The sequence below is a fragment of the Anastrepha ludens genome, chromosome 6 (genome assembly GCF_028408465.1).
Source record: "Anastrepha ludens isolate Willacy chromosome 6, idAnaLude1.1, whole genome shotgun sequence".
Lineage (NCBI taxonomy): Eukaryota > Metazoa > Arthropoda > Insecta > Diptera > Tephritidae > Anastrepha > Anastrepha ludens.
Genome location: NC_071502.1, coordinates 37624103 through 37739732, shown reverse-complemented (window position 1 = coordinate 37739732; position 115630 = coordinate 37624103). Strand labels below are relative to the sequence as shown.

Below are 115630 nucleotides of genomic sequence, written 5' to 3'. Positions count from 1 at the left end.
GCACTACGCAAGGGAGGCACGAAAGTGAAATAAAAGCTTTGGACAACACCATGAAGTAGCAGTAAGCAAAAGCAGGGAACAGAAGGAAGTGGAAAAATTTTACTTTGGCCCTATGCTTCGCAACGGAGCTCGAGGAACTATGATGATGAATACTAACATATAAAGGCATTTTGTATACACAAAGTGGAGTCCCGAGTTGTATAATTTTGGTACCTTAGAAGCTATACGTAATCGTATCTCGTATTCTAAGTGTTGAACCATCGAAAACCTCGAAATAATGGACACAACTTTAAAAGCAACAAAAAGAAAAAAATAATAATAATCTGAAACTAAAGAAGGTATTCGTTTCCCCCTAAATTATACGTCATTTCTTGCCTCTAAACAAACTGTTGTCATTTTACGTTAGCATTTGATTTATTTATTTTTTTTGTCTGGTCCAAACCGTTTGATGAAAATGTGCTGTCTTACGAGTATTTTTAAAGTTTCTGAATGCAAATAAACTGATAGTACCATCATGTCTTAGTAGAAATCCAGGTCAGTAAAGAAAAATGTGAAGTTATTGAAAAAATAGAAAAACGGGTTAGTGTTTCATCTTTGGCAAGAATATTGGAGTAGCTCAATCAATAATATAAAGGGTAGTTAAGTTTCAAGGGCTGGCGTTGATTTGAATAAAATATATTACAATTTTTTTTTTTTAGGAAATTATTGTCATTTCTCTTTAATATGATAATATTGATATGGCTCAATTACGTCTGGAACAAAATATCGGACTCGGCGGCACACCTCCATCCGATGGTCCAAATTTTCGATGACGCTGAGGCATAAGTGAGGTCCTATGCCGTTAATGTGCCGAATTATCTCAACCTTTAGCTCTTAAATTGTTGCTGGCTTATCGACGTGCATCTTCCTTTTCTTTCAAATAACCCCAAAGAAAGAAGTACAACGGTGTCGTCGACGTTTAGGTGTGGTTCACATTAAGCATCGGCCCTTGAAATTTAACCAGCCTTTACAATAAAAAAATATGTAAATGTATATACATATAAATCAACAATTTCGGAAATAAACAAAAAGTGGGTATTATTATCTCTCCGTAAAAAAATTTTATCATCTAAGAGGAAGACCTTTGGAAAAGGTGAATATTTATTCTAATTATCCCTTGCATTTACCTACATAAATGGCCATTGTTAGCAAATAAACCGAAATGAATAAAAAATGTTAACCTTGAAATAGTAGACACCCTGGATACTGTGAACATACCTTGCAATAATTAGTTCACTATATCCAAGCCCGTGAGCATTCTCAGTTTATTCTTAAGGAGAGTTATGAGTATTTTAAAGCTCTATACCCCTGTGACCTGGGACCCAAACTAACCGGATGCGATTATGCGTTCCTAGTAGATTCAGTTTCTCGATACACTCAAGGACAAGTGAGGCAATTTACTCATTTCCATTCTGTCTAAGTTTATCTTTGCACATAGATAGATAAGCATACATTCCTGCTTGGAAGATGATTGGGAAAACTACCCATCGGCACAGAACATTTTGGTTTCCTGAAGCTTGTTTTCAAAGGCAGATCTACTTCTTTTTAAATTTGAGAACTAGTGATATCATCTCTTGGCAGCTGGGTAAGAGGTAGCTGCAGCCTCAGCAATTCCTTGTTTTTAGATGCCATCACTTTTTCTCTCCAGAAGCCTTCCCAAGTATATGAAGCGTTGTCAGCTCAAACATCATCTCCATCGTAGCTGTAGGGTACGTCCGCATCGCCCCTGTGATGCATACGCGTCCGCTCCATATGTTATCATTAGTCTTATTATAATGATGAACATCCATCTCAGGATTCTTGGACTACATCTCCAGGATTTTCTTGCTAGGCATTTGCAGATCAGGAAAGTCTCTGTTAATTTGGACAATGTTGCGTCAGCATGCCAGTTCCAGGTAAGCTTGTGATCCAGGACAAGACAAAGATACTTAACTTCACTGACCAACCAAATAGAAACCTCGTCCATGCTGATCTCTCTCATTCCTGGTGAAAGAAACAAAAACAGGAAAGAAAAAGGAACAGCCATTATGTTATGGACGGATTTACATATATCCAGACCCACCCTAGCATACAATCTTTAAGTCAAGTTTAAGCCTCTTTGCGGTATGTCGCAAAGAGTGTTCTTGAACTGGCCTCTCGTATTATTTTTACAACGTCATCTGCGTATCCCTAATAGCGGATTCCGTTATTTGTCAGCAAGTGAAGCAAGTAGTCAACTACTAGGGTCCACAGTGGAGGTAATAAGACCCCCTCCTGCGAACACGCCTTACTTGTTTGTATAGGGTAGGTCATGTAAAATTTGCGTTTTGAATTTTGAAGATTGAACGTTGTCATTTATGAATGAAAAATAATATCGTTCAAATAACTGCCGCGACTGGCTTTATAGTAGGCCATTCGATCAACCCAATTTTTAAGCACATTTTCGATTGTTTGGGCTCCAATTTCATGAATGGCAATTTCGATTTCGTGTTTTAAAGCATCAATCGCCTCTGGATGGTTCCCATAGCATTTGTCCTTAACGGCTCCCCACACAAAATAGTCCAACGGGCTTAAATCACAGCTCCGAGGAGGCGAATTGATATCGGAATTCAAAAACGGTAGCCAAAAGTTCGAGTGTAACTTTGGCAGTATGACAAGTTGCACCGTCCTGTTGAAACCAAATGTCGTCCATGTCATCCTCTTCAATTTTTGGAAACAACTCGTTGAGCATGTCACGGTAACGCTCGCCATTTACTGTAACCGCGGCTCCTCGCTCATTTTCGAAAAAAATGGCCCGACGATGCCGCCACACAAAAACCGCACCAAACAGTGACTCGTTGTGGATGCTTTTGCATCTCTACAGTAACGTGTGGATTTTATGAGCCCCAAATCCAACAATGTAGCTTATTGACGTAGCCACCGATGTGAAAATCAGAAAAGAAGAAGAATACTCACCACTTTGGAAATAGGCTTTCAATATTTCCCAATTTTGTTCAAGCGTATAGCGTCCCATTTCGTAAATGTCAAGCCTTTAAATAAATTATGAACACATTTCACATGTCATTTGTGTTACCATTCTCAAAAAAATAGGTGGTTCAAAAAGCAAACGCTATATGGCCCACCCTGTAGCAGGGACTCTATCCATCTGCAGATGGATCTCTGCACGTTTCTCTTCTCTAGTGCGTGGCATATCCCCGAGTGAGAGGTATTGTGGAAAGCTCCCTCGATATCGAGGAAGGCACAAAGAACTGTCACTCATAGTCAAAGGCACTCTGGATCTCCGTACATATGTAACTGATATAGCGCAGTGTTCGTAGGCCTTACTGCCCTTTAGGCATGCTGGTTTTGATGGAGAGGTGTTATACGCAAAGTGTTTGATCTGATTATCAATAATCTACTCCATTGCTTTCAATACAAAGGAGGTGAGACTAATTGGTCTGAAGGTCTTAGCCAGTGAATACCGTTGGGTAAAGGCGCTAACGTCTCATCTTATGGATTGCTGGGTAAACAATTGTTTAACCATTTTCGGGTCCAATTATGTCCCGGAAAATGTGTAGTCAGCAAGAAGCTAGCTCTTTCCACCTCATTGCATGTATATGTGCCGTCTGTCTTTTTGATACCTAGTTTTATATCCACTCTCTTCTTAACTATAGCCTTGTCGAGCCTAGCCGCAAGGGTGGTTGAGGCGATTTCCTCACAGAACTTTGTAAAGCTATCCCTCTTTGTTTTTTAATTTCATTACTTTATGCGAATGGTAGCGTATTCATCCCAGCATCCACTGCGTTTGGCTTTATTAAATTGCCCTCGCATCGCCTTCCGAAGCGCTGAGAGTTGCTTCGACCACCATGACATGCTGGTTTTGTCTTTTGATTTGGTATCAGGACATCTACATTCAAAGGCGGCAGTAATTGAGTCGTTGAGACTGTTTACCTTTCCTTCTAGCGTCATATAGTTCGTAGTACCTATTCAGTTACTCAGCTGGGTAAATTTATACTTAGCAAATTTCTAAACTTATCCCAGTCAGTGTTCCTGGGAGATACCAAAACAAAAACATGAATTAGCCTTGATGACAACAGCAGATAGCGAGGCAGAATATGTTTTTTGGGTCTACCGTTAGATGAGTTAGACGAAAACGGTAGGTGACTACATCACACAGACGGAGATTAGTAAGCTGCTGCTACAACAGAACTCGCCAGAAAATACGAGCTTCCAGATCTAGAAATTAACTTAGTTAAACACATGTATATATATAAGCCGAGGTGCATGTGCATCATGATTCAATTATTATATCATGTGCGAATTGAGTTTGAAGATGAACTTGTAAGAGAATAAAACAAAAAGTAATAGAGTGGTTCAGTCTTATGGCCTCTGGTGACGCTCCAGCATGCTTGTCCAGCAGGCTTATATGTGTGCGTGTCGGGTGCTTGACGCTAATATCTAAAATTTTTGATTTTCATCATTCAAAAGCCGACAACAAGTATGTGTGACACGAAGCAAGTACGAGTGTCACCCGACACGCACACATATAAGCCTGCTGGACAAGCATGCTGGAGCATCACCAGAGGCCATTAAGGTGAACGCGGTAAATTGTTGAAAATAAAGTAAAGCAAGTGTGTTGCCATTAATTTGTGCCTTTAATGGCAAATAAAAATTTTTGAAAATTTAGTTTTTGTGTAATCTAATCATAAGTTTTATAAACCTAAAAATGCAATTAAAATATTTCTAAGAAATATAAATTAAAGTATTAACTCACCAACCAACAAGCTTGCGAATTTCCCATTTGTGTAATTGGAAAATTTTGCACCACATCCCACTAGAAGTGGTAGCTTCCTTCCGTAGAAGCTTACCAGGTTGCCGGGTTGTCCAGATGGCGAGAAAGTTAGACGTCTCCCATCCTTCGCATACTCTCCCCCCTGCTGGAGTCGGAGGATTCTTCAGACTCTGAGTACCTGAGAGGTTTGTGGCTCCTACTCGCTGGAGATGGCCCCCATCTCGCTGCTGGGACACTTCTGATCGGTTACTAGATAGGAACGGCGACGGTGTTCGTTGGTGAGAAGCGCTAGTAGCAGTTGTTTCTCTTCGAGGATCTCCTCGCCTTACTGTCTTTAATGCTGAGTCTGTTGTGCTGAGCTGACTGATCCACTCGATCTCTCAGCATCAAGGGCGTTAGTGGGTTAGTGGTACACCCCATGGCTGGTGGATTGTTCATCTCTTTCAGGGGCATGTTCTTCAAATATGATGTTTGCCCAGCTTTTTACCACTTTATTATTGCTATTGTTGTTGTTATTTTTGTTTGTGTCCATCTTGTTCTGCCTGCTCGACAAGGTAAGCTCGCTAGTCTTCAATTTTCTTGGCAATCTCAATAGGTCAACCGCGCCAACGCCCATTATCGCCCGGTGTTGATAATACAACCGAATTTACCAATGGGCACGGTAATGCATAGCACTCTGGATTAGGAGGTGGCAGCCCTTGATTATCGCTCTCAAGCGGTACCAGACATCAGGCTGAGGTATTATCTAAACGACAATTCCTCCTGGTGCCTGGATTCGATTAAGTCCATGCACAGCGTCAAAGTGCTTTAGTACCTATCCTTTTTTTAAACGCTGAAAAATTTGACATTTGAAAATGAACAAAGTTTTGTAGAATTGGTTTTGCAAATTATGACTTATTTAAATATATAAATATCAGTAGACTATCTGTTTTTTGTGCTTAACTCCCAATCCGTAGTTAAAAAGCGAGATTACCAATACAAAATTTCTCTCCCGAAATCTGAGATAATAAAATAATCCTAGATTATAGCCATACTTCTTTACATACAACCCTGTGTTATCGATAATTATTTTTACGAATGTAAGAGAAACGCCTAAGTAAAAACTAAATAAAATACACGCCGTCAAAGAAAAGGAGTTTGTAGACATAATTCTAATAAAAATATTGTTAGGTATTATTCATTCATAGAACAGAAAAATGCGTGTGTCCATAGACACATTGGCCTGTTTCTATTTATTATAAAATATAATATCGAATTTCGCATGCGTATTGCAGTCATAACTTTTGCAACCTCAGTAGACGTTGTGTAAAGAGGAGCTTTTTCCAAATTTCTCCTATTTGGATAGACTTCCACTTTTAAGCCGACTCCGAAGGCAGATATTTTTATGGGGGGCTTTTTCATGGAAGAAATACATTCGGAGGTTTGCCATTATCTGCGGAGGGGAGGCCGCTAATAGAAAAAATTAAAGATATTAATACTAATTTCTATCAATTTGGTGTTTCATGTACTCAGACTCGAACCAACGCACTTCCAAATGGTAGTCACGTAAAATTCGGCTACAGTGGCCGCGCTCACTCATTTAAATACACCTTGAAACTAAACATGGCAAACTTTAATATAATTCATTGAAGTATAATGCTGAAAACAGTGAAGACCGCACGGAATCCCTTACCGCATGCCCTTACCGTGCACAAAAACTCAGCCACCGAGAACAACAGCGTTCTTTTACAAGAATGATAGAAAGAAGATTGCGCCCATCAGAGCGTACGTGACGTCACGTTTGCAGAGTTGTGCAGTATTGCCAACCATTTTCTCTTCGCAATAAATTTAGTGCTTTTTTATACCGAAAATGCGACAATTTTTAAGTTTGGTGTTTGTTTCTTTTTGTTTTTAATTTAAGGCTACCGAGACTTTAGGTTGAAAAAAAAACTGTATTATTACACAAAAGAAGTTTAAAAAAGGCCACTCTGAGAAGATTTTAGTGCTAATGAACATTTTTTTACTCTTATAAAATTTGATAATATGAAAGTGTAAATTTAATTTTTGGCTCCATTTAAGGCTATGCAAAAATATTAAATGCCCCTCTCTCAACTCTTCTTAAGATTGAAAACCTTTTTACACATTTTAAAAAGCCTTTGAATTTATTGAATGCGAATTGAAACCATAGAGGTGTAATCGTTTCTTCCGGTCATCAATCCTTAGTGAGACATAGAGCATCATAGTAAAAATAAGCAACAAAATACCAGAAAATACTAAAGAAACCATACTGACATTTTTGCAAAAAGAGTACCTTACCTAGTGGCATAACTTCAAATATAGCAAAAAAGTCGTTCCCTTAACAAAAGAGTTTCGCTTAACAAAAAAAACTCATAAATTAAATTGTACATAAGCATAACACATTTATTTAAAAAAAACGCACATTCTACAGACAATTTGTCACGCATACAAAGTTCTTACTTAACACAATAAAAATTTCGTGATTTTCTTTAAATGGGCATTTAGTGCGTTTTTATATCCAAAGCTAGGCAACTCTGCAGTAGCGAGAGAGAGATTTGACTGCCGAAAGCAGAAGAACACCAACAACACCGGCAATCGCGGGCAATGCCACCAGATGTTAAAAAAAAGTAAAGCTAAATAAAACTGAGTGAATTATTTAAATAATTATTAAAAAATTTATATTTTACAAAATTATAAACATGACATTTTAATTAGAACAACTAGAAAAATGTCATGAAGAAAGAACTAAAACTCCGAGACACAAAATAATAAAAATAACAAAAAAAAATGATAAATCAAGTTACGAAAATGATAATCTGGCTATACTGGAGCTAAAATCACGTAACTAGTTGTCAAATTCGCTGAGCGCAAAGTAACGGGACCACGATGGGCGCCATCTCATTATTCTTTGCATCATGGTTCTTTTAATTGCATACATATTTTCACAATACATCGGTTTGTGTGTGTATGTGTTTGGTTGTATCTACACAATGTTGCCATTGATATTTTTGCTTACACACTTTTTCACACATCCGCGTTATCAGTTACAATTTTTCATTGTTTAATAAACCAAAGCCAAAAACCAACAAATGCAAATAGTTCATTTATCTATAATTAACATTATTCAACAGTATTTTTAAGCTATTTTAACAAAAATTATAATTTTTCTAAGTTTATTTTCTAAATGATTTCGAAATGTACGGCTTGGCAACACTGTGTGGTGAGAGAGCAATCAGCTGAATCGGAATTACGGAATTTTTTTAATAATCGTGGAATAAAATCTACGGTACTACGATACGGAAGGAAGGAACTTTTCGTTTACATGGGGTTCTCATTAGTTTGATCGAAACAGCTGTGTCGGAATTGCGTTTACGGGCTTCACTGTTTTTAGCATAAGAAAGCGATTACATATCGATCGCCAGACACTTAGTACTTGAGGGTAAAATATTTTGAATCGAATTACATAATATACAGCATGGAAGTTTAAGCAAATAAGAAAATCGATAGCGTCTAATAAATCGATATAATGAAATATTTTATTTTACAACCGATACTATTGAAAAGTGATCGATAGTTTTACAGCTCTAACTTGTGCATTATTCGTGTCTTGTTGGAAAAATCAAAACAAGTTATAAATTGGTTTTTATTCGCTGTACGGTATGTTTTATGAGCAATCGTGCTTATTGTGCTTGGAAAACACCAGCGCAACTGATGGTCGAATAAATATTGATTCTCAAGATCCGCAATCAGTAAAGATTCGTGAAGCAATTAAACATCATTTTAGAGAAGAGGTAAAATTTCCTGGAGTAGAAGTTATACTCTTTCACAAATATTTCATCTTATAGCTCGGTATGATACCCTTTTTAACAACCAAAATAGTGTGCAACCAATGTTGGGAATTGGTACAATCATTTGATGAATTTTATGTTCGTGTAAAAAAGGCGCACTTAGCAGCGAGCGACAAACTTAAATCTTTGCAAGAGTTGGAGATAGAAGTAAAAGAAATTAAAGTAGAGACAGACACATTAGACGAGTTAACTTCTCTTCCAAAACATAAAAATAAACACTCACGCGGTCTCGAAAATGTTGAGGAAAATATAGAGAAGGAACTAATTTCCTTACAAGGAAACGGAGATAAGAATGAACAGTTGCATAATGTAAATATAGAAAGTTTTGCTATTAAGAGTGAAGCTGTACAAGATGATACACTGGATGCAAATTATTCCCCGCAAATATCAGAAGACGAGAGTGAATCAAGTAGCTCAGTGTCAGAAAGTATTGTAAAGCTGGAAGAGGAAGAGATATTGGACCGTGCACCGCATAAAATATTGCGAACTAAAGGAAGGTCAAAACAAAAGCGAACGCAGCAAAAGGGAGAATCAAAGAAACAGAATGAACGGCGACATAAAACCAAAGACTATGATGATTTTATTGCACAAAATTTTAAATTAAACTGTTTTCTTTGTCAAAGATCTCTAACAGATTTCAAGGAACTAAAAAATCATTTTCGCGAACACCACCAAACCAACGGATATGTAAAATGTTGTGGCAAGAAATTACTTAAGCGAGGTGTGCTCGTTGATCATATTCATGTTCACAACAACCCAGAATACTTCAAATGTCAACACTGCGAGAAGGTATTATGTGATCGAAGTGGTTTGGAAATGCATTTGCAGTATTTCCATGGTTCCAGAGAACGTACTTATCATTGCACTATTTGTTCTAAAGGCTTTTTCAGCCGAAAAGTTCTCACTCGACATTGTCTAATACATGCTCCAGACGAACAGAAAAATGTTAAGTGCGAACAATGTGATAAAGCGTAAGTGAAAGAATTGTAAAAAAATTTTCTTGTCAACTTTTGCAAAATTTTATAAAATTTTACTTGCAGATTCTGTAATCAATATAGCATGAAACAACACTTAGCGCTAGTTCATCTAAATTTATATGCGAAGATATGTGATATTTGCGGCAAAGCTTTAAACGGAAAGGATGCATTTCGACGGCACCAGGAGAAACATGCTGGTATACCTGCGCCCTTTGTGAAGTGTAATTTATGTAATACAGAACTTAAGACGAAATACGGACTGGCCCGACATATGAAAACAATGCACACCGAGGAGTATCAAACTCCCCAAGTCTGCCCAATTTGTTCGAAAGTATCTCCAAATCTTCGAGCACATAGAAGGCACATTGAATATGTGCACGTCGCAGAAAAAAAACATGTTTGCAAACTTTGTGACAAAGCATTTAAATCGACGAAAAGCTTACGAGTAATTATTATTAACATATTTTGTTGATGTATTTAATAATTAACATTTAACAATTCTATAGGAACATGTGGCAACACATACAGGAGAAGTTTTATGTACTTGTACATTTTGCCCTCAAACGTTCAATTCTAAATCGAACATGTACACTCATCGCAAACGACAGCATCCAAAAGAATGGGCAGAAAAATGTACAAAGAAAAAAATCTCCACTGGAATAGTACAAAAGATTCAAACTGATTTGAGCTCCACAATATAATCTTCGTTGCAGACGACGTTCATAGAGAAGTCTCAATGGGGAAAATGCATGGAATTTGGAGGGGTACTTTTTTCGCATACTGATACACTAAATACACATTTTAAACAATACTTAACAGCAAGATACTCGGTTTCCACGATAGTCGGACTGTAACTTCAACACCATTCCCCGTATATGTATGGGGAATATTTATGCTGATACAACAACAGCAAGAGACTGAATTGTCGTTTCCACGACAGTCGGTTCTACGTTACCGAAACGACCCGGATTTATATCCGGCCAAGGACTGTCACTCCAGCAGCATTCCCGGTATGTAAATATGGGGAATGTTTATGATGCCACAACAACAACAACAACAACAACTGAATTGCTGAAATTTTGCAGCAGTTTAGTAGAACTCGGTATTTAATTAGGAACAAAGAAATTTAACGCTGTAAGCTAGTTACAGGTGCTTTTTTAATATGGCCATTAATAATATTTTTTTGTTTTTTCCTATTTATTTGTCATTCCATTATAAATATATTTTTGAATTATTTTATATTTCCTTACTTATTCAATAAAATTGAAAAGTATCATTGAAAACCACGTCTTCTAAATTCAATAGTGGCTATTAGTATCGCTATTACAAAGAGCAAATCTTCGAAAAATATACCACCGGTGTAATTAGTTAAGACTTTCGTTCCAATGTTATTAAATTCCTTCAACCAAATAAAATTAATTCCTTCACAGAGAACTGCTTCATACAAGTGCAAAAAATTAATTCCTTCATAGAGAATTCCATCATACAAGTGCTTCATACACGCAAAAAACCAGTGCCCATACATAAATACATATTTATATATGATATACGCACCTGCAAATATTTAAATTTATACTTACATATATACATTACGATTCGCTGAAAATACTCAAGTAATCCAGCGCCGAAAATTATGAATCATTAGGCGTGAATTTTTTCCCTATAATTCCCTTAGATACCTTTTTAGGCATTTAGTATTATTTGGCGGAAAAAGGGGCGTGCAGGTGGGTCTAAAACTAAAATTACTGGGCAGGTGGAACGCTTGATGATCCGAAAATTGGATCAAAACCCGAGAATTTTCTTGAGAAAACTTGCAAAGCAGCTTAACGAGGAGTGAGGTATTGTTGTCTCTCATGAAGCCGTTCGTTAAGCCATACAGCACCACAAATATCCATCGAGACCAGCACGCAAGAAACCATTGCTGTCTACACAAAATGTAGAAAAACGGCTGCCTTTTGCTTTGAACCAGAAGATTATTGGGACGACGTTATATTTTGCGGCGAGACAAAGATACTGCTGTATGACAACGATGGGCCGACTAAGAGTATAGCGCGAGCCCTTGATAGCTTTACAAAATCGAAATAAAACTCACGGTTAATTTTGGAAAATTTTCCGTTATAGTTTGGGCTTGCATTTCAAATAAAGGTGTAGGGAACCTTGCGTTTATTGGCGGCACAAAGGACGCCATATAAATATATTTAACAAAAAAACTTAGCCGGCAGTGCTTAAAACTTTGGGTTTATCACTAAGAATAAACCAAATTTTAATTTTTACCAAGATAACAATCCAAAGCATAAGAAACATAATGTGCAGATATGGCTTCTCTACAATTGCGGTAAAGTTACAAATATACCAGCCCAGAGTCCCGACATAAACGTGATTGGAAATTTGTCGGTCTTTTTGAAGAAAAGTGTCCATAAAAGATATCCAAAGAATGCAGCAACATTAAGAACTGCAATAATGGAGAAATGGCAGACTATACGTTCACGACATAAAAAATTGGTCCATTATATGAAAAAGTGCCTGCAAAATGTTACTGAAGCTAACGGTTATCATACCAAATATTAAATTAATCAACAAATTATGTATTCTCATTATGACTCTGCCAATAAGAGTCGAACTAGTGTGATATTTGATTTTGTTGTTTTTCCAAAGAATTTGAAGTTTTTTATTAATTCCCTAAAATGCTGTGAATAAATATGAATCCGTACAAAAAAGAAGTCAAAGATAAATAAAGAGTGATACTTTTTGCTATGGCAGTGGAAAAATTTAATTTATTTTCAATGTCAAAACTCATTATTGACATGCTGTATTTACATACATACATATATTGATGCATTCATATGCCCGGAGCCGTAGGAACTCACCGTGACAAAAATTTTCGTATTTAAAAAATATTGGTATATCTGTATTTCTATAAGAACTATTCCAATATGACTACTTATTTTCGAATGGTCGTCAGAGATTTCTTCAATCTCAGATGTAAATTTTTGTTATCGTTCGAATTTTAATAAATAAAACATCGATAACGCCAAATAAGTCGATATATTGGAAAAAAAAATGTTACAACCGATACTATTGAAAAGTTATCGATAGTTTTACAGCACTAACTTGTGCATTATTCGTGTCTTGTTGGAAAAATCAAAACAAATTATAAATTGGTTTTTATTCACTGTACGGTATGTTTTATGAGCAATCTTGCTTATTGTGCTTGGACAAAACCTGCGCAACTGATGGTCGAATAAATATTGATTCTGAAGATCTGCAATCAGTAAAGATTCGTGAAGCAATTAAACAACATTTTAGAGAAGAGGTAAAATTTCTTGCAGCAGAAGTTATACTCTTTCAAAAATATTTTATCTTATAGCTCGGTATGATACCTTTTTTAACAACCAAAGTCGTGTGTAACCAATGCTGGGAATTGGTACAATCTTTTGATGAATTTTATGTTCGTGTACAGAAGGCGCACTTAGCAGCGAGCGACAAACTTAAATCTTTGCAAGAGATGGAGATAGAAGTAAAAGAAATTAAAGTAGAGACGGACACATTAGACGAGTTAACTTCTTCTTCAAAACGTAAAAATAAACACTCACGCGGTCTCGAAAATGTTGAGGAAAATATGGAGAAGGAACTAATTTCCTTACAAGGAAACGGAGATAAGAATGAACAGTTGCATAATGTAAATGTAGAAAGTTTTGCTATTAAGAGTGAAGCAATACAAGATGATACACTGGATGCAAATTATTCCCCGCAAATATCAGAAGACGAGAGTGAATCAAGTAGCTCAGTGTCAGAAAGTGTTGTGAAGCTAGAAGAGGAAGAGATATTGGACCGTGCACCGCATAAAATATTGCGAACTAAAGGAAGGTCAAAACAAGAGCGAACCCAGCAAAAGAGAGAAGCAAAGCAACAGAATGAAAGGCGACATAAAACCAAAGACTATGATGATTTTATTGCACAAAATTTTAAATTAAACTGCTTTCTTTGTCAAAAGTCTCTAACAGATTTCAAGGAACTAAAAAGTCATTTTCGGGAAAACCACCAAACCAACGGATATGTAAAATGTTGTGGCAAGAAATTACTTAACCGAGGTGTGCTCGTTGATCATATTCATGTTCACATCAACCCAGAATACTTCAAATGTCAACACTGCGAGAAGGTATTATGTGATCGAAGTGGTTTGGAAATGCATTTGCAGTATTTCCATGGTTCCAGAGAACGTACTTATCATTGCACTATTTGTTCTAAAGGCTTTTTCAGCCGAAAAGTTCTCACTCGACATTGTCTAATACATGCTCCCGACGAACAAAAAAATGTTAAGTGCGAACAATGTGATAAAGCGTAAGTGAAAGAATTTTTCTTGTAAACTTTTGCGAAATTTTATAAAATTTTACTTGCAGATTCTGTAATAAATATAGCATGAAACAACACTTAGCGCTAGTTCATCTAAATTTATATGCGAAGATATGTGATATTTGCGGCAAAGCTTTAAACGGAAAGGATGCATTTCGACGGCACCAGGAGGAACATGCTGGTATACCCGCGTCCTCTGTGAAGTGTAATTTATGTAGTACAGAACTTAAGACGAAATACGGACTGGCCCGACATATGAAAACAATGCACACCGAGGAGTATCAAACTCCCCAAGTCTGCCCAATTTGTTCCAAAGTATCTCCAAATCTACGAGCACATAGAAGTCACATAGAATATGTGCACGTCGCAGAAAAAAAACATATTTGCAAACTTTGTGACAAAGCACTCAAATCGACAAAAAGCTTACGAGTAATTAATATTAACATATTTTGTTGATGTATTTAATAATTAACATTTAACAATTCTATAGGAACATATGGCAACACATACAGGAGAAGTTTTATGTACTTGTACATTTTGCCCTCAAACGTTCAATTCTAAATCGAGCATGTACACTCATCGCAAACGACAGCATCCAAAAGAATGGGCAGAAAATTGTGCAAACAAAAGAATCTTCACTGGAATAGTACAAAAAAATCAAAGTGATTTAGGGTCCACAATATAATCTTCGTTGCAGACGACGTTCATAAAGAAGTTTCAATGGGAAAAATGCATGGAATTATGAGGGGTACCTGTTTTGCACGCTGATGCACTACATAAACATTTTAAACAATATTTAATAGCAAGAGACTGAATTGCTGAAATTTAGCAGCAGTTGAGTAGAACTCGTTCCTCCGACAGTCGGTTCTACGTTACCGAAACGACCCATATTTACTATATATGCGGCCAAGGACTGTCATTCCAGCGGCACTTCCCGTACATGTATGGGAAATTTTTTTGCTGTTACAACTCGGTTTTTTCTAATTTATTTTTCATTCCATTATAAATTTCTTTTTAAATTATTTCATATTTCCTTAGTTATTGAATAAAATTGAAAAGTATCATGGAAAACCACGTCTTCTAAATTCAGTAGTGGCTATTAGTATCGTTATTTTAAAGAGCAAATCATCGAAAAATATACCACCTGGACTTTCGTTACAATATTTTTAAATTCCTTCAATCAAATTAATATCCTCATAGAGGAATGCTTCACATAAGCGCGCAGAAAGCCAACGCGCATGCATAAATGCATCTTTATAAATGCACACGATCTTATAACCAAGATGGCATACATACGTACATACAGATATGCGAAGTTGTATACTATGTACATATGCGGTTGCGTGGACTTGACATAGAAAATTATTATGAATCGCGGAAAATGCTCTAGTAATTCAGCGCACATTCATAGACAAAGCATTGTGTCGAAAAGTATGAATTATGAAGCGTCAAAAAAATTTTATCAATTTTAGAGCCACATACCTGCCTACTATCAGTGAACAAAAATAATTGTCTCGAAATTTTCTTTGGTATCGAAATGTCCAGGACAGAGCTTTGTTCTAAGTTACTTGTTGCTATTTTCTGCATCTTACTGTATGCTTCTGCGTGTACTTGACGCATATATTCCAATATTGTCTATTTTCAAAAAAAAAATATTACAAAATTAGTCGTTAGTGATTTTTTTAAATCTTAGATTTAGTTTGCTCAAGCGAATCAAGTCCGTCGCGACTAAAAGAAGTATGGCCGCTGCGACTGCGTCTTTGACTGTGTTTTGTTTTGGAAAACATATGCATGTTGAGGCAAATAGCATTGTTTGCTGAGATTTTAAATATGCATTAATAACCAATAAATGCACAAAATTAATCTACCCGTTCACATATGGCAGATTACCTGCAAAATTGACAATCAGCTGTCAATACTGTTGAGAAAGGTTTTTCTTCATAAAAATTATTTTGGTGGAATATTTCGGTGGTGTTGGTTTGTTTAATTATTACTAACGACATGAAGAAAAGACAAGAAAGGAATAGCTAATTTAATTGTGCAATTGGCTGCTAATAATAAACAGTTGGAGATAAACCGTAAACGACGTTTACTGAGGATTCAAACAATTATGGCAGCAATACGCATTCGAAATTTGATATTACATTTTATAACAAGTAATAAGAGGATACACGCTTTCTTTCTGTTATATGAATGCATACTAATAATACCTAACAAAACCCTGTTTTCTTTGCTCTTATCCATTTTATTTAGTTTTTACTTTTACGTTTTTCTTTACACTCGTAAAAATAATGATCTAGTACACAGAAAACACAGAGTTGTAAGTGAAAAAGTATGGTTATTATCTAGGATTATTTTATAATCGCAGATTTTGGGAGAGAAATTTTGTATCGGAAATATCCCTTTTTAATTACGGATTGGGAGTTAAGCACGAAAAAAGTAGATCATCTACTTATATGTGAACGTATTATTATTAGCATCAACTCCAAAACGTCGTCATGGATGTTCTCATCATCAAACGATTACAGAGGTTTCTTTACAGTTTCTGAGAATCGCCTTAAAAAAGTGCAGTGTTGGAATTGAGCAACTGACATTCCCATATAGCAATAATATTCAAGATAACCAGCAAGTTAAAAACTATTAGTTATACTACCTATAGGTTCTCAAATGAATACTGTTTGAGACATCATTCAAAGCTTGACCATGTACATTTGTATGCCAAAATATGTGACATTTGTGGAAAATCTTTTCACGGTGGCAAAGCATTTCGGCCACGCCAGAGGTGACTTCAGTGAATCAGAATCACTGAAGTCACTAGTTGAAATTATACGAGTATGACTCTGAAATCACGAACAAGTAGACGTCACATGAAAGTAATACACACGGAGGAATATCAAGTGCAGCAGGTCTGTCCCATTTGCTCAAAAGTATTAGCAATTCTTCATTCGCATTAAACACATTTTGGCAAAACTTTCCTTTACTACCACGATATATTTAAATGGCGCGATTTTTATTCCAAATATTCAGTATTTGTAAAAATATTTGGTTTTGTAGTATATATGTATATTTGAAATCAAAAATGCGCCCCTATAAATAATAAAAATAATAATAAAAGAATCGTTCCCTTTTGGTTGACTGGGGTTTTGTTATTTCGCTTTGTTCTTCTCTCTCTCATCGTTCGTTTGACAGTTCGCTCCTCACATTTATTCTGCACGGTATTACAAATGGTTAGAAGAACATTTGTAATAATAGAATTTTAATAGAATTTGGAGTATTATTTAGTAAAATTAGGGTAAAACTTTCCTTTGCTACCACGATATATTTGAATGGGGGGCGGAGAGGGAGGGGGCGTGGCACCACCCCCCACGCCCATTAGAAAGAGCAAGGTCACACCATTATAACTGAAAGTCCCAACCTCCTAGTGTCCCTATAGAACCCCCAGGACAAATTTAAAAATTAGGTTTTTTCCGACCGCATTTGCAGTTTGTACTGAAACACAGTTGAAGAGAAGAGTATACAGCAGTCGTCAACCCAGCAAGCATTTAACTTAGGTTTTATATTTCATAGCACTTATGAAAACGTTGTTTTATCGTAAAAGTTATGAGTGCCGATGGCGAAAAGTTAGGTCAAAAATTGTCCGATTTTGCATTATTTCACCATTTTTATAAAATTTTTTTTTTTTTGTAAAAATATTTGTTTTTGTAATATACATGTATATTTGCAATCAAAAAAGCGCCGCAGGCCGCGCGATTTTTATTCCAAATTTTCAGTACTTGTAAAAATATTTGGTTTTGTAATATGTATGTATATTTAAAATCAAAAAAGCGCCGCAGGCGAAAATTTGGACTAAAAATCGCGCGATTTTTATTCCAAATTTTCAGTATTTGTAAAACTATTTGTTTTAGTAATATATATGTATATTTAAAATCAAAAAAGCGCCGCAGGCGAAAATTTTGACTAAAAATCGCGCGATTTTTATTCCAAATTTTCAGTATTTGTAAAACTATTTGTTTTTGTAATATATATGTATATGTGAAATCAAAAAAGCGCCCCTATAAATAATAAAAATAATAATGAAAGCATTGTTCTCTTTTGGCTGACTGGGTTTTTCTTATTTCGCTTTGTTCTTCTCTCTCTCATCGTTCGTTTGACAGTTCGCTCCTCAAATTTATTCTGCATGGTATTACAAACGGTTAGAAGAACATTTGTAATAATAGAATTTTAATAGAATTTGGACTATTATTTAGTAAAAATAGCTTTAAATCGAATCTTAATGTAATAAAGAACGTTTATTTATTTATTTATTTTGTTACTTTTCTGTGTTTGTATTTAAGTGAAATAAGCGTCTGTAATAGGGCACTTTTTCAAGCTTATGCAAAAAAGATGCATTTTTAACGTTAAATATTGCTATTAATTCTTAATTTTAATTTATAAAAAAAAATTTATATAAAACAAAAGGCTGATATAGTGATTACATTTGCGTGTTATAATTTTTAAATTCGGTCCACGCACTTAGACATTATAAGCATGGTAGAAATGGAAAGCACAGCCCACATTTTAAATACATACACCACAGAAAACAAACGTATATGCAAACTTTGTAACAAAACCAAAAGACAAAAAATTGAGAATTTTAACATTACAGTCGATTTTACGTTACCGAACGACTCGAATTTTTATCCGACCTAGAAACGCCACTTTATCAGCTTTCTATATTTTGCCAAACGTTTATCTTAGGAATACATTTTTATTCCGGGCAATACGGGAAGGAACCTGTTAAAAAAATTGTGGCAACTTTTCAACATTTTGGCAACCATACAAGTTGCTTACCTTCATTTAAACAATCATCTCTTCATTGGCGCTGAGATAGATCTTCTACAGAATTTATTTATTTTTTAAACACTTAATGATAAAGTAAATCCTCGTTAACATTTACTCATTTAAATTAAGCATTTGAAAATGTGCAATGTTTTGTAGAATTCGCTTTACAAACTGTCACTTATTTAAATACGCCTTGAAACAAAACTGACATACTTTAATATATGCCATTAAAGTATAAGAAAGTGATTCCATGTTAATCGCCGGATACTTAGTATTTGAGGGTAGAATATTCTGAATCGAGTTACATAAAATAACATGTAAGTTTAAACAAACAAAAAAATCGATAACGCAAATTAATCGATAGATTGAAATATTTTTGTACCCGATACTATTGAAAACGTCATTGATAATTTTGCAGATTTAACTTGTGCATTATTCGCGTCTTGTTGGAAAAATCAAAACAATTTATAAATTGGTTTTTATTCACTGTACGGAATGTTTTACGAGCAATCGTGTTTACTGTGCTTGGAAAGAACCAGCGTAACTGATGGTCGAATAAACATTGATTCTGAAGATCCGCAATCAGTAAAGATTTATGAGGCGATTAAACAACATTTTAGAGAAGAGGTAAAATTTCTTGCAGCAGAAGTTGTACTCTTTCAAAAATATTTTATCTTATAGCTCAGTATGATACCTTTTTTAACAACCAAAGTCGTGTGTAACCAATGCTGGGAATTGGTACAATCTTTTGATGAATTTTATGTTCGTGTACAGAAGGCGCACTTAGCAGCGAGCGACAAACTTAAATCTTTGCAAGAGATGGAGATAGAAGTAAAAGAAATTAAAGTAGAGACGGACACATTAGACGAGTTAACTTCTTCTTCAAAACGTAAAAATAAACACTCACGCGGTCTCGAAAATGTTGAGGAAAATATGGAGAAGGAACTAATTTCCTTACAAGGAAACGGAGATAAGAATGAACAAGTGCATAATGTAGATGTAGAAAGTTTTGCTATTAAGAGTGAAGTTGTACAAGATGATACACTGGATGTAAATTATTCCCCGCAAATATCAGAAGATGAGAGTGAATCAAGTAGCTCAGTGTCAGAGAGTGTTGTGAAGCTAGAAGAGGAAGAGATATTGGACCGTGCACCGCATAAAATATTGCGAACTAAAGGAAGGTCAAAACAAAAGCAAAGCCAGCAAAAGAGAGAAGCAAAGCAACAGAATGAAAGGCGACATGATGAATTTATTGCACAAAATTTTAAATTAAATTGTTTTCTTTGTCAAAGTTCTCTAACAGATTTCAAGGAACTAAAAAGTCATTTTCGGGGAAACCATCAAACCAACGGATATGTAAAATGTTGTGGCAAGAAATTACTTAACCGAGGTGTGCTCGTTGATCATATTCATGTTCACATCAACCCAGAATACTTCAAATGTCAACACTGCGAGAAGGTATTATGTGATCGAAATGGTCTGAAAATGCATTTGCAGTATTTCCATGGTTCTAGAGAACGTACTTATTATTGCATTATTTGTTGTAAAGGCTTTTTCAGCCGAAAAGTTCTCACTCGACATTGTCTAATCCATGCTCCCGACGAACAAAAAAATGTTAATTGCGAACAATGTGATAAAGCGTAAGTGAAAGAATTGTAAAAAATTTGTCTTGTCAACTTTTGCGAAATTTTATAAAATTTTACTTGCAGATTCTGTAATAAATATAGCATGAAACAACACTTAGCGCTAGTTCATCTAAATTTATATGCGAAGATATGTGATATTTGCGGCAAAGCACTCAAATCGACAAAAAGCTTACAAGTAATTAATATTAACATATTTGGTTGATGTATTTAATAATTAACATTTAACAATTCTATAGGAACATATGGCAACACATACGGGAGAAGTTTTGTGTACTTGTACATTTTGCCCTCAAACGTTCAATTCTAAATCGAGCATGTACACTCATCGCAAACGACAGCATCCAAAAGAATGGGCAGAAAATTGTGCAAACAAAAGAATCTTCACTGGAATAGTACAAAAAAATCAAAGTGATTTAGGGTCCACAATATAATCTTCGTTGCAGACGACGTTCATAGAGAAGTTTCAATGGGAAAAATGCATGGAATTATGAGGGGTACCTGTTTTGCACTCTGATGCACTACATAAACATTTTATACAATATTTAATAGCAAGAGACTGAATTGCTGAAATTTAGCAGCAGTTGAGTAGAACTCGTTCCTCCGACAGTCGGTTCTACGTTACCGAAACGACCCGTATTTACTATATATTTACAAGGACTGTCATTCCAGCGGCACTCCCCGTACATGTATGGGAAATGTTTTTGCTGCTACAAAAAAAAAACAGTAACAACTCGGTTTTTTCTAATTTATTTTTCATTCCATTATAAATTTCTTTTTAAATTATTTCATATTTCCTTAGTTATTGAATAAAATTGAAAAGTATCATGGAAAACCACGTCTTCTAAATTCGGTAGTGGCTATTAGTATCGTTATTTTAAAGAGCAAATCATCGAAAAATATACCACCTGGACTTTCGTTACAATATTTTTAAATTCCTTCAATCAAATTAATATCCTCATAGAGGAATGCTTCACATAAGCGCGCAGAAAGCCAACGCGCATGCATAAATGCATCTTTATAAATGCACACGATCTTATAACCAAGATGGCATACATACGTACATACAGATATGCGAAGTTGTATACTATGTACATATGCGGTTGCGTGGACTTGACATAAAAAATTATTATGAATCGCTGAAAATGCTCTAGTAATTCAGCGCACATTCATAGACAAAGCATTGTGCCGAAAAGTATGAATTATGAAGCGTCAAAAAAATTTTATCAATTTTAGAGCCACATACCTGCCTACTATCAGTGAACAAAAATAATTGTCTCGAAATTTTCTTTGGTATCGAAATGTCCAGGACAGAGCTTTGTTGTTGTTGTTGTTTTAACAGTAATGGTAGCCCTGTCAGTGTAGGGCATATCACCGGTCATTTTCGTCTAACTCATCTAGGGGTAGGCCCAGGAAACATGCGGTTTCAACAGGTTGGGTCCAGGGGGAGAGGGGTGTTAGATGAGTCGGTTTTAGGGGGCATGTGAAGAGGTGGTTAGTGTCGTGCGGGGTACCTTCACATGCCGGACATGTGTTTGGAATGTCGGGGTCGATTCTGGATATGTAGGAATTTAACCTGCTACTGTATCGAAATCCTTCTTCAGGTCCAACGCTACTAGGACAGTCCTCTCGCAGGGGCGGTTTTGGTTAATCCCGCGGTTTATCTGGGCGTTTATGGCGGTGAGCGCAGTGGTGGTGCTATGCACTCGTCGGAATCCGTGCTGATGTAGGGCTGGGGCCAGGTGTTTCGTGAAGAGTGGGAGTAGGAGGGCTTCAAGTGTCTTCACTACTGGGGAAAGGAGAGTTATCGGCCGATAAGATTCCCCTTGGTTGGCGGGTTTCCCAGGTTTCAGTAGTGGGACCACTCTCCCTGCTTTTCACTTGTCAGGGATGATGAGAGTGGCCAGGGACAGATTGAAGACCCTTGTGAGGAATCCTACTCCCAGAGGCCCCAGATGCTTCAACATCAGCGCGTTTAATCCGTCAGGGCCAATGACTTTTGATGTTTTCGATTTGTTGATGGCCCCCTGAACCTCATCACCGGAGAAAGTAAGTGGCGCACCGTCGTTCGTCAGTTTGTGCAACCTTCTGGTAGCACGACGTTTGGTTCTGTCGACTGGAGGATGTAGTATAAAAAGCCGGCTAAAATAGCTCGCGCATCTCTTCGGGTCCGACGAAGTGCAACCGTTGAAGGTGATAGCCACCTTGTCATTGTGCTTCGTCGGGTTCGACAGGGACCTAACGGTAGACCAGAGCTTACTCACCCCAGAGGTGAAGTTACAGGTCTTCAGGTGCTTAACCCATTTAGTCCGCTTATGCTGATTTACCAGTTGCCGGATCTCCAAATTGAGATCCCTTATGCGGGGATCCCCGAGATCGGCCTGACGTAGGTGGTCACGCTCGTTTGCTAAGCTGGCTGCTTCGGCTGGGAAATGAGGACGAAAGTCCTTAAAACTTCCAGCTGGAATGAAGCGAGCCGCAGCAGCTATGAGCACCTTGCGGAATGCGCGTTCGCCTACGCGCATATCAGTATGGATGGGAAGAGCGGCGAAGGTGTCCTCGGTGAATTCCGTGAAGCCGGCCCAATTAGCTTTTTTAAAGTTAAATTTGGACCGGTGATTCGCGGAAACAAAGTCGGCAGGTCTCTCAATCGAGACGATAATGGGCAAGTGGTCTGATGCAAGCGATAGCATAGGTCGCCACGTTATGCTATTTATCGGACCCGCGCTAGCTATTGTTAGGACAGGCGAGCTGCTGCAATTGCCCACTACCCTGGTGGAGGCGTAATCGTTCACAGTGCTGAATGTCGAATCGTCTATCTTCTCTACCAGTTGCTGTCCCCTACGATCATTTGGCAGGCTTGAATGCCAAAGATCGTGATGCGCGTTGAAGTCACCTACAACCAATCGGTTTTCACCTCTGATGAGCGCTCCTATATCAGGGTGATATCCTGCCGGGCAGCAGGTGACAGGGGGTATATACGTTAAATATTTAGAGCTCGGAATCGCCTGTCCGGACAGCTATGCCTTGACATTCTAAGGTGCTGTCCCTGCGGTCGATTCCTTCATCGATGATACGATACTGCACTGTGTGGTGGACTATAAACGCTAGGCCAAAACCATTGTCTCGCTCGCGATCGTGTCTGTGCACGTTATAGCCATCCCTGGTGATCAGAGATGACCTAGCGTGCAGCTTGGTTTCTTGGACCGCAGCCATTTTAATACTGTGCCGGCTCATAAAGTCAACTATCTCGTCGACCTTACTCGTGAGTCAGTTGCAATTAAATTGTAGAAGCTTGAAGCTTCTCGGTAAGGTATGTGTAACTCGGGGGTGAGGGACGCGTGGGGTTGTCTACGTTGGACCTGCTGCGTAATCCACTGTGGTTGTTGCTCCGATAGGCTCCTCACCGTGGAGGTGCGGGTTGTGGTGGCGGTTGGTAGTGCCGGCCTATCAGGGGGAGTAGTAGCCGTGGGGGCATCAGACGCCTGCTGGCGGGAGCAACACGTGGCCACATACCGTGTGGACCACTCGCTGTGTGACTTAAGGCCTGAACAGGTCTTAAGGTGGCTCCACCCGCTGCACTTGTTACACCTAACCGAGGGGGAGTTCGGGTGAAGCCGTTTGTGGCAGACGCAGCAATAGAATACTTCTGGCCCAGGGTTGGATTCGATTCTAGCCGGAGGAGAAGCATTTGGAGCAGGATTGCTGCGAGGATTTGCTCCTGTGGCGTAAGGGGTGGGGTGATATACGGTTCACTAGACAGGGCTATTTTACCGGCTGCCATGGGAATGCTTTGTTCTAAGTTACAGGTTGCTATTTTCTGCATCTTAATGTATGCTTCTGCGTGTACTTGACGCATATATTCCAATATTGTCTATTTTCAAAAAAAAAAATTACAAAATTAGTCGTTAGTGATTTTTTTAATCTTAGATTTAGTTTGCTCAGGCGAATCAAGTCCGCCGCGACTAAAAGAAGTATGGCCACTGCGACTGCGTCTTTGACTGTGTTTTGTTTTGGAAAACATATGCATGTAGAGGCAAATAGCATTGTTTTGCTGAGATTTCAAATATGCATTAATAACCAATAAATGCACAAAATTAATCTACCCGTTCACATATGGCAGATTACCTGCAAAATTAACAATCAGCTGTCAATACTGTTGAGAAAGGTTTTTCTTCATGCAAATTATTTTGGTGGAATATTTCGGTGGTTTTGGTTTGTTTAATTATTACTAACGACATGAAGAAAAGACAAGAAAGGAATAGCTAATTTAATTGTGCAATTGGCTGCTAATAATAAACAGTTGGAGATAAACCGTAAACGACGTTTACTGAGGATTCAAACAATTATGGCAGCAATACGCATTCGAAATTTGATATTACATTTTATAACAAGTAATAAGAGGATACACGCTTTCTTTCTGTTATATGAATGCATACTAATAATACCTAACAAAACCCTGTTTTCTTTGCTCTCATCCATTTTATTTAGTTTTTACTTTTACGTTTTTCTTTACACTCGTAAAAATAATGATCTAGTACACAGAAAACATAGAGTTGTAAGTGAAAAAGTATGGTTATTATCTGGATTATTTTATAATCGCAGATTTTGGGAGACAAATTTTGTTTGGGAAATATCGCTTTTTAATTACGGATTGGGAGTTAAGCACGAAAAAAGTAGATCATCTACTTATATGTGAACGTATTATTATTAGCATCAACTCCAAAACGTCGTCATGGATGTTCTCATCATCAAAAGATTACAGAGGTTTCTTTACAGTTTCTGCGAATCGCCTTAAAACAGTGCACAGTTGGAATTGAGCAACTGACATTCCCATATAGCAATAATATTCAAGATAACCAGCAAGTTAAAAACTATTAGTTTAACATCACAGTCGATTTTACATTACCGAACGACTCGAATTTTTATCCGACCTAGAAACGCCACTTTATCAGCTTTCTATATTTTGCCAAACGTTTGTCTTAGGAATACATTTTTATTCCGGGCAATACGGGAAGGAACCTGTTAAAAAAATTGTGGCAACTTTTCAACATTTTGGCAACCATACAAGTTGCTTACCTTCATTTAAACAATCATCTCTTCATTGGCGCTGAGATAAATCTTCTACAGAATTTATTTATTTTTTAAACACTTAATGATAAAGTAAATCCTCGTTAACATTTACTCATTTAAATTAAGCATTTGAAAATGTGCAATGTTTTGTAGAATTCGCTTTACAAACTGTCACTTATTTAAATACGCCTTGAAACAAAACTGACATACTTTAATATATGCCATTAAAGTATAAGAAAGTGATTCCATGTTAATCGCCGGATGCTTAGTATTTGAGGGTAGAATATTCTGAATCGAGTTACATAAAATAACAACATGTAAGTTTAAACAAACAAAAAAATCGATAACGCAAATTAATCGATAGATTGAAATATTTTTATACCCGATACTATTGAAAACGTCATTGATAATTTTGCAGATTTAACTTGTGCATTATTCGCGTCTTGTTGGAAAAATCAAAACAATTTATAAATTGGTTTTTATTCACTGTACGGAATGTTTTACGAGCAATCGTGTTTACTGTGCTTGGAAAAAACCAGCGTAACTGATGGTCGAATAAACATTGATTCTGAAGATCCGCAATCAGTAAAGATTCATGAGGCAATTAAACAACATTTTAGAGAAGAGGTAAAATTTCTTGCAGCAGAAGTTATACTCTTTCAAAAATATTTTATCTTATAGCTCAGTATGATACCTTTTTTAACAACCAAAGTCGTGTGTAACCAATGCTGGGAATTGGTACAATCTTTTGATGAATTTTATGTTCGTGTACAGAAGGCGCACTTAGCAGCGAGCGACAAACTTAAATCTTTGCAAGAGATGGAGATAGAAGTAAAAGAAATTAAAGTGGAAACGAACACGTTAGAGGAGTTTATTTCTCTTCCAAATCGTCGCAGTAAGCACTCACGAGGTCTCGAAAATGTTGAGGAAAATATAGAGAAGGAACTAATTTACTTACAAGGAAACGGAGATAAGAATGAACAAGTGCATAATGTAGATGTAGAAAGTTTTGCTATTAAGAGTGAAGCTGTACAAGATGATACACTGGATGTAAATTATTCCCCGCAAATATCAGAAGATGAGAGTGAATCACGGAGCTCAATAGCAGAAGACGTTATAAAGCATGAAGAAGAGAAGGCATTGCACGGTGCACCACATAAAATATTGCGAACTAAAGGAAGGCCAAAACAAAAGCGAACCCAGCAAAAGAGAGAAGCAAAGCAACAGAATGAAAGGCGACATAAAACCAGAGACTATGATGATTTTATTGCACAAAATTTTAAATTAAACTGCTTTCTTTGTCAAAAGTCTCTAACAGATTTCAAGGAACTAAAAAGTCATTTTCGGGGAAACCACCAAACCAACGGATATGTAAAATGTTGTGGCAAGAAATTACTTAACCGAGGTGTGCTCGTTGATCATATTCATGTTCACATCAACCCAGAATACTTCAAATGTCAACACTGCGAGAAGGTATTATGTGATCGAAGTGGTCTCGAAACGCATTTGCAGTATTTCCATGGTTCCAGAGAACGTACTTATCATTGCACTATTTGTTCTAAAGGCTTTTTTAGCCGAAAAGTTCTCACTCGACATTGTCTAATCCATGCTCCAGACGAACAAAAAAATGTTAAGTGCGAACAATGTGATAAAGCGTAAGTGAAAGAATTTTTCTTGTAAACTTTTGCGAAATTTTATAAAATTTTATTTGCAGATTCTGTAATCAATATAGAATGAAACAACACTTAGCGCTAGTTCATCTAAATTTATATGCGAAGATATGTGATATTTGCGGCAAAGCTTTAAACGGAAATGAAGCATTTCGACGGCACCAGGAGGAACATGCTGGTATACCCGCATCCTCTGTGAAGTGTAAATTATGTAATACAGAACTTAAGACGAAATACGGATTGGCGCGACATATGAAAACAATGCACACCGAGGAGTACCAAACTCCCCAAGTCTGCCCAATTTGTTTCAAAGTATCTCCAAATCTACGAGCACATAGAAGTCATATGGAATATTTGCACGTCGCAGAAAAAAAACATATTTGCAAACTTTGTGACAAAGCATTCAAATTGCCAAAAAGCCTTCGAGTAAATACTTCAACATATTTTTATTAAGAATTTAACTTATTTAACAAATAACATTTAACAATTTTATAGGAACATATGACAACACATACAGGAGAGGTTTTATGTACTTGTACATTTTGCCCCCAAACCTTCAATTCTGCATCGAACATGTACACTCATCGTAAACGAAAGCATCCAAAAGAATGGGCAGAAAAATGTGCAAATAAAAGAATCTACTCTGGAATAGTACAAAATATTCAAAAAGATTTGGAATCCACGATATAATCGCTGAATGCAGACGACGCGCATTTTTAAAGATATTAACTAAAATATAATATATAAAAAGAACAATTCAGAAAATAAATGGAAGAAAACTATTCAAAGTTGTGTTCGAATACAAAATTAGCCATCAATCCAAATTAAAGCTCGTATTAAAAAGCGCCTGTAGGTAGCTTACAGCGTTAACATTCTCTATTTCTAATTACATACGAATACTACTCAATTGCTAAATTGAAGAAATTCAGCCTCCTGCTGTTAATTTATGGTAAGAATGGGTCTATTCGTCTCCAAAACGAGTACCGCTCAACGTTCCATGCGTTCTTCGGATTGATACCATACTTCTCTATACATCAGCGTTCTCTGTGAAATGAAAAATGAGTTTTAAGTAAGTGATCAAAGCGAATGGAATACTATTCTATCATCATTGGGCAGTGATGACAAGAAATTCGGTAAGGTGCATGTTTTACTTGTAGAATTCGCGGCTTCACCTGGCATTCTGTTTTAACATAATGTAAAGAAAATGTAGATGTGAGGTAAGATAAGTAATATCTGATATATGATATTGTAATAAGCTATATGACTGCAAGTACACTTGCTTTGTGTTTTATTTATTAAATTAATCGCTCAAATCTATTTCTATGAATTAAGTCATAAAGCAGTGTGAGGTCTGATCTATGATATATTTTGTTTGATTTATTGTTTTATTTTATTCAAAAATTTCTCTCATGCAGTGCGTCAAATATGGCTTCAGTGATCAACTGAAGTAGCTTGCTTTAAAGGTACTGCTAAACTTTTTTTCAACGCGCATTGCTCAGCCCACTCCTTCACGTGTTTCTTCTTTCGGTGCGAATACATATTGGCATTTGATTTAAATGTTTGCGGGCAAAAACTACAGGTATATAGTGCTTCTCCGGTATGGGTCGCCATGTGCTCCTACGATTAAATTGCAGCATAAAAATATAATAATTTCTAGAAAACAGATACAAATAACATATTACTTTGAAATCGGTAAGTCTTTTGAATGCCTTATCGCATAACTTGCACACATGTTTCCTTTGTAAGGAATGCATATATTTTATGTGGTTACGATGAGCCTGTAGAGATGGTGAGACTTTGGAACAAATAGGGCAAACTTGCGGCGTTTGATACTCTTCTGTATGCATGGTCTTCATGTGACGTGCTAAACCGTATTTTGTAGTAAGTGCAGCATCGCATAAATCACATTTTATTAGCTTACGCGGAATACCTGCATGCTCTGATTGATGCCTTTCAAGAGCGTCCCTACCTTTTATTGATATACCACAAATATCACATATTTTTGCATATGAATTCAAATGTGTAAGTCTCATGTGCTTTCTCAATTCAGCGCCATCTGGAAATCTGAATAAGAATAATTTAATAGAGATAGTGTACATTAATTCCTGTTTGGTTGTATTATTTACGTTTTGTCGCACTCCAAGCATGGTACCGTTTTTTGATCTTCCGTAACATGAGTGTTATAGTGCTGTTTCAAGCAAGAAGCACGAAAAAAACTTTTAGAACATATTGAACATCGATGAACTCGGTCCCGATTACCATGAGCATATTGAAGATGCAAATCAAGACTACGACGTTCCGACATTCTTTTGCCGCAGTGTTTGCACTTAAAATAATCCGGATCCTCATGAAAATGAATGTGATCGATTAATAAACTCCGTTCGGGTAATTTTTTTCCACAACAAAGTACATAACCTCTGGTTTGATGTTCGATGCGGAAATGACCCTTTAGTTCTTTGAAGTTTGAAAGTAGAATTTTACAAATACAACAGGTAAATTTAAAATTTTTCTTCGCAATATATTCATCTGATTCTGTTGTTTTTTTATTTACTCCTTTACGTTTGTTAACTTTTTCAGATCTCCGCTTTCCTGGCTGGTCTTCATTCTCACTTTCAATATCATCAGAGTCTGAAGCACCTGCAGACATAGTATTATCCATAAATTCTTCTAATAAAGCCTCGTCTTTAATTTCTAGCGAATCTGAAGCAATATCACTTGGTGGAGAGGCATTTTTGGAATTAGTTGGAGCGGTTAGTATTAATTCTTCAATTTTAACTTGATATTCTGTAAGGGATAAAGTTGGTTCACAGACAACTTCGACGGCTTCGAGTTTTTTCTGTCTCCGAGGTCTACCCCTTCGACGCCGAGGTCGTGATTGTTCTTTCTCGATACTCACAAACTCTTCTTTTATTTCTATTTCTTCATTCTCCACATTGACTATCCTTTTCAAGGTGTTGGCAGCTTCTCTATAGACTTGCTGCACGCGCACATAAAATTCATGAAATGATTTAACTAAATCCCAACATTCGCGACAAACAACTCGCGCCTCAATCTGAGACATTATCTCCAGCTGCGTTAATTAAAATTTAATTATTACTAAGGTTGTTAAATAAATTCCTGCTTTTTGTACTTAATATACACCTCTTCCTTGAAATGTAGCTCAATGACTTCTCGCTTATTTAAACCTTTGTCTCCTTTGGGATCTAAGTCTACTAGCTTCTTTGAACCTTCTAGGCATAACAAACAATATGTATCATTAAACATTTTATTATTTTCGCTCTACTCCAAATAGTATATGCCAAATACTCGAAAACAGTAATTCTTGCACCAAAAATATTGTTTACAACGCACAGTACTGCCACCTTATTGAATAGTTGATTGTTCAATAACTTTCAAAACAGGGGCTATACTATCAAATTAATGCTTAAAGTACGTTCACATATGCATTAATTACCAATAAATCCACAAAATTAATCCACACGTTCACATATGACAGACTACCTGCAAAATTGACAATCAGCTGTCAATACAGTTGAGAAATGTTTTTCTTCATATAAATTATTTTGAGGGAATATTTCGGTATTTTTGGTTTGTTTAGTTGCTATTAACGATATGAAGAAAATACAATGAGAAGGAATAGCTAATTTAATTGCGCAATTCGCTGTTAATAATAAACAGTTGGAGGAAATCTGTAAGCGACGTTTAGTGAGATTTCAAAAAAGTATGGCAGTAATACGCATTCGAAATACGATATTAGATTATAAGAGGGCACACGCTTTGTTTCTGTTATATGAATGCATAGTCAATAATACCTAACAAAAATTTTATAAGAATTATGCCTACAAACCTGTTTTCTTTACCGTCATCCATTTTATTTAGTTTTTATTTTGACGTTTTTCTTTACACGCGAAAAAATAATGATCTATTACACAGAAAACACAGGATTCTATCAGACGAAACTCAAATAGAATTATTGCCGTTTTAAAATAGCGAGGGGAACTCGTAGACTCAAAGAGACATTAAACTTTCAATTAAGAACATTTCAGCAGTTAAAGCCTTTACTGTAAACCAATTTAGCATACAAAAGTTATTATTAAATTGGCAGTAAATAAATACGCGTAAGATTCTCTACGTAGGCTACAGACAACGAACATGTTCGTGTTCGCGAGCATGCTCGCGCTCACTATACGTTCACCAACTGTGGGGATGTTTGATTTTCAGCGAGCGGTTGGCGCATATGTTCATTATTTGTGGCGAGATGCGTAGCGACCGACTTAGTAAATATTTAAATAGCTATGTATGTCACTGTAAATATTGTTACGAACTTGCGAAAGGCAATCCATTGCTTGATAAAACTCACAAATCAATGGTAACACAACCTGTTTGCTTTAATGAATCATTTTATTGATTTACTTTTAATTTACGCGCCCGGGATTGCAGCAATTGCCATTCAGCACGCGAAATTTTGTGTATTGCTACGAACCAAGATGACTGTAGGTGGCGTCTTCCCAAAACAGTTACTTTATTTTTCGCGTATTTGACAAATCTGACGTCAGGTCCCTTAAAAATACAAAACAAACGAACAAGTGTGGGTCCACTCGTTTGTTTGGTTGTTTCCATTGCTTTCGCTCACTCTTATTCTTCACAAATAAGAAATTAACCTTCCTTTTGTTTGCTTATACATGAGTGCTTGCGCCACGACGAATTCGGAAGGCGCAATCTTGTATTCTGTCATCCTTGTAATGAACCCACCTATTGAGTATCCCTTCGCAATACAAAACAAACAAAATTAGTGAAATTACATGTTTGTGAAAATTCACTCGATCTAATGATGAATCGATACCATTCAAGTCGATATTTTTCAGACCCTCGCAATGTTTTTTTCGGATGCCTTTAAATTAGTGCGGTTGTCCGATCCCTGCAGTTGGGCATGGAGCTAGCGTTTTTACATTTTTAATGCGTCAAAATAATGTATTAGAGCAATTTAATTTAACCCTTTGCACTCGTATGTCACACTGGAGGTGACAATACTAATTTACTCTACAACTCGTATGTCACACTGGAGGTGACAATACTTATTTACTCTACAACTCGTATGTCACACTGGAGGTGACAATACTAATGTATGCCTGTAACCAATAGCACTAAATAACTGTAAAATACATACGGTATTCGAGATCTTACAGTTATAATTTGTCAAGTTTTGTTAATCGAGTGCAAGTCGTGCACGGAATCAACATCAGATGTAGAGAATCGACTTGATGGAAAACTCCACATTTTAGTACCTCATCCGGGAAAAAAACATAATGATTGTATGGTCTGTTCTAACAGAAAAGCTAAGGGCGAAAGGAAGACAACTGTTTATTTCTGCGAAACATGCGAAAGACATCCTTTTCTTCACGTTGGAAATTGTTTTAAAAAGTATCACACTGTAAAAGATTACAAAAAATAAAACATTTTATATTAATAATTAATGAAATAAATATAATACGTTGAATTCTACGACTGTAAATTACTTTAATTCATTTAGCTAAAAATAATAACAAGTTGACACGCAACAACTTTGAAAATAAATCGAGTGCAAAGGGTTAATCATGATTTTGTTTTTATTTTTTAATCAAAGCTCTGAAGCTAAAAAATGTTTTCTGTCAAATTTACCCTCCTTAGAAATAATCACCTTGCTTTGAGAATCTGTAAGATAAAAAGAAAAACAAAATACTTTCAAATTTTGTTTTTGTACTACTAAACCATGGCACTAGCAATCACCATGAATAGATTCGCCTTGGCTGAAATTCTATCACGAAGTGCATGTAGTTGTTGTTGTTGTAGCAGTATCACGAACTGGATCGTTAAATGTGGTTTGCTTACTCGAAATTAAGTACTTTCAGTATCGAACCTTTTCATTTGCGGCTTCTTTTCAATAATAAATCGTTGTTGCTAGACAAATAGTCTCGAGAATTAAGAAGATAGTATTATGGTATAAAAAATAATTGCCATGAATTTTCAAATATAAATCAAACACGTCGAAAGAGAAATTTTCATCCCATCCAGCTTATTTTTTCTTCCAGCATCATTCGCCAGTATTCACTTCGCCTGGCATTTGTACCATTGTTTCCGTGCTCTTGCACTTCGTGTCTTTTCCTTTTTGTGTATTCGAGAAAAGACCACAAAAAGACATCATTCTCACCTCGACCACTTACTGAGATGATTCCACTTCTCTCTTCTTTCCACCCCCAAATTTGAGTCTTTGGGTTTACTAAATGGTTTAACCCTATTACAAATTTTAAACTTTATACCATTTCGTGCACCGAATAGTTTCTAAAGTGCTATAATTTCCAATGGTTAAAGATATTTCGCGATCACATTTTATGTATGGAAACGGATTCAAATAATTTATTTATTTTGCCAACTTCAGTAATTACTATTTCCTAATTTATATCATTAAACATGTGCTTTGCTTGCATCAGACAGCTCTATCATGGGTGTCACATCTTTTTGAATATTTTGCCCAATTCCAGTGGAATTTCTTTTTTTTGCACATTTTTCTGCCCATTCTTTTGGATGCTTTCGTTTACGATGAGTGTACATGTTCGATTTAGAATTGAACGTTTGGGGACAAAATGTGCAAGTACAGAAAACTTCTCCTGTATGTGTTGTCATATGTTCCTATAGAATTAAAATACATACTTAAGTTAAATGCATTAACAAAATGGGTCAGCAGTATTTACTTGTAGGCTTTTTGGCGATTTGAATGCTTTGTCACAAAGCTTGCAGGCATGCTTTTTTTTATTGAGGTGCATATACTCAATATGGCTTCTATGTGCCATTAGAGTTGGAGATAATTTAGAGCAAAATGGACAGACTTGGGGAGTTTGATACTTCTCGGTATGCATAGTTTTCATGTGCCGCGCCAATCCGTATTTTGTCTTAAGCTCTGCATTACATAAATTACACTTCACAGAGGACGCGGGTATACCAGCATGTTCCTCCTGATGCCGTCGAAATGCTTCATTTCCGTTTAAAGCCTTGCCACAAATATCACATATCTTCGCATATAAATTTAGATGAACAAGCGCTAAGTGTTGTTTCATGCTGTACTTATTACTGAATCTATACGTAAAATTGTAAAATTACGCAATGTTAACAGTAGGGTCTTTTATAATTATTTCACTTACGCTTTATCGCATTGTGTGCACTTAATATTTTTCTGTTCGTCTGGTGCATGTATTAGACAATGTCGAGCTAGAACTTTACTGCTGAAAAAGCTTTTGGAGCAAATAGTGCAATGATAAGTACGTTCTCTGGATCCATGAAAATACTGCAAATGCTTTTCGAGACCATTTCGATCACATAATACCTTCTCGCAGTGTTGACATTTGAAATATTCTGGGTTGTTGTGAACATTGATATGATCAACAAGCACACCTCGGTTAAGTAATTTCTTGCCACAACACATTACATATCCAATTGTTTGGTGGTGCTTGCGAAAATGACTTTTTAATTCCTTAAAGTCTGTTAGAGACTTTTGACAAAGAAAGCAGATTAATGTAAAATTTTGTGCAATAAATTCATCATAGCCCGTAGTTTTATGTCGCTTTTTATTTTGTTGCTTTGTTTCTCTCTTTTCTTTTGCCCGTTTTTTTCTTGGCCTTCCTTTAGCCCGCAATATTTTATGTGGGGCACGTTGCAATGCCTTCTCTTCTTCATGCTTTTTAACGTCTTCTGATACTGAGCTCCGTGATTCACTCTCATCTTCTAAAATCTGCGGTGAAATTTTTGCATCTAATGTATCATCTTGTATAACTTCACACTTTATAACAAGATTTTCTTCATTTACATCCTGATCCTGTTCAGTGTTATATCCGTTTTCCTGTGTAACAATTGACTTGTACTCCACATTTTTCTCAACAGTTTCCAGACCGCGTGAGTGTTTACTTCGACGATTTGGAAGAGAAATAAACTCCTCTAACGTGTTCGTTTCCACTTTAATTTCTTTTACTTCTATCTCCATCTCTTGCAAAAATTTAAGTTTGTCGCTCGCTGCTAAGTGCGCCTTCTGTACACGAACATAAAATTCATCAAAAGATTGTACCAATTCCCAGCATTGGTTACACACGACTTTGGTTGTTAAAAAAGGTATCATACTGAGCTATAAGATAAAATATTTTTGAAAGAGTACAACTTCTGCTGCAAGAAATTTTACCTCTTCTCTAAAATGTTGTTTAATTGCCTCATGAATCTTTACTGATTGCGGATCATCAGAATCAATATTTATTCGACCATCAGTTGCGCTGGTTTTTTCCAAGCACAATAAACACGATTGCTCGTAAAACATTCCGTACAGTGAATAAATACCAATTTATAAACAACAAGACGCGAATAATGCACAAGTTAAATCTGCAAAATTATCAATGACTGTTTTAACAGTATCGGTTGTAAAAGTATTTCATTATATCGATTTATTTGGCGCTATCGATTTTTATTTGTTTAAACTTCCATGTTGTTATTTTATGTAATTCGATTCAAAATAGTGAAAATACTAAGTATCCGGCGATTGACATGGAATCGCTTTCTTACACTTTAATGATATACAGTGTTGGAAAAATTAATAGAAACGACAATCACTTCATATTTCACATAAAATTTTTAGTTTGTAAGTATGTACCTATTTATGCAGACACACACTGTGTAATACTGTTTGATAACGGTACTTTATTTTGTCTTGTTTTTATGTGCATAATCGCAAATATTTAGGCTCAGTATTCTTTTTGGTGCAGAACCGCGTGTTTTAGTTGAAAAAAAAAAATAGAAACGTTTCGGAAAAATTTGAATAGCTACAGTTAAAATTAATAATATACTGTTATTTTTAAACTGTTTGATATTTTGTTGGAAAGGTATGTATAAAATTATATTTATTATTGTCTTGTTCATAAAATATTTCTTATCTTATGAATATTGCATTCAGAATGGGACGTGGTAAACACTGTACTGTTAATGAAAGAGAAATTATAAAAAAACTAAAAAGTGATGACATTTCTATGTCACGGATTGCCGATTTAATGAAATGCTCAAAAAATAGGTGTTTTCTGCGATTAATTTTAAAATTACAGAGGAAAAACGAGGACGAAAGTGCGCAACATCAAAGAAGTTTGACCAACTGCTTATACGAGAATCGATAAAAAACCATTTTTATCCTCAGAAGAATTGAAAAATGTTTTACAAGCGCCAGTAAGCAGTCGAACAATCCGAAATAGATTAATATCTGGGGGATTAAAGGCCTATAGTGCAAGAAAAGTACCATGCCTTAGCAGAAAAAACATAACCTACAGATTATCGTTTGCAAAGAAACATCTACTGCGTGCAAATTGGAAAAACGTATTATGGTCAGATGAAACAAAGATTAATTTGTTTGGGTCTGATGGCAAGGTACATGTAAGACGACCTAAAAACTCTGCATTCGATCCAAAGCACACGTTGAAGAACGTGAAGTATGGATGTGGTAATATACTACTTTGGGGATGTTTTTCGTCGGCAGGAGTTGGTCCTTTATTCTGGATTAAAGATAAGATGTGCGCTGCGGACTACGTAAATATTTTAAATAATGTTATGCTTCCATATGCCAAAGAAGAAATACCATTGATTTGGGAGTTTCAACAAGATAACGATCCAAAACACTCCACACGCTTTTGTTACGTGTTTGGCTGAACTTCTCATATATATGTGGGGTGTGTCTTGATATTGACTTACGGTTGTAAGTCGACACCGAACGGCAAATAATTTTTTGACATGAAAAAGACAGAAATACACTAGGAGGTTTGATACACAGGGATTCAAGCCTATACTCCCGAATGGTAGTCAGACACCAACTCATTCGGCTACGGCGATTTAGCTACTCCAATATTCTTGCCAAAGATGAGACATTAACTCCTTTTCCTATTTTTTCAATAATTTCACATTTTTTCTTTAATGGCCTAGATTTCTACTAAGGCATGATGGTACGAGTACTATCAATTTATTAGCATTCAGAAACTTTAAAAATACTTATAAAAAGCACACTCATCAAACGGTCTGCACTCGGCAAAAAAAAAGAAATCAAATCAATCATTAAGAACCAATGCACAATTTGTGGAGAACCGAGTATGTACATGTTTTTCTTTCTGATTATTTCTGGGTTTCTTTTTTTGTTGCTTTTAAAAATTTGCATATAGTTTCTAATATAATATATCAAAATTATACAATTCGGGACTCCACTCTGTGTATTCACAATGCCCTTATATGTATGTTAGTATTCAGATAGTTTATTTGTTTTCCCAATTTTTGCAATTGATATAAATATTAAAGATTTTACATTTATTTTGATTCTTCTGCATCCGCCGATTCTATTATAGATTCCAAATCTTTTTGGATTAGTTGTCCAATTCCAGTGGAACTTCTTTTCTTCGGACATTTTTCTGCCCATTCCTTTGGGTGTTTTCGCTTACGATGAGCGTACATATTTGCGTTAGAGTTAAACGTTTGTGGACAAAATGTACATGTATACAAAACTTCACCAGTATGTGTCGTCATGTGCTCCTAAAAATTTAAATACACATATTAAATACGATATACAAACTTTCGTATGTAAAAATATTCACTCGCAAGTCCTTGGGACTTTTAAAGGCTTTGTCACAAAGTTTGCAGACATGTTTTTTTTCTGTGGCGTGCATGTATTTAAAATGTGTTTGATGCGCTGGAAGGGTTGGTGACACTTTTGAGCAAATGGGACAGACCTGAGGTGTTTGATACTCCTCCGTGTGCATTACTTTCATGTGACGGGCCAAACCGTACTTTGTCGTAAGTTCAGCGTCACATAATTCGCATTTAATCAGTGATCTCGGTAAATCAGAATGTTCTTCCTGGTGTCGGCGAAATGCTTCGCTTCCGTGAAAGGATTTTCCACAGATGTCACATATTTTGGCATATAAATGTAGATGAACCAGCTTTAAATGCTGTGTCATTTTGTATTCATTACAGAACCTGTAATTAGTATAATTACATTATTGTAACGAATAAAAACAGAAGCAAAACAAACATGAATTTTGAACCTACGTTTTCTCACATTGCGAACACTTAACAATCTTTTGTTCATCTGAAGCATGTATTAAAGAATGTCGAGCAAGAACTTCACGACTTTTATAGGATCAGGTAAATTCAATTGGTATGCAAAGCATAACGCGCAAAGGATTACTGGGCACGTTCAAGCCTACTAATATTACAAGCATAATATGGTATCCAAATATAGACCACGTATTCCAAATGCGAAAGGTATATAACTTCTTTAGGGTGCGTAGATCAATAATGCCCGAATTAAAACATCAAATGAAAGCAGGTTCAGAATATGACTTTGCAATGGTGTAACTTAAATGTCTTTGAAAAGAGAATCTAAAGTCAAATACCACACCAGGATCAATAATTTCACTTCGATTGGATAAACTAGAACCACCGATGTGGTAGGATAACAAGATTCAGAATAAGAGACATAAAAACTCTTGTTTATAATACATATGTATTTAGGTTTAATTTATTTTTTTTAAACCTCTTTTTCTAGAGCTTTTAGAAAAGTTTGATAATGTTTTTATTCCTGGGGATTGTGGGGGGACTCCATTGGCTCTAATAAGGGTAACAAAATGATCAAGTTGCTTCATGATTCCAAACTTAGGAGTCGAAATAATAGTGAATTAACCTTCAAAAAAAATTTGAAGGACATAGAGGGTTCAGTTCTTGACCTGACTCTGATCTGTGTCGAAAACAAATGCTCATGGAAGGTTCAGCCTTTTTCCTTAGGAAAGAGTCACCATCTCCCAATCATAGTTGAAATTGAAAATGTGAAATAAATTATATGAATCGTAACTCCAATACTAATGAAGCTTGGAGATTTGTGGGTGGGTCCACTCGTTTGTTTGGTTGTTTCCATTGCTTTCGCTCACTCTTATTCTTCACAAATAAGAAATTAACCTTCCTTTTGTTTGCTTATACATGAGTGCTTGCGCCACGACGAATTCGGAAGGCGCAATCTTGTATTCTGTCATCCTTGTAATGAACCCACCTATTGAGTATCCCTTCGCAATACAAAACAAACAAAATTAGTGAAATTACATGTTTGTGAAAATTCACTCGATCTAATGATGAATCGATACCATTCAAGTCGATATTTTTCAGACCCTCGCAATGTTTTTTTCGGATGCCTTTAAATTAGTGCGGTTGTCCGATCCCTGCAGTTGGGCATGGAGCTAGCGTTTTTACATTTTTAATGCGTCAAAATAATGTATTAGAGCAATTTAATTTAACCCTTTGCACTCGTATGTCACACTGGAGGTGACAATACTAATTTACTCTACAACTCGTATGTCACACTGGAGGTGACAATACTTATTTACTCTACAACTCGTATGTCACACTGGAGGTGACAATACTAATGTATGCCTGTAACCAATAGCACTAAATAACTGTAAAATACATACGGTATTCGAGATCTTACAGTTATAATTTGTCAAGTTTTGTTAATCGAGTGCAAGTCGTGCACGGAATCAACATCAGATGTAGAGAATCGACTTGATGGAAAACTCCACATTTTAGTACCTCATCCGGGAAAAAAACATAATGATTGTATGGTCTGTTCTAACAGAAAAGCTAAGGGCGAAAGGAAGACAACTGTTTATTTCTGCGAAACATGCGAAAGACATCCTTTTCTTCACGTTGGAAATTGTTTTAAAAAGTATCACACTGTAAAAGATTACAAAAAATAAAACATTTTATATTAATAATTAATGAAATAAATATAATACGTTGAATTCTACGACTGTAAATTACTTTAATTCATTTAGCTAAAAATAATAACAAGTTGACACGCAACAACTTTGAAAATAAATCGAGTGCAAAGGGTTAATCATGATTTTGTTTTTATTTTTTAATCAAAGCTCTGAAGCTAAAAAATGTTTTCTGTCAAATTTACCCTCCTTAGAAATAATCACCTTGCTTTGAGAATCTGTAAGATAAAAAGAAAAACAAAATACTTTCAAATTTTGTTTTTGTACTACTAAACCATGGCACTAGCAATCACCATGAATAGATTCGCCTTGGCTGAAATTCTATCACGAAGTGCATGTAGTTGTTGTTGTTGTAGCAGTATCACGAACTGGATCGTTAAATGTGGTTTGCTTACTCGAAATTAAGTACTTTCAGTATCGAACCTTTTCATTTGCGGCTTCTTTTCAATAATAAATCGTTGTTGCTAGACAAATAGTCTCGAGAATTAAGAAGATAGTATTATGGTATAAAAAATAATTGCCATGAATTTTCAAATATAAATCAAACACGTCGAAAGAGAAATTTTCATCCCATCCAGCTTATTTTTTCTTCCAGCATCATTCGCCAGTATTCACTTCGCCTGGCATTTGTACCATTGTTTCCGTGCTCTTGCACTTCGTGTCTTTTCCTTTTTGTGTATTCGAGAAAAGACCACAAAAAGACATCATTCTCACCTCGACCACTTACTGAGATGATTCCACTTCTCTCTTCTTTCCACCCCCAAATTTGAGTCTTTGGGTTTACTAAATGGTTTAACCCTATTACAAATTTTAAACTTTATACCATTTCGTGCACCGAATAGTTTCTAAAGTGCTATAATTTCCAATGGTTAAAGATATTTCGCGATCACATTTTATGTATGGAAACGGATTCAAATAATTTATTTATTTTGCCAACTTCAGTAATTACTATTTCCTAATTTATATCATTAAACATGTGCTTTGCTTGCATCAGACAGCTCTATCATGGGTGTCACATCTTTTTGAATATTTTGCCCAATTCCAGTGGAATTTCTTTTTTTTGCACATTTTTCTGCCCATTCTTTTGGATGCTTTCGTTTACGATGAGTGTACATGTTCGATTTAGAATTGAACGTTTGGGGACAAAATGTGCAAGTACAGAAAACTTCTCCTGTATGTGTTGTCATATGTTCCTATAGAATTAAAATACATACTTAAGTTAAATGCATTAACAAAATGGGTCAGCAGTATTTACTTGTAGGCTTTTTGGCGATTTGAATGCTTTGTCACAAAGCTTGCAGGCATGCTTTTTTTTATTGAGGTGCATATACTCAATATGGCTTCTATGTGCCATTAGAGTTGGAGATAATTTAGAGCAAAATGGACAGACTTGGGGAGTTTGATACTTCTCGGTATGCATAGTTTTCATGTGCCGCGCCAATCCGTATTTTGTCTTAAGCTCTGCATTACATAAATTACACTTCACAGAGGACGCGGGTATACCAGCATGTTCCTCCTGATGCCGTCGAAATGCTTCATTTCCGTTTAAAGCCTTGCCACAAATATCACATATCTTCGCATATAAATTTAGATGAACAAGCGCTAAGTGTTGTTTCATGCTGTACTTATTACTGAATCTATACGTAAAATTGTAAAATTACGCAATGTTAACAGTAGGGTCTTTTATAATTATTTCACTTACGCTTTATCGCATTGTGTGCACTTAATATTTTTCTGTTCGTCTGGTGCATGTATTAGACAATGTCGAGCTAGAACTTTACTGCTGAAAAAGCTTTTGGAGCAAATAGTGCAATGATAAGTACGTTCTCTGGATCCATGAAAATACTGCAAATGCTTTTCGAGACCATTTCGATCACATAATACCTTCTCGCAGTGTTGACATTTGAAATATTCTGGGTTGTTGTGAACATTGATATGATCAACAAGCACACCTCGGTTAAGTAATTTCTTGCCACAACACATTACATATCCAATTGTTTGGTGGTGCTTGCGAAAATGACTTTTTAATTCCTTAAAGTCTGTTAGAGACTTTTGACAAAGAAAGCAGATTAATGTAAAATTTTGTGCAATAAATTCATCATAGCCCGTAGTTTTATGTCGCTTTTTATTTTGTTGCTTTGTTTCTCTCTTTTCTTTTGCCCGTTTTTTTCTTGGCCTTCCTTTAGCCCGCAATATTTTATGTGGGGCACGTTGCAATGCCTTCTCTTCTTCATGCTTTTTAACGTCTTCTGATACTGAGCTCCGTGATTCACTCTCATCTTCTAAAATCTGCGGTGAAATTTTTGCATCTAATGTATCATCTTGTATAACTTCACACTTTATAACAAGATTTTCTTCATTTACATCCTGATCCTGTTCAGTGTTATATCCGTTTTCCTGTGTAACAATTGACTTGTACTCCACATTTTTCTCAACAGTTTCCAGACCGCGTGAGTGTTTACTTCGACGATTTGGAAGAGAAATAAACTCCTCTAACGTGTTCGTTTCCACTTTAATTTCTTTTACTTCTATCTCCATCTCTTGCAAAAATTTAAGTTTGTCGCTCGCTGCTAAGTGCGCCTTCTGTACACGAACATAAAATTCATCAAAAGATTGTACCAATTCCCAGCATTGGTTACACACGACTTTGGTTGTTAAAAAAGGTATCATACTGAGCTATAAGATAAAATATTTTTGAAAGAGTACAACTTCTGCTGCAAGAAATTTTACCTCTTCTCTAAAATGTTGTTTAATTGCCTCATGAATCTTTACTGATTGCGGATCATCAGAATCAATATTTATTCGACCATCAGTTGCGCTGGTTTTTTCCAAGCACAATAAACACGATTGCTCGTAAAACATTCCGTACAGTGAATAAATACCAATTTATAAACAACAAGACGCGAATAATGCACAAGTTAAATCTGCAAAATTATCAATGACTGTTTTAACAGTATCGGTTGTAAAAGTATTTCATTATATCGATTTATTTGGCGCTATCGATTTTTATTTGTTTAAACTTCCATGTTGTTATTTTATGTAATTCGATTCAAAATAGTGAAAATACTAAGTATCCGGCGATTGACATGGAATCGCTTTCTTACACTTTAATGATATACAGTGTTGGAAAAATTAATAGAAACGACAATCACTTCATATTTCACATAAAATTTTTAGTTTGTAAGTATGTACCTATTTATGCAGACACACACTGTGTAATACTGTTTGATAACGGTACTTTATTTTGTCTTGTTTTTATGTGCATAATCGCAAATATTTAGGCTCAGTATTCTTTTTGGTGCAGAACCGCGTGTTTTAGTTGAAAAAAAAAAATAGAAACGTTTCGGAAAAATTTGAATAGCTACAGTTAAAATTAATAATATACTGTTATTTTTAAACTGTTTGATATTTTGTTGGAAAGGTATGTATAAAATTATATTTATTATTGTCTTGTTCATAAAATATTTCTTATCTTATGAATATTGCATTCAGAATGGGACGTGGTAAACACTGTACTGTTAATGAAAGAGAAATTATAAAAAAACTAAAAAGTGATGACATTTCTATGTCACGGATTGCCGATTTAATGAAATGCTCAAAAAATAGGTGTTTTCTGCGATTAATTTTAAAATTACAGAGGAAAAACGAGGACGAAAGTGCGCAACATCAAAGAAGTTTGACCAACTGCTTATACGAGAATCGATAAAAAACCATTTTTATCCTCAGAAGAATTGAAAAATGTTTTACAAGCGCCAGTAAGCAGTCGAACAATCCGAAATAGATTAATATCTGGGGGATTAAAGGCCTATAGTGCAAGAAAAGTACCATGCCTTAGCAGAAAAAACATAACCTACAGATTATCGTTTGCAAAGAAACATCTACTGCGTGCAAATTGGAAAAACGTATTATGGTCAGATGAAACAAAGATTAATTTGTTTGGGTCTGATGGCAAGGTACATGTAAGACGACCTAAAAACTCTGCATTCGATCCAAAGCACACGTTGAAGAACGTGAAGTATGGATGTGGTAATATACTACTTTGGGGATGTTTTTCGTCGGCAGGAGTTGGTCCTTTATTCTGGATTAAAGATAAGATGTGCGCTGCGGACTACGTAAATATTTTAAATAATGTTATGCTTCCATATGCCAAAGAAGAAATACCATTGATTTGGGAGTTTCAACAAGATAACGATCCAAAACACTCCACACGCTTTTGTTACGTGTTTGGCTGAACTTCTCATATATATGTGGGGTGTGTCTTGATATTGACTTACGGTTGTAAGTCGACACCGAACGGCAAATAATTTTTTGACATGAAAAAGACAGAAATACACTAGGAGGTTTGATACACAGGGATTCAAGCCTATACTCCCGAATGGTAGTCAGACACCAACTCATTCGGCTACGGCGATTTAGCTACTCCAATATTCTTGCCAAAGATGAGACATTAACTCCTTTTCCTATTTTTTCAATAATTTCACATTTTTTCTTTAATGGCCTAGATTTCTACTAAGGCATGATGGTACGAGTACTATCAATTTATTAGCATTCAGAAACTTTAAAAATACTTATAAAAAGCACACTCATCAAACGGTCTGCACTCGGCAAAAAAAAAGAAATCAAATCAATCATTAAGAACCAATGCACAATTTGTGGAGAACCGAGTATGTACATGTTTTTCTTTCTGATTATTTCTGGGTTTCTTTTTTTGTTGCTTTTAAAAATTTGCATATAGTTTCTAATATAATATATCAAAATTATACAATTCGGGACTCCACTCTGTGTATTCACAATGCCCTTATATGTATGTTAGTATTCAGATAGTTTATTTGTTTTCCCAATTTTTGCAATTGATATAAATATTAAAGATTTTACATTTATTTTGATTCTTCTGCATCCGCCGATTCTATTATAGATTCCAAATCTTTTTGGATTAGTTGTCCAATTCCAGTGGAACTTCTTTTCTTCGGACATTTTTCTGCCCATTCCTTTGGGTGTTTTCGCTTACGATGAGCGTACATATTTGCGTTAGAGTTAAACGTTTGTGGACAAAATGTACATGTATACAAAACTTCACCAGTATGTGTCGTCATGTGCTCCTAAAAATTTAAATACACATATTAAATACGATATACAAACTTTCGTATGTAAAAATATTCACTCGCAAGTCCTTGGGACTTTTAAAGGCTTTGTCACAAAGTTTGCAGACATGTTTTTTTTCTGTGGCGTGCATGTATTTAAAATGTGTTTGATGCGCTGGAAGGGTTGGTGACACTTTTGAGCAAATGGGACAGACCTGAGGTGTTTGATACTCCTCCGTGTGCATTACTTTCATGTGACGGGCCAAACCGTACTTTGTCGTAAGTTCAGCGTCACATAATTCGCATTTAATCAGTGATCTCGGTAAATCAGAATGTTCTTCCTGGTGTCGGCGAAATGCTTCGCTTCCGTGAAAGGATTTTCCACAGATGTCACATATTTTGGCATATAAATGTAGATGAACCAGCTTTAAATGCTGTGTCATTTTGTATTCATTACAGAACCTGTAATTAGTATAATTACATTATTGTAACGAATAAAAACAGAAGCAAAACAAACATGAATTTTGAACCTACGTTTTCTCACATTGCGAACACTTAACAATCTTTTGTTCATCTGAAGCATGTATTAAAGAATGTCGAGCAAGAACTTCACGACGAAAGAATCGTTTAGAACAAATGTCACAATGATAAATACGTTCTCTAGAGCCATGAAAAAATTGAATATGCGTTTCAAGCCCACGACGGTCGGCCAATAATTTTTCGCAATGCTGACATTTGAAGTATTCGGGGTCGTTATGAAAGTAGATATGGTCAACGAGTATACCTCGTTTAAGAAATTTCTTTCCGCAACATTTTACATATCCATTTGTTTGATGCTGTTCCCGATAATGAATATTTACTTCTCTAAAATCTGTTAGAGGTTTTTGGCAAAGAAAGCAGACTAATTTAAAATGTTGAGCAATGAAGTCATCATAGTCCGATGTTTTATGCCGTGGTTTATTTTTTTGTTTTGGCTCTCGCTTTTGTTCACTTTGCTTTCTTTTTAACCTATTTTTAGTACGAACCTTCTTTTTCAACTGTAAAGAACGCACCATGAAGATGTCGTTAGGGCTTGGAGGTGTTGGACTTCCTAATTCATTTCCGTCATCAGATAATTTCGAAGAATAAGTTCCGTCTGCCGTTTCCTCTGGCAATATTTCACTTTTAATATCTACTTCTTCTATATTTTTATCTTGCTGGTTATCTTGAATATTATTGCTATTTGGAAATGTCAGTTGCTCAATTCTAACACTGCATTCTTTTAAGGCAATCGGCAGACACTCTAAAGAATTCTCAGTCACTTTTTGACGACGAGGTCGGCCACGACGACGTTTTGGAGGTGATGCTAACTCGTCTCTTGCATCAGGCTCTACTTTTATTTCTGTATCGGTTATCTCTAGCTCTTGTAATGATTTCTGAGTGTTACTTGCTGCCAAGTGTGCGTTCTGCACACGCACATAGAATTCATGAAAAGATTGGACCAATTCCCAACACTGATTACATACAACTTTCGTTGAAATGTATGCCAACATGCTCAGCTATAAAGAAGAATTACCTTTAAATTAAAATCACATCTCTACCAGGAAGCCTCACCTCTTCCTTGAAATGCTTTTCGATAATTTCACTGACTTTCACAGATTGCAGCTCTTCAGAATCTATATTTATTTCGCCACTGAAAGGACTACATTTTTCCAAGCACAGTATACAGGACAATTTATCAAACATCTTTCGAATTTGTAGCTAATAAAGTGCAATTCTTTACGTAGATAAATTTATTTTATAACTGAATCCAAGATGAATCTCATTGTTTATATGATGAAGAAAGTTGCCACCTATTATCATATTATATTACATGATATTTATTTATTCATTTAATAATCTAAAAATGCAGTATTTCTTACATACTATAAAAACAGGGCTGGAATTTAGAACAATGCCGATGTTGGAATTTCTGGCAAACTATAATGTTTTTTTTAATAAAACTTGGTGGAGATGTTAGTGAGGTGTTAAGGAACACTCTTTATAACTTTAAATTAATCGGGAAATAATAATTTTTTAATTATTTACATTCAAAATGCCCTTGGGAACATCAGTATAATTTGCCACATTACACTCTATATTTTTTAACATTTCACTATAAATCACCAAATAAACACTCACACGCGTGTTTTTACCGATTTTTATGCTAATATTCTAATTATATCTATTAAAATTAAATGCAAATACATTTGCCTATGCAATCACATTCCAATTTTAAGCGCGAATAAGAAGAAAAACAGTTTAATTATAAATAATTTAATCACAAAACTCTTAAACTTATAATTTACGTATTTCATTTTAATGAATGCACAAAATGTAACGTCTCTTAGGCTTTACCGAAAAAGAATATTAGAGAATACTAACATTTTGAAGTGGTCTTTATGGAAGAAAAATCTAGACTAATACGATTTGAAAGCGAATTATATTCTTTCACAGTTCTAGAAATCAGATCATTGGAAGCATAATTGGCTTTAACCAATAGGTTAATATCAAGTATTTTTAGATTAATGAGAACCGACTTTTATAGGATCAGGTAAATTCAATTGGTATGCAAAGCATAACGCGCAAAGGATTACTGGGCACGTTCAAGCCTACTAATATTACAAGCATAATATGGTATCCAAATATAGACCACGTATTCCAAATGCGAAAGGTATATAACTTCTTTAGGGTGCGTAGATCAATAATGCCCGAATTAAAACATCAAATGAAAGCAGGTTCAGAATATGACTTTGCAATGGTGTAACTTAAATGTCTTTGAAAAGAGAATCTAAAGTCAAATACCACACCAGGATCAATAATTTCACTTCGATTGGATAAACTAGAACCACCGATGTGGTAGGATAACAAGATTCAGAATAAGAGACATAAAAACTCTTGTTTATAATACATATGTATTTAGGTTTAATTTATTTTTTTTAAACCTCTTTTTCTAGAGCTTTTAGAAAAGTTTGATAATGTTTTTATTCCTGGGGATTGTGGGGGGACTCCATTGGCTCTAATAAGGGTAACAAAATGATCAAGTTGCTTCATGATTCCAAACTTAGGAGTCGAAATAATAGTGAATTAACCTTCAAAAAAAATTTGAAGGACATAGAGGGTTCAGTTCTTGACCTGACTCTGATCTGTGTCGAAAACAAATGCTCATGGAAGGTTCAGCCTTTTTCCTTAGGAAAGAGTCACCATCTCCCAATCATAGTTGAAATTGAAAATGTGAAATAAATTATATGAATCGTAACTCCAATACTAATGAAGCTTGGAGATTTGTTAAAAGTTTACGTAGCTTTGGCATTATTGAAAGTTTGAACAGATAAAATAACAGAAACAACTTAAGATACTTAAACACCTTACACCAAAAAAAAAAAAGTTTCTATTAAAGGCGAAAATAAAAGTCAGGCCGCGGAAATTGTGAATAATGTTTATGGTGCCGACATTTTAACGGCTAATTACGTTCAGGCATTTTTCATGTTAAAGAAAATGTAGCTAAAATCACTGAAATAATCGAAATGAACCTATCTTAAAATTCGATTCAAAATATTTCATACTAATATGTTAGTATCCCCCGATCTTCATTGAATCGCTTTCGTATATTTTAATAAATTAGATTCATGCTTTGTTTCACGATGTATTTAAATGAATCATAGTTTGCAAAGCGAACTCTACAAAACTTTGTTAATTTTCAAATGCCTGATTTGAATGAGTAAATATTAACGCAGTGGCGCTCATAGGCCAGATATAAATCAGTGTCGGCCCGGTAACGTGAAATCGACTGTCGTGTAAAAATTCTCAATTTTTTGTCTTTTCACGCAACGTTTCCAATTTTCTGCTAATATTAAACACTAATGTCTTTTGCTATTTTTTCTATAACTTCATATTTTTTCTTAAATGAAGTGGATTTCTACTAGGGCATAATGGTTCTCTTTATTTATTATCACTCAGGAACTTCAAAAACACTCGTAAGAGAAACGAGTACCTGATTATTTATGGGTTTCTTCTTTTTTGTTACGTTTCATTATTTAGAGATTTTCGATTGTTCACTACTTAGAGTACTTCACTTCACAGTTCCAGAAACGATTGCATATAGTTTCTAATGTACCAAATTATACAAGTTCGTGTATTTAAATGCCCGTATATGTTAGTATTGAGATGGTTTATTTGTTTTGCCAAATGACGCAACTGATATTCATTAATTTTTTACTCATATCATTAAAGATATACTTACATATATGTAGCTCGTTTGTTCTTAACTAAATTGAAGAGCGTTCTGTGTTTTCTAATGTAGAATTAGGTCTGTTCATGAAGCAAATAATTTGTAACAATTCTTACTGTTAATGTATCCAAAAAACTTGCAAAGAAGTGGAAAGTGAGAGAGCAAAATTACATTTCACGTTCTTACTTGTAAGAATTTTCAAGTGAGAAAAGCAGCTGATCGCAAAGTAAAAATAAACACTAAATTTATACAGTTTGTTTGAAGTCATATATTTAATAGGAACCTGTCTATGATATAAAGGTATGTACTTCTGCCTCCAGCCTCTACTCATTGTTGCTGCAGTTTCCAAAATACAAATTGAAAACATTGAATGTACTTTTGTGTTTTAAGCTTGCACTTCTTGGTTATTAACTAATTTGGCAATATATATACATACATTTATAGACGGAAGCAAGGAAAATATGAAGGAAGCTGTGATTATAACAGCAATATAATTCTTGTGGAAAAAATAAAACCATTATTTTTTATTATTATTTTGTTTCATTTACATTATTTTTTTCTTTTTAATTTAATAAGAGGTAGCTCAACTTAAAAAATTCAACCCAACAATTGAATCAGCTGTTCGTAAAACTTGCAATTTTTACTAGTTTTGCGCTCATATACTTTTTTAAATAAGTTACTGGCAACTTACTTGATAATTTTTACATGAACAGACCTAATGAATTATCATAAAATTCAAGATTTTTCATTTATTTTGGTTCTTCTGCACCCGACGATTCTATTAAAGATTCCAAATCTTTTTGGATTAGTTGTCCAATTCCAGTGGAACTTCTTTTCTTCGCACATTTTTCTGCCCATTCCTTTGGGTGTTTCCGCTTACGATGAGCGTACATATTTGCGTTAGAGTTAAACGTTTGTGGACAAAATGCACATGTATACAAAACTTCACCAGTATGTGTCGTCATGTGCTCCTAAAAATTTAAATATACATTTTAAATACGATATAAAAACTTTCGTATGTAAAAATATTCACTCGTAAGTCCTTCGATCTTTTAAAGGCTTTGTCACAAAGTTTGCAGACATGTTTTTTTTCTGTGGCGTGCATATATTTAAAATGTGTTTGATGCGCTGGAAGGGTTGGTGACACTTTTGAGCAAATGGGACAGACCTGAGGTGTTTGATACTCCTCCGTGTGCATTACTTTCATGTGACGGGCCAAACCGTACTTTGTGGTAAGTTCAGCATCACATAATTCGCATTTAATCAGAGATCTCGGTAAATCAGAATGTTCTTCCTGGTGTCGGCGAAATGCTTGGCCGCTGTGAAAAGATTTTCCACAAATATCACATATTTTGTCATCCAAATGTAGATGGATCATCTTTAAATGCTGTCTCATATTGTGTTCATTACGGAATCTATCGTTAGTATAATTACATTATTGTAACGAATAAAAACAGAAGCAAAACAAACATGAATTTTGAACCTACGTTTTCTCACATTGCGTACACTTAACAATCTTTTGTTCATCTGAAGCATGTATTAAAGAATGCCGAGCAAGGACTTCACGGCGAAAGAATCGTTTAGAACAAATGTCACAATGATAAATATGTTCTCTTGAGCTATGGAAAATTTTAATATGCGTTTCGAGCCCTCGATAGTCGGACATCAATTTGTCGCAATGCTGACATTTGAAGTATTCGGGGTCGTTATGAAAGTGGATATGGTCAACGAGTAGACCTCGTTTAAGAAACTTCTTTCCACAACATTTTACATATCCATCTGTTTGATGCTGTTCCCGATAATGAATTTTTACTTCTCTAAAATCTGTTAGAGATTCTTGACAAAGAAAGCATTCTAACTTAAAATGTTGAGCAATGTATTCATCATAGTCCGATGTTTTATGCCGTGGTTTATTTTTTTGTTTTGGCTCTCTCTTTTGCTCACTTCGTTTTCTTTTTAACCGTTTTTTAGTACGAACCTTCTTTTTCGGTGTTAAAGAATGCACTACATCTTGAGGGTCGTTAGGACTTGAAAGTGTTGGACTTCCTAATTCATTTTCGTCATCAGATAATTTCGAAGAATAAGTTCCGTCTGGCGTTTCCTCTGGCAATATTTCACTTTTAATATCTACTTTTTCTATATTTTTATCTTGCTGGTTATCTTTGCTATTGTTGTTATATGGGAATGTATGTAAAGAATCCTCTGTCGTCGTTTGTCGACGAGGACGGCCACGACGACGTTTTGGAGGTGATGCTAACTCGTCTATTGCATCAGGCTCTACTTTTATATCTGTATCAGTTATCTCTAGCTCTTGTAATGATTTCAGAGTGTTACTTGCTGCCAAGTGTGCGTTCTGCACACGCACATAGAATTCATGAAAAGATTGTACAAATTCCCAACATTGATTGCATACAACTTTCGTAGAAAAATATGCCAACATGCTTAGCTATAAAGAAATAGTACCGTTAAATTAAATTCACATCTCTACCAGGAAGCCTCACCTCTTCCTTGAAATGCTTTTCGATAATTTCACGGACTTTCACAGATTGCAGCTCTTCAGAATCTATATTTATTTGGTCACTGAAAAGACTACGGTTTTCCAAGCACAGTATACAGGACAATTTATCAAACATCTTTCGAATTTGTAGCTAATAAAGTGCAATTCTTTACGTAGATAAATTTATTTTACAGCTGAATCCAAGATGAATCTCATTGTTTATATGATGAAAAAAGTTGCCACCTCGAATAATTGGGTTCGGTGTTGCCACTCAAAAAATTTACTTCGTAGCCAAAAATCTGACTGAAATGTAGCCAATTATAATTATAAAATACGGCTGATCAGCCGATGGCCCATGCTGCTAGTGCTGCTGCCTTCTTATATTTGTATAACTTGTTATTATACAAATTTAATAATAATAATAATAATAATAATAATAATACTGCTGAGTATTATTTATTGATTTTACAAAAATTGCGTTAATTATAAATAAGGTAAGATTAAACATTTATGTGTATATGTAATTGTCGCTTGCACCCATTTTGCGTGTTTGGGCTCCTGTTTGTAGTGTGCGTCTTGATGTTGTTGCACATAACATATTGTAACACATCACGACAGTGAAACCACTGGGAATAATGAGATAATAGCGTATTAAGCCTCTTATTATTATTATTATCTATATGTCATCGATTCCATTGTTTTCGTCTCTTTGCCGTAACAATTCTTATTTAAAAAATGTTGCCTTGGCCTGTTCGTTTCCCCAAGAGTTAGCAACTGGCGGATATATGAAGCAGTTGGTAATATATATATAAACATATCTTGGCAGCGCAGGAATAGAGCTACCTAAAATTACATATGTTTATAGTAAGATTGTTTGTTATGCAGTTTTACAGGTACAACCAAGGCAAATTGAGTATATAAGGTGGTGCAATTAAAAAACAGGTACTTAATTTTTCGGGAGTTTTCCAAGTCTGACATCTGTTTCCTTCGCAATACAAGACAAAAATTAAAGAAGAATGGCTTCGTAGTAGCGATTTGTGAAATTTAACAAAAGGAAAGATATTAGTTGTTTATGAAGAGGAAGAGTCTGCGAAACCAATAGAAACTCCCAATCACAAGAAATTACACAAACGCGTCATCCGTTCTTTATGTTCTTTGGGTGTTCTGCTTAAATTTCATACTGCCCTGGGAAGCCACCACCTATATTATTCAATTCGCCTTGTTTTCCTCTTCTTCCTGTTATTTATTGTTCGTACTGATACCTGTTGGACCTGTAGAATACTAACACCGCAATTGTGCTATTTGGCGCCGTTAGACTTCTTTATGAGGTGCCGGGAAAGACCAATGTTATGCCAACAATCTATTAGTGATTTAGGTACTTAAAGTGAATAATAGAACAGGAAACTGTCACCAAGACTTTGGATAATCGCGTAAAGCGAATGCGCTACTTCGAAGCCTGCTGAGGCCTCTACATTAATGAAATCGTGCTCCAAAAATAATGGGAATGATTGCTGTTTTAAATAAACAAATAGTTAGAGATAAATTTAAAAGCTTTCTGTATTTACGAAGGTAGATATTGAATTATAAAACTAACTTCTGTTTATTTTGATTCTTCTGCATCCGCCGATTCTATTACAGATTCCAAATCTTTTTGGATTAGTTGTCCAGTTCCAGTAGAACCTCTTTTTTTTGTACATTTTTCTGCCCATTCCGTTGGGTGTTTCCGCTTACGATGAGCGTACATATTTGCGTTAGAGTTAAACGTTTGGGGACAAAATGTACATGTATACAAAACTTCACCAGTATGTGTCGTCATGTGCTCCTAAAAATTTAAATATACATTTTAAATACGATATAACAACTTTCGGGTGTACAAATATTCACTCGCAAGTGGCTGGGCCTTTTAAAGGCTTTGTCACAAAGTTTGCAGACATGTTTTTTTTCTGTGGCGTGCATATATTTAAAATGGGTATGGTGGGCCCGAAGAGTTGGAGATACTTTAGAGCAAATGGGGCAAACCTGGGGTTTTTGATACTTCTCGGTGTGCATTACTTTCATGTGACGAGCCAAGACATACTTTGTCGTAAGTTCCGAGTCACATAATTCGCATTTAATCAGTGACTTCGGTAAACCGGAATGTTCTTCTTGGTGTCGGCGAAATGCTCCACCACTATGGAAGGATTTTCCACAAATGTCACATATTTTTGCATACGAATGTAGATGGACCAGCTTTAAATGTTGTTTCATATTGTATTCATTACAGAACCTTAAATTAGTATAATAACATTAATATAATAAAGAAAAACAAACATGAATTTTGAACTTACGTTTTCTCACATTGCGTACACTTAACGATCTTTTCTTCATCAGGAGCATGTATAAGATAATGTCGAGCAAGAACTTCACGACGAAAGAATCTTTTAGAACAAATATTACAATGATAAATACGTTCTCTGGATCCATGGAAAAATTGAATATGCGTTTCGAGCCCTCTACGGTCGGACATCAGTTTGCCACAATGTTCGCATTTGAAGTACTCTGGGTTGTTATGAACATGAATATGATCAACGAGTACACCTCGGTAGAGTAATTTCTTTCCACAACACTTTACATATCCTTTGGTTTGGTGTTGTTTGCGATAATGAATTTTTAGTTCTCTAAAATCTATTAGAGATTTTTGACAAAGAAAGCAGGCTAATTTAAAATGTTGAGCAATGAATTCATCCTGGTCATCAGATGTTCTATGTGGTGCGTTTTTTGCTTGTTTTGGCTCTATCTTTTGGTTGGTTAGTTTTCTTTTTACCTTTTTCTTAGTACACACCTTTTTTAGCGGTAGAGATTGCTCCAAAACATTTTCATATTGGGGTGGTATTGGGTTCTTTAAACCACTGTCGACATAAGATGATTTGAGTAGGTTATTTAAGTCTGTCTTCTCCTCTAGGATTGTTTCTATCTTAATATATCCATTTTTTATATTTTTGTCTTGCTGGCTGTCTTTACTACTATTGCAATATGGGAATGTCAGTTGTTCAACTCTGACACTGCATTCTTTTAAGGCAATTGGTTGACGATCATAAGAATCCTCAGTCGTCTTTTGACGACGAAGGCGGCCACGTTTACGGGTTGGAGGTGATGCTAACTGGTCTATTGCACCAGTCTCCGTTTTTATTTCTGTAATGGCTATCTCTAGCTCTTGTAATGATTTCAGAGTGTTTCTTGCTGCCAAGTGTGCGTTCTGCACACGCACATAGAATTCATGAAAAGATTGAACCAATTCCCAACATTGATTACATACAACTTTCGTTGAAATGTATGCCAACATGCTCAGCTATAAAGAAGAATTACCTTTAAATTAAAATCACATCTCTACCGGAAGCCTTACCTCTTCCTTGAAATGTTTTTCGATAATTTCACGGACATTCACAGACTGCAGCTCTTCAGAATCTATATTTATTTGGTCACTGAAAGGACTACCTTTTTCCAAGCATAATATACAGGACAATTTATCAAACATCTTTCGAATTTATAGTCAAATTGTAGGTAATAAAGTGCAACTCTTTATTAAGATAAGTTTATTTTACAACCGAATCCAAGGTGAATCTCATTGTTTATATTATGAAGAAAGTTGCCAGCTAGAATATTGGCTATAGTGTTTTTTGTTTCTTTATACATGCCAAATGGTGGCTTTCTGCTTTTTAAGTCCTCGTTAAGAGGTCAGTACTGCACGCTAAACTTGCATTTATTCATACAAAATTCTCTACCTAAATACAACTAAAAGCTAAATATTTTTTGCATTAAAAATCCATGCGAAACACTAATGAAAATAAGTACTAAAAAATTTTGCATTAAGAATATATCTTCTATCTGTAATGTTCGAAAACTTTTTTGATTTGTTCAATATTTTAAGTGCTTTGTAGGTCATAGCTTAGACAGGCGGTGGAATTAATTCTGGATTGTCTCAGGAATTAAATGCAACTTATGTGGATTGACAACAAGACTTAGCTCTCATAATTTAGGGGAATTTTCGATGGCAACATTGCAGTTAATATATTTTGCGAACAAAAAATAACGAAACATTTAAAGAGAAGAATAAAAAAGATTGGATGCAATACTAGTTTGCACTAACACGTTCAAAACTGCATTAATTGTTTTTATATTTCGGAGCAGTTTGAGAAATAGCAATAATTATTTCTTAGTATCAGGGCATCTAGTACCCGTATTTGTGGCCTGCGGTCCAACTTTTCATGACAAAACCATCCAATAAACTGCAATAAACAAATGAGTTGCTCAGTAATCCGCGTAACAACTGTCTGTCACACTTCAATTTTAATCAGAATTAACTGCGCCGGTCATCCTTATTAAGCATGGCTATGTAACGGACAATGCTCGGTAAGGACACCCACCAAATTCGGGAGCTGCGACTTTGCGGCTGCTAACCAAGAAGCACATTCTACTAGAAGAAGCATGCAAACTTGCTCCAATACGTTGATCACAAAAATAGTTTTAAAGTACCTAGGCATAAGACTGGAATCAAGTAAAACACGCAGCAAAGAAAGCCGCTAAGATAGCATCCCTACTTAGTAGATTGATGATAAACATAGGGGGACCATACCAAAGGAGACGGGTTGCTCAAGTGACAGCTTAAGAACTGCTGCTGCTCAAGTGATTTGTTTTCATGCGGTTTATTTATATGCGGTTTGTTTATATGCGGTAATACTTTCATTGCGGTACACGGAAAGTTTTACAGGTCACGTCAGTCAAATGCGATGCTGCAACGGGCGCAAAGGCCTATAACTTTGGAAATTATGGGAAATTAAGAGGCAAACTAACATTTCATTTTGAGGGGGAAAATGTTGAGTGGCAGAAAAAAAGCTGATCGAGCACAGTTGGTTACAGTTGGTGCCAAGGCCAGTTCATGCAAGAGAAAATTTAGACAGCACTGGAAAAAGTTATTATAAAGAATTTAGATAGGGACGAAGTAAATATACCGTGTATTCTACGGAATGTGTAAAACGTGATGCCCAGATTTTTAGAATTTTCTTTTTTACCGTGAAACTTTCAAGTATTTACTGGTTTCCTATACTTTTACTATTTCGAATATTTTTCTTTTTGGAGAGAATTTCACTATTGGAGAATTATTGCCGGAAATGTAACGAATACACCTTAATATTTTGAAAATACTTTTGATCGATTGAGAACACTAAACGAAGACTTAACCGGACAACAGCTGATTCTATTAAATTAATTTGTAGTTTTAGTGGTGAGATTTAGACGAAGTAATTATTTACAGCGCAAGTTGAAAGGATGGTTGACCATAGTGGCGATGATATAAAAGAGGAGCACATGCGACTCGCAACGATAATAAAGGATTGCCACGAAAATTTGAGATCTCAATCCAAAGTGAAGGGGATGAACGAAGCGTGGAATGAACATTTGCAGAACACTACTCTATTGCAACAATACTCGACAGCTATGCACCGTTTAGCATCTATATGGGAATCAAATACCACAAATCCGAACTTATTTGCACGTAGTCGAGTGAAATGGATAACTGATTATTGCAAATCATATTTTTTTACTAAAGAAACATTTCTTGAGAAACGCAACCGTGAAACACGATTGGCGATGTCCTACACTGACATTCAAACCATAGACATCAATTACCCAAAACTAACTATTCCAGATTGTATAAATGTACTGGATGTAGGCAGCTGTTTTAACCCATTCTCCAAAGAGCAAAATTTTAATGTTACAGCAATTGATTTATGCCCAGCCACAAGCGATGTCTTAAAAGGTGATTTCTTACAAATAGTCATAGATAAAAGCGAGCAAGTTGTCACAGAATTTGAAACAGTACAACGTTTACCTTGTGAACATTTCGATTGTGTCATATTTAGTCTTCTTTTAGAGTACATACCTTCACCGGAAGAACGTCTACATTGCTGTCGCAAAGCTCACGAGCTATTGCGATCGGAAGGCATTCTTATAATTATAACTCCCGACTCCCAACATGTAGGTAAAAACGCAAAATTAATGAAAAACTGGCGATATGCATTAGGCACTTTGGGTTTCTACCGAATTTGTTTTGAGAAATTGCCACATATCACTTGCATGGTGTTTCGAAAAACACTTAATCCTTCAGTGGCTCGTGTATGGGCCGAGCTGCATCGGGAGGATTATATGACAGCGACAATAAATATACCACAAGATGATATAAAATAAATGTACTAGCGTACACACTCTTTTATTTTCGAGATTTTGTTTATACAGTACAGAAATTATACAAAGCTTAATAAAATTTGTAAACCTAAATTTCACAAACTGTTGATATTAAAAACTAAAAATCTTTTATTTAGTATTTCCTTCAAAAACGGGAATATCAATCAAATTAAATATATGTATATACTCTTTTGAAGCATGTATTTATTTATATGTACACATACTCATACAGTTTATTAATAACTAGCCAAGTTCAAAACCTTGGGATTGACTTAAATTTACTTTACTAGATCTAAATATTTCTGGTGATAGTAATACATTTTTTAAATCTCATTGCTTTATCCTACTGTATAGTCATTTGTAGATTATGTTGCATGGGTTCCGGATTGGGGATAATTCTTTCTGCGCTAACCGTGCTGCCACTAGTGTTAATTTTTTGTGCGAAGAAAGCTGATGTAGCCCCTACTGCCTGCTTTGCTTTTAAAGCAGCTGTTGCACCCATAGCCTGAGCCATAATATTTGCTATATGTCTAGGTTTTTTTCTGTCAGCTTCCCATTCAGCACGATGCAATCTCTGTCGATGCTTATACATATTAGCATTGGAGAAGAAAGTCATTGGGCAATTGGGGCAGGTGTATAACACTTCACCGGTATGTGTCGAGGTATGTTCCTGTAATCATAAATTGCGTGTCTAAGTAGAAAGGAACTATGTTGAGTCATATCTAATAATCTTACTCTAAGGTCTTGCGGCCGTTTGAAGGCCTTTTCACACATGGTACATTTGAACTTTCGTTCACATTCATGGTTGAGGTAAACATGACGCCTGAGCGCGCGTGCCGTTGTCGAAACTTTATTACAAATCTGACAACGATGTTCACCGCCGGGATCCTCATGAATTGATTTCATATGTTGTTTAAGGCCAGACATATGTCGCAACCAAGTGCCACATATTTGACACTGCATTGGTTGTGGAACTGGACGTGGTTGCTCCGAATGCTCCAGCTGATGGTGTTTCTTCAAGTACTGAGTGCGCACCTGTTTACCGCATTTGTCGCATATGATTGTGCTTTCCGGATCATGATTGTATTTCATGTGGTCTTTAAGTTTTCGCTGTGTCGGAAGTCTAATTTAAATATAATTTTGAGTTATTTGGCGTAAAATATAATACAAAAATAATTTTAGGAAAATTATTTCAACTTACTTTTTATTGCATTGCGTACATGAAAATTTAAACTCGGACTTGGGCACATGCTTTGAAAAGGAATGGTGCTCAAATGCAGCCTTTGTTGTAAATACTTTCGGACACTTGTCACACTGGAACATTTTCCGCTCTTTTGGTTCTGGCGGATTAACATGCGCCTCTTCATGTTGCTCCAGGTTACGACTGTCAGTGAAAAGCCTACCACATGTTGTGCATTTGAAATGCTCTGGATTCCAATGTAAATATATGTGTTCGGCTAATGCTTTTCTTTGGGGAAATTTACGTCCGCAACACATCATATATCCCGGATCCTCGTTATGCGAAGCTCGAAAATGGCCACGTATTTCAGCAAAATTTTGTACCAACAGCTCGCACTTCGGGCAAGCAAATCGTCCAAAAAATTGCCTAATTACTCTATCGTACTCATCTTGTTGTGCCCGCTTAGCTTCAATCTCTTCTCGTGACATTCGTTTAGGGGGCACAAGCGGTTTCGGACGCTTACGATACTTTTTCGGCTTAACAACTTTTTTTTTCGGAATAACCGCATACTGTGGCTTTGGTTCGAAGTCAGGCAGACTTTCACCAGAGTCTGTATTTTCGCTACTGGAGTCCATGCTGTCTTCTGTTCCAGAGCAACCACCGACGGCAGCGCTGAAGTCATGGTCATTGCCGTCATCATCTTCGTCACTATTCAATATAGGCTGTTCAGTTTTTATTTCTGATTGGGTATTATCTTTGTTGTCAAATTTTTCCTTATCCTTGAGCTTCATGATCTTTAAAGGTGTCTCTTCTTCGCTTCGTACTTTTCTCGGCCTACCACGTCGTCTTTTTTGTGTTTCAGGGTTGGGGGTAGATGTCACTTCCTTATCGGTTTTTGTCTCCTCTTTTTCGGGTGTAACTTCAGTCGTGCGCTTGATATCCTCGCTGTTATCTGTCTTGATGCCTGCATTAAATAAGACAGATAAAGGCAATTCGGTTTCAGAGTCATCATCATTGGCAAGTGGCAGCGGTGACGATTCTCGTTTGATACGTTTAGTTGTTGATGGTTTTGCACTGGTATCTTTGGGTGGACGCCCACGACGTTTTGCTCGTTGAGCTCTTTCACTTATTGTAGTGTTTTCTTCAATGATTTCGATTTGTGGTAATAAATCTAAATCATAAACCTCCAATTTTACTTCTAAAAAATATAATTACATATTATATACCCGATATAGATGTAATTTATTTACACGTACCTGAGTCGAATAAATTTCCTCCCTCTTCAACAGAATTTTGCAACTTTTCTTCGGAAACGGTACCATCTTCCGATTTAAGCTGGATTTCTTGAGGCAATGGATCGTTCTCTTGCTCTTGCTCAATACGGCCAAAGGGAGTCTTCCAATCTGCACGATTGTGCACCTCGGCCACACGTTGATAGAATATATGGAAATCACGCAAAGCTTCCCAGCAGGTCCAACACAGGCGTTGACCCGAAAATATATCTCTCTCCGGCTTAAATATGCACTGTTGTTATTGACTAAAATATTATTTTATATTACTTACTTTTAACCAGAGATGCTTAGCAATTATGCTGCAGACATTTAATTTGCAACCTTCATCAGAGAAAATATCAATGAAACGCTGTGCCGGCATTGTGCCATCTTCAAGGCATAACAAACAGGCCATTGCACAATTTACAAATGCTAGTTCTTTTAATAGTACAAAAACTTATAGGCAGCACATTTATTTAAAAATCTTCACAAAGTACAAAATGCCCACAAAAATACAATCAAAATTAGGAACTATTGAAAATACACAAATTTGCGACAAAAGCGTACTCTCACAACCACAAACAAGCTAAGCAAAAAATATGTCAAATTGACAGGCGTCACATAACAAGACGTCAGCGCAGCCAACAAATCGAATTGGAGTGCCGGTTACGGAAGGGTTTAAAGGTTTTATTACTGATATATATCTGTTTTCGATTGATTTTATGGGATTAAATTTGCACTATAAATAATTTTTCCTTACTAGTTAATTTATATGCAGGCAAATTCCCGAATAGAATATGTTAAATAAAAATCCGTTTGGAAATGGCAACTCTGCTTGATAGTCCCTGTCATTTGTTAGTGTTGGAGTTATTTACTAACAAGTTGTTAGATCAAAATGTAACCATTTCTATTGAAAACTGGTATTTCAGAGAGTAATCGAATAATTTCGATTATTTATATATAAATAATTTCAACGAAGAGGAAATTAATGAAAACTAATCTTAGAACATCAGGATATATACATATATTTTATTATATCTATTTTTGCATATATATATTTTTGAAGTCTTATAAATAACTTACGAAAATAACAAAAATTTCAATAATATAGTACAAGACTTATATGTAGGTCAAATTATTTATTGAACAAAATATATTTCTCTAAACTCATTCCTTCAATAAAAATAAATTATACATGTGTTATACATTTTTTAGTTTAGTAACCTTAGACCTAGCAGAAAAACTAGTGGCTGTCCGTTTGGATCATTTCTTTTGCATTTAAACAAATTCGCTATATACAAATTTTACAACGGACTCTACTATAAATATACATAAGCTTTAAACAGATGTGTAATAAAAAAGGATTTAAAGCTGGATCGTGTGTGGTTTCTTAGGTAGTCCTTCAAAACTTTCAATCAACCACAGTTTTTTATAAAGATGGTAAATAAAGTTTTTTCGTTACAGTGTGCAAGGTAGTCACAAGCGAAGCAGTCTTTATTCTTTGGATTGGGTTTGACGCACGCCGTATTTACTTGAAAATGTCACAGGGCATTTTATACGTTTACCAGAGTTCTTATGAAACACGGTACACTCATTGAAGGGTGGGCAATACAAGTGGAGCGACACTGAGGTGTCGATGTGGCTTGGATTTTCCACACGATGCAGGCCAATATTATCTAAAATCAAAGAAAAATTTCAATAAAAAGTTTTATGTTTCGAAGATTCTCCTATTTGTTACACGCTTACCATTTATATAGGCTACATCATTCACAGTTATAGTAGAGGAGCCTACTGCTTTCAGTTCTTCGCTATTAAATTCTTGACCAACATCATCGTCAATTAGACCAATATCCACGTTTGGCATTTCTACAATCTTCGTGCATGGCATTTCATATCTTGTTTCTTGTAGATCACCTTTAAGTATTTTCATGAAACAATGTGAATCAGCATGATCATGAATGGCTGAGCCTTGTCCTTCACCCCAACATAATATCATCAAATTGAATTTGCCATTACCGGCGTCAACCAGATTACGTGTATACTTGAAACGATCGAACTTGGCGAAACGTTTCCATTCGCTTGCATTCGATTTATATGTCAACATTATGTGATTAACCATCTCAATATTCACATAGTTCGTCTCGAATTCCTTATGAAGTGCGGCGATCAGATCTTTTAACGTATCAATGGCGGGCCCATATTTGAGAGGTTTTTCTATCCCCCGAAAATTATGTGTAGCATCGCGTAAATAACTCTCCTGGTCCATTTCAGTTTTATCGGAGTTGACTTTGGAAAGGGCCATTTCGGAACCAGCTTTATTGACCTATGAAAATGGAAGATAGTTTGAAAATTTTAATATCTGAAATTAGTATTAATCCTCATTTATTAGTTTTTTTAATGGTTACTGCTTTTAAAGTATTTATTTCATTCTAAATTGGTGTTTTTTGATCAGAACATTTCGTTATTATCGAAAACGAAAAACATTCTACGAAACATTAAGGGGCGAAACCGGTTTAGAAGGCTGAAATTTTGGTGTTCTTTGTGAATTTTTTGAACAAGAAAGGAATAATCAGAAATTGTTTAAACTTGGAGGGAATTTTACTCATTTTTTAAGTACACTTTAAAATTTATTCCAGCCATTTCCGACGGAAATAGTGGCGTTAGAGCGTGTTGTCCATGGACGATCGCCATCCGAGTATCTTGCTGGTGGGCATTCCTGTAGTTGCAATTTTTCTCCGTATTCAACAACAATTTGTTTTTTTCGTTAAGGGGGTAGTATGGTTAATTCGGTGTAAAACAAGCATATTTTTCGAAATTTTTTTTGTCGACACAGTTGATTTATTCAAAATTTTAAAATTACTTCATTATAAAGTCATATTTAAAGAATATTGTGTGAAATTTTCATTGATTTTTATGAAGAAATGAGTTGGTGGCAGCGAATCTTCGCGGACGTCTCATAAAAAAGTTTTATTGCGGTGTCCCTCAGAACTCATTACTGGATCAACTAAAATCAAAAAACCAAATTGATTTCATCAGCTAATAAAGTTTCGCAGGTAACAACGTCGAATTTTTTTTTTTTTTTTTTTAAATTTTTCAAAGGGCTTTGAAGTCAAAACACCGATTTTTCATAAAAAAAACTTGAAAACTTTGTTGTTTTAAAATATGACAAAATTAAAAAAAAAAAAAATTCGACGTTGTTACCTGCGAAACTTTATTAGCTGATGAAATCAATTTGGTTTTTTGATTTTAGTTGATCCAGTAATGAGTTCTGAGGGACACCGCAATAAAACTTTTTTATGAGACGTCCGCGAAGATTCGCTGCCACCAACTCATTTCTTCATAAAAATCAATGAAAATTTCACACAATATTCTTTAAATATGACTTTATAATGAAGTAATTTTAAAATTTTGAATAAATCAACTGTGTCGACAAAAAAAATTTCGAAAAATATGCTTGTTTTACACCGAATTAACCATACTACCCCCTTAACAACATGTTTCCTAAGAATATGAACCTCATTATTTTGCTTAAAAAAAGTTTTTTTTTTTAAATACAATATATTATCCCACAATTAGGTTCGTATGAATTAGGATTGAATAAAGAATACTCTGAAAAAATTTATAACGATTGGTCGATAACTTTTTGAGCTAGAAAAACGTCGTTCTAACTAACGCGCGCTACGGTGCGGAGCCGACGGGTGCTCATAGAATCGGGAATAATGCGAATTTCGCTTTAAAATTTTTACCACATATTCTTGAGTAGTTATACTAACAATTTATGCAATAAAAAAAGTCGATTTTTTGATAAGTCTAAACTGGTTTCCCCCCTTAAATACTGTAAAAAATTGTAGGAAATTGAAGTTAGCCCTGCGGTCTAGAGACTCATTGTGACTTCTTCCAATTAAAATGTTTTGTCTAATATAATATTTCTATCGCAGTTCACTTTTGGATTTGCTGTCGCTAGCGTATTTAAGCACCAACACCAGCCGAACACTTGTTAAATCCCATACAAATATCATAACTCAAAACGCTCTCAGTTGGTTGTCAAAAAATCCCCGCAGCTGAGATCAGCTAATATCAAAACACTCTTTTATGTATTATGCTTGCCTAAAAAATGATTAAATCTCATAAAAAATCATATCAAAAAGTCTAAAAAATGACGTAAAAATTCAGATATTTCTCAATAAGAAGCATTATTAAAGTTAAGAAATATATTAAAAATATTTGTTACTGTAAATTCAAAATATATATAGAAGAAGAGCGTTTTTACTTGTATTTTTATACAATGGCTACAGTGTTCATTTCCCTATTTGTAATTGCATTCTATTCGAAACATGACAACAATTTGATTAGCTGCCGGCAAAGCGTATCATAAAACAGCATTGGCTGCCAGCGTTTAAAATTTGGATATACATAAACAAGAATTATTGTAACAAACCCAGCGTTTGGCTTTGGTGGAAACGTACTATAAGGCAATTATTTTAGAAAGTCTAAAGGAGGTTTATAATTTTTTAATTTTATTCTAAAGTTTTTCTCAAAATTCATGATTTTGCTGATAATAAACTTGCTTGCTTTGGGATCAATAAATTGTATTTTATTATCAACGTATTTTCGCTATATGTATTGTATTATATAAACTCGCCTAATGTTCTATTAGTTTTTACTTGAGTGGTCAGAGATTCCTCCTAATGTTTGTATACTCGTATATTACTTCCAAGGTTTCAAAGAGGATCTAATATACATACATACATAAGCCAACTCGAAATTGTGAGAAATGTCAGGCTTACAGGATATACGCCACTTACTTTACATTATGTTTAAGCACATACATATAGTAAATGTGTATGTACTTATTTATTATTTATTATAGTTATATGTATGTAGTTCGACTTGAAAAACATTATTCATAGGTTTACGATCTCTCATCGATGAGTTTTTGATGCTTTTTGGTTGTTATTGAATTTGAACTTTTTGTGAAAAGTAAGTTTATGGATGCATTTGAGCATGAGAGATAATGAGAGTAGAAATTGAAATTGCTCCAATAAGGAGCAAAGGGCCAACGTATTGATATTTAACCACGGATATGGATGTATACATATACATACCCCATACAGGGTTAATTTTTATCGGCTTTGTTCGTAGCATATTTTGATTCTATTTAATATTCTAAGAAAAAAGTCCATTATAGCTTAGCTCTTAAGTCAATTTCAATTTATATTTAATTAATTTAACGTTAATATGAATATTAATATTTACTAAAACATTATGAATTACAATTTTTATATACAAACTTATACAACAAGCTTACAAGCTTATACATTTTTTGGCGGGAAAAATTTATTTCTGATATCTTTTTTTCACTTAAAGAACTGTTCTCTGAAATAACCGCTACAGGACGCTGCAAAAAATTAAATGTAATTATTAATTAATATTGTGATCGGAAAAGTGAATATGTATTTTTTTATATGTACTTATATATCAAATTAAAACTAGCAAAAAAAGCATTTTAAAATTTATATTTAAACTTTTGTTTGCAAACACTGATTATTTTTACAATTAACAACGTATTTACACTTAAATTGGCTTTAGATTCTCTTTAATTTCTACTTTACTGCTCTCTATCTTCATTACCAGCATTACCATTAGCTTCTTTTAAAATTTGGGAGAAATTGGTTCTACTGGATTTTTTTCCTAGAATTTATGTAGGATCCAAATATGCCACGAACAATGAACGAAGAAATCGTTCATTATAAATTGAACCGCTCTAATATATAAGCATATACAATGTATATGAAATGTTCATGTGTTCATATTATTGTTCACGTTATCATATTATATAGACAAGGAGTCTATTTTGTAACCATATCGGATTTGCTAACGCCTACAAACTGTCGCTGAAATATGTACGTAGGTATCCATTTATTTTTCCTATGAATAAGGAAGCGAAGGTTTAAGATTATTAAAAAATTATTAATCTTAAATTCAATAGAAAGTTAAACTTTTTCTTAACGACGTTATTACACAAAAACTTTGATAAGCAAAGCAAGTTGCTAAAAGTAAATAATATTGCATATATATGTGTGTGAAAATCCTGTACGAAAATGAATGGTGATCTGGCAAATAGAGAAAGAGAGAGAGAGAGAGAAAGAAAGAACGAATATAATAAAATACTGCAAATCTCTAATCTCTAGTTACGGCCGACGTCATATTACTAGATCACGACGTATTACACATAATAATATTGCGTTTATAACACAACGGATTGTCCTAATTGAATCGATAAAACTTTTATTTCACTTAATGCCATGTTACAGTGTTTTAAGTTTCACACTTAATTGCAATTGATCGCAGACTCTCATCATTGCTGGAACCGGTGAGGTAATTTTTTTATTTATTTCTATATATTAGTTTAAGGGGGGGAACATAAATCCATTAATTTCTCGGTAGACGGCTGTAGTGATCAATATCTCGTAAAGTATCTATCAAACAACTAAAAGCTTATGCTCGTTGTCAAGTTGATATTTCACACTAAAAAATCGTTTTTTGTTTAGTTGTGAGTTACAGGATGTTAACAATTGAAGCAAACAAAGAGAAAATTCGGCACATTTTACAGTTTTTCTCTGAAAAAGACGAAAATGCATGTCAGACCGCTGAAATTGGATTGTGAATTGAATTGCTTATGATGTGCTGATACTGTAACAGCTAATTATGCGAAATTTTGGTTTCGTCGATTCCGTTCACGGATTTATGATGTCAAAGAAAATGTCAAAAATGTCGATAAAATTACAGAAATAATCGAAGTTGACGCTTACACTCTTTACTTAGGGTTTGGCCCAGTCTCTCCTCCTATTTGTAGTGTGCGTCCCGATGTTGTTCCACAAATGGAGGGATCTACAGTTTTGAGCCGACTCCGGCGATAGATGGCTCTTTATGACGGGCTTTTTCTTGGCGGAAATACACTCGGAGATTTGCCATTGACTGCCGAGAGGCGACCGCATTTTCCATCATTTGATATTTCATGCCCGTAGACTCAATGGCATTTACGCACTAATTTGGCTACGTTAAGCCAATTTACCTATCAAAATTTCTCCTTTATTGTTTGCTATGTACATACATACAGGTATGTACTTGGCTGGAAAAAGACTCCTCGCATTACGCAATAACTACTTTGAATTCCTTTGCCCTCAAAAACATCTATTTTAAGCCTAAACATAGCAGTCCCACTAACTTACCAGAACGCCTAATTGAAGATTTTTTCGTTGAACTCTAAAGTCATGCTTACAAGAATGGCTGGCAGGGCCATATCCGAAAATGCTTTAAGGAAATTAATATAAATGACGTACAACATGCTTGCTCTCAAATTAGCAAAAAATTACAACGAGATGCTAACAAAGGGCAATTTTTGAAAATGATTTATTTAAAATCAGTTTTATAAATGTAATTTAATCAAAAAGTATGCTTAAGAAAATGTTAGCAATAAATGTAATATGTATTGCAACTTCAGTTAGTTATAACCCGTTATGTTGGAAAGAGTTCAACTTGTATTATTATCATTTTTATGAAGGGATATAGGACCTCCTATAAACTACCAAATTCCTCAATAAATTTTGGCATTAGCTCTGATTTATTGAGTTTTCTTCTTATTTCCTCCTCTGGTAAAATATGCTCTGAGGTATGCTCATTTACGAATTCTGCGCATTTTTTAACGGCACTTTCATATGAAAATGATTGAAAGACTGGTGAACTTTCTGAAAGAGATGATTACATTTAATCTTGTGAATCCTTTTGTGAATCCTTTCTTAGTGCATTTCCTCACAAAAATTAAAAGGTGTACATACATATATTATTAAATATATGTATATAATTAATTTGACAATTTCATATTATTTGATTTTATAAGTGATTTTTTTTATACGAGCACTCCTCACTCTCAACTCGATGCTAAATTAATATTTTTTAAAAACGTAATTTAAATGCTTCGCCATATTCATCGTGATTGAATGTATGTACATATGTATGTAAGATGTAACGGTGTGTTAAGGTCAATGTTCAGTATTTTATCAGTTGATTATGGCATTAAACACACATACTTTTGTAGGTAGGTAAGAAAATCCCTGGAAAATTACTTCTAAGTGATTACAAAAATATGCAATTGTTTTGAAGTTTATTTTCCAAATTTAAATAAAGCGCTGAGCTAGACAAATTTTAGAAATTATAATTCAATAACTTCCTTTCCCAGTTCCAAAACTCACGTTTAGTTTAATTGTGACCCTTATAGGTATCCGTTTTTTAAATAACACGTGCTAGTTAAAATATTTGTGTGAATTAGAAACTCGTTTTTTTTTTAATTGCTTTAATTTTTCCGGTGTTTGAATCTCGACGCGCACAATCCGAATAAGAAAATAGGAATGATTCGAGAAGCGACGTTCGTTGAGCTGAGATTGTAGCTCGTGATAGCTTCCTTTAGATTTTAACAAAAATATATACATATTTAATACATATATTAGGTGCATAATCTATATGTATATGTGGGTATACTCGTACATATACACATAATGACGATTTGATGTACCAGTGTAAATTATTCTGAGATGGGGTTTTTCATCTGTTTACTTAGTTGTGTATGTAGGTAGATTAGATTGTTCTATTTTTATGAACATACATACATATGTACATACACTATGTACCTACATACACACATATATGTATGCGTTTCTGTTTATTTGACTTTTTAGGTTTTGGTTTTAAATTAATGAGTCCCAATCTTTATCTCCTTTTAGCACCTTTTTGTATTTTAAATCAACATTTGTTCAGATGTGATCTAAGCCCATATCTCTGATTAATTAAAATAATTTAATTTTAAATTTTGCATTAAAACTCAGCAATTCAATATAATGCATTACGCTCGTTGCAAATTGGTTGCTATTTTAGTAACATAAAACATGTCCGATCAAATTTTGGGGAAAGCTGAGACAGTTGTTAATGGAATATCCTTACATATAGTACATACAATACCTAGTACTCGCTATCGTACACCCCAATTTCATGGAAAAATTGGTGGGAAAATCTGTTAAGGTCTTATGCTTTCTTTGCGATTACTACTACTTTTACTTTGGAAGCCAGTGTTTTCTATACTTGTTACATTAAAAATTTTAAAACTTCGCTAATTTTTGATCGATTTCAGATTTCAGACGATTTCACAAGAAGGAAGTCAAACGCTTTTGAAACATATACAAGTATGTAGGGTTTTCTTATGTTAGTTTTGCCATAACTCAAAATCCACTAGACCTTCTTCACGTAATTCACTAGGGAGCTCCTCTGTTTTTGTTTTTTCATAATTATTAATCTTACAATAACAAATTAGCTGATTTTCTGTTTTACTGAAAATCATTTTTTTGGCTTCCAAGAGCTAAAATTGAAAATACTTCACTTTTTTCGTGAGGCCTTCGGAGATTCATTCTCACTAGTGCAACTTTCAATAGTGCAACTTTTGCAATGAAAATTTATACTTAATTTAATTGATGGAACAAACGACCACTATCTGTTTTGCATGAAAAATTCTTAAAGAGATGTATTTCTTCGCCGAATTAACTTGTGCATGAGTTTTGTAAAAAAAAAATTTATTCAATAACTCAAAAGTCACCAACAATCATCAACATAAAACAGATATTTTTCATATAAATTAATGTTGAAGCACTCACCATATTGCGTCCGTGAGTTGTAGCAGCAATCCTTTGACTATCACTATTTTCACCGCTGCTCGTCGCTGTTGAGTCTGCAGTATTTGTTGACTTCTGTACTAGATTACTACGACACATTAGTGGAAACTGGTACTGACCGCATACACTTTTTAAATGCTACGCAATTGTTTCTAGCGTCTTTTAATGTCTATCTCAACTTGTTAACAACTTTTACGAAGAAAGTTTGCTGCACAATAATTTAATAGCGATTTGTACTATTGATCTTCAGTTGATATGTAAAATTTGTGTTAATAATTTGTGGTTGCAGAGGCGCTTGCGTGTTGCATGATTATTCACTTGGTGGTAATGTTTTCTTAATGCGCTTGTAACATTTTGATTTTCACTAATTACTGAATGCTTGCGATGCTGTTTACATGAATTGTTTGAATGAATTAGTGGCATTTGTTGATCGGCAATGTGAGGTGTAACTTCGAATAGCGCTGAAACATTTGTGTAGTGCAGCTGCATAAATTTGTGGCTTTTATTCACAACTCGGCCATTACCACAAAACGGCTATAGACTACAATACAATTAACTCAATTCGAAGTGGCCCTAACTCCAGTTCTCAATTCTTGCTTTCTTTCTGTTTCTCTTGTTTTTTATTACAATCTTAAGATTCTCTGTTTCTTGAGGTATGTTCTGTCGGTTAGGTTTTTTCTCTTTAAGTCTGGCTAAGGTGGTTTGTTGTCAGCATCCAACAGCGTTTTTGGGGCACATTCATTTATGTACACACATACATATGTTTACATGTGAGCATTTTGAATGTCTTCGATTTTAACTTCACGCAATTCAACAGTAGCACTTCAGAGGCAGTTTTCAAGTCATTAGCATAAACAACGGTACGTTAGGTAGTCGGCTACTTAGATTCTTACATATGTATGTAAATATATTTATAAATATTAATTAAAAAATACATAATTAAGTGGCTATGATGTGTTCCCACAATGCGACAGCTCTTTCTTTCTCTTTTACATATCTATCACCTCCACTAATTTTATTATTGTTTTGTTGTGGACATTTCGCTAAATACAATAATAACTATTAAGGGAAGAGAAAAGTTACGTGACTTTTTATTACTAGCACGTCTTAGACGGAGAGGAGTCTTTGGCAATTAGTAGTTAAAAAGTCGCGGTTGTAGTCGCTGATCTGATAAATTTATTCTCTAGAATTTCGTCAGCAATATGACGATTTGTGCGTTGTTTGGTGCTATGCTGTGTTAGTGAATTGAGAGAAATTAATTAGGATAAATGTAGATCAATGACATTACGTGGCTTTTGTTGACAAATATTAAAGTTGCACTGACGTGGTCTTCACTGATTCTAATAAGATGTAACGTGAAAATCTAGGACTTTTATACATATTTTGAATAAACCATAAAAATTACTAAAATTAAAGTTAAAAATTTTCTGCGTTCTAATTCAATAAAAAAAGCTTAAGCCCCAGTTTTTCAGTGCAAGTTTAAGTCCGCCTTACCGCTCAACTAAGTTTAAACGCTGCCAAGCTACCTTTGAAAAACTAACCTTTATTTGTGTCATTAACAAAAATATCACCCTAAATAAAAAAAAGAAAAAAAGCAAAGACTGCTCTTATCTACAAGAAAATAATTAAAAAAAAAACACAATTCAAAAATTAAGTAAATTCTGTTGTACACTGCTATTAAAATAACATTTGTTGTGATGCCACTGCCATAAAAAATTAGTATTTTCTAGGGCTCATGGAAAAAATTTATTTCGCAGTGGTTTTTTTAATCAATTTGTTTACTCATATTTTGTTGTGTATTTGTTGCTTAAATGTACAGATGCCATTAATCAAAAGATTAAATAAAAACAATAGCAATAATAATACACAAATAAAAACAATAACAATAAACATACACATACATACATATAGTACATATTTAGTACGCATATGGACACTTTTCTTAGCGTAATGATAACACTATATCTATTTAAATATAATATATTTATTAATCTAAAGTTTTTTTTGTAAAAACGTGCTTGTACTGATTTGAATTTAATTTTTGTGAATCGATATTTATTACACTTCACTACTTGTCGGTGTCTGGTGTTTCACGGGTGAATTTCGATATTGCATGTAGCGATGAATTCCCGGAAATGCTGATACAATTGATATTGATTCCATAGAAGGGAGCTTTGATACAAAATTGCATACCATTAAAATTCTCACTCTCACTTCAAAAAGGACGAACATTTTTGCAAACTTTAAAAGCTCTTGTTGAAAAATCTGTCGTTTCTGCACTTCTACACCTATGCCCGATTTGTTAAATTTATATTAAGATGCTTTAAGGGGTTACATGGATTAGGTGGGTTCAAAAAATCGATTTTTTTTGCTAATTAATTTCTACAGCATTTTAAGAATATTATCCTAAATTTTCAAGTCGATCCGAATAATAGTCTTGGAGATACAGTCTTTGGAAGGTGTGCGCTCCAAGCCACTTTTATTGTTACTCAAAACTTTAAACGCGTTTTTCTCGGAACCGTGTTTTCAAAGTCGGTTGTCAAATGTTCTCGAAAGCTACTCAACCGACCTTGTTCAAATTTTACACGAGATATAATTTACTCGCGCTTGGACGAAGGATTTTATTTTTTTTTCAATTACAACTATTTAAAATAAAAGCAAAATGTCAAGCAAATTTGACCGAAATTTTCATTTTTTTAGAAAAATGTCTGCCAATATTCCAGTTTTTACATTTTTTCTTCCTTCATTCAAGCACGAGTTTAGGGTATTAACTAAAACACTTATTTTTGTTTAATTTTTGATGATCCTGTCAGTAGGTATGCTGACAACGCGGACGCACCTTTTTTTCGAGGGGCCACCGGAGTTGACGTCAAAATGGAGGAGTTTTAATTTTTTTTTTGAAAATTTCAGAAATGATTCGTTAAATACATATGTATCTATAAGACAGAAAAAAGTTTGAATTAAATAAATAATTTTTTACATAATATAGAAAAAAAAAATATTGAAAATAGGCCTTTTTTTACACGACGAAACCCATGTGGGTTACTTAGTCATATTGAATAATTATTTTGTTATCACCCAGGGATGAGTAATCGATTATAATTGGAAGCAATGAACCTGTTTGCCATTATCGAAAAAAACAAAGCCATATATTATTGTTTAATAATTAAAAATAATTTTGTTTATTTGTTAATTTTGTTTTAATTATTTTGGTTAATATTGATTTAATAAAATATTTTTTTATTAATGCAATTACTTTTGATTACATTTAGATAATTATGGTTTACTCTAACTGAAAAGAATATTCTTTTGCCCTATACACCCAACTCTCTTTTTACACGATTTTGAAATGATGTACCTAACGCAATGAGATAAGAGTACCATTTAGGTCGCGTGTAGCTGGATAACAAGTTTTTTGACAAGGTGACACAAAATTACTGACCCAATTTTGTTTTGTTAGGTGGTTATGTGTATGGCCAAGCTCCTATTTGTGGTGTGCTTTTTGTTGTTGTTCCACAAATGGGGTGACCTTCAGTTCTAAGCTGACACCGAATAGCAAACGGCTTTTATGAGGAGCTTTTTTATGGCAGAAATACACTCCGAGCTTTGCCATTGCCTACCGAGGGGCGACCACTATTAGAAAAAACTTTAGCTTTCATCTTTATACTGAGTAAAAAATAATAATTTTAAATAAAAGAAAGCTTTATTTTCAAAAATTATAAATTTTCCGATAGGGTGATTAATTTTGCACCACCTTGTATAAAAAACTCGAAAAAATAAAAAACCAGTCGCTAATAACAGACTTTGTTGCAACAAAAAAACCAACAGAAGCCGTTAATAATTTGAATAAAACATAACAAATAGGCTGGACATATCTGACATAGTATCTGACTTATGGTATACAGGTATACTGATTATAGTATTTTTGGCCCAGTCCTTAATAAACGTGCACGCTTGTTATTAAGTAGCGATGAATAGTTGCAAATTTCTAATTCCTAATTCCAATTTGAATTCTTGTATGAGTTTTGTAATTATGGGTCGAATTTTCACTGTAGCCTAATTTTTTTTTTTTTTGGTAATACCAATAAATTCTTGGTTTTATAAATACTTATGTAATGTGGATTTAAGTTTTACTTATTTTGCACGGTTTTTGGGGAAAATACTTAGAGCTTTTTCATCTTGCACGATTTTTTAAAGTTGTGGAACATATCCCCAAATTTACCATATTTCGTATGTATTTTTTACGCAATTTTTAATTGTTTTTTGCACGTTTTTTAAGGAACTTATCTGCCGTGTAAAAAGAGGTTGAGTGTATGTTTGTTTGTGTTTAAAAAGCTGTTGTATTATTCAACATACCGTTGACATTACCGAGCCCTAAAGAAAATATCCAGTGGTCAGGTTTCTGTGCGTTTTCTGTCAGCCAATCGCCAGTTCGTGGAGTTGTGTTAATCGAAACGAATCTTAGCCTGATTTTTTGAAATTAAAAAAAAAAAATTTATAAAAATTAATAAATAAATTTCAACACGATGTTGTATTTATCGAAATAAAACAATTTGTAATTTCTCATTTTGAAAAATATTTGCTAGTGTGTTGTGTAGTTGTTTTTGTAGCTATAAACATTTCCCGTATGGGAAATGCTGCTGGAGTGGCAATCCTTGATCGGATATAAATCCAGGTTATTCCGGTAATTTAGAATCGACTGTTGGGGGAATATTTTAACTCAAACACAGCAATTCGCGGTTTCCCTCTACACTTGCAACGATTGGCCTTCCGATTTATTAATCAGGTGAAAGGGAAAATGGGTACTCTTCTATTGAACTCAAGCCGGTTAGGATCAGTTTCAATTTTTGAAATCTGCTCATCTTCGCCTTTGAACTTGCTTTGATTATCATTAGCTTTTAAGCAGGGAGCCGCGCCCCATTGCATTAGTCTCGACTAGTTCCGTTTGCGTAACATGATTATCACGTCTTTTCGTCGTGAACATTTCTTACTTTTTTGTTCCAAAATTACACCGTGTGACAGTAAAAGTTGTACAGGCAAAATTTCATATGCACATGAAACTTTAGATTTAATATAGTAATGCTGCATACCCAGTTTTTCATTTTCTTATCAATTTAATCTTTTAAAGGACTTTAAAGAGAATATATCCAGTAAATAGTTTTATTTAACAAATAAAAAAAAAACAACACAATAAAATTTGATTTTTGTCGTTGTTTCTGTTTTTAGTTTTTTTTTTAACAGTTTTGAATGTTTAAATCAAATGCAATACTTTCAATTGAAGCTCCTATCTGTTACGCCATCATTTTGGCTGTGAGCATTTATTAAGTGGCGTAGATCAGCTCAACAATAGATAAGACTGTGCTGCTGTTTACTTACCGTAAATGCCCCTAAATATATTATATTACAGGTACATTACAACATAAAATTATTAAATTTTTAGCATTAAATGTATGTATATATAATTGGCACTTACACCCTTTATTGGGGATTTGGCTGAGGGCCTCCTCCTATTTGTGGTGTGCGTCTTAGTTTTTTTATGAGACTTTTCATGACAGAAATACACTCGGAGGCTCACCATTGCCTGCCGAGAGATTATCGCTATAAGAAAAAACTCTTTTATCCTTTTGCTGTTTCAAGCACGGAGATTACAACTACGCACTCCCGAATGGTAGTCACGCACCAACCCATTCGGCTACGACAGCCGCCTATATACAGGCCGCCTGTATACCATATCATAATTTAGAGAATATTTTCGTAAAAAAATTAATTTATCGTTCTTACAGTTGGTAGTAGATAAACGAAATGTCGCTTAAAATTGGGAGTTGTTATAATTTCATATACGCTTAAATGCTTAATTTAACAGTAAGCACCAACATCACAGCAAAATTACGTGTATTAGTGGCTCAAACTTTAAATAATGTTCATAAAAGTGTAAATGCACATACATAGATCCTTCAATTGGCTTAAAAGACATATGTGCTTTCGTTCCTTTCGATTCAAATCTTTTAAAAACTTTGAATTGATAGAAAAAGTTTGAAGTTGAATTCCGACTCTGCGTTTCACAAGCTACCAAACGTGCCAAATGACTTGCCAGTGATGTCCAAAAGATTAAGTTTTGATGCATGGTGTATGCACAAGGTGGCACAAAATTGATCACCCTATCGAAAGACTTATAATTCTTGCAAACAACGTCGTACGCCAATCATATTTCACACTGCGAACTGGGCAGCTGCAGTTTACAAACAGATAACCAATGCAGTGCGCAAAAGTCGAAATAAAAACTTCCATCACTCAAAACCATTTTGTTTTTATTTAGTAAAAAAGCGATTCGAAAACAAAATTGGATAATTAATTTTGCACCATCTTTTAGTTATAAATATTTTATGTGAAATTTCTACAATCCAAACGAAATGTTTTTCATCTCTTGGTTTTTGGTAAATATGAGCTGAAATTAATGTGATAGTTTTAATAAAAAGCCGATCTTTTTAAGAACTGTTGTCTTTTTTTGTATCCTAAAAATGGTTCTGTTTCGGTTGATCATATATGAAATAGGCCGAACTTCGGTTTTGTCCAATTTTTTTTAATGTCAACTCGAACGCCTCGTACAGGGTATATTTTTGCAAAATAATTTCTCTGCCCATAATTAAAATATGCACCTCCTTCCGGTAAACTTTTTGCCCGAGAATATATTTCGATTAAGGGTACCAATATATGTATATCTTGGGTATGAAACAAATCGCTCCATGTTTACAATTTTTAGTAAAAACTCGACTCCAGCGCAACCTGGCGATGACATATTTTTCATACAAGCCTGGGCCTGATAACAAAAAACACAACCTAAACAATTAATCAAACCGTTCTCCGGTGATGAATTAACATACTTGTAGGTCAAAACTTATATTGACATTTATTATTTTTATTTTTTTATTAGTAATTAGTAGTAAATTTTATTATTCGCTCCTGAATAATTGCTTTTTCTGTTTTTTAAATAATAATAATGAAAAATTTCTAAATTTTATCTTATTTTTTATAACATAAAACTTGAAACATCATACAGCTTCTAGAAAAACAAAATAAAAAAAAATGATAATATTTTTCAGCAAAATTATAATTTTATTACAATATTTTATGAATTTTTCGTGAGTCTCATAGAACAAATAGAGTGAGAGGTTTTTCACACTATAATTTATTTCTTATAACATATTTACTGAATTAAAATGTGTAAGCACGAATTGAATTCTTAAGTAAACTCTTAAAATAATTTTTTAATATTGTTTTCGGCTAATTCTCTTTTTACACGAATTTTTAGGAACGTATCTATCGTTTAAAAAGAGAACTAGGTGTATATTTATGTTCAAAAATGTATTGGAACACATGAAACTGCTGATTTCTTGTTAAATAAAATATTTTTTTCCTACTATGTTTCTTGCGACATAAATATTCGCAATTGGATCAAATTTGTAAGTTCAACAAGCTTCTTTTAATGAGTTTCTAGCGGCTCTACTATTTATTTATTTGCATTTCGCTATACATCTACGTTGTTGATTACAAATACTATTTCAAAATGTTACGAAATGGATTGTTTAAATAGTTTTTAACTATTCTCCAATATTCTTTCTTTGTAATCTGTAAGAATGTTACATTTTCTATATTAAAACGAAATAAGTAAAGTATAAGTTAAAATTATTTTCAATTCAATTGTTAAAATAAAACATAATTTTCAAGCCTTAATCAGTTTTTCTTTAAAAAAACCTTAATTTCTAGATTATTATTAATTAAAAAAATTGAAATAAGGATACATCAATACATAAAATAGTTTAATGCAAATGTAACATAGGATATCTGCTCAAATATTTTATACGGCCAACATTATTTCCTCGTTTACATTTAAAATAACGAATTGTCTTTACCAATAATGAAGCTTTTTGTTGCTTTTGCGCAGATAAACAAAGAGCTTTTATACAAAAGCTTTGCATTGTTCTACCAGTATGTGTACTTTGTTTCAGTGTGTAGTATAAGTAATAGCATTGGCAGAAATATATTAACTTCCTCGATAGTATAGTGGTTAGTATCCCCGCCTGTCACGCGGGAGACCGGGGTTCAATTCCCCGTCGGGGAGAGGTGTAAGAGCGCATCTTCAGATCCAATTTTTTTTTTACTTTTATTATTTTTTAATATAAGTTTTTATATTACAAAGCGTTGCATACGCGTGTACGTACAAAAAGTTATTTAAAATTAAAAAGTTCCTTTGATATAAGCTCGTACAAACACCAAAAGTCACAGATAGGTACTTCAGCTGACTCGCGAGATGCGGGTAATACCGACACAATTACGCTGGAGCAGGATGAACTCCTACCTTCGACCTCGACATGGAACCCTACATGATGGTAACCATCTTCATCAAACACACCTTTCCCTTTGGTGTAACTTCGTCGAAATAGCTCGTTTTCTGGACCTACCATTAGATCATACCCACGATACCAACTGATAGGCTAATCGACCTAGACCGAAGTTTGATAAGCTGCTACAACAACAGTAATTAAAGATTTCTATCTGGTAGATTGCTCTGCACTGTTCAACAAATTTGGTGTAATTTAAAAAAAAAGCTAATATTCCCACGTAGTTGAATCGACGCAGTAGTCAAAATTAATGCTGTAAAGATCCCCTCCATTCATCTTTTAATAAACAAATAATAGAATAAAAAGGGTAAAACATAAATCTCCTGACAAAACCTTGTATAGAAGGGGCTTTCGATAATATTATTTAAAATACAGAATCCACTCTCCTATTTCCTTCAACTGCAGGTGTACGCATATCTTATAATAATAAAGGTCAGGCGTATTGATAATAGGAATGGAACTGTAAAAGAGAAGTTTCATCTACACGTTTTACTCCCCCTTTTACTACAATCGTCTATACAGGTGCCATTCTACAAAGTGAAAAGCCTATGCTTGTGTATGTATGTATATATTATTATGGCAGCTGAAAGCAGTCTCCACACATTTTTGAGGAATGCTGCCGATGCTATACTCTTTGGCCAGATATACTTAAATCCGGCTCTTTCCGGTGACATTGAACCGGAAATATTGCGGTATCTCATTCGCTGGATTGCTATCGCTCGTGTGCAATTAAAATCGCTTCGAATCGGAGTTACGGCCAGCGCCAATCTCTAAGTTAAGAACTCTTTCGTAGTAACATTTATTTTGCACTTTGTTTACTTTTACACAACATATATCAATTTTTTGCATATAAAACTAAATATAAAGCATATCGTACACTTATAATAAGCTAATAAAAGGCATACATATTTTCTGCGTTTACGATAATTGTTTAGGTTAATGTATTTAGGTATGTATTGCATATAAAGATCGTTATCTTAAATTGTTGTAAATATTAGAAAAACTAATTTATGCCGGAATTTACATTTGACTTTTATGGCGCATACAAGGATAGTCTTAAGCTAATATCAGCACACATTCTTTGGTAAAAATTACATGTCTTCCGAATCGGACATTTCCAGATCTGAATCATCGAATTCAATAATCTATAAAATGAATCGATAAAAATAGTTATATTTTTATATAAATTATTATCCACAATATTTATTAGATTTAGTAGAGTCAATGGGAATTTTACATTCCAATAAACCAAGCTTAGTGCAAGCAATTTCTCAGATAAATAAACTTATAAACATTAATTTGTATGTTATATTTAGATATGTATGTGAAGTATAACATTACTTACTGCGCTATCCAGTGTTTTAAAATCAGATATACCAGTCAAGTCTTCCAAATATTTGGCAGTTTCAAATGCTTTAAATAAAAATGCGTTACCATTTGTGCGATACTCCGCAAGCACTTTCTGAAAACAGCAAGTAGCAATAAGGAAATATATTATTTATGTAAGTCTATATTCATTACACACCTCCGAACATGCAATACACTGTGAAAATTTTTGTGTTGCCGGCAAAATGTTTTCATAATTGCAAAGCTGACCACGTATCGAGTGCGGAATGATACCTAGTAGACCTTCGGGTACTTTGGTATTCGGCTGGCCGGTAGTACAATAATAGGCAGGTGCTCGTTCCCGTAGTGGATGCTGCAACAGAGACACTAATAATTCGACAGCATAACTAGCAGCGATACAGGATACACCTGGTCGTGTAACTGTACATTGCTGATCCAGCGTACGATCCTTCAGGGACTGGAAAATGAAAATAAGTATATAGTACGTGTATTTTCTAATATTTTGCAATATAAATACCATTAAAGTGTTTTTACCATGATATTGCAATTTTTTTCAATAAACAAAATGGCACCTCCTTTTCATTGGAGATGGTTTCATGATTCATATGCGAATAAACAAAATTTGGAAATGGTATAATAAAATATTCAATGATTTTGTATTACCCAAAAAGCTAGAGCACGGCTCAAAAAATCTTTCATTTCAGATGGTTTCTGTGATAACTGTGATCTGTGAACCATCAATTTATTCAAGAGAACTGTCGGTGTAAAAATTATCTCCAGAAAAAGATCTGCAAATTGGCCTGTGATTTTACTCATATCAACCATTATTATTGTGGTAGTACCTATTTGAATCATATTATTATTTTTTATTGCACTAAAGAAGTCTTTAGATTATGCTGATCAATTAAGATTTTTTTTAACTTTAATGGAATTTGCAGTAGGAATTTAGTAGGTGGGATTGGAGTATTAGCAGTTAAAAAAAAAGTAGGTTATGATTACTTTCGAACAAAACAAAAAAATTATTAATTTTAGTTTTTCCCCTTCGACTTATCTTACGCGTGTAAAGTTATTATAAGTTTCGAAACTGCCTAAGCTTTGTTTAACTAATCACTGCTTGATTGATAATAAAAAGCTTTCAAAAGCTTTCCAATTTTTCACTTTCACATGCATGAACATAATGAACACAGTAGAAAAAATATAATGACAGCGTCAACAGGTAGCTAAATACATTTATGTATATACCTATATATGTACATATGCATGTAAACATGTTTGAAACATTGACAATATCAACGGGTGGTATGAGTGACTTTTGTTTACAAATATATTTCAATACAAGTGCACAATGCGTAAGAGTTTCAAACCCAGAGAGGAAGGCGAGCAGTAACTAGCATTTAAATTTGTGAGGAAGCTACAAGTTAACAAAGTGCCGAGCAGCGGCGTGAAAGAGCACATGACAATTGTTTAATATGACGCAGGAAAACAAGTTTCAAACGCATGAAGTACTACATATCTACGAAAACGAATTATAGTAAAATGAAACTATTGGCGCGCACGAAATTCCCTCACATATTTTCCCAGTAGGCATACTATATTTGATATGAATCTCTGAGTGTGAAATGCAGTGAATGGCGAGATATGAAAATTTCATTAAGCATATCAGTTTATACGAACAGGAAAGCCACTCAGAGCACTTCGTTTTGCGCACTACACGTAGTGTTGGGTGCATTTTCTTTAATGCTCTGTGACATTTGCTAACATGAAAATGAGCTTCGCAAGCGGATAGGAAATCATAAAACACTCGTGATCAAACTTCTGTTTTGTAATAAAGTACTGCATGTGAAAAAGAGGAAACAATGTAAATACAACAATTGAAACAGCTGAGACTTAAATCAACAGTTGTCCAACAACACTTGCTGAAATAGCGTTTGCAGCCGCAAAAACAACTGTGCGAGAGGATGATAATAATAATAGCAACAATAATATGTATAAAATAACACCGTCGATTAGTAATAATAATAACACAAGCAGTTGTGTATTTAACGATTAGATAAAATACGGCACACAAAATAGCTACAACAAAAAAAAAAAAAAAAAAACAGAGAGTAAAAGTTACATCCTCTATAGTGGTGGCTACTCAAACTACTCATACTATGAACCATTACTATCGTTAACGCAAAATGGACATTTAAAATATTTAACTGTGTGCTGATAACAGTTTTCATTGTTAACTTTTGCAGTTGGTTTTTGCCATTTGCTACGTGCGGCCGAAACATTTTAATGTTGTCAAACGTGTGCGGGAGTATTATTGTAAATAATTGAATAAAAAACAGAACACAAATACCAAGATAACAATAATATTTAATACTACTTTTTATTTACGAATTGTATAAATCGCGTTATTTTTTTGTCCGAAACAATGTTAACAGAATACGCCGGCAACTTGGCACACCATCTGGAATTTGGCCATGCCTTGGAAATTGTGGCGAAAACCATAGACGGCGCTTCACGGTAAGCAGCGATAATGCATACATGCTCTACTTAAGTGAGAATATGTACATGTACACCAATATGATGACGCACAGACACACCAATTTTATAAACAAATTAAAATTTTTAATTTTATTGATTTCGCTGTGTTGGGTTGCTTACAGTCTGAGCTAAATCGAAAGAAAATGACTTCGTGGCGTATCCCACATAAATATTCGGAAAAGCTTAACAAAAAAGAAATACAGTGCACTCGCGGTAACTCGAATAGCCGCTAAGTCGAACGACGTGCTAACTCGAATACATTTTTTTCCCTATTGACTACTTTGTAACTCGAACAATATTAAAAAGCGCTATAACCTGAACAAAAAAACAAATTTATTTGTACACACATTCTTTTCAAACATGTACATTTTGTACATACATACATATGTAATAGTATATGTATATAAATTATATGTATACTAGCGTATTGTCCATATGAATATTTCGGCGTTAATATCCCGTTACTTTTCTGGGAACAACATCTTGCATTGACCAAATTGCTTTAAATTTGTCATTTGTAGTGTATCAGTGCACGTGAGTAATGGATCGTAAAAGGTTGAAGTGTTTAACATTAAAAGAGAGGGCTGAAGTCCTTAACAAAATTAAACGTGGACGTAGTGTTACTTCTCTAGCGAAGGAATATGGGGTAGCCAAGTCCACCATAAGTCTTATAAAAAAGAAAGATAAGGCAATTTTAAAACCAGTAAACAACACGTTTTTGGGTCCTGGGAAGAGGAGAACTTTAAAAGCTTCTGAGTTTCCTAAAATGGAAGCCGCTTTATACAAATGGTTTCTGTCCCAAAGAAAAAAGAATTACCCAATAAGTGGACTCATCTTGAAAGAAAAAGCGAAAGCTTTTCATACCCAGTTGTGTGGGGAAAATTCTACATTTTTTGCCAGTGACGGGTGGCTTCAAAACTTTTAGAAACGTTATGGAGTACGTTTGTTAAAAATTTCTGGAGAAAAACTGTCATCACAGCCAGAGCTGGTAGACCCTTTCAAAATGGCTTTACAAGAAAAAATAAAGGAAATGGAGATATGTGCCGACCAAATATATAACGCCGACGAGTCCGGATTGTACTGGAAACTTCTTCCTGAGAAAATTTATGTTTCGTTGTCGGAAAAACAAGCACCGGGAAGAAAGTCTGAAAAGCAGCGTTTTACATTTATGGCATGCACTAACGCTACCGGCAACCATAAGCTTAAATTTCTCGTTATTGGAAAAGCAAGAAATCCTCGTGTTTTCAAAAATTTTAACTGTCCGGTGGAGTACAAAAATTCCAAATCAGCGTGGATGACTTCGGAAATTTTCAAAGTCTGGTTTCATAATTCGTTCGTGCCGCAGGTAAAATCCAGATTCATTAAAACAATTTTTTTAACCAAGTTAAATGACTTTAATATTTAGGTAAGAAAATATTTGAATGATGGGGGACTACCTGAGAAGGCTCTTCTTCTAATTGATAATGCCCCATCACATCCCAACGAAATCGAATTAAAGTCCGAGGATGGTTTAATTTTAACTATGTTTATGCCGCCGAATGTGACACCATTGATCCAGCCAATGGACCAAAATGTAATTCGTATAACGAAACTATACTACAGAAATTTTCTACTGGCTTCCATTTTCAACAATAATTGCGATATAACCGAATCTATGAAAAAAATTAATTTAAGAGACTCAGTAACTTTCTTAGATGCAGCTTGGAGTCGGTTAGAAAAGGAAACTGTATCCAAATGTTGGAAAAACATTTTGAGTTTTGCCAACTTAGGCGACTCTGATGAAGATAATATTCCATTGAGCATTTTAAAAAAACAATTGTTGGAAGAAAACCAGATAGTAACAGACTCTCTTCTTAATAAGATTAACAATTTAGCCCCACAGGTATTCTGACTGGAATATTGTTTTAAAACTTTGCCTTCTTTATGAAAAACATAATTTACAGGTCGAATTTACGCTTCATGATGTTAACAAATGGAATGATGGTGCCGAATTTACCGACACAGAAGTAATAATTGAAACTAGTGATTCTGAGTCTGAGTTTAACAACACAACTGAGACATGTGAGCGGATATCATCTGAGGAAGCAGTTAGCTCTATCAATAAGGTAATTCAGTGGGCCACAACTGAACAAGTAAGCCCCGCAATGGTTAACACTCTTCAATTGCTGCGTGAAAAAGCCATATTCAACATTGCTGCAGGCAAGAAAAGACAAACACACATTACAACTTTCTTTTCGGCCTAACTTTTCTGTTAAAGCTGACTTTTTTGTGTAACTGACACAAAGACTGCCAAATATTCGACGAAAAATATTGAAACGAATTAATTATTTTAAACATATTCATGTTCATATCCATATGTAAATAAATAAATAAATAAATTTAATTGAAAAAAATCGATATCGATGACTGTTTTTTTAACATAGCACACTCAATTGATGAGTCGAACAAATTCGATAAATCGAACAGCGCTTGTTTTAATTAGTTCGAGTTATCGCGAGTGCACTGTATATTGTAATCTAATTTTATATATGGCCAATCATTTGGGCTTTTATTGGTAGTGAATGTTTTTATTTGGTAATGATGAACTTTTTGTTGTAAAGTTTTTATGAGCATGACTCATACATGTCTACATACATATTTATTGTAGGTATGTTTGTTTCTTAAATAGGAAAATGTTGATAAACACGAGGAACTTCATACTGGCAGACCTAAAATTGTTTTCAAAATTAAATAAAAGACCGCATAAATCTTTTGTGATCGTAGTCAATTTAAATCTAATTATTTTTGGAGAGCTGACAGTTCCTGTTGTTGTTGTTGTAGGAGCAGAAACATTTCCCATACATATGCGGGGAGTGCTGCTGAAGTGACAGTCCTTGGCCGGAAGTAAATTGGGGTCGTTTTGGTTACGTAGAACTGACTGTTGTGGGAACGGTGACATTTCCTATCCGAGCTTTGTTGAAGAAAAAGCTCGCGACAGCAGTTTATTCTTTTCTTTGGTTACCGTAAGACACGGACTAGGATCATTACATTTTTTTTTATATAGGAAGTGTTTTGCGGGATTATAAACGCCAGAGTATACGATATGGCTATTACTACTACTTCCGGTATGTAAACACTACATTATTAAAAATGCAAAAGTTGGTAACACAAGACACAAAAATGTCGCGGATCATTATATTAAATACCTTTACTTCATTCTGGCTTGGATACGCATGTTTGCGTGTTCGTAATGATAGTGAAATGAACGACTCCCGAAAGTTACGTTACGACAAAAACCCCTGAAAACCTACTTCAAGAGAAGGCGTCGTGAACATTCCAAATATAACTAGGTCAATATCAAATTGGTAAGGAATGTTTTTCCATTGCCGCTAGGCACTTCGGGGAGGAACAAACCAATTCTGAGATTCACACAGGAAGCAAAAAATTGTCGCTATTATTATCGTTGTATGTACTGTTGTTCTCGTATCAAATCATGATCATCAATGACAAATGAAGTACGCTTTGACCAAGTTAAATGAGTTCTTTGTTGTTCTTGGGTATGCGTATGTCCGCGATTTCGATCAATGCCGCTCAAATCCTTGTTGAAAGTTTCAAACAGATTTGAATGGCGAACATGTGTTCAAATGAAGTAGGACCTTTGATATTAACCGACAGCAAATTGGCATTGTTTGGATCTACTGAGTAAATACAGCCAAATGAGTCGGACGAATAAAAAAGGCTTCGGTAGTCTTCAACATGCATGCCTTGCTTACGTCGCTCTAACTACTTTGGAACTTCTGCGGACAATAATGTCATGGTAAATTCATCTTCTACAGACAGCGAAAAAATGTTGTAACTATACTGGTGCCATAACTACATTTTTTGCAGTGTCTGCAGTGAAATATTCTCTCTGTTTTCAAGATGAACAATATTTGCTTAAGATCTATCAACACTACAACACCACACCTCCAAACAGCAGATGGTTTTTTATGAGGAGCTTTTTTACGGCTGAAATACACTCGGAGCTTTGCCATTATCTGCCGATGATCGACCGCTATGAGAAAAAACTTTTGCATTTATTGTTCACCAAGCAAGAGGATTGTGGATTCATTTCTCCGCATGGTCCCTCTGTAACATATGCCTTTATTGGTTGTTATGGTTATAGCAGCATAAACATTCCCCATACATATACGGGGAATGCCACTGAAGTGACATTCTTTGGCCGGATATTAATCCGGGTCGTTCCCGTTATGTAGAACCGACTGTCGTGGGGACGTTTTTTGTTGGCCACCTTCTCAGCCTTAGTCTGCGGGAGCTTTAGATATTTATTATGTCGGCAATGCTTGAGATCTTTATTATGTCGACATGAGCTATCTATGTGGTGTTAACCACTCTTATTATGTTTCTGAATATACTGAATATAATTTATTTACTGCAATTAATATAATTTTAAGTATAATGCAAGAAAAATGTCATTCAAATTCCTATTATTCGTTTTTTCTTAGATTCCACATCAACCTGTCTACTGCCAAAATAGTAATAGATCCAAATGCAGACATTGGTTTACGTTTCTCCTGCTTCTTTCGCAAAGATGTAATTGTGCGCAATGCTCGAATCAATGGAGTGTGGGGCGAAGAAGAGATACATGATATTGAAGGTCACTCGCTACAAAATCCTATCGAGTCGGGAGAATTTTTTGTCATTTACATACTTGCATGTGAAGAAAAATTTCATATATCGATCAACAATCGCCCATTCTGCACATTTAGATATCGCTTGCCACTAAAATCATTGCGCACCATAGAGGTATGCGAGCAAATACAAGTGATCAAGCAAATTGATCATCGAGCCGTATTTCCATATCCTTGGCCGGCTATACAGGCATCCGATTTTGGCAAGGCATTTAGCAATGATTCACCAATAATGTTTAGTCCGGGACATCTAATTGTAATAACAGCGCGTTGTTTTGACAATAAGAAAGGACAATTTATAATCAAATTTTTGGAAAGTGATACGAAAAGAGAGGAATTGCATTTCAGTGTTCGCTTTGATCAGAAAGCAGTTGTGCGTAATTCGATGAATAAGGCATTCGAGTAAGTTTAGCTGATATGAATCCATAAAACATTAAGTTTTAAATCATATCCATATGTATTTTTTTAGATTTGGGCAAGAGGAACGTCATGGTGGATTTCCGTTCGTTTTTAATCAGCAATTTAAGCTTGCCATCGCTTTCACAAAACTCGAATTTCTTACCGCTGTGGATGGATACAACTTCTGTAGTTATGCCTATCGTACACCGGATGTATTTACAAATCTGGTCGGATTTAAAGTGACCTGCATAAATGGCTTGCATATGCATGTGACCGGCGTGGATCATTTGCAAATGGGAGACCCTTCTTGCAAGGGATTCGAAAAGTATTCCAAGCATGATTACGAATGTGCTTAGCATAATAATTGCCTCATACAGTTTGTTCTTGTCTTAGCCATTGAAAGTAAGAATACATATCTATACTATTATTTTAATTATGGATTTTTAATTAACGAGTGTATAAATTAAGGGATTTAAGAATGCTAACTAGTCTTACTCACATTTCCCGGTGCCGTAACATCATTACAAAAGTAGCAGCCCAAGTTATCTCCGCTAATACATTTTAGATCGCCAATATCTATAGCTTGCGCGGCATCACCAGCTGCCTTGTTGCATAGCGAACCTGCCCCATGACGCATCACTAAGTAGCTATCAAATCCTAATGCAGAATTTATAACTATCTATATAAATCTAAATGTTAAAAGGATATTTAAACAGATCTGCTTAGTATCGACGTACCTTTCCAAAAGTTGTTCCAAGGAGTGTTGGCAGCCAACGGCTTTCCCGCGAATCGGTGAGTAAAAAGATGACATCATGCTCCTGGACTAAACGCTTTATATTGTTCAAGTCTTCTTCGGTTTGTTGCTGCATCGATGCGCCTATGGTATGGCCAGGCATGGGTATTTGCATAACATGCCCAGTGCAAACCTAAAAAAGTGCGTAATATGTTTATATAAAAATGTAGTTCACAATATTTACATATCCATACGCACTGAAGTTGGATTGATTTCTTTCACGCGTATGGCAGCAATATCTGCTTTCATTACATTACCAGCGATAGCATCTGCATGAGTGTATAGTGTTTGCCGTAAGGGATTTGAAAAGTTGACGCGACCATTATCCAGAAATGTTATATGCTTAAAGCCCCATGCAAGTAAATTGCGCGCAACATTACATCCGAGCGTACCAGCACCGAAAAGTAAACATTTCGTCTTTGAAATAACATCTAAATCCAAATCCGGCACCAATCGCCATTTCATCAATTTTAAATTCAAGTTTATGGCACTTTCAACTAAGCTAAGAACAAAAGTATTGATACAAATACAAAGCATTAGCTTGTGTTTCATATATTTTTTTAATAATTTTAATTAATACTAATTAATTGGGTACTATGCGCCCAAAGTCCAGGCTCTAGCAACTAATAATAATACTTACATAGTAGGGTCCATGCTATCTCGCATCGAAACAATACGTGGACCCATTTTATTATTGCGATTCGGTTCCCAGCCAACGAATTGTGTATCCTCATTAAAGTTTACTGCCTCCGATTGTTGTACAGTCCACACCAGGCTTTTTTCGCAGCCAAATTTGCTATCGAAACGTATGCCCAAAAATTTTACTGGCTTGCCAACCAACGAGGGGCTGATTAAATGACAATGTGCTAATTTGAATATATGTATATACATAACGTAATTTCAAATTAAACTGACCATTTGTAAAAGATATATGCTGCGAATGTACGCATGAGCCACGAAGGATATTCGTATTCACTAGGATCGGCAAAGGCGAAGTAAATATCTTCATTTTGCTCCGCTAATGTCACGTTATTTGCGACTATATCTTTTAACTCGTAAATGGTGTCCTTTTCATAGCGTTTGACTACAAAAAAATTGGGTTTGTTTACCTTACTTTTAAGCAAACTCTCTAAATGCTGCAATTCTGGAATGTCTGCCAATGGTTGTGCTACCGAACCATTTTCAACCTTTAATGTGGGGGTTAGAGGGCAAGCAAACGCAAACCAATAGTAGTAATTGTACTTGGCAAGATCCTGTAAAAACAAAAACAATTGAAAATCACATAGGTGTGAACTGTAAGGATTCCATTTGCTATTTTATCATAATGCCATTTTAAGTAATATATTAAAATATGTGCATATTGCTTGGATGAATGGTAAAGCATTTGACGTCATAGAATTGACGTCATACACCCAGGAATAGAAATTACCGCAAATGAAAGAACGAAGAATCGTGCAAACAATTTCGGATCGTCTAGAACACGGTCTGTTCGAAAATCTTCTATTATTTTTTTTCCCTCCGATTGTAGTAATTCGTTTTTATCACACGCTTTGAATTCTTCAACTGTATTTTTGTTGTAGAGGGTGCCGACGGCGGGGTGGTAGTTGCGTGGCGCCGTGAAATCGCTGTAATATCGGAATTGGTTTGTATATACATACACATGTATTAAACATCTCTATGAACTCACCCATTGAAAGCTGAGTAATCTGTTTCTAAAAGACATGCCTTCGCGTTGAAATTGGTGTAGTAACCATAAATTGGCTTAGGCGCATCCGAAAGACGGTCGTGATTCAATTTGATTTCAGACAGTTTATGCCAAAATGTGTGATTAACAAAAGATTGCAGAGGAGCGTATTGCAGTAATACAGTATTGTAAGCCATGTCTAGGCTACTCTAAGCACTTATCTTTCTTAGATAACAATTTATTTTATAAACAACACTTAATTGCTGTAATTTATCCTACTGTAGCAGCGAATAATTTTTTTCTCAACTATGCCCAGCTATTTTACTTCGTTGTTTACTCACGCACGCGTAGTTTCCGTTTTGTTTATTTCACGCGGGCCAGTGCCTGTTTTATGTACACAATACCTGCACTTGTGAGACACCTACGAAAATCGATACTGTATGGACGAAACTAATAACAAATAACAAAACCCTCAAACCGTAATCACAGACCTACAAAAATACCTACGTTCCCACGACAGTCGGTTCTACGTAACCGGAACGACCCGGATTTATATCCGGCCAAGGACTGTCACTTCAGCAGTATTCCTCGTATATGCACGGGGAATGTTTATGCTGCTACAACAACAACAACAACAACCTACAAAAAAACACACAATCATTATCGAGACGTAAAAAACATTCCACTGGTCAGCTGATTCCAGAAAAATGAAAGGCGAAGAGCTACCAGCTTATTTAATTATTTCCCTTTGCTGTTTTAATACTTCACTTTCAAAATGGCATCATACAAATCAGATCGCTATATTCGCTAAGGCAAACGGCGGTATTAAATGGAATAACGAAATGGCAGCTGATGTTAAGACAGTGATGGCGCCGTTTCCACGACAGTCGGTTCTACGTTACCGAAACGACCCGGATTTATTTCCGGCCAAGAACTGTCACTCCAGCAGCATTCCCCGTACGTGAGTATGGGGAATATTTATGCTGCTACAACAACAACAACAGTGATGGTGCGACAGCTCTGTTTAAACAGTGGAAAATCGCGTTCTCAACCTGATATTTCTGTGCGATCATAGCTCTTTAAAGTATTCTATAGATAGTATAGATCTGGCGTAACTTTTGAACGGCATCTGGCATTTGAACTCCATGAAAATAAGTTAATTTGCAATTTTCCCATAAAATACAAATTATTAAATCCCCCATTTTGTTATGCGTTATATTGGAAAACAAAGAGTTGTGTTTTATTTTATTGTGTAATCTGATATATGCTTGAAATTTTTAAATGGCTTAATGATAAGCAAGGAACCGTTTCGAATATTGTTTTTATTGTAGTTCACGTTAAGAGGACAGATACCTGTAAAATTTTTTTTGTGACAAAAAATTTTTAGAACGTAAATTTAAGTATTTCTTATATTATAGATCGTCAAACGCGACGACTCTATTCCTTGCGTTCAAACGCTGTATTCAAAACTATATTTTTCGAATTAGCGTACACGATAGCTCGAAAAGTTATTGACCGTTGTCCTTGAAATTTTGCACACATCTTTTTTATGATATTACTTTCTATGTGAATTTATAATTTCGAAAATTTTTCGAAACAATAATTTTTTCGAAGCAAAAATAGTAGGATAATTCGCCGCAAAATCAATTTTTTTAAGCATTTTATTTCGCAAATTTTTTTTTTCTATTTTTGTTTAATTCATATAGAAATTATGACATTAATAAACAAAAAAAATTTTGGTTTTTTGTATTCAGGTCACTGACGCTGATGCCACAATACCCGCCGATTGAGAAGCCTCTCTGCGAACTTCCTGGAAGAATTGAGTGTACATCCGCCATTTTAAATGATTAAAATTAAAAAACAAATTTTATATTACTTTAATGTATTTGTATGCCAATTTTGAAAAAAAATATATTGACTTCTTCATTTTAAATAATTTTAATGAAAATCAGGGAAAATGTGGCCGTTTACAGGTATCTGTCCCCTTCAATTGTCAAAGTACTTAACGAACCATGATTCAATTATAAATTTGAGTCATGTTAACGAACCAAATTGTAAATGTAGATGTGTAGACTTATTTGAAAACGATTTCAGAGCAAATTTATATAATATTTAATATACAAAGGTCTGAAACCATTTAGTGAATTATCAAGCAACTTAAAATATGAAAAGAACATTACTGTATTTGAAAAACAAATAATAGATTATATAATATTAAGGAAACCACGCATTAGCTCACAATAAGTCTATAAGCTATCTGTTATTTGATAAAATTAGTAGAGCTCAGTAGAAAGTTTAAAATAGCTAGATCTAAATGAAGAAACCTAATAATTTAAATGCAATGGGAAATTCTAGGCGGCTTCCTGTTTCTGCGAAAAGCATTTTTTTAAGTCTTCATGTTTTCGATGTTTTGTATATTTTATAAAACCTAAACATATAATATTACTTTCAGGGATTCTCACTTGAACCCTTCTCACAATTAGTCAGGTTCGCGGATGAGAGAATACTCTATTATTATTGAGTTAGGTGTGAGTTATGTGCTATAACTGCACTCTGCAACAAAACGCTTATTGTTGTAAAATGTAAAATACAGTTCATTTGGGTAATCATTTAATTTAAACATTACATATTACATTACAATTAAAACTACGTATTGAAACAGTTGAAAAATGGTAAAAAAGTCTTACAACTGCAATACGCGATTTACATAAAAAACCATGCATTTATTCGTTTAAAATCTGTTTGTTTTTTAGTTTATAAATTTATTCTTAATTACGACATCTTTACCATCAAATGTTATTTCGTCAACAAATTGTTTCCTATTTACGCGACACTGCACGCCACATCGTGTTGATCCACAGTTTTTACACTCATACCAGCAACCGGGGCAGTTCTCTGCCAAGCAGTCGCATATATCCATACCATTATGTCGCAAATGGCCATATTCGTCGTAAACTGAGGAACGAGGATTAGTCAGCTTTCGTTTTAGCTTACGCTTTTCGCGGTTTGATTTTTCAGGATCGAAATCCTCCAGGAACTTGAGATCTTCGGATCGTTCGCGTAATCGGCGGTCAGACTGTTGTTTGCGTGGTCGTTCCCGCAGTGACATACGCAATGAGCCAACACCCTCGGAGAGATCACTGTCTGCATCCATAATACAGTGGTGTTTTCCTTTTATCGCCAGGCTTATAATTACAATACGTTTTCTGAATAAATCAAGCTATAAAAGACTGTGGCCGCTAAACAAACTTTGGCTTCCAACAACGAATGCATTTATCAGCTGTTATATGTTTACAGTGTGCTACCGGACTGAAAGTAAATATTAACTAATTCATACTTGAGAAGTTTTAGAGCAGCTAACAGTGCTGTGGGAATGAGCTAATAGGCACATAATTGCTAATATATATATATATATTGTTACGTTGGGATTGAGCTAATAGATACATAATTGCTAATATATATATATATATTGTTACGTTTTTATTTAAATAAAATGTCTCTCTACAATTTCCCTGAGTTCGATCACTGAATTGCTAAATAAAAGCCTCAACCTAATGGAAATACGACCTGCTCGCTTTATTGAATCACTTCACTTTACGTGTACAAGTTCTCACGCTTAACTTAAGCCTGATTACTTTGTGCGCATGCAGCTTTACTTTTATACGTTCTTAATTTATAGATGTGGCAACTTGTATCTTCTGGCAACAAGAGTTTTTGTATCTGATTCGCTCAAAGAATGATACAATACAAGATTGCGCCTTTCGAGTCCGCTGTGTCGTCAGGCTCCATGAATAAACAAACAAAAGGAATGGGAGTTACTTGATTGTGAAGAGGACGACAAGGTGAAAGCAATAAAAACTACCAAACACAAGCTACCAACGCGCTACAGACACGCGCATAAAAACTGCATTTGGAGGCTTTCTATTCATTTGTGCTTTCACAATTTAACATGCGCCCTTCCTTTTCGTTAGTTTGTTAAGTTTGAATGTCACAAGTCGCAATACTATCAAGCCATTCACTGAATCTTCACAAACATGCAGGTTCTCTTCGTTTTGTTTGTTTTGTTCATTTGTTTCAGTATTCAATTCGCCTTGCATTCGCTCGGCTTTTGTTGCCAGTCGGTTCGCGAACTTTCGTGATTTGTTACAGTAACTTAATAAGCTCATTTATACCTATTCTTAAAAAGTTTTGGGTTTATTCAATATTTTGATGGGATATGTTGGTTGAAAGAGTTAGAATAAGTACAAGAGACATTTCAGGGAAAACTGGCTTAGAACCAGCTGAAATTTTTTTCTGGGTTTTCGATTTCTTATCAATTATATTGAATTAAGGGTAATCATCACTACTATGGATCTCGACTCTAGGGTCTATTTTCTTAATGCCTTAATTATAACATAATCGGTAGATAGCTAAGAAGTTAGTTTCTCAATGTCTGGTTGGCGAACTTCTGTTAGTTAACTTCTGATAAAGTTTATCATTAGATGAGCTGCTGCTAGTCAGAGGCCTTTTGATTATTACAGCCAATATCCGTGGAATAAGTGTGGACATTGCAACCTATGTAAATTAAAAAATGAAATACTTCTTAAAGATTTCCTCACGAAGGACGCATTCTCTTATTTTCAATGCCATTGGCCAGGTAATTTTAATAAAATCTTGGATTAGCACTGAATACTTTACTTATTCAAGTTTTAAGTTTGTTTGTTTGTATTTCAATATTTTTCTTTGCTTCAAGTGATATGGGATGAACTTATGAGACTAACAGGCTTAGAGTGGAGCAAAATTTTACCTGATATCAAAATTTACTTCTCTTAGTCTATTGAATGACTGAATGAAATTGAGCCATGCACTTCGACGTCACGGCCTTTTGTGCTCTCTACTCATCACTGTACCTCATTCAAACTAAGTTCCCTATAGATTTGGTTTGGTCTTAGCATTTTTCCTTTGCCTTTTTCCTGCCGCATTCAGCTGAGATTTCTTTCTTTTTCTCATTATACCTTTACATTCGAGAAGAAGGTGTGTTGGAGTTTTTCGGGGGACTGGTGCAGAAACGACAAGAATCAATGAACCATATCGCAAGCCTTCTTATGTAGATGGCAGCCCTCATACGATCCGCCCTTATTTTCCGCGCACGTGCTCGCAGCTGCCTTTTCTAGTTAACCAGTTACTAAAATTAAAATTAAAAAAAAGATTATTTTTAAAATATAATAAAGGGGTTTCCAATAACAGGTGTTATTCTGAATAGCCCGCTATTTCGGTAGATGTCGCTTTTGAAGCTGTCATTTTTTGATATTTGACAAGTAAAAACTACGCCATCAATAAAAATTGAACGATACATTCTTAAACAACGCATTGAAATTATTAAATTCACTATAAACATGGTGAAAATTTGGCAGAGACGGTTCGTAAAATTGGAACAATTTTTGGGTCATCATGAAGCATCTTGTCGGACCGCAATACAGAAATTGGTGAAAAAAGTCGGGGTGTTGGGAAAATTTAGTGATGTGAAGAATAAAACCCGTGCACGTCACTCAAGAACAGCCGAAAATATTGCCGTTGTGCCGAAAGTGTTGAAGAAAACCCAGATTTGTCCATTTCTCGTCGTTCTTTGGAATTAGGCATTCCACAAACGTCATTACACCGTATTTTGCATAAAGATTTGGGTCTTAAGGCTTATATAAAGTCCAGTTAACATAAGAACTGAAGCCGGTCGATCATCAACAACGTCGTGTCTTTGCTGATTGGATCGTTGAAATGCATGAAAATTATCCGGAATTCGATCGAAAAATCATCTTGAGTGATAGGGCCCATTTCCATCTCGCTGGCTTCGACAACAAGCAAAATTGTCGAATCTGGGGCTCAGAAAATCCAAGAGTTATTGTTGAAAAGCTCCTCTGTCCTCAACGTGTTTGGTGCGGTTTATGGTCCGTCGGAGTCAATGGACCTTACTTTTTCGAAAATGAAGCTGGAGCAACAGTTACGGTGAATGGATTGCGCTATCGAGAGATGATTCACGATTTTTTATGGCCGGAATTGGATGGTATTGATCTAGACAACGTTTATTTTCAACAAGACGGGGCTACGTGCCACACAAGCAACGAAACCATTGATCTCTTATTGGAAAACCCTTTATTCACCTCCATTTTCATACCGTACCGTTCATTTTCATTACGTACAATTTTAATACCGCTTTGGTAGTTCGCAGATATTCTGTGGAAAGAAAAACTTTGATTTGTTACTAAATGCATTTTAACATCTATTTTTAATTTTGTCCCTCTTTCTCATGTGGGTACCTGTCTTCGAATTTAATTTTCCAAATGGCATCAAGCAATTTAATCGCTGTATATGTATGTAAATGGCACGGTAAAATAAAAATAAAAAATAAAAAAAAAAACGTATATACATTATGTCAAAAAAGTACCGTGAGTTGTTCAATAAAACGCAAAATAATTGTTTAATCATCAAAATTTATTTTGTCGCCTTCAAAATAGGCTCCATTCGCAGCATTTCGTATTTCGGCTGCTTCAGCCATTTTGTTTTCTTTTACTTTGTTTTTTAAAGTGTTAAAAGCAAATTTGACGCCTTAATCAATTGTCAAATTCATTATCCTAGAGTATCAAAATCAATATCGGGTGTTATAAATGAGTAACAAAATTTATTTTACCCGTGAGAGTGAAAAAGGCGTGTAAATATTCAGTACAAGGTTAAAGGTGTATCAAATTAAATAACAAGGAACAAGTTATGATTTTAAACAAACATATTCCCTGCAAAGTGAGTTTAGTAGTTTAGAATTCCATTCATTTAAAAGTGATTTTTTTATTATAATCAAAAGAAAGAGCGTTACTTCGCTATGGCGCAAACAAATATTTTAAATAAGTTAGGTTAATGGAAATAAGAAGGATAATAGGAAATGAAATAGAAAAAAGTTGTTTGTAAATAAAAATCTCTGTCAAATTCACTGAGGATCGTGGTGCACAAAAATGATGGTACAGAAGATTGCCTATTTAATAAATAATAGTAAAGACAATAAAAGTAATGAACGAATGGTTAGAAAAAATATTGAAAGTGTCAAAATCCTATACAAGTTGTAATAATTATTTGTAATAAAAAAGAATAATATAGGTGAATAAGCTGTGAACCAAAATAATTAAGCAAAAGCGGATGTGTTATCAAATAATTTGTTTTTATTTTTTAAGTACATATTTACTTATGCTGATTAATAATTTGTTTTCTAACTTCTAACTCATTTCGCTCACATTTTTTCAAATTGACCATCAGAATGTATACAATATGTTTTTCAAGGCCATAGACAATTTTTCGCTGACCGCTGACAGCTTGGACAACGTAACGAAAAATTGCTTGCAAGCTACGTTATAGACGCCTATTCAATTGAATATTGATAGACCGTACATGGGAGCACATTGAAAGATAAAACTTGAATTCTGCCATTTAATGTTTAAAAAATACCAAGCTATGGCAAGTACTTGCGAAAGAACTCAGCTCTTAAATTTTTTAACGAAGTGACAGGGCAGTACTCGGCCCCTGAATTATGTGCGCTCTGAAATATGCTCATGCTCTTTTCAAACCAATCGCCAATCGTTTCTTTCTCTTACTAACAGCCGCCAATTGGACATACCAAGTGAGGCCAAGCCCTCCTCCACCTGATCTTTCCAACGCAAAGAACGGCTTCTTCTTCCGCTGCTACAATCAGCTAGTACCGAATGTTTTGAGAACCGGAGCGTTTGTATTTATTCAGAGGCTAGTAAAACAAATACCTGGTTCAGAACCAGTGCAATTTTGCCAATTGCGTGTTGCGAGGAGCGTTATCTACTTTCAGTCTCGGCCCGTTCCACTGTCAAACTCCTGCAGCCTATTTCCCCCTGCAATAAATGGTTTGATTTGAAGATTAACCCGAACAAGGATAATAAATTTCCAAATTTGGCTGTAACCTCATCGGGGACTCGGCAACAGAATTCTGTCAGCTCATTCCCACGTATTCATACGTGCGTACAATCAGTTGTTGTTTAGACGGCAATATTGAATTGTCTGTCTTAGTTTTGACATAATATACACAAACCGCTGTCATAACTCAGAAGACGTCAACAAATCAGCTGATTCCTGATGTGGACCCGTTAACGGCACTTTTGCATTCTGTACATTGTAGAACTCTAAAAATTTAATCAGAACCTTCTGAATGGTGCATCGATTAATTCGATGCCGACAGATATAGCTTGACGAATTTAAGACTATGTTGGAACTATTGCAAGTCTCCTCTGCTTAACCTAGATTATATGAAAAAAACCTGACTTTTCGTGGTTTTAAATTCAATCGATACGTACTGGTTCGGTACTAGTGAATATAAATATTGGAGTCGAGTAGAAAGTTATGTAATAAAGTCCTCTCCTGACATAGAAATATCTCGCCAGGAGTATGTGAGATGTCGACCTTAGTTGATGAGGCGAAACTTGGAGCGATATAGCAAATTGAGATGTTCCTGTTCTGTTGGTCAGATGAGAGGATTAAAGGTTTGAATTCTCCATCTTGTCTATGTGCATCATCAACTTTTGGTTTCTGCTAAATGGCGGAAAGTGTGGGTTTCTTTGGCGCGTAATGTCATAAATTTCACAAAGCTTATGTTTCCTTTTTGGCACATGCTCCCACTTTCCATAATTCAAATACAGTTTGATGGTAAGTTGTTTGCGTCAATTTCTCTTTATCGATTGCCTCCATTGCTAACACACTTGTGCGTATGAATGTGTGTCAGATGTGGCTGCCGCCGATTTAGCGGCTAAGGTGTATATAAAAATTCCAACACGTTCACGTACATTATAAAAGTAAACACTGCCTGCGGTTATGCGATTATTTGCTGCAAGAATGCCATAACTTCAATTGCTAAATATGCAAATGTTTTTATTTGTAGGAAATTTTAAAGAAAACACTTTAAAATAACAATTTTTTTACCCTGGCAATGCAATTTACGTTATTTCGGGCCCTCCAACCAACTTATTAGTATGCTTTAAAAAATGTATGTAGAAGATGCCGCGTAGCCGAATGGGTTGGTGCGCGAAAAATCAAATGATAGAAAAAGTTATTTTCTAATAGCGGTCGCTTCTCAGCAAGCAATGGAAAATCTCCGAGCGTATTTCTGCGGTAAAAAAATCTTCATAAAATCATCTGCATGCAGAAGTGGGATACAAATATGGGTCCTTCCATTTGTGGAAATACTTCAAGATGCACACCACAAATAGGAGGAGGAGCTCAGCCAAACACCCAATAAAGGGTGTAAGTGCCAATTATACGTATATGTATGTGCGGGTGTATATATACAATATATATGTATATATAATATAAAAATTACATTTATGCAAAATAAAATATTGAAAATAGAGATTTGATTATTATTGGATCATTTTTACGTGGTTAGTTTTTATGACTTGATTGGACGTCTAGGGCTCATTTAATGTTTATAAAACCGTTATTTAAGGCTTAACCAGAGATAGTCATAGACATAGCTTAAATATGCTTGTGGTTTTGAAGGCTCTTGTTTCGGTTCCAAATTCTCGAAACAATAAAAATAATCAAACATTTTGTTTTAATAGCGCTTCGATGGACAACAGCAGGCCTCCGAGAATATTTCTGCCATGAAGAAGTTTCTGATTAAAATTATCTGCCATTCGCACGCAATATAAAGCTGTACGTTGGGACCTTCAATTTGTGTAAGTAATATCAGGACGCATGTATGAACCCCGAGTTGACAACCTCGGCATGAACCTTTCAAGGTTGCGGAAGCCAAATTATTATTTACATACATGAATACAGAATATTTCTGCTGCAATATGATCGGCCTTAACCCCCGCGTCATTAGATCGCCCTATTCCAAGCTGGATAAAGAAGTGAAGTGAATGGGTCGGGCTTGATCAAGGGTACGACGAGGTATCTCCTGCTATCAAACAAGCATTCGGTGCACTGGCGTATTGACGCCCACATCACTGTTGACAGTTATCATTTTGAAGTAGTAAGAGACTTCATTTAGTTGGGAAGCAATATTAAAACCAATCCAACCGAGAATCTCTCTTGCCAACAATTGCTACTTTGGACGAAGTAGTCAATTAGGTAGTAAAGATCTCTTTCGACTAACAAAAATCACACTTTATAGGGTTCTCATCTTGCTCGTCTTATTTGGTGGCGAAAAAGTGTGGATGATGACAACATCCGAGAAGGCGGCTCTTGGAGTGTTCGAGAGAAAGATTCCGCGGAAGATTTTTGAACCTTTGCAGGAGCAATTAGCTTTACGGCGACATAGACATGCTGAATCGTACAAAGACTCAATGGATCCGCTGGCTAGACCATGTCGTCCGAATGGATACAATACTCGGCACTCCAGTTCCGAGCGTATTCTATACGGTACCAGCTGCTAGTCGCAGAGGAAGGGTAAGACTGCCTTGTGTTCGAAAGATCAGATGGAGACGAATATGGCATCACTTGCTGTGTTCAATAGACTTCGGTTAGCACGAGCAACGAACGATTGGCGAGTTTTGTTAAAGGTGGTCAAAGCCCTTTATGAGGTGGCTTCTCCTGCCTGAAAACCACTAAAAAATGTAGTTCAAGGAAATCTGCCCATTTTTTTTATTTCATAGCCTAAATTTATAACAAATACAATTCTATCTAACTTGCTTTCATGAAAATTCGCAATTTCGGGCCATCATACAGGGTTTATGTAATAAGTATCGGGAACAGTTCTTTCCTGACATGGTTATACGATACATCACGCCGAGTGAACTCGGTAATGGGGATCTGACCTTCAAAACGTGGCGAGAATCATTAGTCAGCAAGCGTTTATTAAAGTAAGATCGAGTTTCTAATGGAATAATAGAGGCGGTGCAAGTTAAAAATGTAGCGAATAAAGTTTGTGTCTGATTACCTGACGGACAATCCCAACTTGTTCCCCAAAAATGTTTTTTTGATTAGCTGTCTTGTTATGGTCGCATTATTCATGATTTACTTTCTTGATTTGGTGTAACAGGAAAGATGCAACTGTCGCAGTTTCTTTGACTGAACTTTACACGGCAACTCGTTGTTAAGCTTTTTAGTCAACATTAATATATGTAAGCAAGGAATTCATATTAATAAAAATAGATAGGCTCATACATCGTGAAAACTTGCTAAACCAAAGCTGCCCCACGAAATTGAGTGAGGCGCCTCGTTGCCCTACAAATGAAGGCATTCAGGTTTATGCCGCCTTCGAACGGTGAATGGACTTATTCCTCGGCCCAAATACGCGCGGAAATTTGTCATTGCCTGCCGAGGGCGTGACTGCTGTGAGAAAGAACTTTTTTCATTATTTGGTGTTCCATGCCCACAGTAGTTTTCGAACCCGGGCCCTAACGAATGGTGATCACAAACATACCCAATTGGCTACGCATATTCACTATTTAAGTATCTTATTTTTAGCGTTTGAAATTCTGCCTGAGGTTAGCAGTAATTTCAGAGTTGAAGTTTTGAACAGAGACCATAGAATTGATATCCCATTGCCCGGCTAAGTGTGTCGAAATACGAATACCAATAGCGATGCACAACGGCGGCATGGAATCGAATACGTACGAGTGTGGAAAATTCACAATCGGTATGATTCTGCAATCTACTCCAACTACCGTTGAATTAGTTTACTATAATACAATATTAATGTTAGGCTGAACTTATTGGACTTAAGTTTGTCATTACCACCCACATCGTCTGGATTGTGATACTTCTCCAACTATTTAGTTTGCTATCAAATGTGTTTTCATGCAGAGAAAATCTCTGCCGTGTGTTTCAATCTGATGTTTATGAGCCGGCGCTATTTGCTTTCCCTTCTCAATGTTGGATAAATAAGCGATATGAAAATACATGGTATTCTACTGAAAAATGAGAAGACGGAATATATTAATATTAGTACGAACAATCAATATTTCATTTCATTTCAATACACTCGTATTAAGACATAACTGTACAGTGAGAAAATGTAGCTTTAAACTAGTTGTGGATTTTGTTGGGCAGTTGGACAATAACTACATACTCGTAAATCTTTCGACGAATAAAAGCACACACACAATATATGTGCCATGGCCAAGGTGACTGGGAAAGATATTCTCTAAAATATCCTCATATAATCCAAATTTTAAACAGTTCTCTCGAATCTAAAACGCTTGCTGAGCAAGGTTGTGCCGAAACTGACCATATCCTCAAAGTAGATCTCACTAAATGTTTATCTTATGAACTTTAGGAGCTTGGAGACGGCGAAAGTCACGAATTGAGTGATGATTGAACTTTACGAAGGCATTGACATTGTTTACTTGATCTGCTGGCTAGTTTAAGTCGTGCGCAGGGATACAAATGTTGCTGTTTAAAATTATTTGGCGGTCTACTTGCTGGTCGCGGCCTTCCGCTCTGATCGAGTGGAATACGTGTTGATGTTTCTGGGTGTAATGAATGGCATCAGCTGACATGAGAACGTAATAGTGATAGAAATGATTTATTGAACTTGGCTAAAAATTCGGCCGCGAGAAGCTTTTGATTTTAGTTGTTTGCCATATATCTGTAAGAAGGCATTTTTTCGTGAGAACAGTCGACCATAAAAGTAGTCTCAAGGAATTACGAACTTTTGAAGAGAAAATTACCTATTTGATGCGTAGTGTAGTAAAGGATGCTTATGTTTTGCACACAAATGTTTATCTAGTTCCTAATGAACTAGTTTTTCTATACAAATTTAATTTTTTTGCAAGCCGCAATTAAAGCGCGTGTATTTCATTGTGTTTTTTGTTTTATTGTTTTTTGTATATTTCATTTTTTCGGTTTTTTTATCACTAAGGCATACGTTTAAGCGCTACTTTCACAAAAAAGTTATTTTTCTAGTAACCATTTAGTTTTGTACATATCGTGCAAGTGTTGACTGATCCGTTGAAATAATTGACTAGATGCAGCATAGCCGCTTTCAAATTGAATGGCGCTCAAGCCCAACCTCAGCTATGCCGACATCTTGCCAACTGATCAACAGACTTGGGAAATCGTATTCGAATTGAGCGGACAGCAAAAAGCTATCCAGTTTATTTGTGCTATTTCCTTCACTAATAGTGATACTTCACGCAATTTTTTTTTTCGATTCAATAAAAAGGAATAAAAAGTGTTCAGTTCGAAATAGCACAGCAAAATTCAAAATTTAATCCGTCAGTCGTGGAGACTGATTAGCAACTGATTTGAAAGACCCTGCACGACCTCAACACCACACCTTCTCGCCGGCTCAAGAAATTCACTGAAAACATAAAGTAGAAAAAGCACAAATTTATTTATTGAAGAAGTTAAAAAATAATTGTTATAGTAAGTGTTCAATTGTACATACATAAACGCAAGTAGTTTGTTCTGCGTATGTGTGGTGTATGCACATATACGCAAAGTGCGTGCGCGACAGCTACAACTGAATATATTTGAGAACAGTGGCAAGAAACTACTAGGTAAAATGGAAGAATAAATTTGAAGAACTTTTAAAGTAAGAGTAACCAAATACGTTTAAAGTGCGACGCTCTATATGGATTCAAAAATGGAAACGGGGCCAACGAAGCGAAGGGTTTCATGCACGTACATGTGCACGCATACGAACGAAAAGCGGGGGTGCTGCAGTAGGCAGCGCCTACCAATACTATCGAATTGAACCAACCGCGCATTGGCAGTCGAACAGGTAGCTAAACAAACGTACCACACAAGCCCACATACATATGTACGTACATATGCAGTCATGCTTTTGTTTGTGTTTGCGTGCGCATGTGTGCGTGCTTCGGTGCGCATTGCGGTTCCATACAATGTCGCCTGAGTTGAATTTTAATTAAATTCATTTCATTCCGTGTTAAGTCATGAACTAAGTAAGCATATGTATATGCATACATATGTACATATGTATAAATATAAAAATATTCAATATATATACAAATCAACACGAAATTGCTGTACAAACTAATGCATGTTGTTGTTGCTGTAATAATAATAGTCGCAAATTTTAAGCGAGCCAGTGTGAAACTACGATTAGCAAGTCAAGAATTGAATGAAAGTGCCGCACAAGTGCAAGCATACACAAACATACAAATATGTACACACCTTTCTCTTATCGTAATTCACACATATACACATATGCATGCACAGAATCATTCAATTTTAGCGCATACAAGTTCAATAAAAGCACAAATACTAATAAACATTACATTGTTGCACCCACTGCAGCTGCTAGCAACTAGCCGACAATCTAAACTTACGGCCGCACTTGCATACATATATACACATAAATATATTGGCTATGCTCTGCACAACCTATGCCTGTTTATATCTTGGACCCCATCGACTTCTTCCGGTGGGTGCTGGTTGACAAACGAGTATAGGTGTGTAGTGTGTATAAGTATATATCTGCATACACACATTGATTTAATTGTACATACATATATAACGAGAAGTAGATATTTATATACAGTGTAGGGAAGTATGTACGCTCGCTCTCTTCCCGCTTTGCTTGCTTTTCTCAAGCGTCTCTTTAGGATGGTACCTAAGTAAATATTTCATACCAATCCTCGTCTCTTTTGTCATCTGGTTCACTGCCGGAAACATATGTATAAAAAAGCTTAATACAATGCACTGAGCCTCTACTCTTAATTGCCTGGATTGTCTTGTATCCTGTATCTTTGTATCTTTTCATAGTTCCTTACATTGTTGTACTCGTAAACTTCGTGCTGGAACAAAGTGTGATTAATGTTAATCAGGTGTTGAGAAAAATTACATATCTATAAGAATTCATTTGTATTGTTTGCTATACATTTAAAGAGAATAGTCAATCTTTTCAAAGGCCCATTGAGGGTTAACAGACTCCAATATATTATTTTGTGGGCGAAATTCATTATTTTTGCGTACATTTTTTGCGCAAATAGCTTAAAACTGTTTTATGGTTGATCTTATGCTCCTGGGAGAATCTAAGTCTACTATTATGCCGGTCAACTTCGATTGTTTCTGCGCTTTTATCGACATTTTCGACATTATCAAGATTTTCTTTAAAAACAAAAATGCCTGAACGCAATCGACGAAACCAAAATTGCACGTAGTTAACTATTACAGTATCGGCACCATCAACAGCATTCTCAATTTCAGCGCATTTTCGTCTTTATCAAGGAAAAACTGTAAAATGCCCCAAATGTTTGGTCGATACTTTACGAGATATCGATCGCTACATCCACCTACGGAGAAAATAATGGATTTATTTTTCTAAAAACTAATATATAAATTCAAATGGCGCGCACGTTCTTTGTTTGTAGTTTGGCCGAGCTTCTCCTCCAAGTTATGGTCTATGTTGTTGTTATTGTAGCAGTAACTGTACCCTGTCAGTGTAGTGTAAATCACCGGTCGTCTTTATCTAGCTAATCTAACGGTGGGCTCAGGAAACTTCGACAGGTTGGGTCCAGAGTGAGAGGGCGTTAGATGAGTAGGTTTAATGGGGCATGTGAAAAGGTGGTTAGTGTCGTGCGGGGTGCCTTCACATGCCGGACATATGTTTAGTATGTCGGGATCGTTCTGGATAGGTAGGAATTTAACCTGCTACAGTATTCAGAAAGTAATTGTGTCAAGGTTACGCGGGACTCTCGGTGAAGTTGGAGCTCTTCGTCTACAAGGAGTGGTGGTTGGATTCCGATGACGGCATTCGGAGGTCGGGAGCTTTAGAAGGTGGTAAGAGTCTTCCGATGAATGCCGTTAATTGTCTGTCTGTACACTGTACTTATGGTATATGTCTTCTATGTTGCTTCACAAATGGAGGGACCTACAGTTTACTATCGTCTCATAGCAGAAATACATTTTGACGTTTGCCATTGCTTGTTGAGGGGCAATATTTGTCATTTCGAATTTGATCTCCACAGTTGGTTTCGAATTAATAGCAATCACACACAAACGCATTCGATTAGAGCGGTCGCCCTCTACCTTTACTTACATATCTCTAGACCAGACCTATCTTTGTGGAAATTCAGCCAACCTTTCCAAAAATAGATCATGTTCCTTGGCAGTCTATGTTTTTGCCTACGTGGTTTTTAGAAATATAAGACGTGTTCTGGATTTCATTGGTGGATGATTGCTAAGAGAGTTTTAAATAGGTTCTACTTGCTTTCCATCTCATCTTTCTTCGAAATTTAGAAAAAATGTATGGTACAAAGTTTGTAGTCATCAACCAACAAGTCATGATAACCAACTGTATGGCTATAATCATAGTCTTGGTCTAGAACACATTTTACTAGTAAAGGGTGGTTAAATTTCAAGGGCCGATGTTGAATGTGAACCACCCTAAACGTCAAGTTTTTTTGTACATTTCATTTGACATTTTTCAATTTCAGACTAACTTAATTTGAACCATGGAAAAATACACAATCGAACAACGCGTTAAAGTTGCTCAGGCTTATTATGAAAACGGGCGTTCAACTCAAAATGCATATCGCGCACTTCGGGAAGAAAATCATCTTCAGTGATGAGGCACATTTTCACCTCAGTGGATTCGTCAATAAGCAGATTTGCCGCATTTGGGCGAATGATAATCCAAGAGTGATTGCCGAAAAACCAATGCACCCACAAAGAGTGACTGTTTGGTGCGGTTTATGGCCCGGCGGCATCATTGGGCCGTATTTTTTCCAAAATGAGGCCGGTCAGGCAGTTACTGTGAATAGTGTTCGCTATCGTGAGATCATAACGTACTTTTTATGGCCCGAATTGGAAGATATGGATGTGGACGATATGTGGTTTCAATAGGATGGTGCCACTTGTTATACAGCTAACGAAGTAAGGGCTCTTTTGCGCGAATAATCTCACGTCGCGGCTATGTCAATTGGTCACCAAGATCATGTGATATGACACCGTTGGACTTCTTTCTTTGGAGTTATTTGAAGGAAAAGGTATACGTTGATAAGCCAGCAACAATTCAAGAGCTAAAGGATGAGATAATTCGGTACATTAACGGCATAGAACCTCAATTATGCCTCAGCGTCATCGAAAATTTGGACCATCGGATGGAGGTGTGCCACCGAGACCGCGGTGGCTATTTGGCCGATATTTTGTTCCATACGTAATTGAACTATACCAATATTATCTTAATAAAGAGAAATTACAATAATTTCATAAAAAAGTTGTATTTATTCAAAATCAAAACCGGCCCTTAAAACTTAACCACCCTTTATTTATAAATGTCTGTAAGAATTCCTCAAGACATGTTGTTGCCTGAATATCAGAATTTCTTCCCACGACATCACTTCCCTTGAGTTAGCACAGACCATCAATCTTCCATCCTTGCCACTGGGCTATCTATTAAGATAGTTATAATTACAGTCCTGAGGTCACATTTTTTACCCAAGAGTAAACTAATAGCGCAAAAATCAGAGCAATAAATAAAACTCGCAATATAAAAATTACATTTATCATCAGCAAAAGGTCGTGCTCTGAATATTTAGCAGTGCGCACGGCCAGATTATATAACTTATTCCATCTAAATTTGCCTGCAGAGAGCAAAGAAAGGCTTATAGAGATCTAGAGGAAGGTACAAATTGAAAAATTGCAATCACAATCCAACTCTAATTCTATTTAAGAGTAATTTTCAACTTGAAAATGCATCTAAAAGTTAGTACCATATATTACGTTATTATTTTGGGTAGAATTCATTGAGTAAATTGGGTATAGAGATGTCAGATTGAAAATAAAAAAATAGTTTTTTGTCCGATTCGAATCGAACTATAAAAATATCTGCCATTGTCAAAAATAAATCGTTTAATAAGATTTTATTGTTTTTCTAGTTGAGAGCTGTTCTCAGGATGTCATTGCTATATAGACTGGAGGCGCCTCTAAATTGTTGAAAATATCAGGTCATTGGTCGATTTTATTGAAACTTCGCTGATTAAGAATCTTCCAATTCTGAAGACAATTCAGGAAATGAATTAAATAATTTTGTGCTTACCGGCATAAAGAACGAAATATAAAAAACTTGTATTCAGAACTTGATTTCGGTAAATTTTGGGAGGGCTGCTGGTCTAAAGGGCATCGACCACATGAGCATTTCCGCGAATTGAAGTAGCAAATATGTTTTAGAAAAAAGAGAAAGTATGAGTGAAAAATATTCTGGTATATTTAATATTTAGAATAGAGCCGATATTTTTTCAAGAACTTTGGTAACAGCGGATCTTCCTTTCTCAGCAATCGTTATACATTTATATACTATATTCCTCTTCATATACATATAGACGCTTTTCGATCAACCTTTCTTCTAATAAATAAAATAAAGTGATATTTTCAATAAAATATTTTTCGTCTTTGTCGCCGTCTTCACCTACCGATTTGCCTTTTTGGTTTCTTTGTTTCTGCATACAGGTCGACACAGCGAGTGTTACCATACCTGCATCTTTGCTCATTAACAATCAACTCACGTACCACTGAGCCACTCGCCTCGCTGGAAATGTTGTCGGGTATACGGTATGATCGTTAACAAGTGGCAACAATGGTATTCACCATCCCAATGAGCTGCTTAATCGCGACTTGACAGAACAGCCAATAGCTATGTACATACATACGTGCATAGCTGGTTTGTCTGCACGAGCCCTGTATCGGTACCGTTTCAGCATTGTCATTTGCCTAACAGTCAATGGCGGCCTGATTGGCTTTTTCGTCTGACCAGTATTAGTCTGGTTTGGTCCGAAACATGGCACTGGCTATCCGCGTCTGTTGGGCGCAGACTTTTGTGGATGGCCGCTTCATTTCCAAGACTATGCCGACACACGTCTACAGCACACACACAAACACAAGGAAATACTGAAGTAGGTACATTCACAATAGTCGCAATGGTAAGCATTAAATTCGCTGCCAGGCACAACAAGTCGACAAATTACATGAAATGTAAAACTGAAATTTGAATTTAGTTATTTACTAATACATAACTTGTACACTTGCATACATACATGAATCTTCGAGGTACACATATTATGTTTTTTAATATTCTTATTATAGCTGTAGGGGGGTCAGCCAGCCAATTTTCGTTGCTAAATTTTCTTTTTTTCACACAGGCACGCAGGCATTGCTTTTGTAACTCGTTTGAACGAAATTCAAATAACCAAAATTTGCTTTTTTCTATTTTCCATTTACTTTTATTTCCGTTTGAGTACGCTTATTTAATTTCGATATTAATATGCTATGTATCCATTGCCACATTTAGATACCATTGTCGTGATGGAATTGTATGCCAGCACCAATAACCAATAACCAGCAGATAGAAAAAAACTGAAAACAGAAAAAAGAACCATAACAATAGCAATAAACAATAAAGGAAAAGCAAAATGTTTTATTCTTTTTTTTCTGTTTTAATTATATGACCAAAAATATTAAACTGTTTGGATCGGGCAGCGATCGGGCACAAGCCTATTGAGACAAGTACGAGTATATGGATTTGCCGTCGTCCCAACCGCCAACAAACGCATACAGCTGATGGCGAAGAGTCGCGGAGAAACATTTGGTTAACGCATTCCCAAAGCACTGGCGTAATAATACATGCAGTATGGGCACATATTATTTTATTAATTAAATATTTTGTATGACGATCACATTCCGGCGACTTGCGGGAAATGTGTTTTAGCGGTTTTATTGAAATTTTACCTCAAAGGGAATTTGTCATTTTGTTTGTTAGCTGTAAGAATTCTTCGAAACGACTGCCTTTTGTATCTACACACATACATAGTGCTCGTATGTGTATGTGTGTTTATTATAATGACAGAGGAAGTAGTCACATTTTTTATTAAAGCTATAAAATAGATAAAATCTACAAAAATATAATCGGAACATAAATATTCATACTACGAGTAGTAATAGAAATAATGGCTGTTGAACCGCTATTCGTGCCGGAAGGAGCGAACAAACCGTTGTTGCTACTAATGTGGAGAGTCAAAAAGAATGTGTGTATTAATTTAAAAAACGGATAGTTTTCTTCTAATTACGAAACAACATCGAAGATGTCAAGAATTATGAGAGGTAGAGTAAAATCAAAATAGTCAAGTTTCTTCTTAAATTTTAAATATTATGGTACGGAACACAGATTAAAAAAAAAAAATGAATAATTCGGGCGTACACCTCTGTTGGGAGTTTGGCCAAGTTCCTCCTCCAATTTGTGGTGTGCGCCTTGATATTGTTTCACAAATGGAGAGATCTACGAATCCCAATGGGAAATAGGTTTTTATGAGGAGCTATTTCATGGCAGAATGCACTCGGAGGTTTGCCATTCCTGCCGAGGCTGTTTTATGCATGGAGATTCGAATCTATGCACTCCCGAATGGTGGTCGCGCACCAACCCATTCGGCTACGGCGACGGAATACTGATTAGTGAAATGCTTATTGAATCAGCCGTTGAATTCAATGAAATCTCTAATCGTTATCGAATTTATTACGCGTGATTCCAATGAGATTATTACTGTTATGCTATCTGATAGTCGTTAATAGCTGTTTGCAAAGCCTAATCCCAGTTCGGTGAAATTGATTTGGTGTGAGCATACATACCTGGGAAGGCTTTAGAGTGACAGTGGAACCTCTCAGTCACAGTCAGCAAACTTTTGTCCGCCCAAAAGAGGTGCCCGCTCAAGGGGAGGATAGGTTATTTTAGATCTTTTTAATTTTTTAACTAACTGAATATTATTTCTTATTTGAATAAGACAAAGTAATAACAAAAATAACGAAATTTTTCAAAATAATAACGAAAATAAAAATAAGTATGTATTACATTTCAGTCAATAAACAATAAAACGAGATAAATTCGATTGGCTTTGGCTTTCCATCTTTTTTAACAACTCGAAAGCAGTAAAGTCAACGCGCAAAATCGCTTTAAGTTTAAAACTGCGTACAAAACCGTTTCGTTTGAGTAAATTTTAACAGATTCTTCGGTATCTCTCCGAAATTGACCTTTTGCTTTAGAAATCAAGTCTGAGCTAATGCTTACTTTTCATGAGACAAAAATGTGTTTTGAAAAAGTCTCGAGAGGAATCTCGACCAGTCTCGAGATCCAGGCGAATAAAATTATGGCCACTTGACCTCAAATTAAGTGCACCAATAACACCTTTGTATGTATTTATGGCTTGGGCATATTTTTTATTTCAGTATTATTATTAAGAATGTGTCCTGTGGAACCCATGACAAAGAATTATTGATTTAAAGGGGATTAATATCATGATTTGAACGGAGTTCTGTCTTCAATATCGGCTAGTGTCATGCTATGTCCATGTATGATATGGAAAGTGGTCGACGATCTCGCATTGCTCCTCTGGATTTACGCTTTTTTCATGATTCTACCCAATAATTACGTCAACTTACTGTTTCCCTGTACCTGCGGTAGTGATTGGGTGTGCCGAGCTGCAATAATGGCGGTAGTGTTACTTTTTAGGAGATATCCACACAATCTCTGCAAAAATGCCAACGTCATGCGTTCTGTCAGTAAAATCTCATCACTAACTGATCAGGCCCAGTATCAAATTTACCACGGCGGAGGGGAAATGCAAGAGGGAAGAAGAAGCCTTGGTTTAATAAATAGTAATTTGAAGTTAGGTATAGTTTATTTATTGGGGTATAGTTTATTTATTGTTTTAAGCGAATAAGTCAGTTCAAATTAATCAAGGTTATTACCCCATAATTCCATATTTTAAAACAACACCCTCGACGCGAAATACGTTTTGCAGTATTGCGGCAGCTAAATCTCAGAGTATCAGCAGCAGGCCATCAAACAAGTGACAGGATCGCAAAAATGCTTTAATTATGGAGTGCAGCGAACACACCGATTGCCCTTTCATAAATAGAATTAAGCACGTGCGGGGTTAATCGACTCCACAGCACTACTTACGAGAACAAATTCGCAGAAAAAAGTTCCATTATTTTTGCTTTTGTTCGTTTGCATTGTCTACTCATACTCGTAAATTATACTTATGTTCGTGGCACAGTTCGCTTGTTAACAATAGAGTGGGGAGTTCAGGAAAATTGCATTGCCCGGATTGCATTACATAAAAGCGGCAAAAGTGTAAGAGAGATTTACGAATCGCTGAAAAAACTCAGTATTTTGAGATCACGTTTTTCCCAAACGTCTGAAGTGATAGACAGAAAAGGAAGTGGTAGTCCTCGTGCAGTTCGAAAAAATCCCCTTAGAAAGCAGAAAATAATATGAATGCATCGACCAGATTCATGTCGAAACTACAATAATTAATGATAATCTCCACATGAAAGCATTCCATCATCATCTTTTGACAAGGCGTCTTTGAAGAAAATTAAACTCGACAGATGCAAGCAGCTTCTTAGGTGGCATGCTGTCAACGGCCATGAAAATATTCTTTTCACAGATATGAAAAATCTCTAATAAACTTCAAAACTTCAAAAACTTTTTAATAAACTTCAAAAGGCGGAAAAAGTGTTGTTCCGAGGGTTCAGCCTCCGTAATGGTTTGGTGACGAGTGTCTTGTAAAGGCGTTAAATCTCTTAATTTCTGCGAAAAAGGGGTTAGAACTAGGGCAAAAGTGTACCAGGAGCATGTCTTAGAAGGCGTGGAGAAGCAGTTGAGCAGTACTCTCTTTAATGGAGAGCGTTGGATCTTCCAGCAAGATTCCACTCCAGCCCATAAGGCAAAAACCACCCATCAGTGGCTAAAATTCAATATTCCTGGGTTCATAGCCGCAGAAGATTGGCTGTCTGGAAGTCCAGATCTGAATCCATTGGACTACAGTTTGTGGTCAGAATTAGGGAACATGGAACGTCGAAGATCTAACAGAAATCCGAAGAGTCGTCTCTTTGGTTCGAGCAACGATGTCAATATCCATGAAAACCGTGCGTGCTGCAATAGCTATTCAGCCATTCGACCTAGTCGTTTGAAGGATTGTGTAAAAGCAAATGGTGACCATTTCGAATGAAAACTAATTTTTTTTACATCTACATGATTATTAAATAAAACTAACTTCATTAAAAAGTATTATAATTTCATATCTATAACGGACTTAACTTGTAACAGAACTTATGGCAGGACTAAGTATATGTGGTTGGAAACATATTTTATAGGGGTCTATCGCCCTCTCCGTATTACATTTTGTCTTTGCTTGACCTATGTCAGTCCATAGGTTATTCCTTTCCGCATGAAGACAGAAAACAAATGGAAGGCAAATAAAATAAACTTCACAAAGAGTGCGACTTGATTGTGCTTGCAGGCACATTGTATTTTAAAATTTATGTTTACTGTATTTAAAGTGGTTGAAGTTGCAAGCGAAGAAGAACTCCAAAAAAAAAACTATACCGTTTGTTTTACTGTCGTTTGTTGTTCTTTGCACATTTTTCAGTTCTTTCTGTCACCAGTGAAGCAATAACTTTATAATTTTATGGAGGATGTCGTTTAAGTGTAAGTGTTGTTGTTTTTTAATCTCATACATTTTTATTAAAATCCCAATCATTATTTCACAGCTCTCTTTTCAGAAACATTCTAGGAAGAAAATTCTACAAATCTATAAAAACAAATAGTCAACTATGATGTAGAAAAATAAATGAAATGTAAATTAATTTAATTTAAGCACTTTTATTTTGCATACTTAATTGTCAGAAATTGTGACAATAACCTTTGTCCTCTTGCATGTATTAAACTATTTCTGAAGAGACTGGCGAAGTGTAATGCAGAGGTAGCGATAGCCCCCCTACATGTATTCTGCTATTTACTGGTAATTCTGCGGTGGCGTTGGCTTACTGCACATACAATGTTTAATTTCTGTATGCTGTCATATGCCAAGTGTTTGACGATTCATCAGTCCGATCCAAAAAACTATCAAGTACCTCTTGAACCAAAAAAGTATTAAGATCCTTGAACACATTCAACGAAACAAAATATACTTCAATTTTGTAAACAATTTGAGTTCAATATGTTTAAAATGTTTATAATATACATATGTAGTAAATAATAAATTCATAACTTTTTCAGATAAAATATATGAAGTTATAAAAAAAACATGGCATGTACACTTCCGTTATTTGTTTGGCCGAGCTCCTCCTCCCATTTGTGGTATGCCTTTTGATGATGTTCAACAAATGGAGGCAGCTGCAGTTTTAAGCCGACTCCGAATGGCAAAGGGTTTTTTATGAGGAGCTTTTTCATGGCGGAAATACCTACACTTGGAGATTTGCCATTTCCTGCCGAAGGGCGACTGCTATTAGAAACAACTTTTTCTATTTTATTTAATGGAGAAACTCTCTTGCCAACAAGTAGACAATTGAGTAGTTAAGTCCCTTCTCGACAAACAAAACTATCACTCTACAAGGCTCGCATCATGCCCGTCCTAAGGTATGACGCAAAAGCTTGGACGAGGACAACATCCGATGAAGCGAGAGAAATATTCTGCGTAAGATTTTTAAACCTTTACACGTTGATGACGGCGAGTATCGTAGGCGTTGGAACAATGAGCTGTATAAGCTTTCTGACGACATAGACATAGTAAATCGATTAAAGAACCAGCGGCTTCGTTGAGTGGGTCATGTCATCTGAATGGATACAAACGCTTCGGCTCTGAAAGTATCCGATGCGGTACCAGCTGGTAGTAGCAGAGGAAGAGGAAGGCCTCCTCTGCGTTGGAAAGATAAGGTGAGAAAGGACTTGGCTTCACTTGTTGTGTCCAACTGGCACCGGTTAGGACGAGAAAGAAACTCGACCAAAACTGCTTATGCGGTTATCGCGTCAATCCAGAAGATGGAGAATTATAAATAAAATAAAAAATAATATAAATAAAATGTTAAGAAGGTCTCAGGTTGTAGAAAGAGCAGAAGAATAATTAGTCCTAGTCAATATACTTTCACCTATTGCGAGCTTTTTTCATGCAGGTACTCCAAAAGTTATTTCTACTTCTACTTCTACTACCGCTTGAATTCGAGATAAAAACACTGGAGCATACACGAATATATGTTTTTGTGCCATCAATACTACTCGCTGTTTATGCTTTCATTCTTACACATACATATTGTAAATGTAGTATATACCTTAAGCTGAATATTTGTACGTACATTTAGTAAACATTTCAACCACCGAACAAAAGTTCCATGCCAACATCCAAAAAGCTGCATGCTTTCCGCAAACATTGTGGCCCATTGATGTAATCCTTCATACAACGAGCAATTGTTGCCTCAGTACATTGCCAGGGAGCGCACACAAAAGTTCTACACAGCTTAACAACATAGTTGCTTTGTTGCTGGATGTTGCTTGTATGCAGATGAGTAAGCGCGCAAATTTGTTGAAAAATTGCTATGCAAATGCTATGCAACACCTCATGACTTATACTCGTAACGCTCTCTGTCTGCTGCTAAGGTTGCATGGAAGCTGAATATTTGTACTTTTTACTTATCCCACGCAATGTGAGGAAGTCAATGTGCAAGCATTGGAGGTGTGACTGCTGCCCATACCGATGCTCAAAATACCTAAGCAGAGTTAAGACTGTTGGCTTTGGCAAAATGTGTTTTTTGTCAACGTTTCCGGTCACGGAGCACTTTAAATTAAATTTTCCTGCATGCATGCCCATTTCTAAAACGTCTAGTTTTTCTTCAAG

General features: G+C 35.3%; 17 protein-coding genes and 1 non-coding gene across 27 annotated transcripts; 8 read left to right on the top strand and 10 right to left on the bottom strand.

Annotated features, from left to right (window-relative positions):
• Positions 1-8111: 8111 nt before the first annotated feature.
• On the top strand, positions 8112-10894 carry LOC128867616 (transcription factor grauzone-like). The gene is made up of 4 exons (XM_054109026.1): positions 8112-8577; positions 8632-9605; positions 9675-10056; positions 10118-10894. The coding sequence occupies exons 1-4, from the start codon at positions 8446-8448 to the stop codon at positions 10310-10312; spliced, it is 1683 nt and encodes a 560-aa protein (XP_053965001.1). The 5' UTR covers positions 8112-8445; the 3' UTR covers positions 10313-10894.
• Positions 10895-12712: 1818 nt separating this feature from the next.
• Positions 12713-14933, top strand: LOC128865844 (transcription factor grauzone-like). The gene is made up of 4 exons (XM_054106223.1): positions 12713-12924; positions 12979-13952; positions 14012-14393; positions 14455-14933. The coding sequence occupies exons 1-4, from the start codon at positions 12793-12795 to the stop codon at positions 14647-14649; spliced, it is 1683 nt and encodes a 560-aa protein (XP_053962198.1). The 5' UTR covers positions 12713-12792; the 3' UTR covers positions 14650-14933.
• A 3906-nt stretch (positions 14934-18839) lies between these two features.
• LOC128865862 (transcription factor grauzone-like) lies at positions 18840-21263 on the top strand. The gene is made up of 5 exons (XM_054106244.1): positions 18840-19102; positions 19204-19412; positions 19467-20425; positions 20495-20606; positions 20668-21263. Exons 2-5 carry the CDS (start codon positions 19281-19283, stop codon positions 20860-20862), a joined length of 1398 nt encoding a protein of 465 aa, XP_053962219.1. The 5' UTR covers positions 18840-19102; positions 19204-19280; the 3' UTR covers positions 20863-21263.
• A 4254-nt stretch (positions 21264-25517) lies between these two features.
• On the top strand, positions 25518-27953 carry LOC128866041 (transcription factor grauzone-like). The gene is made up of 5 exons (XM_054106506.1): positions 25518-25818; positions 25920-26128; positions 26183-27156; positions 27216-27597; positions 27667-27953. The coding sequence occupies exons 2-5, from the start codon at positions 25997-25999 to the stop codon at positions 27859-27861; spliced, it is 1683 nt and encodes a 560-aa protein (XP_053962481.1). The 5' UTR covers positions 25518-25818; positions 25920-25996; the 3' UTR covers positions 27862-27953.
• A 457-nt stretch (positions 27954-28410) lies between these two features.
• On the bottom strand, positions 28411-30550 carry LOC128866042 (transcription factor grauzone-like). The gene is made up of 4 exons (XM_054106508.1): positions 30313-30550; positions 29298-30241; positions 28854-29235; positions 28411-28788 (listed from the first exon to the last, which is right to left on the bottom strand). Exons 1-4 carry the CDS (start codon positions 30433-30435, stop codon positions 28603-28605), a joined length of 1635 nt encoding a protein of 544 aa, XP_053962483.1. The 5' UTR covers positions 30436-30550; the 3' UTR covers positions 28411-28602.
• Positions 30551-31960: 1410 nt separating this feature from the next.
• LOC128866040 (transcription factor grauzone-like) lies at positions 31961-35693 on the bottom strand. Of its 2 annotated transcripts, XR_008454911.1 has the most exons (5): positions 35375-35693; positions 34347-35320; positions 33900-34281; positions 32938-33837; positions 31961-32862 (listed from the first exon to the last, which is right to left on the bottom strand). XR_008454911.1 is itself a non-coding variant. In XM_054106505.1 (4 exons), the coding sequence occupies exons 1-4, from the start codon at positions 35504-35506 to the stop codon at positions 33613-33615; spliced, it is 1713 nt and encodes a 570-aa protein (XP_053962480.1). In that variant the 5' UTR covers positions 35507-35693; the 3' UTR covers positions 31961-33612. The 2 variants fall into 2 exon arrangements, 1 of the variants encoding a protein (XP_053962480.1); XM_054106505.1 differs by having other exon boundaries at positions 31961-33837.
• A 1756-nt stretch (positions 35694-37449) lies between these two features.
• On the bottom strand, positions 37450-38335 carry LOC128866193 (transcription factor grauzone-like). The gene is made up of 3 exons (XM_054106728.1): positions 38260-38335; positions 37806-38187; positions 37450-37743 (listed from the first exon to the last, which is right to left on the bottom strand). Exons 2-3 carry the CDS (start codon positions 38166-38168, stop codon positions 37522-37524), a joined length of 585 nt encoding a protein of 194 aa, XP_053962703.1. The 5' UTR covers positions 38169-38187; positions 38260-38335; the 3' UTR covers positions 37450-37521.
• Positions 38336-40829: 2494 nt separating this feature from the next.
• On the bottom strand, positions 40830-51940 carry LOC128867015 (uncharacterized). The gene is made up of 10 exons (XM_054108107.1): positions 51809-51940; positions 50795-51753; positions 50341-50722; positions 50060-50278; positions 46652-46798; positions 46084-46596; positions 42708-42863; positions 41680-42653; positions 41233-41614; positions 40830-41170 (listed from the first exon to the last, which is right to left on the bottom strand). Exons 1-10 carry the CDS (start codon positions 51938-51940, stop codon positions 40946-40948), a joined length of 4089 nt encoding a protein of 1362 aa, XP_053964082.1. The 3' UTR covers positions 40830-40945.
• On the bottom strand, positions 44783-46866 carry LOC128866186 (transcription factor grauzone-like). Its single transcript, XM_054106715.1, has 4 exons — positions 46652-46866; positions 45593-46596; positions 45139-45520; positions 44783-45076 (listed from the first exon to the last, which is right to left on the bottom strand). Exons 1-4 carry the CDS (start codon positions 46781-46783, stop codon positions 44855-44857), a joined length of 1740 nt encoding a protein of 579 aa, XP_053962690.1. The 5' UTR covers positions 46784-46866; the 3' UTR covers positions 44783-44854.
• Positions 51941-53302: 1362 nt separating the features above from the next.
• On the top strand, positions 53303-88128 carry LOC128866188 (32 kDa beta-galactoside-binding lectin). 5 transcript variants are annotated; one of them, XM_054106718.1, is made up of 4 exons: positions 68365-68572; positions 86956-87543; positions 87611-87942; positions 88009-88128. In XM_054106718.1, exons 1-3 carry the CDS (start codon positions 68475-68477, stop codon positions 87894-87896), a joined length of 972 nt encoding a protein of 323 aa, XP_053962693.1. In that variant the 5' UTR covers positions 68365-68474; the 3' UTR covers positions 87897-87942; positions 88009-88128. The 5 variants fall into 5 exon arrangements, with proteins under 5 accessions (XP_053962695.1, XP_053962696.1, XP_053962693.1 ...); XM_054106720.1 differs by lacking the exons at positions 68365-68572; positions 88009-88128 and adding an exon at positions 53303-53373 and having other exon boundaries at positions 87611-87973; XM_054106721.1 differs by lacking the exons at positions 68365-68572; positions 88009-88128 and adding an exon at positions 68229-68302 and having other exon boundaries at positions 87611-87973.
• Positions 53344-55435, bottom strand: LOC128866187 (transcription factor grauzone-like). The gene is made up of 4 exons (XM_054106716.1): positions 55187-55435; positions 54132-55132; positions 53689-54070; positions 53344-53626 (listed from the first exon to the last, which is right to left on the bottom strand). The coding sequence occupies exons 1-4, from the start codon at positions 55316-55318 to the stop codon at positions 53405-53407; spliced, it is 1737 nt and encodes a 578-aa protein (XP_053962691.1). The 5' UTR covers positions 55319-55435; the 3' UTR covers positions 53344-53404.
• On the top strand, positions 57056-58100 carry LOC128866190 (S-adenosylmethionine sensor upstream of mTORC1). Its single transcript, XM_054106722.1, has 2 exons — positions 57056-57598; positions 57713-58100. The coding sequence occupies exons 1-2, from the start codon at positions 57109-57111 to the stop codon at positions 58024-58026; spliced, it is 804 nt and encodes a 267-aa protein (XP_053962697.1). The 5' UTR covers positions 57056-57108; the 3' UTR covers positions 58027-58100.
• LOC128866183 (zinc finger protein 892) lies at positions 58208-61049 on the bottom strand. Its single transcript, XM_054106710.1, has 5 exons — positions 60767-61049; positions 60460-60715; positions 59225-60401; positions 58759-59146; positions 58208-58693 (listed from the first exon to the last, which is right to left on the bottom strand). The coding sequence occupies exons 1-5, from the start codon at positions 60887-60889 to the stop codon at positions 58367-58369; spliced, it is 2271 nt and encodes a 756-aa protein (XP_053962685.1). The 5' UTR covers positions 60890-61049; the 3' UTR covers positions 58208-58366.
• Positions 61795-70277, bottom strand: LOC128866191 (cysteine dioxygenase type 1). Of its 3 annotated transcripts, XM_054106724.1 has the most exons (4): positions 68727-68891; positions 65783-65872; positions 62221-62797; positions 61795-62150 (listed from the first exon to the last, which is right to left on the bottom strand). In XM_054106724.1, exons 2-4 carry the CDS (start codon positions 65792-65794, stop codon positions 61969-61971), a joined length of 771 nt encoding a protein of 256 aa, XP_053962699.1. In that variant the 5' UTR covers positions 65795-65872; positions 68727-68891; the 3' UTR covers positions 61795-61968. The 3 variants fall into 3 exon arrangements, with proteins under 3 accessions (XP_053962699.1, XP_053962698.1, XP_053962701.1); XM_054106723.1 differs by lacking the exons at positions 65783-65872; positions 68727-68891 and adding an exon at positions 70176-70277; XM_054106726.1 differs by lacking the exon at positions 65783-65872.
• Trnad-guc (transfer RNA aspartic acid (anticodon GUC)) lies at positions 78241-78312 on the top strand. The gene has a single exon. It is a non-coding gene; the product is annotated as a tRNA-Asp (tRNA).
• Positions 79373-90763, bottom strand: LOC128866184 (ubiquitin-like modifier-activating enzyme ATG7). Of its 3 annotated transcripts, none has more exons than XM_054106713.1 (11): positions 90657-90763; positions 90021-90508; positions 89763-89958; positions 89249-89586; positions 88974-89180; positions 88532-88835; positions 88278-88466; positions 88040-88219; positions 80118-80396; positions 79938-80054; positions 79373-79737 (listed from the first exon to the last, which is right to left on the bottom strand). In XM_054106713.1, the coding sequence occupies exons 2-11, from the start codon at positions 90212-90214 to the stop codon at positions 79684-79686; spliced, it is 2058 nt and encodes a 685-aa protein (XP_053962688.1). In that variant the 5' UTR covers positions 90215-90508; positions 90657-90763; the 3' UTR covers positions 79373-79683. The 3 variants fall into 3 exon arrangements, with proteins under 3 accessions (XP_053962688.1, XP_053962689.1, XP_053962686.1); XM_054106714.1 differs by lacking the exon at positions 90657-90763 and adding an exon at positions 90509-90615 and having other exon boundaries at positions 90021-90438; XM_054106711.1 differs by lacking the exon at positions 90657-90763 and having other exon boundaries at positions 90021-90617.
• On the top strand, positions 82863-84818 carry LOC128866192 (tigger transposable element-derived protein 2-like). The gene is made up of 2 exons (XM_054106727.1): positions 82863-84353; positions 84415-84818. Exons 1-2 carry the CDS (start codon positions 83994-83996, stop codon positions 84712-84714), a joined length of 660 nt encoding a protein of 219 aa, XP_053962702.1. The 5' UTR covers positions 82863-83993; the 3' UTR covers positions 84715-84818.
• A 1851-nt stretch (positions 90764-92614) lies between the features above and the next one.
• Positions 92615-93303, bottom strand: LOC128866194 (ARL14 effector protein). The gene has a single exon (XM_054106729.1). The coding sequence runs from the start codon at positions 93169-93171 to the stop codon at positions 92767-92769; it is 405 nt and encodes a 134-aa protein (XP_053962704.1). The 5' UTR covers positions 93172-93303; the 3' UTR covers positions 92615-92766.
• Between the last annotated feature and the right edge of the window lie 22327 nt (positions 93304-115630).

Excerpts from the sequence above, each read along its gene's own strand:
- LOC128867616 (XM_054109026.1), top strand. The coding sequence starts at position 8,446 with ATGTTTTATGAGCAATCGTGCTTATTGTGCTTGGAAAACACCAGCGCA. Across the intron at positions 8,578-8,631 it reads AACATCATTTTAGAGAAGAG|CTCGGTATGATACCCTTTTT; the intron begins GTAAAATTTCCT and ends TTCATCTTATAG. Across the intron at positions 9,606-9,674 it reads TGCGAACAATGTGATAAAGC|ATTCTGTAATCAATATAGCA; the intron begins GTAAGTGAAAGA and ends TTTTACTTGCAG.
- LOC128865844 (XM_054106223.1), top strand. The coding sequence starts at position 12,793 with ATGTTTTATGAGCAATCTTGCTTATTGTGCTTGGACAAAACCTGCGCA. Across the intron at positions 13,953-14,011 it reads TGCGAACAATGTGATAAAGC|ATTCTGTAATAAATATAGCA; the intron begins GTAAGTGAAAGA and ends TTTTACTTGCAG. Across the intron at positions 14,394-14,454 it reads AATCGACAAAAAGCTTACGA|GAACATATGGCAACACATAC; the intron begins GTAATTAATATT and ends ACAATTCTATAG.
- LOC128865862 (XM_054106244.1), top strand. The coding sequence starts at position 19,281 with ATGTTTTACGAGCAATCGTGTTTACTGTGCTTGGAAAGAACCAGCGTA. Across the intron at positions 19,413-19,466 it reads AACAACATTTTAGAGAAGAG|CTCAGTATGATACCTTTTTT; the intron begins GTAAAATTTCTT and ends TTTATCTTATAG. Across the intron at positions 20,607-20,667 it reads AATCGACAAAAAGCTTACAA|GAACATATGGCAACACATAC; the intron begins GTAATTAATATT and ends ACAATTCTATAG.
- LOC128866041 (XM_054106506.1), top strand. The coding sequence starts at position 25,997 with ATGTTTTACGAGCAATCGTGTTTACTGTGCTTGGAAAAAACCAGCGTA. Across the intron at positions 26,129-26,182 it reads AACAACATTTTAGAGAAGAG|CTCAGTATGATACCTTTTTT; the intron begins GTAAAATTTCTT and ends TTTATCTTATAG. Across the intron at positions 27,598-27,666 it reads AATTGCCAAAAAGCCTTCGA|GAACATATGACAACACATAC; the intron begins GTAAATACTTCA and ends ACAATTTTATAG.
- LOC128866042 (XM_054106508.1), bottom strand. The coding sequence starts at position 30,435 with ATGTTTAATGATACATATTGTTTGTTATGCCTAGAAGGTTCAAAGAAG. Across the intron at positions 30,242-30,312 it reads AGCTACATTTCAAGGAAGAG|CTGGAGATAATGTCTCAGAT; the intron begins GTGTATATTAAG and ends TAATTAACGCAG. Across the intron at positions 28,789-28,853 it reads AAAGACTTACCGATTTCAAA|GAGCACATGGCGACCCATAC; the intron begins GTAATATGTTAT and ends ATTTAATCGTAG.
- LOC128866040 (XM_054106505.1), bottom strand. The coding sequence starts at position 35,506 with ATGTTTTACGAGCAATCGTGTTTATTGTGCTTGGAAAAAACCAGCGCA. Across the intron at positions 35,321-35,374 it reads AACAACATTTTAGAGAAGAG|CTCAGTATGATACCTTTTTT; the intron begins GTAAAATTTCTT and ends TTTATCTTATAG. Across the intron at positions 33,838-33,899 it reads AATCGCCAAAAAGCCTACAA|GAACATATGACAACACATAC; the intron begins GTAAATACTGCT and ends TTAATTCTATAG.
- LOC128866193 (XM_054106728.1), bottom strand. The coding sequence starts at position 38,168 with ATGACACAGCATTTAAAGCTGGTTCATCTACATTTATATGCCAAAATA. Across the intron at positions 37,744-37,805 it reads AAAGTCCCAAGGACTTGCGA|GAGCACATGACGACACATAC; the intron begins GTGAATATTTTT and ends TTAAATTTTTAG.
- LOC128866186 (XM_054106715.1), bottom strand. The coding sequence starts at position 46,783 with ATGTTTGATAAATTGTCCTGTATACTGTGCTTGGAAAAATGTAGTCCT. Across the intron at positions 45,521-45,592 it reads TGTTCGCAATGTGAGAAAAC|GTTCTGTAATGAATACAAAA; the intron begins GTAGGTTCAAAA and ends TACTAATTACAG. Across the intron at positions 45,077-45,138 it reads AAAGTCCCAAGGACTTGCGA|GAGCACATGACGACACATAC; the intron begins GTGAATATTTTT and ends TTAAATTTTTAG.
- LOC128867015 (XM_054108107.1), bottom strand. The coding sequence starts at position 51,940 with ATGTTTGATAAATTGTCCTGTATACTGTGCTTGGAAAACCGTAGTCTT. Across the intron at positions 50,723-50,794 it reads TGTACGCAATGTGAGAAAAC|ATTCCGTAATGAACACAATA; the intron begins GTAGGTTCAAAA and ends TACTAACGATAG. Across the intron at positions 42,654-42,707 it reads AACAACATTTTAGAGAAGAG|CTCAGTATGATACCTTTTTT; the intron begins GTAAAATTTCTT and ends TTTATCTTATAG.
- LOC128866187 (XM_054106716.1), bottom strand. The coding sequence starts at position 55,318 with ATGTTTGATAAATTGTCCTGTATATTATGCTTGGAAAAAGGTAGTCCT. Across the intron at positions 55,133-55,186 it reads AAAAACATTTCAAGGAAGAG|CTGAGCATGTTGGCATACAT; the intron begins GTAAGGCTTCCG and ends TCTTCTTTATAG. Across the intron at positions 53,627-53,688 it reads AAAGGCCCAGCCACTTGCGA|GAGCACATGACGACACATAC; the intron begins GTGAATATTTGT and ends TTAAATTTTTAG.
- LOC128866190 (XM_054106722.1), top strand. The coding sequence starts at position 57,109 with ATGGTTGACCATAGTGGCGATGATATAAAAGAGGAGCACATGCGACTC. Across the intron at positions 57,599-57,712 it reads CACAAGCGATGTCTTAAAAG|AGTACATACCTTCACCGGAA; the intron begins GTGATTTCTTAC and ends GTCTTCTTTTAG.
- LOC128866183 (XM_054106710.1), bottom strand. The coding sequence starts at position 60,889 with ATGGCCTGTTTGTTATGCCTTGAAGATGGCACAATGCCGGCACAGCGT. Across the intron at positions 60,402-60,459 it reads AGGAAATTTATTCGACTCAG|AAGTAAAATTGGAGGTTTAT; the intron begins GTACGTGTAAAT and ends TATATTTTTTAG. Across the intron at positions 58,694-58,758 it reads AACGGCCGCAAGACCTTAGA|GAACATACCTCGACACATAC; the intron begins GTAAGATTATTA and ends TTATGATTACAG.
- LOC128866191 (XM_054106724.1), bottom strand. Across the intron at positions 62,151-62,220 it reads TGATGTAGCCTATATAAATG|ATAATATTGGCCTGCATCGT; the intron begins GTAAGCGTGTAA and ends CTTTGATTTTAG.
- LOC128866188 (XM_054106718.1), top strand. The coding sequence starts at position 68,475 with ATGTATGTACATATGTATGTAAGATGTAACGGTGTGTTAAGGTCAATG. Across the intron at positions 68,573-86,955 it reads AAACACACATACTTTTGTAG|ATTCCACATCAACCTGTCTA; the intron begins GTAGGTAAGAAA and ends GTTTTTTCTTAG. Across the intron at positions 87,544-87,610 it reads TCGATGAATAAGGCATTCGA|ATTTGGGCAAGAGGAACGTC; the intron begins GTAAGTTTAGCT and ends GTATTTTTTTAG.
- LOC128866192 (XM_054106727.1), top strand. The coding sequence starts at position 83,994 with ATGTTTATGCCGCCGAATGTGACACCATTGATCCAGCCAATGGACCAA. Across the intron at positions 84,354-84,414 it reads TTAACAATTTAGCCCCACAG|GTCGAATTTACGCTTCATGA; the intron begins GTATTCTGACTG and ends CATAATTTACAG.
- LOC128866184 (XM_054106713.1), bottom strand. The coding sequence starts at position 90,214 with ATGGCTTACAATACTGTATTACTGCAATACGCTCCTCTGCAATCTTTT. Across the intron at positions 80,397-88,039 it reads ATGTTACGGCACCGGGAAAT|TCCCTGAAGGATCGTACGCT; the intron begins GTGAGTAAGACT and ends TTCATTTTCCAG. Across the intron at positions 80,055-80,117 it reads AGTGTATTGCATGTTCGGAG|AAAGTGCTTGCGGAGTATCG; the intron begins GTGTGTAATGAA and ends TGCTGTTTTCAG.
- LOC128866194 (XM_054106729.1), bottom strand. The coding sequence starts at position 93,171 with ATGGATGCAGACAGTGATCTCTCCGAGGGTGTTGGCTCATTGCGTATG.